This window comes from Castor canadensis, chromosome 4, assembly GCF_047511655.1.
Source record: "Castor canadensis chromosome 4, mCasCan1.hap1v2, whole genome shotgun sequence".
Lineage (NCBI taxonomy): Eukaryota > Metazoa > Chordata > Mammalia > Rodentia > Castoridae > Castor > Castor canadensis.
The window spans coordinates 147948207-148054059 of NC_133389.1; the positions used below are offsets into that span (position 1 = coordinate 147948207).

Consider the following 105853-nt stretch of genomic DNA (forward strand, 5'->3'; position numbering starts at 1 on the left):
AATTAAGATAAAAAATTTCTGCAAATATTGTTGGTAGTTATTCCCACAGAGTAAGACTGAGCAGAATATTCTTAAGTTCCCTTAAACTTGTAAAAGTAATACTTCCGGGTGACAGGTGTGGAATCATTACTTTTAATCTTACCAGAAATTCATGGAGATTGGCTTAGTTTAGCTATAGTATATATTTGATAATATGTGACACGTCTGTCCAACATATAAAGCATATGATGAGCACTTGTCTTCAGTAAAATGACAGCTCAATAACAAATGAAATTTTATTATTCAATGTCAACGTTAATGCTAATAAAAAATATAATATGCTGAATTCAGCATGCGGGAAGGCCAAGGCACCCCTCTGAGCAGAACAAGGAAAACAAGGCGGAACAGGTGGGTATCACCCACATCAGACGTGCTGAGGGCACCTCTGCCCTCCTGCAGGACTGAGAATTCTGGGTTCAACATTCTTCTGGATTTAGCTAATCAAGATAAAAGCATAATTCAAATCTAGACAGTTGTCCAAGATACAAGTTTGCATTTGAAGTTGATATTTTTTCCTCTTCAAAAATAAAGAAAATCAAATCTTGTGTCTACTAAGGTTTTTATATTTTGAGATTGTGGGATCTCTTTGTATTAAGCTTTAACAGCCTAGAAATCTAGGCTGGTAAGAGTAACAATGGTTAGTCAATGAATTAGTTGGTAAAATGGAACCCTTTAAAAGTGAAGACATACAGGAAGGATTTTTTTCAAAGGATATTTTAACAAATAAGGACTTGTTTTGTATGTACATGCCATAGTCAAAGACAAAATTTGGATTAATTGTTATATTCAGGAAATAGGTATTTATTTTCACTAATTGAGAGAGAGAGAGAGAGAGAGAGAGAGATACAAGAGAAGAGAAGAGAAGAGAAAAGAAGAGATAATTTAAGCAAGACTGTAACTTCCTGAGAACTCTAATTTAGGTCAGTTATGGGTTTGGGATATTCAGTCTTCTTAACAAGAATGGTAAGAAAAGTATATTTTGTCCATTCACAAGAGAAACTGAAGAAGATTGCTTAACAACCTCATGGGACATTTGTTGAAACAGATGTTCTAGTTGAGAGAAATGTAAACATGAGTCTTAATTTACAAATATATTGGTTATCCCCCTTGTCTGGGAGGTTGAGCCAAAGTTTATATGGATTAGAGCAAAACTGAGTTTGGAAAAATTCAAAGAATTATTACATACATGCAGGTATGTTGGCAATTATTTGAATAGCGGTTTACAAAGCCTTCTGTGGCTTCACCGGTAGCTCACATGCAAGTGACCTGAGTCACTCCATCTTCCTGGTCAAACTGTCCATCATCGAGTTCCCGGAGGCCACTGTGGCGGCTGCTGAACCTGGAGAAGCTGTGGGCCTGGGCAGGCCTGTCTTCCGCAGTCCAGCACTCCCTGGAGGGACAGAGGAGGCCCTCCTGAGGCGGGACTCTGCCCTCTGCAGGTTGGGACGAGCCTGTGTCGAGGCCAACACTCCTGCTGCTGACTTTGTTCCTGTCCTCACCTTTCAGAAGCCGGCTGGCCTTCCTCTGAAACACAAGAGATTGGCAGCGAGGAGTTAAAGACTGTTTCCATGCCTCTGCTCAAGCACTTTTGGCAGTTCTGCTTGAAACTCCCTTCCCTGCTTCTCTTCAAAACCCTGCTCATCCTTGGGGCTGGGGGAGCGCCTGCCTAACATGCAGAGGCCCTGGCTTCTGTCCCATGCACTAAGGAAGATAAAAACTATCCTGCTCATTTTTAAGTACTAGGTCAGGACCGCCCTCCTCATCCCTGCCTATGCTGCAGCTCTCTGGCTTCTGTTACATCAGATTTTGGGGGACAAAGCAAGGCAGAAATGTGAACATACTTCTCTTGTTGGTGTTCATTAGGACCTAAACAATGGGGAATGTGCTTCAGTGGCCACCTTGCCCTTGTGTTCAAGAGGCACAGGCTACACACAGAGTCCTGAAAATTCACACTAGGTTTATATTGAATGATTGTCTGGAATGTTTTCCTGGGCAGACCCCTGACCTTGTCCTGCTACAAACTGCTTCTGCTGACAGTTAACCCTCAGGCATTTGATCCAGTTCATCTGTCAGACTGTGACAAGCTGTGGATGTTTTTGCTGATAATATTTTACTGAGGGCGGAATATCCGTGGTATAGTTTGGGATGGAGTACCTGGTGTCTGCCAAGGAGACTCAAGCCAAAATAAAATCATGTAGGTCACAAAGGGAGCTCAAAGAAAAGCAGAGCTCACCACATGGACACTTGGATGACCCGTGCAATTTCATTACAAGGACTTAACACCAGTAACACGCCACACATGGGGATAGGGTCACATGGTTAGAGGCACATAAAACTGAAAAAGGATTTAAAGGCAAATTTAAAAAGCACAGTATTGTGCCTGTAATCCTAGCTAGTCAGGAGGCAGAGATCAGGAGGATCTCAGTTCGAAGCCAGCCCAGGCAAATAGTGCACGAGACCCTATCTCAAAAACATCACAAGAAAAGGGGTGGCAGAGTGGCTCAAAGTGTCAGTCCTGAGTTTAAACTCCCAGTACCGTAAAAAAGCCAAACCAAACCAAAACAATGTTTTCCCCATTTCAAAGTTTTGTTTATATGTTAGCTGGGAATTAAAATTACATTTTACTGAATGTAAGAACAGATTATAAAAATCAATTACTGGGGCTGGCCTTCACAAAGTTAACTCATAAGTTTGTTGAATGGCAGTGTATAAAATAGAAAAGTATTTTCTAATGGCTTTCATGGCTAATATATAAAGCAAACAAAGCTGTATCCAACTGGGTTTTGTGGGCTCCAGTGGGTTGTGACACTGTTTGTGACATTTATAGGAAGACGCAGCCACGGGTGTTGCCGTGAAAGGGGAACATTGGTAACTCTGAGAAGGCTTATTTTTCTCTTGGCCAAGGAACTGGAGTCTGTGCGCAAGTTTAAGGAGAAAAGTCTACAGGGGGTCCTTCCTCAGCAAAGGCCACTTTTGTAGGCCCATGTAGGCACAGTTCTGTGGTGTCATGTTTCCCTTGGTACCCTTGCATTTACCACCTCTAATTCTTTTCCTTTTTATTCCCTGCCACCAGATGTACTGTATTTAACACAAGCAGAAAACCCGCAATTTACTCTGAGTGAGGTGCGGGATGTGGGAATGCGCCCTCTCGCCAGCAAGGACCTAATCCTTGGCATCAGAGGGCAGACAGGGCTACAGTTAGCTCCTTTGTCAAGCAGGTGCCTTTCCCGCAGGCATAAAGGATGCATTCAGTTTGGATCGATACTCTCAACTTTGAATCAAATGGGGAGGCAGGTGTTTGGGTGCCCTTGGCTGCCTGGATCTTTCTTTCCTCACCAGCAACAGGGCCAAAGATGAATTTTGCAAGAAATTCCTTATGTGTGCCAGCTAGCAGAGGTCAATCTCACATACTCAATGAGGATTTCCTTAACAAAAATTGGACACTATTCAGAATAAGACATTCACAGCAATTCACTTTTAGATAAGCATTAATAAGTAAACAGTCATCAACTGTAAATTTCAAATGTTACATGACAAAATTCTTAATACTGTACCTTTAAAAGATTTCAGAACACACATTTTTTATTCCTTTCCTACCATGTTGCTGTCAGGTTTAATAAACACATTTTTAGCAATGAAAAAAAGAACTTTACCTGGAAGCCAATAAATTCCCTGCTCCTCCCCACAGCAATCCACGTGAAATAATAGCTTTTCCAACAAACCAGTTTGTAATGTCCTTGTAACTTAGTGTAGGAGAGGAAGCTCAGTCAGCCCCTGGAGACCATTCCCTTCAAGCCCCTATTGTTCAAAGGTGGGATTCAGGCCCAGAAAAAAGATAGGGTTTGTCTAAAGTCATGGAATGGCTAGTCCCAGGCTGGAGCCTGGATTCGTCCTTACTCTTTTCACACTTCATTGACCATACTTTATTATCCATATTTGCAAAAGCAAGGGTAGATTTGTGGTACAAATGAAATTTTCATTTCATTTTTTCTTTGTTTGCAGTACTGGGAATTGAACCCAGGGCCTCATACTTGCTAGGCAGGCACTCTATAATCCTGTTTGCCAGAAATGCCACTGTTAAAATCTTGGCCTATTTTACAGTGATTGCATCTTGGGATAGATAGGGTATTTGCATGCACGTACATGATGGATAGAAACACTACACAAGGGCTGGAGGAGCTAACTTTGGTAGAGCCTGCCTACCATGCATGAAGCTACGAAGCCCTGGATTCAATCCCAAACACTACAATGAGAGAGAGAGCGAGAGAGAGAGAACAAAGTTTTTACAGCTCACTTTTCCACTCAGCTCTGTATTCTGATTATTGCTTCATGTCAATAGAGTTTCCATGTTGTATTTCCAGGTCTACCCAAACCTCACTTTTTTCTAATATCTTCACTATACAGTGGGAAGAAATTATATCAAGATTTGCATGTAGATTCAATGCCACCCCTGATGAAACCTATTAACTTCTGAGAGTCATTCCCATTTACAAAGAAAAGGGACCCATTAAAAACACAAGAGACTCAGTGACCAATCAGTTGAATTTAGGCTGTTCTCCCAATCTATCTTTCATTTTTTTACTGTCAGTGTTTTAAAAAAATAACAACAAAAGAGTTATAGCAGCAATCATAAGACATTGTGTTAGACACAATCTTGAACAGTGTTGTGATGGACAGAGTTGAAGAGTGGCCAAGAAATATAATTCATAGACTGATAAAAACATGGAGTGGACAGCCAGATTTCTCAGCTTTGGGGGAAGACTGGGAAGTCTCAGTGCAGCTCTTGGACCACTTGGAAGATTTAGAGGTTTTGAATCATGCAGACAGGTGCCACTCCTGCCTGCTTACAGACTATTCTGTTGGATCACCCCAGCTCTCTTTTTTGGATCTTATGAGCTATGCTAGTACCCTGCCCACCTAGAACCAATAAATTCCCTCCTGTACAGAGGCCGGTCTGAGCAGGGCTTCTGCCCTTTACAACCTGAGGCCTACCAACAGGCATATGGGTAGCCAGGAAGAAGGGAGCTCTTTGGCCCTACACCTGCCCCTGTGGCAGCAGTGACTGCTCCCTCTCCTGTCCGCACCAGGAAAACCCATTTGTGTTGGCAGAAAGCAGTCTCTGGATAGAGGACTTCGTTCATGACACAAGCAAAAATGCTTTCATCTTTATTTCACAAGCTGCTCTTTGTGATCCTGCCCTGGAGCACCTGCCTGTCTTCAGGTATCATAAGAGAGAAAGACCTTTAACATCTTTGAGCCAGTTTTTTTTTTTTTGCCTGTTTTTTTGAGATACAGTCTCACTATGTAGCCCCAGGCTGGCCTCAAAGTGGTGATCTTCCTACCTCAGTCTGCAGAGTGCTGGGTTTATAGGTGTGCCCCACCAGGCCCAGCTTAAGCTACTCTATACTGGCTCTTTTTGTTGCAGCAGCTTAGTAACTTAATTATTTACAAATTAACCCTGATGTGGGAGAAGCCGTTACTGGTGACTAATGCTTTTTAACTTAAGATAATTTCCCCCAACATTCTTTTCTTTTTTTTTTTTTTTGTGGAGCTGAGTTTTGAACTCAGGACTTCACACTTGCAAAGCAGGTGCTCTACCATTTGAACTATGCTTCCAGTTCATTTTGCTCTGGTTATTTTGGAGATAGGGTCTCAAGAACTATTTGCCCAGGCTGGTCTTCACTACAATCCTCCTGATCTCAGCCTCCCAAGTAGCTAGGATTACAGGCGTGAACGAGGTGCCCAGCACTTCCACTTTCTAATTATGAAAAATTTCAAGTCTACAGAAAGTTTAAAGGATAGCATAATAAACACACACCCAACACCTAATTCAACACTTGCTCATATGTTGCCCTATTTTCTTTGTAGGAATATATGTATATGCATGTTTCGGAGTATTCATAAACTGCATTTGTATATGATAGCTGAAGGTAATTTTTAGCTGGAGAAAATACAGGGTCATTTGCAGTTTCTGGATTTTTCTTCAGTCTCTCCATATTTTTAGTGGTTTAATGATGAGGTATTAAAAGCAAAACGTTCCTGTGAAAGCAACAGCTTCCTCTCACATTACCAGGCACTGTGCAAAACACATGCACATAGGCTTTGGCTGGGATCCTCCTAAGAGCCCTGCAGTCTGGGCTGAGGTTGGCCATGCCTTATTGATGAGGCAATGGAGGCTTGAGGCCCTCTTGTGGTTTCCATGAAACCACCCCTGTGCCAAAACCTACTCTGAACTGCCAGAAACCAAATACTTCTATGTGAATTTCTGTGTCCTTTACAAAGCAATTATCAAGGGGGAATCTGGGCTAACACTTTAACTAAAATGGAGACTGTTAGGTAATAGAAAATCTTGAGTTTTATCTGATTCTTTGAAATGCAAAGGGATATTTAACTGATGGAGGTAAAATTTTGATCAGAACCTCTTACCCTACCCTGTATAGCTATCATTTCCTTAAATCCATTTAAAGGCCTCTCCCCAAAATAAAGAAAAATAAAAATACATAAGATCCTCATATAGAGAAAAGGGAGGTTAACGACTTCATTACACTTTCTAAGAACTCCATCACTGAAGACCAAAACATAAAAAATGTAGTCTATGTAATTTATAAAGGAAATGATCTTTTGAAATTTTATTTCATTTTAAAATTTCATTTTTTAATTAATTAGTTTTTGGTGGTGTGGGGTTTGAACTCAGGGCTTCGTGCTTGCTAGGCAGGCGCTCTACGACTTGAGCCATGCTTCCGGCCCTCATTTTACTTTTGAGACCAGGACTCATTGTGTTGTCCAGGCTGGCCTCAAACTCCTGGCCTCACGCCATCCTCCTGCCTCCGGTGTCCTGAGTAGCTGGCACTAAAAGCACGCACACCGTACCTAGCTTGATTTGTTTTAAATGATCATACGGTAAAAGTGACTTTTGGAGGTATAGTTTTGTGAATTTTAACACATATAGATGTGTATAGTCACCATCAGGACACAGCAGATTCATCACCCCAAAACCCTTCCCTATACTCCTCTATCACACTGCTCTCCCCCACCACGTCCCTGGCAACTCCTACTCTGTTGTTCACACCACGGTTTCAAGAGTGTTAAGTGAGTGGAATGACACAGTTGGTGGCTTTTTGAGCCTGGCTTCTTTTACTCACCTCTGAGATCAGTCCAAGTTATTATTCATGTTACTTGATTGCTTTTAGTTCTGAGTAGTATTTGACTGTACGAATGGACCACAGTTGTTTATCCACATACTTACTGAAGACATTTGGGTTTCCCTTGTTTTGGCAATTATGCCTAGAACTATCAATATTTGTGCATAGGTTTTTGTGTGAGCGTAAGCTTGGGTTTCTCTAGGATAAACAAGAGGGGGTTGCTGAGTCAACTTGGGAAGCATGCAGTGTGTGACTTCAGAAGAACCTGCCAGATTGTTCTCCAGAGTGGCCACACTGTTTTGTGTTCCTGCCAGCAGTGAGCGAGAGCTCTGCTTGCTCCGTGGCCTCACCAGCTCTTGGGTATTGTATTTTTTTTTTTAACCAGTCTAATAGGTGGATGGGGCTATTTCATCATGGTTTTCTCCTGCACTTCCCTGCTGGTTAGTGACTTAAGCGTCTTTTCACATATTACTTGTCTACATATCCTCATCGGTGAGGTAGCCAACAACTAATAGTATTGTTTTTTTTGACTGTTGAACTTTGGGAATTTTTGATACACTCTAAATTCAAGGTCATTGTCATATGTGTGATTTGTGAAGTTCCCCTCCCCTTCAGTTTGTGGCTTATCTTTTCATTTTCTTAACAATTGCATAGAAACTGTTTTTAATTTGATGAAAATAAATTTTTTTTGACAGTACTGGGGCTTGAACTCAGGGCCTTATGCTTGCGAGGCAGCTATGCTACCATGCCTCTAGCCTTGTGTTGGTCATTTTTCATTTTAATTTTTTTGGTGGTACTGGGGTTTGAACTCTGGGCCTCCACTCTAGCTAGGAAGGTGCTCTACCACTTGAACTACTTTACCATTCCCCCCTATTTTTGTGTGTTGGTATTTTTGAGATAGTGCCTCACAAAATATATACCCTGGCTGTTTCAAACCACAATCCTCCTGATCTCTGCCTCCTGAGTAGCTCGGATTACAGACATAAATCACCAGCACTTGGCTGTGTTGGTCATTTTTGAGATAGGGTCTTACTTTATGCCTGAGCTGGCCTGGATGGACAGTGATCCTCCTATCTCCCCTCCCAGTTAGCTGGGATTACAGAGGTACATCACTGTACCTGTCCTAATTTCTCAATTTTTAAATGAAGTCTGCTTTTGGTGTTTGTCTAAGAACTCTTTGCCTAAATCTTCATGACTATTTTATCCTAATAGTTTTTTTTGAAAAGTTCTCTAGATTTACTAACAAAAAACTTTGTAATATCTTAAAGAAAACTGAGGCAGTAATTATGAGTATAATTTTTTAAATTAACATTTTGCATGTTAAAAAAATTTAAACTATATAGAATATCACATAAGATGTATCTGTGAGATATAAAACAAATTCCAAAAGTAAACATTTGATGACTTCAGAAGAAAAAGCTTCCAACAGCAGACTTCCTGCACTGTGCAGTTCTCAATCTCCTCCTCCTGCCAGAGGGTCGTGAAATGGATTTGACATAAAAGTGCTGTTATGCTGAAAGCAACAGGGTAGGAGAGTCACACGTCTGGACAATAGTCTTGCCTGCAATATCTCAAATTCCCACCAGGTGCTTTGAGAACTAAACGTCTTTGATAAAATTCTTTGAAAACCTAAAAATGAAGCCACCACCCCATCATCCCCTCCCAAGCAACTACTCATTTCAAGGTACAAAGAAAGAATGGAGGCTCTTGGGGTGGCTCAAGTGGTAGAGCACATGCCTAGAGCTAAATTCAATCTCAGTATTACTGGGGGTGGGGGAAGGAAAAAAAAAAAAAGGAAAGAAAGAATGGTACCATTCTAGACCTGTGATTACATAATTTTTTCTAGGTGTGTTATAAATCTAACTTTCACAAAATATATATGAGATAGCTAATATGACTCTATGGTGATATTTTTTACTGCCTTTTTGAGATAAAGTAACAATTACTTTAGGGAAAATTAAAAGAATTTACAAATTATTTTTTTGTTATAGCTGTTAAATACTTCAGCTCCAGACTGATCTATCTACATATTCTGCCTGAAATAATCTCAGCATCTTGAGATTTCTTGCTAGAAATATTAAACCTTTGCCAAATGGTGAAATAGTAAATTTATAAGCAGAATTCTAATCTATACATTATTCTCGGATTTGTCATTGATAGAAGCATTTTTTTTTTTTTTTTTTGCAGTACTGGGGATTGAACTCAGGGCCTCTTGCTTGCTAGGCAAGCACTCTACCATTTGAGACAGTCCCCTTTAGAACTGTCTCATGTTGGCAGAAGACTGGCCTATTTGCCTTCTCACATGGTATAGAAGACGATTTTCATATCAAGTATGCAATTCTTCATCTGTACTTACCATTTGGAATAAAAAGAGTTTAAGGATTAAATGCTTTACTGTCATATCTAATACATAAGGCATCAGTTTTACTCACCTCTGGGGTCTGAGCTGCTGAATTCCATATAACTGGCCTCTGAAGGAACACAACCTGCTTTGTAGCCAAATTCCCTTCACTGAAAATGAAAACAATAGCATTAGTATTTGTGAATTAGTAATTCTCTATGCCTATATTCATACTTGGCTAGAATGATCCACATATATTTGTAAAAATATCTGACTCTTAAAGATTATGAAATATTATAATATTTCTGACTTCTACTTAATCTTTGCCTCCTGAGTAGCTAGGATTACAGGTGTGACTCACCAGTGCTTGGCTTCCGGGAAGGCCTGGAAGGCCAGGCAATGTGTAGCAGGGTTAGATTTCCTGCAAGGAGTCCTGAGAGGGCAAGGCATGAAGCTATGAGGGTGAAGCCTCTGCTACAATGGAGACCCCAGAATGTTGCAGATGCCAGGAGCACGAAGCCTCTTGAGGAAAGCCACAGGCAACAAGTGGAGCCAGACCAAGAGAGGGGCCATGTAAATTGCAGGTCTACTGCAGCTTACATCATGACAACAGGCCTCAGATATCAGATGTGGCGCTGCAGAATGTAATGCTTGCCCTGCTGGGTTTTGGGCTTGCTTTGGTCACATCCTTTCTAGCTATGCCTCCATTCCTCCCCTTTGGAATGGGAATGTTAACTCTGTGCTATTGAATCTTGAAAGTATATGATGTTCCTTTTGATTTTACAGGGCTCATAGCTAAGAGTTTGCCTTGAGTCTCAGAGAAGACTGGGAACTCAGGCTTTTGAACAAGGTCAGAACTGCTAAGACTGAGTGGACTCTTGGAGGTGGACATGAGCCTTTCGGGGGGTTTGGGGTGAAATGTTTAAGATGTGTTTGGGGATCATGTTGACAAGGGGTGGACTTATAATTGTTGGATGTGATTGTCAGTTTGCTTGGATTTGGAATCACCTAGGAGATTGGCACGGCACCCCTCTGGGTGTGTGTGTGAGAGGGATTCTAGAAATGGGTTGACTAAGATTGACTAAGCGGGGAAGACCTTCCTTGAATGTAGGTAGCACCATCCCACATTGGGATGATTCTACTAGGGACCATATGGAATAAAAGCAGAAAAAGCAGTAAGCCAGTCCAGTGTCTGCTGTTATTTCCTTTCTCTACTTATGGGACTTGCACTGAACTGCTCTGCTCCACCATGTCCTCTTTGCCATGATAGAATGACACCCTGAAACCATGAGTCAAAATAAATCTTTCCTCCCTTAAAAACAAAACAAAACAAAACAATAAAGCCAGAATATATCCTGCACTGCAAAACAAAATATCCAACCAGATGGTCATTAAGAAGAAAAGAATTTGACATGCTTTAAGACTCTTATAATCTTACCGTTCTAACATAACTATTTTCATCTTTTTGTTTCTCCCAGTCTTCATCAGCATGTGTAACTGCCACGTATCACAGTTTTGTTTCCATGCCTTTCACTAAACATCCTTTTCTTTGTACACTGGGATGGTATTTTTAATGGAATTATGGTACAAAAATGTCCTAAATCTTTCCTTTATTTTGGAAAATTAGATTGTTCCCAGCTTCCTGCTAGTTATAAATCATGCCGTTATAAAAATATGTACGGTCTTCCTCTTACAAATTATTTCCTTGGGGTAAATTCTCAGGAGTGGGATTATTAGGTCGAGAAAGTATGATTTAAGCTTCTTGTTATGCACTGTCGAAATTTGCCTCAGCACAATAACAGGCCCATTTGGGCTCCACACGTGAGAAATTTTATGTACATTTTCAACTGAGACACTTTGGCCACCGCCAGTTTCATTTTCAGATGTGTCTTTGTTGTCAGCCACTCAGTATTCCCCTTACTTAACTGTCATCATGGCAAATTACCCCTCACCAAAAACGACTTGAGGTTTGTATTCCTCTGAAGTGTTTTCCAGTTTCTGGGGATTTATGGGGAGGAGTGTCTGTGGCTAATTTTGCTCAGTTACCGACTTTTACTATGCAAAAAGCCCAACAAAACCTTACAGTCAGCAGCTTTTATGATGGGCTCTTTCTCCAGAGAGGGAATGCGTCAGTGAAACTGCCCTGGAAGTGTATGTCAACTGCACACCAGTGAATATCCCAAACTTACTGGGGCCACTAAGTTTTGAGAAATATCAAATCTTCCCCCAAAGTGGTCAGAGGGGACTGCTTCTTTTTTTTTTTTTTAATTTTTTTTAATTTTTAAAAGACTGCTTCTAGTGTCACAGAAGATAAGTTTGGCCTTCTATTAGAACGGACTTGGTTTGAGATATAATGTAACTTTTAGGAACAACTTACAGTTACATATAGACTAGGCCAGACCTGTGCTGGAACCACGGGAATAAGCAGCGGCTTTGGAACCCGACAGTTCTTGGATCCAAATCCCAATTCTATCATAGCACCTAGAGTTGATAACGTCAGATACAGTCCTTACATTCTCCAACTCTGTTTCCTAGCAGAGACCTTATGAAGGACACAGAAGACAAAGTGCCTGAGGAGTCTCCCACTGTGCCCACCACCAGAAGGAGCGCAATGAATGTGACTTCCTTCCGCTTTCTCTACGCATTTGGTGGACTACGGAATGGCGTTAGGGGGAAGAGAAATATCTCTGAATCAAGAATATCTTCCAGAGAGCAAATTCAAGGGGAAGGGTACATGAGAAGAGAGAACAGATTTAGGTCTAGCACTACCCAACGATGAGAAGGAGAGATCAGGGTAGAATGACTCATGTGGAATAGAATGTGGGTGACCCCGTAGTAAGTTCTTTCCAGCTGACTGTAGGTCTGGGAAAGTCTGAATAACTAGAGTGTGATGTTGGGCATACATCAGAGTTCCCAAACCTTACTGTGTGTCCCAAACACTGAAGTGCTTGTTGAATCCATGGTCCACTTCAAAGCTATGGACTCTTCATTTTGCCAGGTTCCCCTGGTGGTGCTGATGTATCATAGATTTGGGAACCATTGCTAGAAGAGACAGACTTCCAAGTGTGGAATTCCTGGCAATAATTTGTACCACAGAGGTATCCAGTGCCGGTGTTCCTCTCAGAATGAAGAGCAGAAACAAAACAGAAGCATTCTTGATATCTAATTTATGTCACCACATCCTTCTAATGTGACATGTAAAAATCTTAAAAGTTTTTTGGAGAATTCTGGCCAGATAGCCTACCTGGAGCTATGCTGAGGACGCACATATTTTGCTAGCTTTAGTCTCTTAATTTATTCCTGACCTGACCTGTTTAAAACACAAAGGATTGGGTGTGGGTAAGAAGGTACTCCCTTTGCAGCCTGACATGAATCTTGGCAGCAACCCCAGTGATAAAAGTATATCGCTCTGTCAGCAGATCTCAAGGCGGTGTGAGGAGAAAGCGGATGTTCTATCAAAGTGAGTTAGCTGGGAGAGGGGCTAGGTGGGTTGGGGTATATGCCAAGAAAAAAAGTTTTTAGATGATCTAAAGCACAGTGACCAATTCTGAGTTGCGAACCATTGTTTGCCTGTTTCAAACAAGATTCTCTCCATCAGTGTTCTATCTGGTATTTAACATACCTGGCACAGGGGAGGGCAAACCAACCACAGCCACTTCAGTGAGACAGTGGCACAGTCAAATCTATCACTCCTGGGGCATGACGAGTATTCACCTCTTCACCTAAGAACAGAAACTTTGAAAGCATGATCAAAGGTCTGTTTCCACACAAAAGTGACAATGAGTAATACCTTCTAGTGACATGGGATGTGGTGTTGGGGATTCTAATGAGGTAAAACTGCAAAGGTGGCGGTGGCTTCTCAAAGGCTGGCAATTTTAGACAGGTGCCCACATAGGACATTGGAAGGTCAGTATCTGTCCACTTCCTGAGTGGTCTTTGGAGTTGGATCCCTAATTTGAGACATGTCTGAAACATCTATGGCTTTGGTTTTCAGAGGGCCATTCTGATTTTTAGTAGGTCCTGTTACTTTCAGAATACCTGTGAGACCTGGTGAACCTCCTTTGGGCTTGGCGAGCTAAGAGAAAGAGGTTGGAAGCCTTCAGAACAATGCCTATTTGGTAGAGAACTGAATCTCTTGTGTAGCCAGTGGCTCCTGAGATCATTCTATTTTCAGAACTAGGTGGAATATTTTTCCCATAGCATGACCAGCTGAAGTCATTACAAGACTTGGTAGGGTTCTTCAAATGTCCTGGGTGCTCTCAGAGAGGACAGAGGCCACATTTATCCTCACCCAAAACATGCCGTCGAATAGCTGAGTAACTTAGTACCTTTATAAGAGGAGTTAAGACTCTGCACAGCTGGGAGTTGGTGACTCATGCCTGAAATCCTAGCTACTCAGGAGGCAGAGACCAGGAGAATTGTGGTTTGGAGCCAGCCCTGGACAAATAGTTCGAGAAATCCTATCTTGAAAAACATCTGTCACAAAAAAGGGCTGGCAGAGTGGCTCAAGTGGTAAGAGTGCCTGCCTAGCAAGCCTGAGGCCCTGAGTTCAAACTCTAGTATGGCCAAACAAACAAACAAACAAAAACACCCCAAACACAACAAAAAACAAAAAAACAAGACTCTCCAGGGCTGGGATGTGGCTCAGTGGTAGAGCTTTGCCTAGCATGCCCAAGGCCCTAGGTTGGATCCCCAGCACCAGCAAAAAAAATTCCAAGATTCTCTTTTACACTATGAATGGACAGTCACGCTCTGATGTAATAGAAACAAATGTAGCAGCTCTGAGAAAGTTCTGGTATAATATGCATCGGTGAAGAGCACAGGCTATGGCAAGGCCACTAAGGGAGGAGTCTACGGCCACTGTGAAGACCTCTGTCACTATCTGTAGATCTGAGGGCAGCAGAGTCCTCAGTGCTATTGTCAGTAGGTGCTCTGAAATGTTTCTTCTCTCTTTCCTGCCTCCTTCTATCATTTCAGAAGAAAACAAAAGGCAGACTCTATTCAAGTGTCATTTAAAATTTGCTATGGTAAGAACATGAGTATCAAGAAACATGTGTGTGTAGGTGTCCTTCCCAAAAGCATAAGCACTCCTGGGCTAAATTAATAAAAATGGATTGCACCTATGTGGGGCTCTGCCATGCACTGGTACACTTGTTTCTTGTGCTAATTCTTCAAGGTAGGTAGAGTGGATATTAATTATTGCATCCACTTTATAGGTAAGGTATCGGTTCCACTTCTAGTCTCTACTCTTTCCACAACACCACGTTACCTCTGCAAGTCAGTGAAACCCTGGCTACAAAAGGGAGGGGCTTAGTTGGATTCCATTTTGACCAGAAAGCTTTATAATTAGTGGATAAGTGTACACTATTTTGCGAAAACACACATTTTTATTTAGCATCTCCCAAATTAAGCATTTCAGCTTATAATGTTCAGATGCTGTTGTAGAGAATAATGAAGAAAATAAAAACAAGTGTTCATTTTTTTCTGAGCCAATTAGACTATTTAATGAACAGAACATACGGGTCTTGACATTAGTATGTCAAAAGGAAGGAGAGAGAGAGGTAAGCTCATGACAGGTGGCATTTAAGTGCTACATCAAAGATGAAAAAAAAGCTTTGTTTTAAAATTCTACCCATGGATTCATTTTTGCATGAGAGTGAATAGCACAGGTTATTTAAAAAAAAAAGCAACAATCCAGATATGAAGCCACACAACTATGAGCAACTTATCTTTGACAAAGGAGCTAAAAATATACGATGGAGAAATAGCAGCCTCTTCAACAAAAACTGCTGGGAAAACTGGTTAGCAGTCTGCAAAAAACTGAAACTAGATCCATGTATATCACCCTATACCAAGATTAACTCAAAATGGATCAAGGATCTTAATATCAGACCCCAAACTCTTAAGTTGATACAAGAAAGAGTAGGAAATACTCTGGAGTTAATAGGTATAGGTAAGAACTTTCTCAATGAAACCCCAGCAGCACAGCAACTAAGAGATAGCATAGATAAATGGGACCTCATAAAACTAAAAAGCTTCTGTTCATCAAAAGAAATGGTCTCTAAACTGAAGAGAACACCCACAGAGTGGGAGAAAATATTTGCCAATTATACATCAGACAAAGGACTGATAACCAGAATATACAGGGAACTTAAAAAACTAAATTCTCCCAAAACTAATGAACCAATAAAGAAATGGGCACGTGAACTAAACAGAACTTTCTCAAAAGAAGAAATTCAAATGGCCAGAAAACACATGAAGAAATGCTCACCATCTCTAGCAATAAAGGAAATGCAAATTAAAACCACACTAAGATTCCACCTCACCCCTGTTAGAATAGCCATCATTAGCAACACCACCAACAACAGGTGTTGGCGAGGATGCGGGGAAAAAGGAACCCTCTTACACTGTTGGTGGGAATGTAGACTAGTACAACCACTCTGGAAAAAAATTTGGAGGCTACTTAAAAAGCTGGACATCGATCTACCATTTGATCCAGCAATACCACTCTTGGGGATATACCCAAAAGACTGTTGCTCCAGAGGCACCTGCACACCCATGTTTATTGAGGCACTATTCACAATAGCCAAGTTATGGAAACAGCCAAGATGCCCCAGCACTGAGGAATGGATTAAGAAAATGTGGTATCTATACACAATGGAATTTTATGCAGCCATGAAGAAGAACGAAATGTTATCATTCGCTGGTAAATGGATGGAATTGGAGAACATCATTCTGAGTGAGGTTAGCCTGGCTCAAAAGACCAAAAATCGTATGTTCTCCCTCATATGTGGACATTAGATCAAGGGCAAACACAACAAGGGGATTGGACTATGAGCACATGATAAAAGCGAGAGCACACAAGGGAGGGGTGAGGATAGGTAAGACACCTAAAAAACTAGCTAGCATTTGTTGCCCTTAATGAAGAGAAACTAAAGCAGATACCTTAAAAGCAACTGAGGCCAATAGGAAAAGGGGACCAGGAACTAGAGAAAAGGTTAGATCAAAAAGAATTAACCTAGAAGGTAACACCCACGCACAGGAAATCAATGTGAGTCAATGCCCTGTATAGCTATCCTTATCTTAACCAGCAAAAACCCTTGTTCCTTCCTATTATTGCTTATACTCTCTCTACAACAAAATTAGAAATAAGGGCAAAATAGTTTCTGCTGGGTATTGAGCGGGGGGAGCGGGAGGGGGCGGAGTGGGTGGTAAGGGAGGGGTGGGGGCAGGGGGGAGAAATGAACCAAGCCTTGTATGCACATATGAATAATAAAAGAAAAATGAAAAAAAAAAAGCAACAAAAAGTAAACTGAAAAACAATCCTAGTTATAGTTTGATATCTTTGCTAATGTTTAAAGTGCTTTTGTGGAAGTTGTAAGAACTACTTGAACTCCTGCTTGGCCCAATACGTACTTACAATTTCAAGCTCTGTTGGAACCAAGCTGGAGTACTTGGAGCATGTGAATAGGTCTTTCTACACTTTAGGCTGGGTTTGATTCTCCCATGGCCATCTCGGAAACTCTGCTGGTGGCAGTCTCCCATCTGGAATATTCATGCCACCACCTCTGCCTGGTCCCATCCTTCCCATCTTTTGAGAATAGTTTCAAGTGTGACTTCTTTCATAAAGCCACTTTATCAAGGCTCCCATGGATCCAGTATGACACACACTAAAAGAATTTGTAAAGTTAACTGCAATACACATACTAAAAGACTCATATCCATTATGTTTAAATAACTTATAATCTTAAATATGGGCAAAAGACCTAAACAGGAACTTTTCTAAAGAAAAATGAATGCAGGCAATGAAATGAAAATGTGCTCAACATCAGTAGTAACTAGGTAAATGAAAACCATGCCGAGATCACTACTGATGTGCTCATTGGATGGCAAGTTTCTAAAACATGGCAGTATTTTGTGGGGGATCAAAGGGGACTCTCACTCCTGGTGTGAGTGTAAACTGGCATTTAGCTAAAGAATGCCTCATGACTCACCAATTCCACTTCTAGAAACAAATGTGCACACCAAGATCCCCGCTCATGCCAACAACCAAAGACAACCACATACCACCTACAGCCAGCAACCGAAGACGACCACACACCACCTACAGCACAATGGACAGCTGTGCAGGAGAATGGACACACAGATGAGCACAAGGTTAAGTGAAAGCGGCACTCAAAAGAACATACTTGATATAATTCCATTTACACAAAGGTAGACAGGCAAAGCTGAACTGCATTGTTTAGGGTAAAGGCCAGAAAATGTGGCCTCTAGGGGAGGGGAGTAGGTGTATTGGGGAAATACAAGGCTGCTTCTTCTAGAGTACCCACAATATCCTGTTTGTTGGCTGATGTGATTACACAGGTGCTTGCAGATTAACTATGCACATTTGTGTTGTATGAACTTTCTATATGTGTTTTATGTCATAAAAATTGTCTTAGAAGAGCATATTCAATGGTGCTATGTAGGACGGTGCTAGATTTGTATCTGATCAAAAGCATCCTCTGCTTTCACATTTGCTCTATGGGTTTTAAGTAAGGAGAGGGCTTTAGGAATTCACTCACCTGGACCCATTTTTCCTTGAGTTTAACCTGCGCTTCCTGACTGTGCTCTTGCTCAATTAACAGAGAGAAACAGAGAGAGAGAGAGAGAGAGAGAGAGAGAGAGAGAGAGAAAGATCTGAGATATACATACTTCACGAGGCAGTGAAGGAGTTCAAGACTGACATCTGGAAATATGCCTAATTGGTCTATTCATTACTTCATGCTGAACTCACTCGAGATACTGTAACTTCAGAGAGGACCCTTTGGGTACTTGCCTAGCAGGTCAAGGACCTGAGTTCAATCCCTAGTACTGCAAAAATAAAATAAGAAAACAAAAAACTAGGGAATGGGCTTGAGTACCATTGGTCTGACCTTCCCACAGGTACAAGACATTTACATTCTTTTCAGAGGGATGTCCTTTAATAGCAAGGTTGAGAGCAGCCCTGATCAGCAAGCCCTTCTACTGCCTTTGAACTGCGCCAGCTTCTGCTCCCCAACCCTGTATATCTCTTAACATCCCCACAGTTGCTCCCTTCGTCCACATGTCCATTTGTCCTGCCTTTCCTTCACAGATTTATTGTTCTTTGTCTAAAAAAAATGTAAAAGCATCATGTTTTCGTCATTTCTTAGGATTCACTCTCTTGTGAAGATCCCCATGCACGTGCAAACTTAAGAAAACTTTTATACTTTTCTCGTGTTTATCAGCTCTTGTAGTGTTTGAGTTCCCGGAGCCAGAGAGCCCACACAAGCCCTGGGGTGGGAGGGGCCCTCTCCCGCAGACATCGCCAGCTGGTCCCGTTCTCCTGGCCGAGCTGCTCTAGGCTCAGGATCCTTTTCTCAGAACTCCAGACAGACATTCCCAACAGACAGAGCTGATTCCTGCGGAAAGAAACCCTTGACTGCTCCCGGTCAGCCCTAACTGCCAGCAACGGTACCTCTCTCTAAAGCTGCTTTGGGAGGATCTGTTCTTCAACAGCCCCTGCAGACCCCGCAGCCTTCACAGACTGCTCCCTCCTTACTGACTTCACCTGCCTTATACAAACTTGTTTTCCATTATTGCTTCCCTAAGGAGCCTTGTAGGGTATCTCTTCTGAATTCTCCTGCTCCCCTATAAATTTTAATACTATAGATATGAGGCAGGCTAGGAGTAGGGAAAGTTTGGGACTCATGTAGGTTGCCCAGGGAAGGCCCAGACCACCTGCACCTGGCTGGGAACTGCCATGCTCCTCCCCACTCACTGATAATTGGATGGAGAGCTCCTGGGTCTGCCCTTCCCATTGCTTAATGTAGGTTTTAAAAGCATTTGAAAAAGAAAAGCACGCTCTCTCTCCGCCAGCAGACTCCACCTGCCTCCCACCATGCCTCTGTGTATTTTCCTTTCCCTAACATTTAATAAACTCCCTTTACACCCACATGTCTCGCCATGGATTCTTCCAGTGGGTCACAAAGGATGTGGAAGTCTTCTGATCGGACTGCACTGGCCTGGTTAACAGATACGTTATACACCTGTGCACATACGGTGCCTTTTTTTGGTGGGGGAAGTATCAACTCTGCTGAGAATATGTGCTGTAGTCCTGCACATAGTAGGTACTCAATAAATACAGACATTTGAATTAAACTGAAGGAACATTCTGGTTAAAATAAAATGCACAAATGCAATCAATTTGAATACAACTGAGCTGGTTTCAAAAGAATAGGTTCACCTACAACTGCTTAGTTGCTTGTGAACTAATATAAAAAAGCTTTCATTTATGGTTCATTAAACTAGAGGAAGTAAGATTGTTCAGTTAATTTCTGAATTTTCTGATTATTTTTGCTTCATTTTATATATTAATCATCATTTAGCATTTACAACTTAAAAGTAAACGAGTGCATTCTTTGCTTTTACAAAAGAAAAGTAAGGGCTGGTGGAGTGGCTCAAGTGGTAGAGCACCTGCCTGGCAAGCATGAAGCCCTGAGTTCAAACTCCAGTAACACCAAAAAAAAAAAAAAAAAAAAGAGGAAAAGTTAGGAGCTGGCATTGTGGCTCATGCCTATAATCCCAGCTACTCAGGAGGCAGATATGGGAGGATCACAGTTCAAAGCCAGCCCTGGCAAAAAGTTACCTAGATGCCATCTCAATCAATCAGCCAGGCATGGTGGCTCCAGGCTGTAATCTCAGCTATGTGGGAGGCCACCCAGGGCAAAAACTTGAGCCCCTACTAAAAAATAACAGAAGCAAGTTGTAGAGAGCCTGCCTAGCAAGTTGAAGCCTTGAGTTTAAACCTGGTACTGCCCCCTCCCCTCCCAAAATAATAAAAAGCAAAATTACAAAGTGTGACGTGTAACCTTGTAGCTATGTGCTTAGTCACACAGCTCCTTTGCCTATGACCCTGATTTGTTTCTCAGGTGTTTGTTTCTGCACATCGGAAACTAGAAAGAAGCCAGAGTTGAGCTGCAGCCCAGCCTGGGCTACAGAGCAAACACAGCAAAACCTGTCTGAAAAACAGGTGGTGTGGGGGGCTTGGGTGGGGAGTTGGGGGGGTTGTTGGTGGTGGTGGTGATGGAGTGGGGAGAGCCTATAGCTCAGTGGTGGATTGGCGGTATGGCTCAAGCAGTAGAGCACCTGCTTTGCAAAAATGAAGCCCGAGTTCAAACCTCAGTCCCACCAAAAGAGAAAAAAAAAAAAAAAAGCCTATAGCTCAGTGGTAGAGTGCCTGCCTAGCATGCAGGAGGCCCTGGGTTTGATCCCAGCATCACAAATAACCCCTCAAAAAGAGCACTATCACAATTATTTAGGTCCTCACAACCCCTCCACCCCAACCTACAAAATGTTAAAAATGTTAAGTTCAAGTGAAGAAGAGTGGTGGGAATTGGAAGTACAGTAAGCATAACAAACTGACTTTAAAAACGTGGTCTTATCAAAATGCTGCTCACACAGGTTACTAAGAGCTTAACTCACTGTGGAATTATTCGGGTACTGATTCTGCACAGTCTCAGTGACAAAGGGAAGAGGACGCCATTAAAACGGACCAAACTCCAGCTCTCCCGAGGGAGCATCAGTATGCAAGTCCTGCTCTGGTGCCACCAGAAGATTTAGAGGGCTATCCACTCAAGGCTCTGGCCTTCCAGTGCTTCTGAGCTGTGCTGCTTACTGCTCACGGGGCTCTCGGGCTTTCCCTACAGGGGCCAGAGAAAAGGAAGAGGGGAGCAGGCCTCCCAAAAGCACAGGGAGGAGACCATTTTCTCTCTGCTACTCACACCTTGTCCTTAGGGATCAGACTTCAAAAAATTCTCTTTATAGTATTCTCAATTCAGTTGGCCCCAAAAGCCTCTGCCTGTCTTCTGAGATGCAAAAGGGGTATGTCGTCCTTCCATTCCGTGTGTGAAATTCTCTCTCTTTCTCATAAGGTGAGGTGATGATTCGTGGTCTGAAAGTGCATTGGGTCCCCTTGGGGTTCTCCTCACAGGGCATAGACCTGCCTTCTCCCCATTCTCACAGAATCAGTCAGGGGAGAAGGTAGCAGGCTGCCGTTCTGAGGGGCCAAATGGGAGCTTTGGTTTCTCCTTCCATTTTATTCCAGTGATTTCTTTCTTTCTTTTTTTCAGTCAGTAACATTAGCAGCTAGCTCAGCTAGTCTGGCTCTCTGCCAAGTTTGCCTGAAGAATTTTATGTCAGTTTTCAACTTGATTTTTCCAAGAAAAAGACTTGGGTCCACCAGTGTAACGATGCAGTGACAAGGATTGAGAAGGGGTTGTGGCAGTTTCAGGCTGTCAGCACCAACCCTGGAATAACCAGGGATCTCACACGCCAAGATATGATGTTTCCATGGCAACACAGCTTTAAACCTTGTTGATGTGACACTGTCTAGGAAAATGAACAACACCTTAACCTAGATACCCTGCTGTAACGTAAGGTCAGGGTGCATTCGAGTATGAGGGAAGTGAAGGCAAAATGCCTTCTGCACAGACCATTCAAGTGTGGCTGAGGTGATGGAAGAACAAGGCTGAAATTCTTAACACACTACTGTTGCATGAGATGAACACATTGTCATGGGCAGTGGCGTGTGAGTTACATTTTTAGACATGTGGGCCACAAAAGAAAGACGGTGACATTTTTGTGGGTGTAAGCATACATCTTCATAATGTCAGTATTTCTGTTGTTTTTATTGTCCTGTAATTCTCAGTGCTGATTTTGTATCTAGAGAGCTATAGTAATTTACATTTTCCAAAACGTCCTGATTTAGGACAGGCCAAGCTATCATGTTTGACTGATTGGTTTCAACTTACTAGGTTAGGGACCCCCAAAACAGCTCTAATTGATTAGCCTAATGTGCTCAAAATGACAGCTCACCAAGGTTGATACAACTGCACCCTTTTCCAGATAAGGAAACTGAGCCTTACGGAGGTTAGGCGACTTGCCCAAAGTCACACTGTCCATTCTAGTTTCAGAGCTAAAAAGCTCTGAAAAAAAAAAAGCTTTAGGTTTTGTTCTCTGCCCTAACCAAGATCAACTGTGTATAATTTTTCTTTATAATTAAAGATAACATGACTGGCAATGATTACTGTCTTTGTGTGTATACTGAGACAGATAACCAGCACGTGACTGCTAAATGGGCAGCACAGTTAGACAAGAATAAAAAAGCAAAGGACAAACAGTTTTTACCAATAATTTTCATTGCCAGATAATAAAAATGAATCTTTTTCTTCACTTTATATTTGTTGTGGCTTGGACATCAAGTGTTGCCAAAAAAGGTCCCCTGCTGGTGGTGTATGAAGAGGCGGTTGGAGTCTGAGGATGCTGACTTCATCATAACCTATTGATGAGTTTATAGATGAAAAGCCCATAGGAGGTGGGGCCTTGTTGGAGGAAGCAGGTCTCAGGGCTTGCTTTTGAAGGGTATATTCTGGACTCCCAGACCCTTATCTCTTGCTCCCTCTGCTTCATGGCCTCTGTGAAGTAAGCTGCCTTGCTTCTCCACATGCTCTCTGCCATGATATTCTGCCTTGACAGCAGTCCACAACAATGATGACAAGTGATCATACAATGAAACCATGACCCAAAGAAACCTTTCCTCCCTTAAGTCGTTTTCTCGGGTGTTTTTTCATAGTGATGAAAGGTGACTAACACAATATTGCCTACGTCACAGGTACTTCAAAGGACCCAAGTTACAAAGTATAAAGAAACAAAATCAACAATATTCCACAGTGCTCCCTGGCATGTGGGAGAAGAGTAGACACTGTATTACAGACAGCCTTATTGCACAAGGGCGATACTGTTCAAATGCATTTTCTCTTCTATTCTATCTAGGCTCAGTAGCAGATTCTTAAGTAAGGATCTGCCCAGTGGTGACACTGCTGTTTAATGCCCTTAGTATTTAAAGATCTGTTTCACTTGGATGGTTTATAATCTTTCTTCTTTTAATTTTCTGTGGAACCTGTAGACTAAGGCATCTCGTCTAGCACTCGATTAGTTAATGTTTTATGCAACACAACACACAAGCTTGATTTACACCCAAAGAAATGTAAACTTAACCCTCTCACAAGCTCCTTCAGGGACAGACACCATGGATAGCTTCCACATCTTTTTATCACTTGATTGACATTTTGTTTTTTAAACTTGATTTTAAAAACTGTGAGATGAGTGTATTATTTATTAGGTTTTTTTTGTGGTACTGAGGTTTGAACTCAGGGCCTCACAATTTCTAGGCAGGCATTCTACCACTTGAGCCACTCCAGCAGCCCGAGTATATTATTTATTATAAAAACTAAATAACAAAAAAAAAAGTGTATAAAGATAAAGAAGTCCCACTTTACCCTTCCCCTACCCATAATCCTGAGAGCTAATCACTCGCTAGAGTTTTCCATGCATCCTTTCAGGGTTTTGCTAAATATATAAACCATAAAAAGCTTACAAAGCGTACCCTAATATTGTTCTAAAACTTTCTTTAAAAGCAAAAGCGAAAAACAAAAAACCTAGGCTGGGCTCAGTGGCTCATGCCTATAATCTTAGCTGCTCAGGAGGTAAAGACTGGGAGAAGCACAATTCAAGGCCAGCCCCAGCAAAAAGTTAGTAAGAGCCCATCTCAACCAATGAGAAGTTGGGCTTGGTGGTGCACACCTGTCATTCTGGCTATGTGGGAAGAGTACATACAGAGGATTGCTGGCTTGGGTGGCCCAGGCACAGAAGTGAGGTCTTATTTGAAAAATAAGAAAACAAACAAGGGCTGAGATGTGACTCAGGTGGCAGAGTGGCTTCCCTAGCAAGTGCTGAGTTCAAACCCTACTATCACCCTCCCAAAAAACCCCTTAACTACTGCAAGTCTTATTTAAACATTCTATAAAATATTTTTTCTTGTTTTCAAGTTGCAATTCTGTATAAATTGTGTATTAACTTGCTGGATTTAAAAATTTTGAATTCTTGAAGTATAACACAATTCTGACACTATTCTGATATCATCTAAAATAAAAACTCAAGGTGGGTATGCATGCATTTTATTTTGAAGGTACTGGGGTTTGAACTTAGGGCTTCATGCTTGCTAAGCTCTACTATAATGATGTTTTTGTAAAATCACCATACATACTAGTTGGCATGCACACACTAATTTCTTACTTAAAAATAGGCATACCTGAGTAGAAATAGCTGCCACTTTAATTCTGGCTGTTTCATGAAGGTAATGCCACTATTTTAGCTGCTAATTAATCATGTTTTTAAATTGGCAGACAGTTTGAAGATATTCAAATATTCCTCATATAAATTATAAAAATAAATGAGATCAAGGAAACTTTTTTGGACTGAGGGCATGGCTCAAGTGGTATAGCACTGCCAAGTAAGCAAAGGTCCTGAGTTCAAACATGCAGTAGAGAGACCCGACCAGTTTGTACACCAGGAGACTGGATTTGCTAATTCTGCATTCTGTGAAATCAGATTAGAAATTAGGTGAAATGTTTTTGCGTAGGTGTTAAATAGGCATTGGTTAAATTGAATTCTCTCTCAAATGAACTTACATTTTAGAATTAAATGAGAGTAGGTAAGGACACTTTTGCGTTACCTGTCATGCCTCAAGATAGGTGTAGGCAGCACGTTTGTCAGAAGCCATCCAAATTCAGCCAACGTGTGCAGCAGAGGGCCGTAATCCGTTTTGATTTCACAGCCCTGCATGAACAAGCGTGGCAAAGTCAAGCAGTTACACAAGTAATTAGGATAAGGGGCCATGGGTATTATGATACAGGGAGTCCAGTGTCATGGGGCTGCAGCTTTCCTAGCTCCATTTTCCGCACTGCTGCTTTCTAACCTTGAGCCAAGCTAGAAACACTGTGAGTGGGGAGGTGAGTTTGGGCTTTCTTTGGTCTTGTTAGAGAAGTGGCTCTAAAATTTTAATGTGTGGGAGCTGGGAATCAACATTAAAAAAACAAATTGGCTGTGGGTATGGCTTGTGTGCCCTAAGTTCAAACCCCAGTACCACAAAAAAAAAAACACCAAAAAAACCAAAAAAACAAACTTTATCAAGCACACTTTCCTTAAAACACTGGTCTAGGTGGTGGGAAGGGTAGACAAGAATGGGAGTGAGGCTATAACCCCATTTACTTGGGAGGTAGAGATCGGGAGGATGGAGGTTCCAGACCAGCCAAAGCAAAACGTTAACAAGATCCCATTTCATCAAAAAAGCTGGTACATGCCTGTCATTCCAGCTATGCGGAAAGCATAAATAGAATTGAGGTCCAGATACAAAATCTATGAAATCCTATATGAAAAACAACGAAAGCAAAAAAGTCTGGGGACACGGCTCAAGTGGTAGAGAGCCACCTGGCAAGCGTGAGGTCTTGAGTTCAAAGAGTGGTGAGTGAGGAATGGGCAGTGGAGGTGAGAGAAGCTTGGGGATGGGAGTCTTCTCACTGCTTTTAACTCATTTGGAATTTGTTTTTACTTGGAGATTTACTTTTTCCTTCAAATCCCTTCCCTCAGCCTTTGTAAGACCAGACAGGCAAAAGCATCTTCACAGGAGTGGGTGCAAGAGAGTCGCATACACACGAGTGTCCCTGAATTTAGCCTGTCACCTCAAGGGCAGTCCACTCGGTGACATCTGAATTAAGAGTGCACAGCACCAGCAGCAATATCACCTCTGAGTTGAAGGACAGTACTGTGTGTACGTACTGGCCTGATTAGAGAGAGAACACATTTTGGATATTCTTGCCTTTGAAAGTCAATTCATAAGGTTAAAAAAAAGTCAGTCATGTTGATTGCTTAGAGGTAAAACACTAGTTGAGTGAATTTTCTTTCTTGTTTTTTTAATTTTTAAGCAGTTGTCATGGCATTTTGTAGCAAGCATCTCAGTGCCATTAGATCAAGGGCAAACACAACAAGGGGATTGGACTATGAGCACATGATAAAAGCGAGAGCACACAAGGGAGGGGTGAGGATAGGTAAGACACCTAAAAAACTAGCTAGCATTTGTTGCCCTTAATGCAGAGAAACTAAAGCAGATACCTTAAAAGCAACTGAGGCCAATAGGAAAAGGGGACCAGGAACTAGAGAAAAGGTTAGATCAAAAAGAATTAACCTAGAAGGTAACACCCATGCACAGAAATCAATGTGAGTCAATGCCCTGTATAGCTATCCTTATCTCAACCAGCAAAACCCCTTGTTTCTTCTTATTATTGCTTATACTCTCTCTACAACAAAATTAGAAATAAGGGCAAAATAGTTTCTGCTGGGTATTGGGTGGGGGAGAGGGAGGGGGTGGAGTGGGTGGTAAGGGAGGGGGTGGGGGCAGGGGGGAGAAATGAACCAAGCCTTGTATACACATATGAATAATAAAAGAAAAATGAAAAAAAATAGGAATATGATGTCCCTTTTAAAAAAAAAGAATTTCAAATTTTGGGGAACTTACTGATACTTATGTAGAGATAATTATCTTGTTGTTTTACAAAAAACTTTAACATTGGGCAAAGCATATTGTAGTTTGGTGATGCATTTGTGATGAGATGCTGTGTTTGACAATACTGTGCGTGCCAGGCAATGGAAATCTTTAATGTGTGAAACTAAATATAAAAGTAAAGCTAACTTGTCAGGAGACTGCAGCTCACCTCAATGACTGTCCATTGTTCTACTACAATGGTGTCATTTCCTTTCCTGTTAGAACCTGGAACTCCAGAACCTTCCTCTTCATAGATAAAAAATCCTTCCAAAGATTTAGGCAAATGGTCCCCTGTGGGGAAAAAGATACAATTAAGAAAAGTTTCTAATCATCTGAATCCTTAAAATAATCTTCATAGGAAGCTAAAAGAAAAACATATCAATTAAAAATGTCTGTTTTGAGCTGGGAATGGAGCTCAGCGGTACAGGCCTTGTTGCCTAGCATGCCCACAGTCCCTGGTCAATCCCCAGTGCCATAAAACAAAACAAAACATTGTTTTGGCTGAATCAGTAAAACCCTCCTCCTCTTTGATGGCTTCCTTACCCTTCACAAAGGTAAAAACAGTTTTATACTTCATTGAATTAAAATTGAACCATATACGTGAAAACTACCACAGCAGAAACAAGATTAAATAATATGATACTGCATGAAGAGAATGTAAAACCAACCTAGACAGCACCTGGAAATGATCTTTGAATTCAAATTTTGGTTTCTGATCTGTATGTTATGTGTACCTTAATTAATGATGTCATTAAGAGAAATGAAAATGAAAAGATAATCTTTGAAATTAGAGGTATGATATTAGAGTGAGGTAAGATCTTTTAAAAATATGGACATAGAACAATTCTTTATCTCAGTGATACATTAAAAAACCCCAAAATCCCCCCAAAATAAACAGTGACAGGAAGACCCTAAACAGAAGTCATTGTCAAAAGAATTCCTGCTGGGAAGGAAGTCTTAAGGGAGGGCCTCTCTGATTTTTCTTGAATAGTTGACAATATCCATCTGGCCTAATCTAAACTGATTTCATGGAACTTCTTTTGTCTCCTACTTTGCAATAGAAGACATTTTTCCCATGGTCACGTGCTGTTTTATGAAGCACATGTTATTATGTCACATCAAAGTTTCCCTGATGGACAGTTTTCTAAATAATAAAGGCCTTCAAGTTTTCAAATGATATTTTAAGCTAAAGATTACAAAGACAAAACTAATTTCAATGAAATTTTCAGCTTTGTTACAGGCTGTGAAATTTTTGAGCAAATCATCCTTTTTTCTAATACCACATATGTTTAGGGCAGAACTCCACAGAGAGTTCATGTTTTTTGGAGTATTTCCCAAGGACACAGTGAAGTTCAATTTCTTAGTTGGAACTGGTTTTCTATTTAGTATGTGTTCCATTTCCTTTAAATGTACTTATCCTGTGAAATCCCAGGAATCAAATATGGTCATCTTGAAACTATATATTTCAAGTCCTTTTTTAGAACAGGGGTATGAGTTTTAAAAATAATTACATACTGCAACAATTAAGTAGTTAATTACAAACTGCCATTTATTTCCTTTAGGATTATATAATATGAAAACCACAGGCCTTGTGGCTCTCTGTCTATTTTCTTGTGGTAATATGTGGATACAGTAGTACTTCTAAACTGTTTAGAAGTACTGGTTTAAAAGAAAGTGTGACCGATTCATACAATGCAATACTACACAGGAACAAAGGAGGCTCAACTGCTATGTAATAACATGGATGACTCTCAGAGATAATGTGCTGAGCAAAATACACCAGTTACAACAGAGCCTGTTATAGACTTCGACCTGTGAAGGTCAAGTACAGACACAACCCATCTATGGCGAGGAACAGGCAGTGCTTATCTCAGAGTTGGGAGGATATTGACTCTGAAGGGTATGGGAGGCTGTCTGGGCTCCTAGAAGTGTTCTGAATCTTGAGTAATTGTGATCTCCTCAACTGTACACACAAGGCAAATGCACTTTACCGTGTGCGTGATGTACTGCAGTTAAAAACAAAAGTTTTAGAGTTTCTCAGGGCCCCTTGCTGGCTCTCTGGCCCATACCCGGCCCCAGAGCCACTGAAGTCTGACACTTCCCAGGAAGGCATTTTCATCTCTTGAGACATTCTCTCAACACAAATGGCAACGAGGGAGGGTGGCAGGAAAGCCCTTGTGGGAAGTGACCATTTGGTTGCTCAGAGTGTTAAATCTTCTGGAAAATGAAGTGATTATTCTGACCATTATCTAGTAACTGTCTCCCCTCCCCCCAGCAGAGTCATTTGTTAACACTGCAAAATCCAGAACTTCCGAGCCAATGTGCCTTGGCCCACCTGTGTGTGAGTTCAGGTTGTAAGTGGGCCAAGACACAGGGCACTCCCTCCTGCCTATAACGCAGACCTATAACAGTTGCACTTTCTGTGTGCACGGTGTATAAAAGTTATAAAACACTGGGTTGACTAACTGCTTTTCAAAACTTTTTAAAAAACTCAATATCACCACTAGTAAAGTGCACTTGTATCCTTGAAGGATGATCCCCAGGTAGAGACTGAAGTGATTTTTGGCAAGTATGTAGTTTCTTTTTTTACCCTTTTGTTTGGTCAATACTGGGATTTGAACTCAGGGCCTCACACTTGCAAGGCAGGCACTCCATCACTTGAGCTACATCACCAGCCCAAGCATGTGATTTCTTTAAAGTCTAATGCTCTGTCCTAAAAATCCATGCAAACTTTGCATTCCTTTCAAATGCATTCTTAGTAGGTATACTGACACATTCCTGTAATCCCAGTTATTTGTGAGGCTGAGGCAGAGAATCATAAGTTCAAGGTCATATTGGGCAATTTAGCAACATCCAAAATAAAGTCTAAAAAAAGTCTAAAAATGAAGTTAAAAAAAAAAGGTCTCAATGGCAGGGTGCTTGCTTAGCATGGGCAGGACCCTAGGTTCAATCCCCAGTACTGCAAAAACAAACAAAAACAAAAATATTCATCTTATCTAAAAAAGCAATGTTCTCTTCCACCCCTTCCCAATCTTAAAGTAATACTGACATTCTAGGAAGAGGTTTATCCTGTGAAGTTGGTGCAAGGCTGCATATACTGAAGGTACTTGAACCCTGGTTCAAAGAGCACACGCTTAAAGGATTCCTGGGGAGTGGTTATTTGTCGGCACCTGTGATCTTGACCATTAATTTGATATAGATATGACATTGACATTACTGTAAATGTGAGGAAAGGTAACACTCCACTTGGGCACTCTTGGTCCTTATGTCATTTTTGTTATTACTGCCTGGGGCTTACCCAAGACCCTCTGTGAAGGGTGGGGCAGGGGAACAGGCATGTATGTAATGTCACTCTGCATCTCTATCATGTATGTACATCCTTTCTCAAAATGAGTCTCGGCCTGTCTCCTTCTCTCCATCTTCATACCATCATCTCTCTAGGGACCACGGGACAGTCTGTTAACAGCCTCCCTACTTCCACTCTTGCCTTGTATGATCAAGCTCCACGAATGGGTTGAAGAGATGTTTTTGAAAATGCAAATCAGATCACAACTCCCTTTTTAAATCTTCAACAAATGAACTGAAACAACTATTCCGGCATGGCTGTTAAAAGCACATACTCTACGTAGGTAGCCCCACCACTTTCTGGTTGTGCAAACATGGGGACGTTATTTAATATCTATGTGCTTTAATTTCCTCATATGTAAAAGGAGAACAATCATACCCACCTCATAAAGTTGGTATGGGCTCAGATGAGTTTATTAGTGCACAGTGCTTAATACATGCTGGCAGATATCAAGCACAAGGTACACATTAGCTCTTGTCACTGCATCACAGCCTGCCACTTACCTCTCCCAACTTGTCTAGAGCCATACTCTCCCTCCCATCCCAGTTCCTCTTCCCTGCCCTTACAGTCTTTGTACATTTGGAGGTGTTTCTGTTGCCTAAGACAGTCTACTCCTGGTTCTTACATGCCAGCTCCTCCTAGCCTTTTAGTCTCAGTGTGATTGTTACCTTCTCAGACAGGATCTCCAGACCACACTTTCTAGTAGGTTTTTCCCTTGTACTCTTGCCCTAGTATACTGCTAGTCACAATATTTTTCTTAATTTTGGAATTAGATATATATGTTTGATACCTTCACAACCTGACTGCCTGATGCCACATGCTAGCTCCCTGACAGTAGCAAAGATGTACATTTGGCCACTACTGTGAACCCAGTGCCTGACATAGGCCTGGCACATATGTATACAGGAAATGAAAACATACACGTTTTAATGTCATTATTCCACCCCATTCCTCTGTGATACTTTGAAATGAACATCAAGTGAAGTCTAAAAAGAATTCAGAAATAATCAAAATGAGCCTTAAGATGTGGTGTACTGCCAGGCGCTGGAGGCTCACACCTGTAATCCTAGCTACTCAGGAGGCAGAGATCAGGAGGATCATGGCTCAAAGCCAGCACAGACAAATAGTTCTTTCGAGCCTATCTTGAGAAAAACCCTTCCCAAAAAAGGGCTGGTGGAGAGGCTCAAGGTGTAGGCTCTGAGTTCAAGTCCCAGTACTACAAAAAAAATGTGGTGTACTAAGGTGGGGAAAGACTGTGCTTGAAGATGATCGGGGACATCTGTAGGAACCTCAAGTGTGTGTATGTGTGTATGTGTGTGTTTGCGTCCCAGAGAGCATTCCAAAACAGAAAAGGCTATTGATAGTGAGTGTAAATGGACACTGCAGAGGAATTTCACAGATCTTACAATGTTTATATCATGACCCTGTCAACGTAGGTAATTTTTAAACATTGTCTTCCTCTCCCTCTGTTTCCATGTGATTAGTGAGGTAATATATTTAAATTTCTGAGCAATGTCTGGTTTTGTATTTCCACTCCTCTTGATGGGCTGACTTGTGACAATATTTAGGATGAAGACAGAAGCAAGACAGAACAAAATACGCATTGTCTCCCCCTGGGCTTTAGATGTCAGGCATCAAACGTCCTAACAAAGCCTCTGATTCAGCCCTGCTTCCTTTGACTTGCTTCTCACAGTGATACAGACATTGGTCACAATTTCCCCTCTACAGCTTCCCCGCTACTCCCAGGAAAGTCCCAAATGACAGGCCCAAGGGCCAGACCCCACAGACTGAGGTGGCTCAGGAGAGTCTTGGCATAGCCTGCAATGTAAAATGTCTAATGAGACATTCCAGAGCTGCTGAGAGAGGGAGAGTCTCCAGGGCCTCCTAAGTACTCTAAGGCAGGAAGAACAAAAGCTCCACCGTCTCTGGCTGGCAACTGCTGTGGCTAATTTTAGTTTCATCAGGCAAGGCTCAAAGCAAGAATGCCTGAGAGAGGTTATAAAAAGAGCATTTTTGTTTTTCCTTAGGCAGTTCATCACAAATGAAAATGTGAAATGGATCCAACTTAAGAGGGGACGGGGGAGGGAGGAAGGGAGAGAGAGAGAGAGAGAGAGAGAGAGAGAGAGAGAGAGAGAGAGAGAGAGAGAGAGAGAGAAAATCTCCAAATAGCTGATCCTTAGTAAAAGTACTAAGCTGCACCTAAAAAGTGGCAGGAAAAGAATACCAGAAAATAACCTCCCTGCTTCAGCCTAGGTGTGGTGAGAGTCACTTGCTCTCTATTATATCTTATTAATTTCTCATAATAATGAAGAATACTTTTATGCCCTTTTAGGAAACTGAGACTCTGTGAGCTTAACCAATTTCCCAAAATTACAGAGTTAATAAGTTGAAGAAAGAGCATTTAAACTCTGGTCTGTCAAATTTTAAAGCCCATTTTCTTCCCATTAAAACTTCCATGTAAGACTGAGATGGGAAAAGTTTCCAATAACCCCAAAATACTAAGAAATATTTATGGAGCTCCTGTTATGTACCAAACACCATGCAAGGAGCTGTGTTTCTAGGTGCTCCAATGGATTTGTCCTTAACCTTGTTGCTAGTTAAAAGGACCTACTGGAACATGACTTCCATTCATTTGAAGTATTCATTCTCACTTCCTCAACTTTCTGATGCATTTTTTTCTAGTTTCCTTACTATTTTTTCCTTTTCCTTTCCTCCTCCCTCCCTCTCCTCTCTTTTGCTTTTTTTTTTTTTTGTTGTTGTTGTTGTTTGTGTGTTTGAGACAGGGTTTTGCTGTGTAGCCCAGGCTGGCTTTGAACTTGTGATTCTCCTGCTTCAGCCTCCCAAGTGCTGGGATTACAGACATGAACCACCATGCCTAGCTTTTTTTTTTTTTTTTAACTACTAATCTCTCTTAAAGTCATTTTTGGGAAGTGTTTTGTTGTTTGTTTTTGTGACAGTCAGGGATGATTATATACTTCATTTGAAAAATGCTGGTGAGAGATAAAGGACAAAAAGAATAGAAGAACAGGGTTAACCATCACTTTCTGAACCAAGGTTCACTTTTCTATACAAATTATAGGGTCAGGTATATGCTAGTTATATAAATGGTAGGTAACATTCAAAATTGGATGTTATTATAATGAAATAAATGTGGATATAACTGTAAAACATTATCATAAGCTTTCTGATTGGGATGTTATAGTACATTGTATTTGGAAAATCTACTTGTCAACCCCAAAGTATCTATCTGTGATAGTTCCAACCCAACAGCAAACATTACGTAACAATTCTAGTACCTACACTGGTATCCATTTGATTTCAAGGATGATTAAGTTTTAAGTTAAAGCTACACAGCTGTGTAACAAGTAGAATCTATTTTCTTAGGAATAATATCTGTCCTTCCAGTCATAGCAATTGAGAAGCAAAAACATTTTTACCAACTTTAATGCAAGTTCAAATTCTGTAGATATAAATATATCACTAATATACAACTTACCTTTAGGTGCTTCCCAGCATACAAAAGAATCAATTAAAGACAAGCCTTGCTTATAATAAAATGTTGTTAATTCTAGCCAATCAGCATCTAGTGTACTGATGATGGATCCTTTTCTTGTTACTTTCATGGACAGGATGCCTTCCTGATAGGTCCAGCAGCTTGAATCATCATCGAAAACATTGAAGACTGTATACAATTTGTTATCTGGGGATAGGCATTCAGAAGGAGGACAAAGGGGAAAATTATAATTTTACTGATCAAAATTCTTAAAATCATTTAAAATTAATCATGAGGTATTTCAAACACTCAAGCAAGTGCAGAGAATAATAAAATTACTTTCCACTCAGTTTAATCAAATGTTAACATTATGCCATGCAAGTTTCAGACTACTTTTTCACAGAAATGAAACAGGATACAGTTGAACCTACTATGTAGCATGTGTGTAGTAGGATGTAGCAGGCCCTGCTTCCATTCTCCAGAAATGATAATTATTATAAATAATAATGAATTTGGTGCTTACCATTCTCATGAGATCTTTAATTCTTTGAATACACATATATACCCATATATGAGACATAATGGTTTGAAATTTCACAATTTTAAGTGGTATCATACTGTTAAATATTAATCTATAAATTGATTTTTTAATTCAACATTACACCTTTGAAATGTAAATAGCTATCTAGGCCTTATTTATTTAACTGCTACATAGTATTCCAGTAAATTATTCTCCTTTTGATGGACACATACATTGTTTCCATTTTTTTGTTTTTACAAATGTTTTTCTTCTCCCATGTGTGAGAGTGACTAGCATACATATTTAGACATGGAAATGCTGGATCATGTCTTCTACTGTAGAAAATGGCAAACTTTTTTTTTTTTTGGCAGTGCTAGGGTTTGAACTCAGGAAATTATTCTTGCCATGTAGGCATTCTATCTCTTGAGTCACTCTGCCAGCTCTTTTTGTGATGGGTTTTTTTGAGATAGGGTCTATGAACTATTTGCCTGGGCTGGCCTTGAACCTTGGTCCTCCTGATCTCTGCCTTCTGAGTATTCAGGATTAAAGGTGTGAACCACCAGAGCCCAGCAAAATGGCAAATGCTTAACTTGGGGCCTAGGGATCCATGCTAACGGTTGTGTTTTAGGAAGTTTATCCTCACTTGCATTTCAGACAAAAGTATTTGGGTTAATGAATTTCACCAGATACTCCAAGAGATCTTCTATACATTCCCATGACTCCTTTCCCCTCCCCTATTTAAGAGTTACTACTATAAAATAGTTATTAGGAAGAATATAATTAAATTAAGTAGTATATTGGATTCAGGACTTAAAGGACTAGAAATAGACACAAGAGCCAATGAAACTTGGGGTGGGAACCAGCATGGAGTTTAGAGATAGCTGTGGTTGGAAGATAGAGACTGGTTCTCTGATCACAGCTCCAGCAATTCTTGCTCTCTTTACATTTCACATTGGAGGAGAATCAGAGTGGTCTTTAGTCAGGGAACTGGGATGAAAGGGGAATGTGGAGGTGGGAATGGGCAGGATGAGTTGGGAATGCTCCCAGTTCTTTCTTCAGGAGATTGTGTTCATGTGGTCAAATGGATCTCTGCCATACACAGGCTGTTGAGCACATCTCTTCACACCCCAGAAAGGCTATGACTCCACCTATACTCCTCCAGTGCCAACACCACTCAAAGGCTCAGTTAATAGCAGTTAGCTCACTAGACTTTATTTTGTGCCAGGCACTGGGGCTAAGCACTGTGTAGACATCTCTTGTCCACTTCTCATAACAACCCTATGAGGGAGGTCCTACAATTACCCCCTTTTTATGAAGAAATTGAGGCATCTGATTCCAGAGCCCATGCTGTTAACTTGAAGGTATACACAGATTTTGATTTTCTTTGAAAGTACTTTTTAAAAGCAGGCACGTAAAGGTATCAGAAAACTGACTAAACAAGAATAAAATATTCGCAAGTTCTTGGGAAAACTTGCTAGTTGGCAAAGAAGAACAAAACTATTGTTTAAAGTTATTTTAGCTGCAGGCACTATTGTTGTAATAATGATTTCATCATGGTGTGCCATTTTCACATTGTAGTTGAAGATCAAAGAAAGTCAATTAATTTCAAAAGTGAAAATCATCCATGAAATGGGAAAGGCTAACTCTAAAATTCTCACACACTTTATAAGGATAAATACAGATTTTTCTTTGTAATTCACTTCTTTGGGCACATGTACAACACTCCATTTTAGAAGGGAGTCTTGAATGACTATGTGGGAGCCAATCTTCCACCAAAGTTTCTTTATGTGGATGGCACTGTATAACCCATTAGGGAGAACTATGGTCTGATACACCATCTTACATTAATTTGGGCTATACTAATTAAAAAAATCATGACAAGTTTACATTAGTTCATTAAGTCTTTATAATCTTTAGAAATTTACTTTGCTTCATATTTCTTTTTAAAAACCTCAAAAAATGGGCTGGGCACAGTGGTTCACACCAACCACAGCTGCTTGGGAGGCAGAAATCAGGAGGATAACAGTTCAAGACCAGCCTGGGCAAAAAGTTAACTAGACTCTCATCTTGACAGAACAGCTGGGCATGGTGGTATGCCCCTGTCATCCCAGTTATGTGGGGAGCATAAGTAGGAGGACCAAGGTTCAGGCCAGCCTGGGCAGAAAAATGTGAGGCCTTATATGAAAAATAACTGAAGCAGAAAGCTCTGGGGGGATGGCTCAAGTGGTAGAGCACTTGCCTAGTAAACATGAGTTCAAACTTTTGTACTCCCAAGGGGGAAAAAAAGAAACCCTCAAAAACGTATTTTGCTAAACTCAGAGAAGAACATATTCTCAGCCCAGCGCCGGTGGCTCACGCCTCTCCCTCTAGCCACTCAAGAGGCAGAGATCAGGAGGCTCACAGTTTGAAGCCAGCCTGGGCATATAGCCCTCAATATCCTATCTCGAAAAAACCCTTCACAAAAAAAGGACTGGTGGAGTGGCTCAAGGTGTAGGCTGAGTTCAAACCCCAGTACAGCAAAAAAAAAAAAAAGAAAAGAAAAGAATATCTTCTCTTTCTACTCGCCTTGCCTATTGCTGTCTTCCTTTTTGGGGGGAGGGGAGCTGGGGCTGGCACCGCGGTCCATTTGGCACTGTCTGCTCTCCTGGTGCAGTTCGTCCTCTATTCCGCTTTCAGATGACCGCCCGCTCAATGTCCCTTCATTCCAGCTCCTGCAGTTTTCATCTGAGCTGTGTTTCACGTGCAGCCCCGATTCTGTATCTTCATCGTGGCTGATCCCATTACAGCGTTTAGATGGTGGATAATGCTGTGATATGAATCCAACAAATTTCATTCCTCTTGTAGCAGCAACATTAATCTGAGGTTTAAAAAGAGACAACAGAACTAAATGTTATCTCTACTTACATTGGCTACTTCATTAACTAGCCTTTAGTTTACTGAGGAAATCCATTAGAAGATGGAGTAAATTGCCAGTAGTTAAAGACACATTCATAAACGAATTAATAACCTCTAAAATAGCACCACTACTTTAGGGTATGCCACACTACCGTCATGACTTGTCAAACAAAACTAGTATGTTTTAGAAACTATAAAAACAGGAACTATATTTTTTTTCTTGAAAGGGAACATTTGGGAAGAATTAGTAATTTTACATATGATGTTTGGAGACCATGAAACAATAATCTTTCCAGTTGAAATAAAATTAAAATCTATTTCAGAATTTTCCCAAAACGATATTAACAAACACATCTTCATTATTAAAGAAGACATTAATTTATTTATTTTATTTTAAAAAAATTTTTTTTCTTTTATTATTCATATGTGCATACAAGGCTTGGTTCATTTCTCCCCCCTGCCCCCACCCCCTCCCTTACCACCCACTCCGCCCCCTCCCTCTCTCCCCCACCCCCTCAATACCCAGCAGAAACTATTTTGCCCTTATTTCTAATTTTGTTGTAGAGAGAGTATAAGCAATAATAGGAAGGAACAAGGGTTTTTGCTGGTTGAGATAAGGATAGCTATACAGGGCATTGACTCACATTGATTTCCTGTGCGTGGGTGTTACTTTCTAGGTTCATTCTTTTTGATCTCACCTTTTCTCTAGTTCCTGGTCCTCTTTTCCTATTGGCCTCAGTTGCTTTTAAGGTATCTGCTTTAGTTTCTCTGCGTTAAGGGCAACAAATGCTAGCTAGTTTTTTAGGTGTCTTACCTATCCTCACCCCTCCCTTGTGTGCTAAAGCTTTTATCATGTGCTCATAGTCCAATCCCATTGTTGTGTTTGCCCTTGATCTAATGTCCACAAATGAGGGAGAACATACGATTTTTGGTCTTTTGGGCCAGGCTAACCTCACTCAGAATGATGTTCTCCAATTCCATCCATTTACCAGCGAATGATAACATTTCGTTAAGAAGACATTAATTTAAAAGCAAAAACCACACAGCATTGTTTGTTGTTGATGAAGAAAAATGTTAACGTACTAGTTCTTGTAAATGTGTACATACAGAAGATGATTTGTAGCCCAAGTCAGCTAAGCCTTCTGATCTGCTTATAGTGTATCTTGATACTATGGTCTCCTGGGCCAAATACACATAATTAGATTCAATACAAACAAGTAAAGGACAAAATTCTGAAACAGATGACATATGCAAGCAAAATGATTTGAGGTCTTGAGATCTTAAGAATGATTCTGTACTTTTTTTTTTAAAAAATGTTTTGGCTGTACTGGGGTTTGAACTCCGAGCCTCATGACTGCTAGGCTGGCACTGTATTGCTTGAGACATTCCCCCAGGTCATTATATTTTCATACTCAAGCCTTTCTGCATTGACATGTTTGTAAGACTTAGCTTTTGTCTTTGAATGAATTCTGTCAAAAGCCTAGGGTATTTTCTTCTCTGTTTTTCCTTCATTTCTTTAACATATTTGTATCTATGTCTTTCTCCTGTGTTCAATTGGCAGTTCTTTTTAGGCTGTATCTTATTTATCTCTGTATTGCAGTGCTTAGTATTATAGTATTTGTTAAATAAGTAAATATGAAGAAATAGCAATTTAAAAAATGTGATCACTGTTTTAAATATTTAAAGTAAACATTGAAAGTGTTACCTGGGAAGGCCAGAAACAGTTATGATGGAGGTTGCAAACAGAGACATCTATAGGTAGAATGAAATCTAATGAAAAAAACTGGGAAGGACTGGGCAAGATCAAGAGGATTGGCAAAAGGGGTCAATGTAACTTAACTCCAGCAGATGAGGCAGGAGAATTCTGAGGAGTGTGGGGAGCCATGAGACTTACGGCTGGCATGGCATCATTTGCTCCTAAAAGTTAGCATATTCAGATTGTAACAATGCATGAGCACTTAAAAATAGCCACAAACTTTCCCCTTTGTCAGGTGTCCTAGGAGAGAATTAGAAGGAGATGTAAGGGGGCATAGCATTCTGCAGGTGAGAATGGTGGATTTATTGTCAGCTTCCCCTAGGTTTGAACCTAGGGCCTAATGCTTGGTAGGCAGGAGCTCTACCAGTTGACCCACTGTTTATGTTGGATTTTTTTTTACTACCAGCCCTGTTACGTTGGATAGTTTTTGAGAAAGGGTCTTGCAAACTGTTTTCCCAGGCTGGCTTCAAACTGCAATCCTCCTGATTGCTGCCTCCTGAGTAGATAGGATTACAGGCATGAGCCACAGATGCCTAGCTATTAGTGCCTTTTTTAGGTCTTGTTAGTTAATTTGAGTTAAAAAACACAGAAAGGTTTTTGTTTTGTAAATTTTATTTTTTGTCTTTTCTGTGGGACTGGGACTTGAACTCGGGCCTTCCCATTTACAAAGCAGGTGCTCTACCACTTGAGCCACACCTCCAGTCCATTTTGCTCTGGTTATTATGGAGATGGGGTTTTGTGAACTACTCGACCAGGATGGCCTCAGAAAGTGTTTTTTAATTTTTTTATTAGAATACTTGATCTGGAAAGATCTGATAACAAATATGGAATTAATGTCTTTTCCATTTTAAGTTGGAGGATTGATATTTTTAAATGTTATTTTTATTTAAAAATCCTGAGGGGAAAAAAGCACTTGCAAATGTAATTTAAAAATAGAGTAGACATTGGTATAATGTTAAAACCTGACTTTAAAAGGTAGCTATTCAACAATTAGCTGTTACACAAGGCAGACGTTCAAAAATAGTATTTGGCACTCACCTATTGCTTTTGTTCATACCTGGGGCTATGTTCAAATATTTCACATGTTATGTTTCCTGAAGTTTTTCCCTTCATGAAATAATCCCATTACTCTAATTGCTGAAATAACAGTACTTTCCTGTTTAAGCAGATCTTTAACTGTGTCCAGGAAGTCAAATGCAAAATAAGGACTCAGATGGTGATCTATTAAAGCTAAATTAGCTGCATTTGTTTTCAAAAGAAGCTGTCTGGAGTGGATTCATTGCCAGAAAAAATTTCCCAGAATAGTAATCGTGAACAGTATGTGTACTTTATGTACAAAAATCTAGTTTCAAAGGCCATTCCTAAAAGCCATAGTTAAATGGTGACTTTATACTGCAATGGGAAATAACAGCAGCCATAATTGGCTATACAAAACCCACGGAGAATCTTATACACATGCTATTTAAAGTTTGGGAGCAACATCAGAACCAAGCAAACAAGTTTTACAATTTCCTTTTCTTTCTTTGTCTTTTTGGTGTGACTGGGGTCAGGGCTTTAAGCTTTCATGGCAGGCACTCTACTGCTTGAGCCATACCTCCAGTCCATTTTTGCTCTGATTCATTTTGGAGATGGGGTCTCTCAAACTATTTGCTAGGCTTGGTCTCGAACTTCAATCCTCCTGATCTCAGCCTCCCAAGTGGTAGGATTATAGGCATGAGTCATCAGCATGAAATTTTTATTTTATTTTATTTATTTTAATTAATTAATTAATTTTTCATACAGGGTCTCACTTTGTAGTCCAGGCTGCTCTTGAACTTGAGGTCCTCCTGCCTCAGCTTCTCTAGTGCTGGGGTTATAGGCATGGGCCACCATATTCTGCTCAAGTTTCATAGTTTCTTACATTAAAGGAATTGCGTAGGTTTTTGACTGTATGCATTTAAATAAAAGCTAAAAATTCTAAATATGTCAATGCAACTAAAAGAAAAAAACCTTCACCATAAACCCCATCAATTTAGAATATGTATCAATACACACCTTTTTATTTCTTTTAATCAGTCTATGTCTAGTGTTCAACTTTTCATTTAAGGTTCAATTAACTTAACATTGTATAGGTTTGTCTATCATTTTTCTTTTGGTGGTACTGGCCTTACACTTGCTAGGCAGGCGTTCTACCAGTTGAGCTACTCCCACTTAGTCCTTTTTGCTTTAGTTATTTTTCAATTAGGGTCTCACGTTTCTGTCCAGGCTGCCCTGGACCAGGACCCTCCTATTACACTTCTTGAGTAGCTGGGTTGAGATGCGCAGGCCTGTTTATTGGGGTTGTGATGGGAGTCTAGCTGTCTGCCCAGGCTGGCCTTGAACTGGATCTTCTGATCTCTGTCTCCTGAGTAGGTAGGATAAGTGAGCCACTGCGCCTGGCAGACTTATTTATCTTTACAGTCAATTTAATTGTCATGTTCAATGCCAATTATTTGATCATATTAATACACTATTATCTCCTTTGAAGTCTTCTAGTTATTATTGGCTCATTAGTCTCTGTTCATTTCAAAATGACTTTTAACTTTTCAATAGACTCATAAAGAGAAGATTACTGGGTTACAAAATAAAACAGGACTTGTGATTCTTAGTACCAAATTGATATTCAGGAACAATGTAATCATTTATTATTATGACAGTTCAAATACAAATGTTAACTTTTCTTAAAGCTTTACTAACGCTGGTTTTAATAATTTCAATTTCACTTCCCAATTTAATACTGGTGAAGTTTAACTCCCAGTTTTTATTTACATTAAAAATTATTGACTAGGTTGATGCTAAATACCTCATCATTTGTTTCCTTTTGCATTTGCTATCCATTGACTCTGTCCATCTAAGACAGGACTCACTTTCATATCTTCATATTCGTTTCCTCTACATTCAGAAAATGAAGCTCTCATTTGTCGCAGTTTTCCCCTAATTTTTTAAGTCAAATTTTCTAGTACATGATTTATGTTTATATATTCAAACTCCTCAATCTATTCATAATTATATATGCTTATTTTTCTGTTTTCTTTCAGATTTTTTATATTTAAAAAGTAACCCCTTACCCCATCTGAAATGTGCAGAATCTATTTTCTGCAAACAATTGCCCACTTTCCCCAAAACATTTGTTAAGTAATGGTTGTTCTTCCATTTCTCTTATCAGGTTTGTCATTAAACTTCTTACATGTGATTAAATTCACTTCTGGTGTCTCTATCTATTTCACTGGTCTGTATTTATGTTTTAAAATCTGTCCAGTTTGGTACAAGCACTTCAGTACATTTTGAGTTCTCATATAATAGTCATCTATTGACTGGCAGAGTGGCTAAAGTGGTAGAACACCTGCTAGCAAGTGTGAGGCCTTGAGTTCAAACCCCAGAATGGCCCACACATACATAAAAAGTCATCTATTATTTCCCTATTCTTTTTAAAAATAAAAAGAAAACAGATAAAGAAGAAATACCAAATGTTTCTCAATATCCCATGAAAACCATTTATGCTTAGTACCTTTTCTATCAGTTCTTTTGCTATGTCGTTCGTTTGTGTCTCATAAATTAGAGGACACTCCTCAATCACAAGTCTTGGGCGTCTTTGTCCACTGGGTGCTGCCAAATGCTTTGGGCTGTAACAGAGAAAGTATGTTCACGGTTGGAGGCCAGCTACTGAATTTCAGCTAATATGTTCATGAGAGGAGTGACCAGCTCACTAGTAAGTCCAGGTAATCATTTTTTGTTAGTTGAAGGCTGATGGCTATTTTCTCACATAAAAATACAATTCCCGGTAACTACTGTTCACTTAGATTCTCTTAATTTAAGCTTCTAGCAATTCAATCTCTAATTTAAATAGAGAGAAAAGCTTCCTGTCTATTGTTTTAACACAAGTTATGACAGATGATTTTTGATTGCTATACTTCATTATTGTACAGAGGCACAGGTTGAGCTATTTGAATGCAGATGCAAGTTGCCTTGTCTTTCCCCTTGGTCTTTTTTCCTTGCCAATTCTTATTCAGGGTACTGGTAAGTCTATTTAAGTAATGCTAAAACCAGAAAGATAACATACTGATTGATGAGATTTGTAATTAGGACATATGTGTTATTATCATGTGAAAATGTCATGTTTATTTAGTAGTGCTTGTACTAGTGACTATCTGATGAGGTTCTGTATGGTGGCTAACACTGACACCTGTACACACCCTGTTAGATATGTATAATAGGCAATTACTCAGTAGTAGACTGTACCACTTAAAAACACACCCAGAAATTTTTAAAGCCCTGTCTCTTTTCCCCCAATTTTCTTGTTTTCTTGCTCTCTTATTTCATTTTTCCTTACCCCTTTCATAGTTACAGTGATTGCTGTTGATCCATCACTATAAAGAGAAAGTAGTTTTTAGCCTGGTTTTTGCAATGGTTTTGATACAGCTGAGGAGCCATGTAAAATTTTTAATTTATTAATTTAAAACATGTTCTGGTTAGGTTAATTCTTCATGGGAAAGAGCAAAAGTATTTTACCATAAAAACAATCAAATTTGCAATGTAGGCAGACAAAAACGGTTTCAGTATTGTTTAGAAAAGTACCAACTAAAAACATTAAAAAAAATAAGGCTAGGCACTTGACTTTTGACAAAGGAGCACAAAACATGAGTTGGAGAAAAGGCAGCTTCTTCAACAGAAGCAACATAATTTCATTCTTCTTTATGGCTGAATAATACTCCATTGTGTATAGACACCACATTTTCTTGATCCAGTCATCAGTTGAAGGGCATCTGGGTTGTTTCCATAGCTTGGCTATTGTGAATAGTGCTGCAGTGAACATGGCTCTATTATGTGTTGGCTTACTTTCCTTCAGATATATGCCCAGGAGTGGTGTCACTAGATGGCAGTTTTGTTTTTAGTTTTTTGAAGAAACTCCATGCTGCTTTCCATAGTGGTTGCACTAACTTATGTTCCCACCAACAGTGAATAAGGGTTCTTTTCTCCCACATCCTCGCCAGCATTTGTTATTGTTTGTGTGTAGCCTTTCTGACAGGGGTGAGGTGGAATCTCAGTATCATTCTGATTTGTGTTTCCTTGATGGTCAAGGACATTGAGCATTTCATGTATTTATTGGCATTTGTACTTCTTTGAAAATTATCTCTTCACTTCATTTGCCCATTTATTCATTGGGTTGTTGATTTTATATATATATATATATATATATATATAGATAGATAGATAGATAGAGAGAGAGAGAGAGAGACAGAGACAGAGACAGAGAGAAAAAGAGACAGACAGCAAGAGGGAGAGGGAGAGAGAGGGAGAAAGAACATGGTTATATAGTAGGTTTGTCTGAGGGGACTACAGGGAGGTGGGAGGGGAAAAGAGAACGATGGAGAGAATAATATTGAATTGCAATGCATCTGTGTATGGCGATAGCATATCATGATACGCTGTAAACTGCTGAATATCAGGAGCAGAGTAATCGCGAAAGAGAAATAGAGGGGTTGGTTGATGTGATTAAAGCGCGGTATATACGCATCTGAAACACCAAGGCAAAGCCTCTTTGAACAATCAACATAAACTTAGAATATGAAGGACAGAAAGGTAAAACAAGTCCTGTTCTGAGGTGGGTACCAGTGGGAGGGGGGCTTGTTAACAGAGATGGTGAAGGAGGACAAAGATGGTGGATGTATGAGACTAGAACACTGAAACTTGTTGAAATGGTTCTAAGGTGGGGAGGTGGAATGAGGAGGAAGGATGGAGGCGTGAATCTAATTGTAAGCACATATATTAATGTCACAATGTATCCTCCCTGTACAACTATTATATGCAAATAAAAGAAGAAAAAAATTTCTGTTCTAAAAAAAAAAAATAAGGCTGGGATGTAGCCAGTGTAGAGTGCTCTGAGTTCAATCCCCCAGCACTGTTAAAAAAAAAAAAAGAAAAAGGCTTTTAAATTCTTATTTTGCATGTTCTAGCCCTAGCTCCACTCCCTAACTATTTTGGGAAGAAGCTGACAAGAGGCCTATCCAACTTATGGAGAACTCAGCACAGGTCTTTCTGCTGTAGAAGTTAGAGTGTAGGGACAGTTTTTGTTACCACTATGAATAAAACACAGGGCAGTCTGAAAAGCTTGGTGAAAGTGGACTACATATGTCCGGTCAGCACTACAACAGTGCTAGTGCTTTTGGCTGATGGCTATGACTTCAGTCGCTGTGGTTGCTACAGGAGCTTCTGGGTGCTTCTCTTTGGCCACTGACATCCTCACCTAGGACTGACTTGCCTGCAAGGAGCCAAAGGCAATTAGAGGTTTTTTTGTTCATTTGTTGTTGAGACAGGGTCACCCTACATAGCCCAGGCTGGCCTTAGAACTCATGATCCTCCTCCCGATTGCTGGGATTGAAGACATGGACAATTATGCCCCATTCAATCAGGAATTTTAAGGGAGGTAAAAATTTCCTTGCTTCAGATCAGTTTCAACTGCTGAAAATGTGCCTTTAACCCAACCCCAATTATCCTTTGTTTTCCATCACTTTTCAAAATTTCTTTTCTTAAAAAAAAAAAGAAAACTGTCACTCTTCACTGCCTCCTCGTCACTTGACTGTCTTCTTAGTGCCACACTTGACTGTCTTCTTAGTGCCATGCTTACCTTAGTTTCAAGCGGTACAGCACCACCCTGTAAAGGTAACTTGCAGGCAGGTGTTTCCGCTGCCCCATAGGTTGTATGACTGGATGAATGGTTCCAACAATATATCCTTTAAGATAATAGTCTTCCACTTTTGTTACTATATCTAGAATTGAATTTATCTTGATCACTTCCGGGTTTGATGAAGCTGAAATATCAAAAATGAAGAGAAATTTGCATATTCTTCATTAAGTTATACATTCTTACTGTCTATGTGGGATAATATTAATGAATGGGAGAATAACCATATGGCTTAATCTCAAGTAAATTACACGAACATGTATTACATATTTACTAAACGTACCTCAGAAGAAACTAAAGGTGATCTTATGAACTGGTAGGTATATAGTATTACTAATATGTTTTTTTTTTTCCTTTCCTTTTTTCAGTGCTGGAGCTTAAACCTAAGGCCTTGTGCATGGTTGGCAAGTGCTCTACCAGTGAGCTATACCTGAGTCTTTGGTTTTTGAAATAGTGTCTTGATATGTAGCTCAAGCTGATTTCGAACTTGAGATCCTCCTGCCTCAGCCTCCCAAGTTCTGGGATTACAGGCAAGTGCCTCCATACTTGGGCTAACAATATGTCATAAAGCAGAAATACGAAGTCATATATATTATATACATATGTATATACAATTAAGCAGCTTTACTTTTTAAGGATTTTGTTTGAGTAATTCTGTTTCCACTAAAAGATATCAAAAGACATACATAAAGATAATAATTTGAATAGTAAATTTCTTATGACTCTGAACAAGCTGAGGATGCATAATTTCTTTCTTTCTTTTCTTTTTCTTGCAGTGCCAGGGTTTGAACTCAGGGCCTATACCTTGAATCACTCTACCAGCCTTGAAAGTTTTTTCAAGATAGGGTATCTCGAACTATTTGCCCAGCTGGCTTTGAACTGCAATCCACGTTGTCTCTGCCTCCTGAATAGCTAAGATTACAGGTGTGAGCCACAGGTGCCTGGCTGATTTCTTAAAAATATCCATATAAATCTAAAAACTTAAAGTGAGAATGTTCCAGTTTCCTATTTTCAATTAGTTTTCAAAGCATGTTTTAAGTTTCTCTGGAAAGCTAAAAGTATGTAATAACTTTTTCTTTTTAAGAATGTTTTTATCTTTTATTTTTTCGTTTATTCATATGTGCATACAATGTTTAGGTCATTTCTCCTCCCACTCCTCCCCTTTCTCCCCCACCTCCTCACTTCCAGGCAGAAACTGTTTTGCTCTTATCTCTAATTATGTTGAAGAGAGAGTATAAACAATAATAAGAAGGACAAAGCATTTTTCTAGTTGAGATAAGGATAGCTATACAGGGAGATTCCTCGCATTGCTTCCATGCACAAATGTGTTACGTTCTAAGTTAATTCTTCTCGAACTGATCTTTTCTCTAGTTCCTGATCCCTTCTCTTATTGGCCTCTGTTGCTTTAAAGTTTCTGCATTCGTTCCTTTGCATTGAGGACATCAAATACTATCATATTTTTTGGATTTCTTACCTATCCTCATACTTCCCTTGTGTGCACTCACTTTACCATGTGACCAAAGTCCAATTCCCTTTCTGAACTTGCCCTTGATCTAAAGCCCACATATGAAGGAGAACATTCGATTATTGGTCTTCTGAGCCTGGCTAACCTCGCTTAGGATGATGTTCTCCAGTTCCATCCATTGTAATAACTTTTTCATAAATAAAAGCTCTAAATGTAGATGAAATTTAAATGTACAATTGATTATGCAATTGAATCATCCCTTGAAGAAAGGCAAATCTATTGAAATTATAGAATAGCACTATTTGTGCAGACTAGAACAGTAAAAAGGGGAAAAAGTCCTTTTTTTTGTTCTATCAATATCAATTTTAATAACAAATTTATTTTCTACAATAGTATTTCTCATTCTATGGAGAACAATCAGGCCTACTACTGTGGGTCAAGTGGTAGAGAGCCTGCTTAGCAAGCACAGAGAACTGACTTCAATACCCAGTACTGCAAAACCAAACCAAACCAAACAGAAAACAAACCATTTATGGAGAACAATCAAGGACTATTATCTAGAAATAGATCTGCAATTTGATTATCTCTTGAGTAGAAAACATATGAAATGAATTTCAGACATGGGCTGGGTTGGCTGCTGGTCCGTTGGTATGGCCAGTGTAGTCCTGCAAAGCGTCGATGATTGACTGAACACAGGGAGGAAGTTAAGAAGCAGATGAGGAAGGAGGGTCAGAGGAAAGCCCCCACATCGGACAGAAATCACCGTCAATGGGTATTCAAGTCAGTTTCTCAAACTAAAATACAGAATTCAGCAAAAGGCACACAGCCTGGTGAACCCATTTCCTCTAGTTTTCATCCCTTTTTGGGTTTATACAAATATTCTACTTCTAATATACTTTCTTCATTGTTATGAATGGAAGTAGAGACAAAGAGAATGATCCTGGACTGTAAAGAAACAGCTGGGTTTCCATGTAAACATCCCAGTCCTGGCGTGGTTGTGTGACAGTCATTCCATGCATGATTCATTTAATGTTACTCTTTTTAGTATTTGAACAACCAATTCGAATTTTTAAACAAAGGAACTAAAAAACTATAAAATAAAATGGAACGAACTCCTAAGACTAAGGAATAAAATATAACTTATTTCTAGGACTATGTATTAATTTTACAAAAATTTAAAGAAAATTATAGTCTTTTAATGGATTACCTCACATACTATAAAAAGTTGCAAAGTTTTAGCATGATACAAAGGATTCTTCAGTTTGGCCTTGGCCTATATATTCAGACTTCACTCTTGTCATCCTGTCTCTTGTATTTCATGCCACTAGGCCTTCCTTTTCTTTCTTTCCTTTTTATTTGGGCAGTACTGGGGTTTGAACTCAGGGCCTTGGGCTTGCAAGGCAAGCTCTCCACCACTTGAACCACGCCTCTAGCTCTAGGTTTTCATTTTCTTCCCTGTTTTCCCAGGCTAAGTTCTGCCATTCCTTCCTGTGTATGCATACTTCTACTAGAGTCCTTATAGGACTCTACCTACTTATTTGTTTATCTGCCTGTCTTGGCTTTCAGACTGAAAATCCCTTAAGGGCAAGAGACCTACCTCATGCATGTCTTTCTATGTCTAGCATGTTCCTTAGTTCATTATGTTACATTGGGAATACTGTTTGTTAGGGCAATGCAGATGGAAAATTAATGCAGAAAAGTGGGAAAACAATCAATGTTAGCTAGGTGGAAAAGGTTAGTAAATTCAGGAGCAGCTGTACAGGTTATAAAGATCTCATAGGAGAGAGATAAGATGGAAAAAAGCACAGATGGTGCTGTGGAATTGCTTTTCACTCTTTTGATCATGAAAGTGAGGGTGGTCACAAACCTAGTGAGAATCCAGAATTGTCATATTCGCTTCAGAAGGCACTAGAATGAGGCCCCACCTCATGTTCCTTATGTGAATGATATTACAACGAGGAAAACCACATTGCAAGTGAAGTAAAAGGTGATGAGGCAGAGCTCAGTGGGGTTTAGTTGGCTCCATCTTGGAGGGAAATCTGGAGGGACATTTGGGTAGGGCTGAACCACAAAGAGCAGTGAGATGAAAAGGGAGAGTGTGGCTTTTGTTCCAGGCTTTACTTGAGCCAGTGGTTTGGGAGAACTTCCGGATCCTGCTGGTCTTGCTTCTCTTGCTGCCTCACCTGGTCTACTTTGACATCACAGCTTGGAAGGAAGCCCCGGAATCGAGAAGTTGGGGTGCTGCCACCACCCTAGGCCGTGGAGTCCGACAGGAGCCAACATGAAAAGGCACTTGTTACACACAGAATGTGAAGTGTTTCAGTCATTCTAGGTTTTTAATCACGTGCTTAGCTGCTAGGTAATTTACCGTTTTGGTTTTATAATGCCATCTCCGTCATTAAGGATTATATGTTATCCAGAGATAGAAGATGGTGGTCACAGTATGAATATAATTAATGCCAACTATAAACTTAAAAATCATTAAAAGGTAGATACTATGTCATGTGTATTTTGCCATAAGAATAAAAGGTTAGATGTTAAAATTTTAAAGATTTTAACATATATATTCAATATATGAGACATATGTTGATATAAATTTGTAGTAAAAAAGCACTACAATTTGTCATCCTAATCATTTTTTGGTGACAAGCTTAATAGTGTTAAGTTCACACATGTTATTGGGAAGCAGGTGATCAGAAACTTCTCAGCCTGCAAAACTAAAGCCATCCATACCCATCAGGCAGCTTTCCTTTCTCCCTCTCCTCAGCCCCTTGAAACCACCATTCTACTGTCTATGAATTTCATTATTTTACTTTATATAAAAGCAGAACTATACAGTATTTGTCCTTTTGTGACTGGGTTATTTCACTTAGTATTTTGCTCTCAAGACTCATCCATGCTGTAATCTGTGAGAGGATTTCCTTCCTTTTTAAGGCTGAATAATATCCTGTTGTATGTGTACACCACATTTTGTTTATCCATTCATCCATGGATGGACACCTGGGTTTGCTTCCACCCCTTGGCTACTGTGAATAATGCTGCTATGAACTTGGGTGTGCAAATATCTGTTTGAGGTTCTGGTTTAGATTGTTTTGCATATATAACCAGAGGTAGATACAATAATTCTATTATTTTTAACATTGTCAATAGGTGATCACTTTTAAAAATAATTTTTATTAAGATATATCCATTATATGGGGGAGAGATTTGTAGTGACAATTCTGATTAAATTCATATTGCACATTTTTTATATTGCCCCCATCGTCTTTCCCAATAATTTTATTTTAAACTCATTGTGGAACTTCCATAGTGTTTCTATAGCTGCTGTTCCATTTCACATTCCTACTGACAGTGTATTGGGCTTCCAATTTCTCTATCTCCTTCCCAACCCTTGCCATTTTCTGGTTGTTGTTGTCATTGTTCTGGTTTGTGTGGTTCCAGGGATTGAACCCAGGACCTTGCATTTGCTGGAAAATGTTCTACCTCTTGAGTCACACTTTCAGCTCTTTTTAAATTTCACATAGCCAACTCTCCTAACAGGCATGAAGTGCTACCTCACTGTGACTTTTTTTTTTTGTGGTGCTGGGGATTGAACCCAAACAAGTGTTCTAACACTGAGATACATCCCAGCCCCTTGAGTTTTTTTTGACAGGCTCTATCTCACTGTGTAGCCCCCAGGTTCTGCCTCTGCCTCTGGAGTGCTGGGATTATAGGTGTATGCCTCATATTTGGCTTCATTGTGATTTGGACTTGTGTTTCCCTAATGATTATGATATTGAACATCTTTCAAATGCCTGATGGCCACTTGTATATTATTGTTGAAAAAATGTCTATTCAAGTCCTCTAAAAAGTATTTTTTGTGAAGTTGTAGTTATTTTTTCTTTAACAGTTTTATTAGCATATATTAATTGTACAGGGGGGTTTCATTGTGACATGTATCTTGGTTAGATTGACCCCTTCCGTTACTATCCCTCATTACTCCTCTCTCCCATCTTTTTTGTGGTGCGAAGGATTAAACTCAAGGTCTTGCACAAGAGCCCTACTGAGCTACATCCTGCCTGCCCTGCCCTTTTCAAATTTTTTTTTGTCTGTACTGGAGTTTGAACTCAGGTCTTCAACTTGCAAAGCAGGCACTCAACTGTTTGAACTACTCCTCCAGACCATTTTGCTCTGGTTATTTTGGAGATGGGGGTCTCATGAACTATTTGCCTGGGCTGGCCTCAAACTGCTATCTTCCTGATCTCAGTCTCCCAGGTAGCAAGGATAACAGGTATGAACACTGGTGCCCATCTCCAGCCCTTGTTTTCAGGCACAATTACATTTAATGGAATGCCCTTCTGAAAAAATGCTCACCATCTCTGGCCATAAAGGAAATGCAAATCAAAACCACACTAAGATTCTACCTCACCCCTGTTAGAATAGTCAACATCAAAAACACCACCAACAACATGTGTTGGCAAGGATGTGGGAAAAAAGGAATCCTAATCCACTGCTGGTGGGAATGCAAGCTGATGCAACCACTCTGGAAAAAAATTTGGAGATTTCTTAAAAATCTAAACATAGACCTACCATATGATCCAGCAATCCCACTTCTGGGGATATAACCAAAGTAATGCAACACAGGTTATTCCAGAGGCACCTGCACACCCATGTTTATTGCAGCACTATTCACAATAGCCAAGTTATGGAAACAACCAAAATGCCCCACTACTGATGGATGGATCAAGAAAATGTGGTACTTGTACACAATGGAATTTTACTCAGCCATGAAGAAGAATGAAATCTTATCATTTGCAAGTAAATGGATGGAACTGGAGAACATCATTCTGAGCGAGGTCAGCCAGGCTCAGAAGACCAAAAATCGTATGTTCTCCCTCATATGTGGACTTTAGATCTAGGGCAAATGCAGCAATGTAGTTGGACTTGGATCACATGACAAGGGGAGAGCATACACGGGAGATATAGGAATAGGTAGAAAACCCAAAACATGAAAGTGGAACTCCAGAGGAACTAATACAGAAACCTTAAAATGGCAGGTTATCATGAGCAGGGGATCAGGAACAAGTGTAAGATCAGCTAGAGATGAATCAACATGGGTCGTAACACATAGATACACAAAAGCAATGTTAGGAATCTCTCTGTATAGCTATCCTTAACTCAACAAGCTAAAACGCGTTGTCTTCCTTATTATGCTTATGTCTTTTCTTCAACAAAATTAGTGATAAGGGCAGAACAGGACCTGCCTGGAACTGAGGAGGGGAGGAGGGAAAGGATGGGGGGCGGCAGGGTGGAGAAATGACCCAAACAATGTATGCACATGTGAATAAATGAATAAAAAAAGAGAGAAAAAAATGAAAATTAATTTCAATATAGAGATGCCCTCCTCAAACTGTAAAAGTTATAAAATGCAAAAACACTTCTCTAGGAAAAATTAAATCAAAATTTTTCCTCAATGTTCAAAATAATAGGAAACCTATTTCTGCTGGTTGGTCACTGGGAGCAGATGGTGACAGCTGCTCAATCACAGCCCTTGATTTTTTTTTTTTTCTTTTTTTGCAGTACTGGGGTTGAACTCTGGGTCTCATGCTTGGCTTAGCACTTGAGCCGTTCCACCAGCCCACCTCTTGATTTTTTTAAGACAAGGTTTCTATGTAGCTCAGACTGGCTTCAAGCTTGCTGTATAGTCCATGGTGGGTTTGAACTTGAGACCTTTCTCCTTCTACCTCCTGAGTGCTGGAATTACAGGTGTGTCCTTCCATGCCTGGTTGTAGGATACATAGGCTATTAACCCTTAATCAGATATATGATTTGTAATTACTTTCTATCATTGCATGGGATGGCTTTTCACTCTGTTGATGGTGTCCTTTGATGCAGTTTTTAAGATTGACGTAGTCCCATTTGTGTATTTTTGCATTTGTTATATATACCTTTGGTGTCATATACAAAGAAACCATTGCAAAATCCAGTGTCATGGAGCTTTTCCTGTATGTTTTATTCTAGGAGTTTTAGGTCTTATGTTTAGGCCAAAGATTTTTCGTTTTTATTTGAGAATCCCCGCCCCATTATGTTGCCCAAACTCATGGTCCTCCTGTATTAGCATCCTGAGGTTAAAAAAAACCAAAACAACCTCCCCCCAAAAAACCTTTTGGTGTTTGGCCTGGAGAAGGACAAGTGTCACTGATTTTATTTATTTTTTTGTGGGCCTGGGTTTGAACTCAGGGCTTTGTGCTTGCAGAGCAGGTGATTTACTGCTTGAGCCATCCTTCTAATCCGTAACTAAATTTCATTTGTCATCCTGAACCCAGGTTCATTCAACACCAGTTACTTGCACTATGCTGCCCAAAGTGAGATCAAAGTCATATACCTGAGATGCACTGATGTGAATTCAGTGCCCCATCTGCCCTGGTCCCCAATATTGGACCCTGGGTCTGTTCCCAAAAGCTTTTGTTACAAATGTTTGTGATATTGCCAAGGCAGTCAGTGACTGGAAGAGTCTGACCATTCAGAATAGACAGCCCAGACTGAGGTGGTACCTTTTGCTCTGCTCTGATCACTAAAGTCTCGAGGGAAAGTCAAAAGACAGAAGGTATTAAACACAGTGTAAAGATCACTTCTGGTGAGTTGGTCAACACTGCATTGATCTTTAGTCAGAGAATTCTCTGGCATCATTAAAGAGATTCTGAGGACTACCCTGTCTGTGGGCTGGAATGTGGATGGCTCCCACAACTCGTGATATCATAGGTGACATCAATAGTCATACAGTGAAATGCTCACCTAGTTAAAAAGTACAAAGGGAAATAGTTCAATAAAGAGCGACTTGAGGGCAAGGAGAGTGACGAAGGGGGTAGTGTGCCTTTATAGCAGGCATGAGGCCGTGAATTCAAACCCAGTGCTGCTAAACAAAACAAAACAAAACAGAAAAGAATAATTTTACAACCTGAAAGAAAGATTTTATGAAAGTTTAATGGCACCTATTTTATGGGTTTAAAAATGTATATTCCTTTTTCTGCAGAAATGATGCATAAAAATATAAAGAACTTTGATACTTACCCAGCAGTTTTAGTTAATTATTTATTAAGGTAGGTAGCAAAATGGAAACTTAAAAATTAGTGAATGTGTAAGAAATACTTAAAGCTTATTTAAAAATACGAGTGGAAGTGAGCACTTTATTATTGTGAAAGTGAAAATAGTGCATTTTTAAATTGGTGCACTTTTTTTTCTTACTGGCACAGAAAGTAATCATGGGTTTTATAATCAGTGATATCTTAGAGTCAACAAAAAATAAAAATTATACAATAAAGAAGGAGTTGTATGCACATTGGCTGAGAGAATAAGGACTTGAAGTCTTCTTGATTTGGTGGTACAAAGGTCCTAAAAATTAAAACAGGGAAAAATTCTACACTCTTTTCTTAAGATAAATACATAGAGTGAGAAAAATCTGATTTAATATATATTCCTTTAGGGAAGAGGAGGAAACCTTGGGCTTTTCTGACCACAAACTAATTATGAACTAACTGTTCATCTAATGCGATTGCTGGCCACATGGGAAGGAGGCTCACTGATTTCTGTGCTGAGCATACCACCATAAGTAATAAGTGCCTTATTACTCATCATTGTCTACATAATAATAATTAGGATATACTAGGTTGTCCCACTGAAGTGAGAGCTCTCTGAAGGCCAGACTATTCCTGTTTTGTTCAGTGTCATATCTCTATACCTTAGCATGTAGATGTGTGGTTAATATTTGTTGAATGAATAATGAATTGTGCTCAATGTAGGGGCATACTAGAGACAGACAATAATAAGCTGGAGTATGTTTCAAAGGAAGTGCTCAGGATAGGGAGGGGTCTGAAGAGCTCGACAGGTGTCCTTTGATTATATGCCAGACGTTACAAGAGGAACTGTTCATATATTTGCAGAGCTGTCACACTGAGGAGGTTGACAGGTGGGATCCTGACTTAGCAATGGCAGGTTTGGTCATATAGAAGAACATTCATCCAGATTGAAGGTGACTGAGCAGAACAGACTTTGTCATGTTCATTTAAAATATACCAGTGAGGTAAAAGACAAAAAAAGGAAAGAAAAAGGATCTATAAGACAAAGAAAAATGCTTCCCCCCCAAAAAAAATAGAGGTGCAAGATTTTTGTTTCACTGAACTAGAAAGCAGAGTACCAGCAACCTCAAAAATCCATTACTAAAATAACCTCTTATCTGACAAAAAATGTTCTAAAAAAGTTCATCCAGCTGGGTGCCGGTGACTCACACCTGCCATCCCAGCTACTTGGGGGGCAGAGATCAGGAGGATCAAGGTTCAGGGCCAGCCCAGGCAAATGAGACCCTATCTCAAAAATATCCAACACAAAAAAGAGCTGGTAGAGTGACTCGGGTGGTACAGCGCCTGCCTAGCAAATACAAGAGTCTGAGTTCAAACCCCAGTACTGAAAAAAAAAAAAACAAAAACAAAACACCAAACCAAACAAAACAAAAAAGTCCATCCACCTTTTCCATATAAAAAGCACAACCAAGTGCGTGCTGGATTGGGGTGGTGTTTTCCAAACTTTGGTTGCTGGAGTACATTTTCATAATTTTGGATATATCTGAATACCATCTGTACTTCCATATCCTTAATTTAAAAATTATTTTAAGCAAAATAAAGCTATTTCAAAAATAATTTACATCACCCAGAAAAACATAAAACCAGAAACATTTACCATAAGCAGAAAGCTGTCATATAAATAAACACAAGAAAAACTTTTTAAATTCTAGCTCAAATTCTACTAAATGTTACTGTTATATGCCAAAGACTAAGCCATAGGTCTGCCTTCTTGTTGTTGAAAAAGAAACTTACCATTAGAGAGGTGTTGAGGACACTGAGTCCAAACTCACTGGTAGGTTTAAAAGGGATTCAGGGCAGACTTTTCTGTCTGGGAGATCCATTCTTATTTAATCCTGTGCCTATGCATGTAACTTAAGAGAATCTTAGGTCAAATTACTTGGCAGAGGCTTGGAAACTCACTGGGTTAGATATAGCAGGGACATATAGCTGGGCATGGTGGCATAAGCCTGTAATCTTCGAATTTAGGAGGCTGAAGTAGGAGGATCTCAAGTCTGAGGACAATATGGACAACATAGTGAGACCTTATCTTAATTAAAAAAAAAAAGTAGCAAGGACATAATGATAACAAGAGAGACAGATGATACTGGTAGGAATGAGTAACAAAGCTTGGTAAAAACATTCCAAGGGCTTTACACACATCATTAGCCCAAACTGATAATGATAATGAAATCACCTCCCTCATTTCTGAACACAGTTGTTTTTTTTTTTTTTGTCAGTACTGAGGTTTGAACTCAGGGTCTCATGATTGCTAGGAAAGTGCTCTATCATTTGAGACACTCCACCAGCCCTTTTTTGTGTTTTTTTGAGATAGGGTCTTGGGAACTATTTGCCCAGGCTGGCTTCCAACCGTGATCCTCCTGATCTCTGCCTCCTGAGTAGCTAGGATTACAGGCATGTGTCACTGGTGCCTGGCTCTGAACACAGTTTTCAGAGGCAAAGCTATGTCGTACATTCAAAATAATCACCAAGATTAACAATCTAGCTATAATAGAATTAAATTGGTGCTTAGAAAGCTTCCTGTTCAGGTAGAGAATGTATTTCTGAGGAACAACTCATCTATGGTGATACCAAAGAAATTCTGTGTCAGTGAAATAAATTCAATTTTTATGGTCTAATTTCCATCCTTTTGCACTCTTAATAAAGCACGGGTACTGTCTTGAGTTTTAATGCAAACCAAATGTTAATACAAGAAACACACATACATATAAAAGGCAGTATCAAGAGTAATTATACACAGAAATCCAGAAAAGGTATAAAGGGAGAAAAATACTGTGCATCTATATTAATAAGCTTCTATAAACAGCACACTCCTTTTGGGTTCACTGACTTACATTAATTATTCAATGGTTTCAAGTATACAAGTCCTATCTGGAGGTTTGTGGGTTTTTTTTGTTTTTGTTTTTGTTTTTTTGATAAATACTTAACAGCCAGTACAGAGATGACAATTGTTATGGTCAGAATTTTAAAAATACTATTGAAGGACTAACTGAATGAAAACTTGGATGTAACATTAACATATATAACTAAGAGAGGTCTAAAGTGCTTTGGAGCAGAAGTTTAGGGCATAGACTCTATCACCAGACTCCTTGGGTTCAAATCCCAGCTCTGCCAGTTAGTAGCCTGATAAACTGTTTCATTCCTGTGTGCCTTTCTTTCCTCATCTTCAAAGCGGAAGTGATAATACAATGTACTTTACATGGCCATTAGGATGATTAAATAAATTAATATTTGTTCTTAGAAAGTATCTGGCATGTAGTAAATGCTATACAATGGTTGGTTGCCTTGTTGTAGAGGTCCTCCTGCCTTATGGATAGAGAGGCAGCACACTTTATGGATAGAGAGGCAGCACACTGTTCTCTTTTAGAGTGTTAGGCTCTGAAGGCCAACTGCCTGTGTGGAAACCCTGCTTATACCATTCTGTAGTTATGTGATTAGAACAACCTACTTTAACTCTCTGAAACAGGAATAGGTAGCAGTACTGACTTCACAGGGTTGTTTCGATAGTAACAGTAAAGACAGGAGCCCAGGGCTGGCACAAAGCAAATACTCAAATAAACATCACCAATACGCTCATCTGTTGGTGGTCCAGTTCTGAGAGGTTCAAATAAAGTTGTCCTTAGAGACAAGTCATTGTTGGTTTAGCAAATCTCCACGAAAATTATGATTATAGGGATTTGGATTTATTCTAAAAACATGGCCTAGTTCCCATCCCACAGAACTTTAGAGGTCCCTAATTCCTGCTTTGGATCTCAGGTCCCTAACTCCCACTCCAGGTTAGGGTTCTGTCACTCACACTCATTGACTACCAGATTGATAAAACAGGAAGGCAGCTATGCTGCAGGAATCCTGGGGAGTGCTACCACTGGTGGTGTCAAATTCTTAGAAAATGCTCCAAATGTAGACTCTTTTGTAGTATCTCCCAGTTTTTAAAATCAAATACTTTAACACTTTCCTCTCTAAGTGAGACTTGTCTGAACACATTTTATATCTCATTTTGCTCTGGGTCACCCCAGAGATTATCCATAGTGGAACCTACCTAGATCCAGGCCAGCTAACTGACCATTTGTGCCAGTGGTCCAGCTCCTAGGACACAGAAAAAGTGATCCAATTCTTCTTTATTAGTGGGGACAAGAGAGGAAGGGTGATGAGGGGGTAAGGTTCACTCCATTAACAAATTGTCCTCATTTTTGGGATATTGGGCTTGCTGTAAACATACCACTGAAGAAAGGTAAACCCAGGAGCAAGAGGAGGAACAACAAATGTAGGAATTTTGTTGAGAACTTCTTTTGATGTTAATTCTGATTCTTAATAATGTTTTAAACTGTGCTGAGATGACTGAGACTGGCAGGCTAGTAGGAACTTGTTAGGTATTCAAACCCGATTCAGCATAGGGATGTCAGGAAGGGGACAGCTGTGCATAAAGTGGACATTTCCATCAGTGCTCACCAGAGTGGGTAATAACATCTCTATGATAGGCTCAGCATTTCAGACCAAGTCTTTGGTTTGTCGTCTTTGTACTGGGGCAGTAATGTAAGGGGCTCTATTACTTTTTAAACACAGGAAATTAAGGGGAGGTGGTGGTTGTTGTGGCTAGAATTTGAACAGCACAGGCGTCGGCAGCAGCTGCAAGTCTTCTGCTCTGCTCAGCTCCCCACCAGCAGTTCTTTCTCATTTCTTTGGGAGAAGGAACAAATGGTGTTGTTTGTAACTTTAATGGGTGAGACTGCTGACTGTTAAATTAATGCTCTAAGATTTGTAAAAGCTTTATTATATCTTACACAGCTATTGTGAGGAACTGGTGAAAAAAAGCATTTTGCAATTGCTTCTAAAGTTATACAAATGCAAAGCTGATTTTCTTATAAAGATAAAAACACGTTAACAGGATTGGTAGAGTGGCTCAAGTGGTAGAGTGACAGCCTAAAATTAAAACATGTTGAAGATTAAGCAACATTTTTGCATTTATTCCTACAGTTTCTATAATAAAATATCCATAGTCTTTTCTGCTCCTTTACTTAAAAGCTTCATAGACAAATACCAAATTTTAAAAACAGAAAACATTACCTCCGGTATAAAGTTAAGAACTAGTTAAATGCTAAAAGTTTTGCTGTGATGATGAAAGTTTATGAAAATATCCCAAGACATTCATATTTCTTTCTACCAATTTACTTCGGAAGATTAGTATGTATTTTTGACAAATTTATGAAACATTATTTCCTCAAATAAAATGTGAAAACACTAGCAAGTAATTTTACCATATTTTCAAAAGTGAATATAGAATATCCATATCCATATTATATCTAGCAATTATAAGTAAAAAGCAGAAAGTAACATATATCAAGTGCATATATTGTGCCAGACACTATATGACCGCTTTGTATCCCATTGTTTTTTGGCCATACTGGGGTTTGAACTCAGGGTCTCATGCCTGCTAGGCAAGTGCTATACCACTTGAGCCATAACCTCAGCCTCCTATTCTTAATTAATCCTTACAAAACTCCTATCAAGTAGGCATCACCATTATTCTCAGATGAGGAAACTCAGGAAGAGAGAGATTAGGTAATTTGCCAAAATTTCTAGTAAATTGTGAGGCTGCACTTGAACTCAACAAAGACTTGAGAGCCAGTACACTCTTGCACCTATGGGAAAGTAAAAGTTCATTGATTTGGATTATATTATTTCAGAATTTGTGAAAATTCAGGCATGAGATGGGCAAAAGCCTTAGGACTATTATAAATTGTTAAGCAATTTAATATATGGACATTAAAAAGAATCTCTGGTTTAGTCTACTTGTGAAATGTTTTATCATTTTGCTTATTTTTTTTGGTGGTGGTACTGGGGTTTGAACTCAGGGCCTCACACTTGCTAGGCCAGCTGCTCTACCACTCGAATGTTTTAAATAACCTACAAATATAGTATATAAATAATATCTCAATTGTGTTCTTGTTTTCAGTGAAGGCACCATCTTTGTAGTCACTCAATACATTTAACTGAAGTAATATAACTGCAATGTTCAAATACAGTAAAACTATTGGACTATACAGTTTATGACTATAGGCAGTAAAGACTATAAACCAATCTGTCATAAACAGTTTCAAACTCTTATAGCCTGTTTCACTGTCTACTTCATATGTCATACTCCTCCCCCTCTGTTTGATGTGCAGTTTCCAGACCACAGAATCTCCTCTCACCTCTGGCTCTTGTGTAGATTGTCTCAGCCTTGTTTACCTTATCCACATTTACTTCCTACTCAGTTTTTCTTTTTAACCTGCTATTTTTTTTTTTGGTGTGTGTAGGTGTGAGGAGGTAAAAATGTAACAAACAAAAGGAAAAAAAAATCACAAAACATACTTAAAACTACCAATACTTGGATAACCATCATCCATTAAAAAAGAAGTGATCAGCTTCCTATTTCACCCTTTCCAGTCCCAATCCCCCACCTCCCTCTGTACTACCTTGACTTTAATGGCAATCACTTCCTCACTCTTCTTTTTAGTTTACTACCCAAAATGCAGCCCTAAACACTTCAGTTTAGTTTGCTGACTTTGTGGTGCTGAGGACTGAACCTCATCTATACTAGGCAAGAATTCTGTCACTGAGCCGTGCTGCCAGCCCAGTTTGCTGATTTTTTTAGCTGCATGTAAATGGGATTATATTCTATTTTAGTGTGTATCTTTAGTCAACATCATGCTTGTGAGATTCCTCTTGTAGAGCTAGTACAATTGTAGCATTGCAGTAGGTATTAGCTAACGATGGCCCTGTGGCCTGTTCGGTTGTACCTCATTTTTGGCTGCTTTAGTATGGTAACAGTGGAGTTGAGTAGTTGTGATGGAGACCACCTGGCTCACAAAGCCTAAACTATTTCCAGCCAGGTCCTTTCCAGAAAAAGTTAGTTGACTTCTGCAGCACAGTGTTCCCTTTGTGTGAGTATATCACAATTTATCCTTCTATCCCCTTGTTCTTGGAGTTATGAGTTGTTTGTGCTTTTAGGTTATTATAAACACTTCCATGGACATCCTTGTGTGTGCCTCATGGGGCATATGTGAACATTTTTCTTTTGGGTATATCTTCAGTTAGGTAGATGACAGCCATTTTTTTCAAAATTGTTATTAACAATCTACCAACACCTTGCATTGGCAATCTTTTCAAATTTTAGTCATTTTGGATGATCTGTGGTGGCATCTCACTGTGGTTTTAATATGAACTTAACAATTTATTACTAACAATTTCCTGTGTTTGTTGGCTACTTGGACTGTCCAAGTTTCTTGTCTCTTTTTCTATTGGGTTGTCTTTTTCTTGCTGGCTTGCAGTGGTAAGTTATGTGTTCTGGACATAAGACTTTGTCTGAGTCCCACTCATTCTGTACATCTCTGATGAAGTAGTGCTTTTAAGGAGCCTCTCTGGATCCTACCACTCAGGTCGAGAAATTCTTTGGCTTAGCCTTCAACACAGGACAGTGTGTGCACACCATAGCTGCATGTTTACTCACCAGTTTCCCTCAGTAGGATGCTCACTAGCATGGAGCTCCCTAGAGGGCAGGGATCAAGCCTTATTTTTCTTGTATCCTAGCTCTTAGCACAGGGAGTGCTCAGTAAACGTTCATTCAAAGAACAATAAATGTCCATCCGGATAAAAGAAGGATTTCAGGCATGAGCCACCATGCTCAGCTCTCTTTCTTGTTAACCTATATTTCTGACCCTATATTCATCTCCTACTGCTTTTTAAGTGTATTATCTGTGGTGTTTCATATTTATTCTTCTTGAAAGGTCTCTGACATTTAAAACTGAGTACTTGAGTTTCAGAACCCTGTCCTTATGTTCTCTGGTACTACACAGTCCTGACTGTTTTCACTCTTGGTCATTTTTGTTGAGTTGTTCTCTTTATGGTTGTGTCCAAAAACTCAGCCCAATATACTTGTGCTCTGCCCATATTCCCTCTCTTAAAGACTTTATTCCAATTCCCTATCAAAATCACCACTTCCAGCTGTGCATCAATGGCTACCTCTGCCAGGATGTTCCACGCCACTTCAGATGTAACATGTTTGCAGTGGAGTTGTTTTTTGATCAATGCTGACTCTCTCTGTGATGCTCCTCTGGCTATAAGAGGCATCATTATTTCCACAGTCAGGCTCAGAACTGGGAAGTCATCTTGGATTCCTCATTCTTTCTGGTCCCTACATCTAACCAATCACGGGTTAAGTTCCTCTTTTATAACATCTTCTATCTACCTCTTGCATTTCATTCTTATTGCTGCCCCTCATCTGTGGGTCCTTATCATCCTTTGTCTTGACCACTACAAGCAGCCTTTTCTCCTTGCTTCCATTTCTCCCCACTACATCTATCAATTACTTGTTCAGAAGGCATTCATAGCTATTTATTCTACATAGAATTGAGTCTTAACTCCTTAGTCAAATCAGAACCTTCTGTACTTCACTTATTTCCAGTCTCATTTTCTGCTTTTTCCCTCAAAACCTCCTCTAACTCATGGTTCTGTTTTCTAGCCCTTGAGTATGCCACAAACACTTGATCTTTGTCTGCTTGTTTAAGCTGTACTTTGTCTTCAAGGTCAGGCAAAAGTCCTAACTCTAGTTCCAACTGATTCTTTTCAAAATTTATTACTCCTTTTTAGGATACTTCCTATAGCACATAATTTTCTGCAATATATACCTTGCATTATAAATTTTCTTTTCATTCATTCAAACAATTGTATTTATCATTGCCATGTGCCAAACACTGTGCTAGACATAGGGAATATAAAGACAGATAAGATACTGTTCCTGTCCTTGAGGCGTTCATGATCTTGTTCAGTTTGACCAAAGAGAATACATTTGAGGGCAGGGCAGAAACTACTTTTTTCTCTTTGTATTTCCACTGCTAATCAGTGTTTTGTATAGTATACATATGTACACATTATTGCTACTAATGATGACCATAAAAGACAAACAGTTTCTTCTAAGAATAATGAAGAAGAAAGCGAGAAGCTACCAAAGTTTTACTCAATATAGTTTATATAATTCTATTAGACATCAAGTAAGGAAGCTACTATCCATCTTTCTGATGAATTTTTAGTATTATAGAAATTCTTTTTTTACCCATAAAGGTATCAATACTCTAAAAATCCTTAAGGATTGTACAAGGAGGTAAAAGAACCCTTTTTGCATAATTTGCAAAGTTAATTGAACTTTTCATAGAGAAACTCTGTAATAATGCTCATATATGCACATCACACTCATAAACACACACACACACACACACACACGCACACACACACATATATTTTTGAAATCTGTTGGGCTGCTAGAGTGGCTCAAGTGTTAAGAGCACCTGCCTAGCAAGCATGAGTCGAAACCCCAGTTAAAAAAAAATTGTAGATAGCACCAAAGGTTCACTGATAAGCAGGAGTCAAAAGCTGTTAATGAACTGATACCTTATAATGTGATGAAAAAATCAGTACCATATAACAATCCAGAAAATATCACCAAAATTATACTGAAACCTCACTAGTGCAGTTGGTTGACTTGGCACAAATCTCCAGAAAAATTCAGCCTACATGGATGGGACTTTAAGTTTCTTGAAAGAAGTTGTTTTCAATTTATTCTATGGTCCCTAAAATTCCCAGGACAATAGTATACATTAGAACTATTCATACAACATTTGTCAATTATGATTGATGTGAACTTTGAAGTCAACAGGTAAGTAATCAATAATTATCATATTCCAGAGGGAAAAGGCAGGAATTATTTTAATGACCTAAACAGGCTGGTCAAATAGTTCCCTGTAGGAGCTGTGTTTAAAGGAGGAAAGAGACCCAGTCTGTCTCCAGTTTTGGAGGCAGAGGTGTTCTCATAGGAAGGGTAATAACAGCTAACTTCTATCAAGTGCTTACTAAATGCCAGACACCGTTCTAAGTAGATTGTCTTCTGTTATCTCCTTTGATCCTTAAAACAACTCTATGGATGTAAGCACCATTAGAACCTCCACTTTACAGATAATGAAACAGATACAACAAAGTTCACAAACTTATTACTGTAGTGAAAAAGCCTAGATTCACACACAAGACAGACATGACTCTAGCCTTGTATGTCTAATGATTATGGTATGTCTCTTGTGGAGATGTAAATAATAACTAGAAGGCCAACAAAGAAGAGGGAAAAAGAAAGTGTGGGGAATGCAGAGAGAGTGAGAGAGCAAGCACACAAGAGGCTAGAGAGAGCAGAGAGCAAGAAAAGACTGGGAGGTAGATGCTGTTTTGTTTCTAGGTCGGGTAGAGAACAGAGGGTGATGAGTGAATTCATTTGGGATATAGGGGATAATTTTTAAACATTCCGCATTAAAGTGCAAATAATATTTCATTCTCCTACGGTATGTATACCACCTTGGAAACTTCATGAAACGTAATTTGAAATGCACTTATAAAATTGTGATGGGGGAGGATATGGAATCGAATGGAAAATAAATAATTTGTTACAGAGAACGTAACCACCAGCATGAAGGGACTGGGAACTCTTAAAGGGTGTTCTCCTTCCCTCACTGGAACTATTTTCTCCATTCTATGGACTAGGTTTGGAAAACTGAGGGAAGAGACAGGCCCATCCTCAACACACACAGCTGTCACCAGGCTATCTTGTTTCCTCCAGGATTGCTCACTGTGTGCTGGCCTCTGACTGGCAGGAGCTGCCACTATTCACTTCTTCCAGCAATCCCAGGACAGAATTGTCAGTGCTAAACAGAAGGTTGGCATGCTATAACCCACCCTGACTCACTCTCACAGACACTGGAGTGGCAGGTGGTCGTCAGAGACAGGAAGAGAGAAGCAGGGGAACCATGATCTGAAGGGCTTTGTGGAGCTGGGGTGGTGCTGAGAGTCCTGGCTTCTGAGGCAAAAGCAAAGCAAAGACCAAAACAAACAGGCAAACAAAAGCCCCAGACAAAACCAAGTGGAAGAATTGGAGAGAAATGGGCACCAGGAGGCTGGGCGCCTGTACCAAATAGGAACCAGATGCAACTTTCAAATATTTGCCTGCTTTACGTGTGGACATCTGTGTGAGTAGCTGCACTTTATGGTGGGATACTCCATTACCTCCTCCAAACACCAGGTGTAGAAGGTGGAAGTCATACTCCTTTCACAGATAAAAGAGCCTCTGATAATGACAAAATTAAAATGACTTTTGAGTAAAGCCACTGATCTTGGTTCAAGGGGGTCTGTATTTACACAAATTTGAGATGTTAACATTGTTGGAAAGAAATAAATGAGAAAAACCTGAAGTTCCTTAAAGTCCTACCATCCTAGGGTGAATTGTGTAGAAAATCTTAAGTGTAGATCAAAAAAACTTCAGCCTAAATTTTAGGAATAGACAAATGCTTCAGGCATTTGTGTTGGTGTCCTATGAATTTACAGAAAATAGTCTGAACTGACAAGGAAAAGCACTGGAGTGAATCACCATTGTGAAAGCACCATATTGCAAATATTTTTTCAAATGAAAATTTTTGAAAAAGTACAAAAAAAGTTCATATGATAATTGGATACTTTTCTGATTATCATCGTCTTTATCCATTTTTAATTTACATAATTAAAAATAAAGTTAAAAATACTTTTTTTGGTAGCCTTAACCTTAGATAAAAATAGGCTTTGTGAACACATTCAAAGTATAGGCACAGATTTTGTATATGTCTCTGGAAGGGAGTTTGTTTACTGGCCAGTTCGATTTTTGACAAAGAAAAATGGGCTGCTCTTGCTTGTTGCACAAAGATGCACTGTTTCCAGAGCAAAGCGAGAGGAAAAAAAAAGAGAGAGAGAGAGAATTTAAGTTTAAGTAAAAAAAAAAAAAAATGAAGACAGTATTCAACATGGTAACTAGTATAAATTTTCTATGAACTGATAAAATGTGTGATTTGTGAGAATTAAAAGTATAACTTTGTAATTAGAACTTAAAATACTAGTATCTGGAAATCTTAGCTGCAAGCAACTTACTCTAAACTTCATTTTTAGTATCCCATTATTAAAGATACAGTTCTTTTCAAAAGTTTTTTGTCGAGATTGTTGTACAGTACTCAAAGTTTCTAAATGGAATGAGGCAAAGTATTTGTGAAGTTGAGCTGCCTTGATCCCTTCCACAGAGCTGCCATCTGGGCTTGTTTATTTGTGTTTCCAACTTTCTTGAACAGAGTTCCTCTGTTCCAGATGGGGTACCAAGCAAAGGAAGTGTCTAACACAGAGAACTACCTTTTTTCTTTTTTCTTCTCCCCCCTCTTTTAACTGTATTTTCAAACTTGAAAAATAATCATAGAGTAACACAACCTCAAAATTCAACAAAACTGGCAGCCTCAGAATTGTCTGAGCAGTCTTCCACAATTTGATGCTAGTAATATTGACTACATGCTACCACCTTGTGTCTTTCAGTCCTTTTTCAAAACACAAGCTGTCATTAAGGCTAGAGCTATTTGACCTGGAAATCAAGCATTTTTCATAAACCCTTACATAAGTAAGTGTTTGATTTTAAAACAAAAGAAACATTTCAAGGCAGTTTTCCTAATTTTGTAAACTACGTATGAACCATGTTACAAAAAAGAAAGAAAAAAGAAGCAAATAAAACAAAACAAAAATATTTCCAAATACAATTAACAGACAAAGAATCATTGCTAGCTAGATTATACAATCTGATTATGTAGAACAGCTTAAGAAATCACAGGTCAGCACTTCAAAAAATTAGTAGTCTCTTATTTGTCAAATAAATTAGAAAAAAAAGTACCTTGTAAAGTAAAATCCAGCAGTACATATTCGTAAGCAAATTCCGTCTTTGTTTCCACTTGCGGTCTCTTCAGGGTAGAAAATATTTTTCCAGGGCTGCTATCATCAGGGTCTTCTAGCTTCCTAAGTCCGCACCCCATGGCAAAGTCTGCAAGGAATTAAATTGCAGGAAAGGGGAGGGAGGACAGCAAATTCTGATGTCTAAGCTGCAAAAAGAAAGTTACAGACTTCACTGCTGAACCACAGATATCCAAAATGCAAAAGTTGGGGTCCAAAGAAAGGAGCTGAAGAGTTTTTCTATCCATTTTTCTGTAAAGTCACTGAGCCCATGATTAAGCTACAGCTTCTGGAGGCTGGGCTTGATCTTAGAGAAACACACAAGCTGCTGCAACTTAGCGGAGAATTTCCATGCCACGTCAATTTACAGCCAGCCAGCCCCCTACCAGAGTGCTGCCGCTCAGGGCACCAACATGCTTTGTCTATCCCAGTTGGCTGGATGATAAAAGAGACGTCCAAAAATGGAACTAAAAAGGCAAACTTGATGCAATTATCTACAAGTAGAGGATCTATTCAGACACAGTGGCATACAATTCTTTTTCTGTTTTCTCTGTCCTGGGCCCACTCTCCTTCCTCCTCCCAGGGAGAGAGAGAAAAAGAAAGGGAGAGAGAGAGAGAGAGGAGAGAGAGAGAGAGAGAGAGAGAGAGAGAGAGAGAAAGAGAGAGAGAGAGAGAGAGAGAGAGAGAGATGGATTTTCAACAAGGTTAGAAATAAAAATCATTTCCAGAAAGGAAGTCAGCCTTCTGAGGAAACTGTTTCTGAAGTTCAAAAGGAGGAAAGTGAAAAAAAAGCACTTTAGTCTAGGTAGCAGTTTTGAAAGTTTCTTTCTATATGGAGTTTCTTTTTTTGCTGGGAATATCATATACTTATTAAATACTGACAAGTACAAAAAGTTTATATCAAATATTTTCATAAAAAAGACTTTGGGGGAAAAGAGGGGCAATTGGGGGAACCCAATAAACTACATTATATATAAGCCATGTGACTGTCATAATGAAACCCATTACTTCAAACAATACGTTAATAAAAAGAAGCAAAAAATAAGAAAAAAGACTTTAATTGCAAAGGAGAGACAGTTATATGGAGAGTTTCCCCATCACCCTTACCTTAGTTTATGTATTTATTGGCAATACTGGGGTTTGAACTCAGGGCATGGCACTTGCAAGGCAGGTGCTCTATTGCTTGAGCCACACCTCCAGCTCACCGCCACCCTTACTTTAAAACACTCTGTTATTAGAGGACTTATGATAGTAACTAATAAAATTTTATAGATCTCAAAGTACCATTAATTAAAAAAAATGAAACTTTGAGAATTTGATTCATTCAGTCTTATAAATTGCCATTCACCTGAAGTCAAGAACGATATGTAATGGATCAACTGTAATGCATATTTATCCATTGCATTTTGTTGTGGACGGGTCAATTACTATGGTGAACTTAGTACAACTGTGAGCCCTGGAATCAAACTGCCCGGGTTCACTCAGGCCTACTGCAAGCAAGTTACTTGACCTCTGCAAGTTTCAGTTTCCTCTCCTCTAAAATGGAGTTAATAATAGTACTTACTTCACAGGCTTGTTATGAAGGTTGAACGGGATAATCTTATCTCCTATCTTAACACTGTGTCTGGTGAATAGCACAAAATACATTTGTTAATGTGTGTACAGTAGAAAACAGGGCTGGCAGTAAGTAAAAGGAAGGAAGTGATTCTGCCAACACTTCCATTATTTACAAAATAAGCCCTGATCTCATGTGAGATTCCGGTTTGTTCTCAGTCTGAAAAGATTTTTCAATCACATTGAATTGTGCACATGAAAAGTTTCATTTGTAGATCATAATCACCTTTTGCCTTTCTTCTACCTACTTCCCTTTAAATGTTTTACTTCTCAAGTGTTTTTTTTTTTCATTTTTATTAGCATATATATTCTTTATACGGGGAGGGATTTGTTGTGACAATTCTGAGTATTCTTACATTGTTCGTTGGTTAGATGGCTCCCTCCATTCCCCCCCGCCCCACAGTACTCCTTTCTCAAGTGTTTTTAACAGTGAGCAATTCCTTAGTCCCCCATGTTCAAAGGAGCATGGACAATGGTAAGACATTCTGGGTAAATTTAGTTAAAAAGATAGTACATTCTAACACAGAATGACTTATTTGACTATTTATGATGTTTTCATGGCTATAGTTTTCATGTCTTCTCTCTTATCATTGACCATGTTCATCCTACAGCAGAAATGAAATCTTTGAAGGTCACTAGTACTTATTGCAGTGACTGGAAGATTATTAAGCACCCATTATATTTATCAAGTGATTGCCATATTCCAGGCACTCAGTTAGATGCTGGGTACACAAGATGATAACCTGGCTCTGCCCTAAAGGGACGAATGGTAAAATGGGGAAGAAAGAGAATTTCAATGTAATTTGGTAGCTACTAAGACAGAAATATGCATAGGAGGCTATAGAAGCCAAAGATGGGCCTCTCACCACCCTGGGGATGATATCTTAACTGTCTTCAAGGACAACTATATATAATAAAAAGAAAGGTGGATAGGAGGGAAAAGCATGAGCAAAGTCAGGCAATCATGAAATAGTATGAATGTCTAAGGAACACAAAGAAGTTAAGAATTACTAGAATGTAAAATGTGAAAAAAAAGACTAAGCTATAAAGGAGAAAAGGGTTAAAGTTGTAGTAGGCTTTGTATGCCATACAAAGGGAATTTGGATTTTATTTTGTAGGCAATAAAAGGGAGCCAAATAATTGAGTGGAATAACCAAATGAGTCTGAAGTAGGCAAGTAACATCAGTCTGCGTTTTAGATGTGCCTTGAGGAAGGTTTTTTCCCCCTATTACTGGGGTTTGGACTCAGGTCCTCCCACTTGCTAGACAAGTGCTCTGCTACTTGAGCTACTTCCCAGTCCTTTTGCTTTTAGTTTGTTTCTCAGGTAAGGTCTCATTTTATCCTGGGTTGGACTCAGATCACCATCTGAGGAAGATGCTTTGGATAGGAGTAAGAATGGAGAGTAGTCAGGAAGTTATGCAGTCGTCTAGATCAGAGCTGATGACTGGTGGTCTGGGGGTGTAGCTCAGTGGTAAAGTGCTAGCATGTATTGCATGCCCAAGGTCCTGGTACTGCCAAAAAAAGTATATTACTGAATGAATTAATGGGTATGGTGCAATACTAGGTTCTTAAAAAGATTTGTTTTATCTTTAGTAAAATGGACTACAGTAGCTTCTGTTCTCTTTTTTTGGTGGTACTGGGGTTTGAACTCAGGGCTTCACACTTGAAAGGCAGGAGCACTCTACTGCTTGAGCTGTGCCTCCAGCCCAGAACTACAATTTCTTAAGTTCATAACTGAACGATCCAATCACTTGGTATTTTTCTCTCCAAAATTGCAACAAAGTAAAATTTTATTTGATTCTTAATAATTTTTTTTGGCAGTACTGGGGTTTGAACTCAGGACCTCATGCTTGCCAGTAAAGCATTCCATAACTTGAGCACCACTCCCCAGCCCTTTTTTGCTTTAGTTATTTTCAGGTGGGCTCTTGCATTTTTGCCTGAGGGCCAGCCTCAGACCATGATCCTCCTGACTATGACCACTCACAGAGTTGGGATCACAAGCATGTACCACCATCCTCAGCTTACTGGTTGTGATGGTGGCTTCTTAACTTTTTGCCCGGTCTAGCCTTAACTCGCAATCCTCCTGATCTCTGCCTCCTGGGTAGTGGGAGCTACTGTGCCCCAGCCCGATCTTTAATTATATCTTAAACACACATTTCATTTACCAATATATAGCATGCATTCCTATTATTTAACAATTATTCTCTGTATCTGTAGTTTAGACATTGACAGTTTCCACATTTGCAGATTTACCTAATTTTGGATTGAAAATATTAAAAAAAAGTACTGAGCAGGCAGACTTTTCTTTCCTTGCCATTATTCCTGAGACAATATAGTATAACAATGATTTACATATGATTCCTTATAATATGGGGTATTATAAGTAATCTAGAAGTGATTTATAGTATATAGGAGGATTGTGTAGGTTATATACAAATACTGTCCATTTTTTTGGGCAATACTGAGGGTTGAACTCAGGTCTCTGTGCTTGCTAGGTAGGCAGTCTACCACTTGAGCCACTTGCCAGCCCTAAATAACTATGCTACTTTATATAAGGTGCCTGAGCATCATGGATTTTGGTATCTTTGGGATGTCCTGAAACCAGTGTCCTGTGGGTACTGAGGCGATGATTGTATATGGCATTTCACTGCATTAATACAAGGCTTAACAAATAACATTTTGGCTATTTTCAAGTTTTTACCACAAAGATTTTTATAAAGATTACTTTTTTTTCCACTTTGAATTATTTCCTAAATACTTCATAAATGGTTAAATAGTTCACACACAAGGAAACCAGTTAGATAGTTATAAGAAGAGAGAAACACATCCTGATGACTAAATAACTTACTTACATTACTTATGTAAATGTGATTATCTATAAAGCTGTTTAAAGTATTAACCTTATATATTTTAAGTTTTCATTGATTATCACATATCTTGCCCCATACTTCTTTAATGTGTATTTTTATACACATGCTTTTTAAAATATTTTTCCATCTCCATTTTGTCCTTAAGAATAATTTGCATTTCTTCAATGGTACATTTATTTTTTTGAACTAACATTTTAAATAGGTTTATTCTGAGAGGGATTCCAAGATGGTGGCTAGAAGGAGGAAGCAGAAAGCGTGCTTCCAAAAGTAAAATCGTGGAGAGACACCAGAGATACACCTTACAGGAAAAACCACTGAGAAGAGGCAAAACGTTCACTCCTCCACACCCCCAGCCTGTGCATAGCATTCCCACTCCACATTAAACGGAGAAACCAGGAGGGCTCCTGTGCTGCTGCCAGATGTGGATGCCCAGACGACTTGGGAAGATGTGGGCCACAAGGTGAGCTAAGCAGCATGTGGTACTCCCACAGACAACCCTGGGCCAGATCAGCATAGCCCCTGGGACAGACTGACCCCCACCCAGGGAAAAAGGAAAAAAAAACTGAATAATAAGCAATAACAACAAAAAAGACACGTAGCAAAGAGGCGGGGCACCCTGAGCACCGAAGGGGGGGGGGAATCCCTCACAGAACTGTAAATAAACACGCAGGCCAGAGAAGGCAGGACCAGTGGCACATGCCCAGCAACCAGGAGTGGGAAAGCTTGTAAAAGTGGTGGTGGGAGAAAAACTCCATAGGAGGGGGGAAAGACCCACTTCCCACGTGAACTGTAACTAAACATGCAGGCCTGAGAAAGTGAGTGCAGTGTCACCTCCCCCAGTGTGCTTGGAAAGGGGAAAGCTTGTAGCAGTGGCATCACACCAAGGAGAACTCTAAGTAAACAAAGCCTGTGGGGTTAGGTGAGTGTTAAGCTCACTCCTCAGATCTGCATAAATAAAGCCTCAGGCAACAGCAGGCTGACAGCAGTGGGCAGGTGAGCTGCAGCATCAGATAGCCATACACAGAACTGTCTCCAGACTCTTTTTTTTTCTCCCTTCCTTTGATGAAACAACAACCAAACTACACCTGCATGCTAAAAAACTTACTGAAACAGTATTGATTTTGAATGTGGGGCAATTTATGCTGTGTTTTTTTTGTTTGTTTTGTTTTCTCCCTTTGATGAGACAATGACAGAACTACTTCTGAGACACTATCTCCAGGACTGCAGGCTGAGGGACTAACACCAAAATTATTAAGACTGAAGCTTTATTGCATTTAAACTTGGAGATTTTTAAATTTAAATTTTAATTTTTCTTTAATAAATTTATTTTTTAAATTTTATTTATTTTTTCCCTCAATCATCTCTCTGTCTGTCTAATGCCTGTTCAGCTTACTGTTGATTAGTACACTATCTCTCCCTGTTTATATCTTTGAAATTTTTTTGTTTGTTTTGTTTTTTTACTGTTTATTTGTTTTTCCCTCTTTCTTTGACTTCTTTGCCTTCCCTCTCCTCTCACCCTTCCATTCTAAATATCACCATTGTTATTATTACAAGCTGGAAAATACTTAATTGCACACAGTACAGGGACAATAACAACACCAAGGGCAATAACGGGAAGACAGAAAAAACAGGGAAACCAGTTTCCCCACAGCAAAAAATTACTACAGGAACCAGACGGAAATGAAGAAAACAGATACTCAGATCAAGACTCCAACAAAATGAAGATAAACTATGCCAAAGAACCCAATGAAGCCCACAGGAATAATTTAAAAGAAGAAATCCTGCAGGTACTCAATGAGAATTTTATAGAGATGATACTGGATATGGTCAACCAGAATGTACAGGAGACACTCAAGAAATTCCAAGACAACAAAAATAGAGAATTTGAAAAAGCAAAAGAAGAAATAAAAGAAACCATAGAAGCACTGTATAAACACCAAAGTGAAACAAAGAAAATGATTAATAAAGAGATAAATGAACTCAGACAACATTAAAGCAGAAATGACTCAGGATATGGAAAACTTCAGAAAAAAGAATGAAACAGAATTGTAAAACAAAATGGAAGGTCAATCCAACAGAATAGAACAAACAGAAGACAGAATCTCAGAACTTGAAGATGAAATGGTAATTAAAGGAAAACCCAAAGAACTATTAGTTAAACAACTCAAGACCTCTGAAAAGATAATGCAAGAACTCACTGACTCCATCAAAAGACCAAACCTGAGAAACATGGGCATTGAAGAAGGAGAAGAGGTGCAAGCAAAGGGAATGCATAATATATTCAACAAAATAATAACAGAAAATGTCCCAAATCTAGAGAAATCTATTCCCATACAGATGCAAGAGGCCTCCAGAACACCAAACAGACCAGACGAAAATAGATCTACCCCATGGCATATTATTATTAAAACAACAAATACAGAGACCCGAGAAAGAATATTGAAGGCTGTAAGAGAGAAAAAGCAAATAACATACAAAGGTTAACTGAACAAAATCACAGCAGACTTCTCAGCAGAAACATTAAAAGCAAGAAGAGCTTGGGGTGAGATCTTCCGGGCACTGAATGAAAATAACTTCAACCCTAGGATACTCTACCCAGCAAAACTATCATCCAAAATAGATGGAGCAATAAAAGTCTTCCATGATAAGCAGAAACTAAAACAATATATGACCACAAAGCCACTGCTACAAAAGATTCTTCAAGGGATTCTGCACACAGAAAGTGAAACCCAGCATAACCATAAAAAGACAGGCAGCATCAAACTACAGGAAAAGAAAAAGCAAGAAATAGAGAGTAATCTAACTTAGGTACACACAATCAAACCTTCAAACAACTAAGACAACTAAATGACAGGAATCACCACATACCTATCAGTACTAACACTTAATGTTAATGGACTTAACTCACCCATCAAAAGGCACCGCTTGATGAAATGGATTAAAAAGGAAGACCCAACAATTTGTTGCTTACAGGAGACCCATCTCACAGACAGAAATAAGCATAGGCTTAGGATGAAAGGCTGGAAGAAGATTTACCAAGCCAATGGCCCCCGAACACAGGCAGGAGTAGCAACAGTTATCTCTGACAAAGTAGAGTTCAAACCTACATTGATCAAACGAGATAAAGAAGGACATTCCATACTAATAAAAGGGGAAATAGACCAAAAGGAAATAACAATTGTCAGTCTACATGCACCCAATGTCAACGCACCCAATTTCATCAAACATACCCTGAAAGACCTAAAAGTCATATATTAACTCCAACACAGTGTTTGTGGGAGGCTTTAACACCCCATTATCATTAATAGATAGGTCATCCAAACAAAAAATCAATAAAGAAATCCAAGATCTAAAATATACAATAGATCAAATGGACCTACTTGATGTCTTCAGAACATTTCATCCAACTTTTACACAATAGACATTGTTCTCAGCAGCCCATGGAACCTTCTCCAAAATAGATCATATCCTAGGGCACAAAGCAAGCCTCAGCAAATATAAGAAAACAGAAATTATACCATGCATACTGTCTGATCACAATGCAGTAAAAGTAGAACTCAACAACAAAAGTAAAGACAAAAAAACATGCAAACAGCTGGAAACTAAATAACTCATTACTTAATGAACAATGGATCATTGATAAAATAAAAGAGGAAATTAAAAAGTTCCTGGAAGTCAATGAAAATGAAAACACAACCTACTGGAGCGGGACACAGCAAAGGCAGTCCTGACAGGAAAGTTTATAGCCATGAGTGCATATATTAAAAAGACTGAAAGATCCCAAATCAATGACCTAATGATACATCTCAAAATCCTAGAAAAACAAGAACAAGCAAATCCCAAAACAAATAGAAGGAGAGAAATAATAAAAATAAGAGCTGAAATCAACAAAATAGAAACCAAAAAATCCATACAAAGAATTAATGAAACAAAAAGTTTGTTCTTTGAAAAAATAAACAAGATTGACAGACCCCTGGCAAACCTGACTAAAATGAGGAGAGAAAAAACCCAAATTAGTAAAATCAGGACTGCAAAAGGGGAGATAACAACAAACAGCATGGAAGTCTAGGAAATCAGAGACTACATTGAGAACCTATATTCAAATAAATTTGAAAATCTTAAAGAAATGGACAGATTTCTAGATATATATGATCATTCAAAACTGAACCAAGAGGAAATTAATCACCTGAATAGATCTATAACACAAAATGAAATTGAAGCAGCAATTAAGTCTCCCCAAAAAGAAAAGTCCAGGACCTGATGGATTCTCTCCTGAATTCTATCAGACCTTTAAAGAAGAACTGATACCAACCCTCCTTAAACTGTTCCATGAAATAGAAAGAGAAGGAAAACTGCCTAACACATTTTATGAAGCCAGTTTATACACTTATCTCAAAACCAGGCAAAGACACCTCCAAAAAGGAGAACTATAGGCCAATCTCCTTAATGAACATTGATGCAAAAATCCTCAATAAAATAATGGCAAACCGAATTCAACAACACATCAAAAAGATTATTCACCATGACCAGACCAAGTAGGCTTCATCCCAGGAATGCAGGGGTGGTTCAGCATATGAAAATCAATCAACGTAATAAACCACATTAACAGAAGCAAAGACAAAAACCACCTGATCATCTCAGTAGATGCAGAAAAAGCCTTTGATAAGATCCAACATCATTTCATGATAAAAGCTCTAAGAAAACTAGGAATAGAGGGAAAGTACCTCAACAGTATAAAAGCTATATATGACAAACCTACAGCCAGTATTATACTTAACAGAGAAAAACTGAAACCATTCCCTCTCAAATCAGGAACCTGACAAGGATGCCCACTATCTCCACTCCTATTCAACATAGTACTGGAATTCCTAGCCAGAGCAATTAGGCAAGAAGAAGGAATAAAAGGAATACAAATAGGTAAAGAAACTGTCAAAATATCCCTATTTGCAGATGACATGATCCTATACCTTAAAGACCCAAAAAACTCTACTCAGAAGCTTCTAGACATCATCAATAGCTACAGCAAGGTAGCAGGATATAAAATCAACATAGAAAAATCATTAGCATTTCTATACACTAACAATGAGCAAACTGAAAAAAGAATGTATGAAAACAATTCCATGTACAATAGCCTCAAAAATAAATTAAATACCTAGGTGTAAACCTAACAAAAGATGTGAATGACCTCTACAAGGAAAACTATAAACTTCTGAAGAAAGAGATTGAGGAAGACTACAGAAAGTGGAGAGATCTCCCATGCTCATGGATTGGTAGAATCAACATAATAAAAATGTCTATATTCCCAAAAGCCTGTGTGCTTGCTAAGCAGTAGTAAGCACATGCTTTGCATCCTCTTGATCAAGAGAAAATTGCCTTGTCAAGATTTCCTGTCTGTTGTGTGTCTGTTTTTGGCACCAGAGGGTTATCAATTCCAACAAGAGGACATGAATGCCTGAATGAATTTCAAAAAAAGAGCTGAGTAATTAAAGAGACAATGCAGACATGAAAGAAGAATTCAATAAAGATATAGCAATTCTGAAATGTATCAAATTGAATTCTGGAAATGAAGAGCTCAATAAGTAAAAAACAAAACACACTTGAAAGTTTCTCAAGGACTGGGTCAAATTGAAGACAGAATATCAAGACATGAACTCAAGTTAGATGTGTTAAGACATGTAGATGAAGATAGAGGAAAAACCTAAAGAAGTATGAATGGAAAATGCAAGACCTCTTTAAATGATCAAACTTATGAATCATGGGTTATAGAAGGAGAAGAAATGTGAGTTAAAGGCACAGAAAACATGTTCTATAAAATAATAACAAAATTTCCCAAATCGTGAGATGATCATCCAGGTACAGGAGGCTTTTGGGACTCCAAACGGACAAGATCAGGAAAGAACTTCCCCATGCCATATTAGTTTCAATGTTAGGCATACAGAATGAGGAAAGACTACTGAAAGATGCAAGAGAGAAATGACAAGTCACATATAGAGGCAAACCCATCAGAATAATAGCAGATTTCTCAACAGAAACTTTAAAAACAAGGAAAGCATGGAATGATGTACTTCAAGTCCTGAAAGAAAATAACTGCTATCCTAGATTACTGGACCCAGCAAACCTATCCCTCATAATTAAAGGAGAAATTAAAAAATTCACAGTAGACAAAAACTAAAGCAATTTATGCTGAAGAAGATATTTAAAGGAATCCTACATACAAAAGAGGAAGATTAATGCAACCATGAAAATATGGGAAAATAAATCTTTCTAGATAAGTAGATAATATATCCAAATACATGGAGACTGAACATTTCACTCTTGAATGAAGAAGTAGGCAGGGGGGAATAAAAAAACCTCCTAGAATCAGATGAAAATGAAAACACCAGAACCTTTGGAATACAGCAAAGACAGTGGCAAGAGAGAAGTGTATTGCTATGAGTGCCTTCATTAAAAAATTAGACATCTGAAATTAACAACTTAATGATGCGCCTCAAGCTTTTAGAAAAACAAGATGTCAAACCCCAAAGCAGTAGATGGACTGAAATAATAAAAATAGGGGCATTAATTAGTGAAATGGAGATTAAAAGAATAATACAAAGAATCAATGAAGAAATAATAATAATAATACAAAGAATCAATGAAGATAGGCAATGGTGGCTCATGCCTGTAATCTTAGCTACTTGGGAGGCTGAGATCAGGGCCACTGGAATTTAAGGCCAGCCCAGATAAAATGTTATCAAGACTCCATCTCAACCAATAGCTTGGCATAGTGGTGCACACCTGTTATCCCAAGCTATACAGGAGGCTGAGATGGAAAGGATCACATTTCCAGGCCATCCCAGGTAAAAAAAGCTCATGAGACCATCTCAAAGGAAGAAAAGTGGGCATGGTGGTGTGTGACTATCATCTCAATGACAGTGGGAAGTGTAAAACAGGAGGATCACAATTCAGGTCAGCCTGGATAAAAAGTAAGTCCCTATCCCCAAAAAAAACAGAGCAAAAGGGGCTGGAGGCATGGCTCAAGCATTAGAGCCTCGCAAGTATGAAGCCTTGTGTTCAAATTCCAGTACCAGTAAAAAAGACAAGGGAAAAAAAAGAATCAATAAAACAATAAATTGGTTCTTTGAAAAGATAAACAAGGGGGGAGATGGCAGGGTTGTTAAGAGTAATCTAGATGGGGTTTGACAAAAGAACATTATATGCATGCTGTAAATATCACAATGAAGACCCTTTATACAATTAATTTATGTTAGTAAAAAAGTAGATTAAAAAAGAGAAAAGAGACGAGGATTCCAAGATGGCAACTAGAGGAAGGAAGCAGAAAGTGAGCTTCGTAAAGTAAAATCTTGGAGAGATGCTGGAAATACACCTTGCAGGAAAAACCACCAAGAAGAGGCAAAACCCCGACTCCTCCACACCCCCAGCCTGTGGATAGCATGCCCACTCCACATTAAATGGAGAAACCATGAGAGCTCCTGCGCCGCCAGACGCCAGCTCCTACCAGCTCGAGAGAAGCAGATCACCAGGTGAGCTAAGCGGCATGCTTAGCCAGATCAGCACAGTCCCCTGAACAGACTGACCCCCACCCAGGGAAAAAAAGAGAAAAAAACCAAACTGAATAATAAAAAACAAAAAAAGATACCTAGCAAAGAGGGTGGGGCGCCCTGAGTGCCAAAGAGGGGGCAGGGGCAATCCCTCATGGAACTGTAAATAAACTAGCTGGCCAGAGAAGGCAGGAGTGGCAGCACCCGCCCAGCAACCTTGGAGTGGGAAGGCTTGTAACAGTGGCTGTCATGAGGAAAGCTCCACTGGAGAGTGGGGAAGGGGCACTTCCCATGTGAACTGTAAATAAACAAGTCAGCTGGAGAATGCAGGTGTAGCGCCACCTCCCCCAGTGTGCTTGGAGAGGGGAAAGCTTGTAGCAGTGGCGGTCACACCCAGGAGAACTCTAAGTAAACAAAGCCTGAGGGGCTAGGTGAGTGTTAAGCTCACTCCTGAGATCTGCATAAATAAAGCCTCCAGCAACAGCAGGCTGACAGCAGCTGGCAGGTGAGCCACAGCCTCAGATAGACATTCACAAAACTGTCTCCAGACCCTTTTTTTTTTTTCTCTTTCTTTGATGAGACGACTGATCTAGAATTGCATGCTGAAGGACTAACTGAAACTGCATTGCATTTGAACTTGGGATATTTTGTTTTGTTTTGTTTGTTTTTTTTCCCCTTTGATGAGACAACAGAACTACTTCTGAGACACCATCTCCAGGATAAGAACTGTCCCTTGCCACCATTCTGCAGACTTAGCCGCAGCTGGTTTCATCCCTTGCAGAACAAAGCCCACTGTTCCTTATCTCCTGCAACCTTCCTTTGCCCGCCCCTAGACCTTGCTTCAGCAGCTGGTCTCATCCCTTGCAGAACAAAGCCCCACTGTCCCTTATCTCCTGCCACCTCTCTGTGTCCATCCCTAGCCCTTGCTTTCTCCCAAATGCTACTTAATGCCAGACCCACTGAGAAAAGCTGCTGTGCCATTTTCTCTTCTTTGCCAGCCAGCCTGCTTATTAAACTTTGGACATGAGATACCTCTCGTGAGCCTCCTTTGTGTGTGGTGTGTGGTGTTTTTCTAACATTTTGGTGCCATGACTCGGATCCAGGTGAGTTTCCGGCATTGACCTTGCTCTTCCAATCAATAAATTCAGGCCCTTGTAGGTGGGAGCTGCCTTCCTTAAGCCTGGATAAACTTACTGGGATCTGAGCTGCTTTTCCGGGACCCCTGACCTCAGACTAGTGCTGCCATCACCACTCTCACTCACAGGGAAACTTCTCAAGGCCAGTGCGCTCCCATTACTCACCCATCACTGGTTGATTTCCTCACTCCTCCCTTGGTGAGTTCCCTCATGCTGTCGAGCTGTGAGTCGTGGTTCTCTCTCTCTCTCTCTAGGTTAGTCAAAATCCTAATACTAGGTCCCAGCTCACTCGCTCCAGGAACCGGGTTCCTGGGGCATGGATGATACTCTTGGTGAAGATGTTCCTTTGAGGTCCTCCACTCCTTTGTTTCATCCAGGAAAGCAATATCTTGGGGACACCCACCATATTCTTCCTTGGACCAGGTCTCACCATGGGGACTGGACCTTCCAAAATTCCCTCAGACACCCCTCTGGGCTGCCTACTGCCCAACCTTGAGCCTTTACAGCTCTCACCTGATCTCAAAGCCCCAAAACTCATTTTTCTTTCCAATCAGGCTTGGCCACAATACCAATTGGACAATGACTCTAAATGGCCACTAGATGGCACACCTGACTCTAACATTCTCAGGGATTGCTACACCTTCTGTGAATGCACTGAAAAATAAAAGGAGATTCCCTATGTCCAGGCCTTCTCTTATCTCCACTCTACGCCTTCTCTCTGCACCTCTTGTTCCCCTGCCCAAGTCCTTCTGGCCATAAAAACCCCAATTAACATCCCTGACTCTGAAACCTTCCCTTCCTTCGACCCTGCCAACAAACCAAATCCCCTCCCAAACCTCCTCCTTCTCCATGTAAGCAGACTTCTTGTGCTGCTCATGCTGCTTGTCTCTTCCTATCTTCCTGAAGGACTTTCCTTGTCATGGAGTTAAGCAAGCCAATCCTTGCCAATTCTGGCCTCAAGGCGATTCCAGCTCTGGGAGAGCTCATGCTCCCTCCCTGTGGGCTGAGACCAAGCCCCAGGTTTATTTGGTACACTACATGCTACATTGGTGGAGTCCTGTTTGATTATGACATCTGACGACTGCTTCTCTTCCCTCCCCCCCCATCTAATGCCCCTTTCTCCTGAGACAGCGACTGGAGAATGGAGGTTTCATGTTGTTGAAAGTGTTCCACTACCAGGCAATGGGAGCAACCTAGAGACACAGGTGATGGCTAATCCCTCATGTGTGTGTCATGCCTCCAGGCTCTGCCTTCCCCTCCCTTACCTAAGATGTCAGGACACCTTTTCTGCCTCCTCCACGGTCTCACCGCATGTCCTTTGTCTCTGTCTGCCTTCCCCTCACTAGGCTTACTGGGACCCTGCCTCCCATGAAAAACTTGTAACATGGTACCTTATGACTTAAGCTATTCCAACTAGTTTGCCAGGCCTCTCAGTCTAAAGCAACTTTAAATCAGCTGCTTTAAAATGGGCAAGTGAACTAAACAGAAATTTCTCAAAAGAAGACATTCAAATGGCCAGAAAACACATGAAAAAATGCTCACCATCTCTAGCAATAAAGGAAATGCAAATTAAAACCACACTAAGATTCCACCTCACCCCTATTAGAATAGCCATCATCAGCAACACCACCAACAACAGGTGTTGGCGAGGATGCAGGGAAAAAGGAACCCTGTTACACTGTTGGTGGGAATGTAGACTAGTACAACCACTCTGGAAAAAAATTTGGAGGCTACTTAAAAAGCTAGACATCGATCTACCATTTAATCCAGTAATACCACTCTTGGGGATATACCCAAAAGACCGTTACCTGCACACCCATGTTTATTGCGGCACTATTCACAATAGCCAAGTTATGGAAACAGCCAAGATGCCCCAGCACTGACGAATGGATTAAGAAAATGTGGTATCTATACACAATGGAATTCTATGCAGCCATGAAGAAGAATGAAATGTTATCATTCGCTGGTAAATGGATGGAATTGGAGAACATCATTCTGAGTGAGGTTAGCCTGGCCCAAAAGACCAAAAATCGTATGTTCTCCCTCATATGTGGACATTAGATCAAGGGTAAACACAACAAGGGGATTGGACTATGAGCACACGATAAAAGCGAGAGCACACAAGGGAGTGGTGAGGATAGGTAAGACACCTAAAAAATTAGCTAGCATTTGTTGCCCTCAACGCAGAGAAACTAAAGCAGATACCTTAAAAGCAACTGAGGCCAATAGGAAAAGGGGACCAGGAACTAGAGAAAAGGTTAGTTCAAGAAGAATTAACCTAGAAGGTAACACCCACGCACAGGAAATCAATGTGAATCAATGCCCTGTATAGCTATCCTTATCTCAACCAGCAAAAACCCTTGTTCCTTCCTATTATTGCTTATACTCTCTGTACAACAAAATTAGAGATAAGGGCAAAATAGTTTCTGCTGGGTATTGGGGGAGGGAGAGGGAGGGGGCGGAGTGGGTGGTAAGGGAGGGGGTGGGGGCAGGGGGGAGAAATGAACCAAGCCTTGTATGCACATATGAATGATAAAAGAAAAATGAAAAAAGATCAGCTGCTTTACAAAAGCACTTACAAAAAAACTTGGCTGCCATGCTCACGCCCTTACTCCACCCCCACAAGGGGAGGAGGGAAAACAAACAGGTGGGCTTGTGCACAGGATGCCGGCTCCTGGATGCAGCAAAAACACTTGCCATAGCTAAGAAAATCCATAGAGAGGACCCAGCACATCCAGGGCTGCCAGCACATGTGGCTATAGCTGTGGCCAGCCGCCACTTCCCCTAGAATAAACGCATTCAGAGTACACAGGAAGGGGGGAGGGGTAACAGGCTGCAGGATCAGGCCTAGGCAGACAGGCTTGCTTGTCCTGGAGGGAGTGGCGCCTTGCACAAGCCCTGCTTCTAGCTCCAACTCACACCTGGCACTAGACCCAGCCCTTGTAAGCCAATTGTTAACTCAAGGTTATAGTCCCCAAAATAACACATTACTGTGGTCTCTAAACTTCTCATTTAAAATTTTCTATACTTTCGGCCTCAACATAAATTTTTCCCTCCAAATATTAACACTAGTTGTCCCATATGGTACTGTTATTGGCCCAAAATGCCCTCTAAATGCCCTTCTCTAACTTTACAGGTGGTTTATTCCTTTATTTAAAAAGTAGCCTTTATTAAAGAGGCTGCCTGCTGTTAGCTAAAAGGCATGATCCTAATGTTTTGTTATTTCTAGATGGGATCTGCACCTTCCAGTCTTTTGGCTTATAGATATTAAAAGCTTTGTACTGAGACCTGGCCTCAATATGTCTTGGGTGACCAAGAGAAGTGGCCTTCACAGGGTTCCTTAAATTACAATACCATACTCCAATTAGATTTTTTCTATAAAAGTAAAAAAAAGTAAACTGAGGTCCCCATACAAATTTTCTTTCATCTCAGATTGGCTCCACAATTACTACTTAGATACTCAAAAACTGGCCATTCTTTGTAAGCCACAGGATAAACATGGAAAGGAGAACCAGAAAAGCCCCTTACCAATGACAAGGCCCATCCCTACTGCTCCACCCTCTGCCCTACCTTCTAAGCCACCCCAATATTCAGAACCTCCTAATGGGTGCTTCCCCCTTCAACAGGTAATGGCAGGAAGAGGGCCAATCTATGTCCCCTTCCAGCTATCAGATCTAAGGAAAATTTAAAAACATCTGGACAGCTATACTGATGCCCAGACAAATACATTCAAACCTTTATCTCTGTGATCCAAACCTTTCGATTAACATGAAAAGATATTATTATGCTTCTACTAGATCAGACTCTTGTCTCATTAAAATTCAATGGGCTCTGGCCCAGGCCACTCAGGTTAAAAATGATTAACATTTACAATAAGCCCCAATACTAGTGACTTCTAGAAATGAGGAAATAAATACACTTACTTACAGGGGCACAGACAGTCCCCTTAACTGATCCATACTAAAAGGGACTTAATGATAGCTATAATTCAAGCAGTAGAGTGCCACTTTGCAGGCATAAAGCCTTGAGTTCAAATCTAGCACAGCCAAAGACAAAAAAATATTTGGGGCTAAAGAAGTAGCTCAATGAAAAAATGTCTGCCCAGCATGTGCAAAGCCCTGGGTTCAATTCCCCAACATTACTAAATTAAAAAAAATAATAAAGAGGATAAATGACATTAATGCCACTTCAGCCATCTCATAGTGAAAAAAAATAGTTCAACCTAGACCAGATCCCTCATTCTTCAAATGAGGAAACTGAGGCCCAGAACAGTTCAGAGACCTGCTCTCCAGAGTGTCAGGTATCAATGTAAAATAACAACTTTGCTTTACAGCATGCCCTAAAAGAAAAATCCCCTTACCTTTCTACAACATCTTAAGGAGGCTATCAGAAAACATACCACGATGGACCCAGAGTCACAGGTGAGAGAGGTTCTCCTCACAGATAAATTTCTAACAGTCAGCCCCTGATATTTGTAAAAAACTCAGTCTGTGGCTGAAGGAGAAAAGTCATTGGATCAACTAATACAACTAGCCATATCTATTTATTATAACTGGGACATTACTAACACAGAGAAAGGTAAGAGACATGACCTCATTGCTGCCTCCATCTGACTGGGGCCTACATCTCGAGTTTGCTACCATGGTGGACAGGAGGGGCACTTCTGCCAAGAATGCTTAAGGGGGACAGCCTGGGAGACAGCCCTGCCCCCAACCAGGACCCTACCCTCTCTACAAAGGTAACCACTGGAGGTCTAAGTGCTCCGTCTCCAGATGGAAGGCAAGGTGCCACCTCCTATGGATTGATGGGTCCCGGCCTCCTGTCCACGCTCCACTTCTTGGCATCAATGTTAAGGAGCCTCATGGTAGCCATTATGGCAAAAAAACAAAAGATCATTTTCCAGCTAGACAGTGGAGCTCATTTCTCTGTCTTATCTTTTTCTCCCAGTGTCCAGTCCAATGACAAGGTTATTGTTCAGGTCAAATCTAGCCAGCCTATAGAATGCTAATTTACCTGGCCTCTGGCCTGCTCTTGGGGAGACCTCCTCTTCTGTCACCCTTTCCTCATAGTTCCTAAAACTCCAGTGAGTGCTGAGATTGGATTTACTATCTCAACTAAAAGCTCAAATTCTCCTCCCCCCAGGCAGCTATCTCTGCTGCCCCCTCCTTCAGAAACAAATAGATCCCACAGTATAAACTGATGAGATGAGTATAGGGCGAGCCTTGATGACCCTCCCTACCCAAATAAAACTCAAAAATCCCTCAGTTTCCACACCCAAAACAATATCCCCTCAAGCCTGAGGCCTTATGCCTATCATAAATTCCTTAAAAAACAAGGACTACTAATTAGTTACTTCAGCCCCTATAATAAATTTAAAATTATTATAAAAGTTAATTTTAAAATACAAGTTACAAAGTAAACAACTAAAAGAGATATAAATAGGTAATAATGTAGTTTTTGAGAAGTTAAACAAAAAAATGTTTTTAGATAAAAAAGGATTTTATAAAGAAGGGTTTGTCCTATTTTGTTTCAAATAGGACGGATAAAGACAAGTCATCAAAGGGTTTGGTATGTTATATAAAGGTCTGAGTAAGTTTTAAAAATGTATAATAATAAGCTTCAATGTGTAATAAAATTAAAGTTGAATATAATCTAAGAGTTTCCTAAAAGATTTTTAGGGTCATGTCAAACTAAAATGAAATTCTCTATATCTATAAAATAACAGGGTTATCTTAATATTGTTCTGCTCTGAGTAACATCTACAAAAAACTGTTACAACAAAAGATTTTATCAAAAAAATTATTTATGTTTTCTGTTGATCTTGTCAAACTTTAAGTACTACTAAATCAGAGTTCATTTATATATTTGCTCATGCAACAGTCTCTTAAATGACCACCTTATAACTGTGTTCAATATCTAGACTTTATCTAAATATGGTACAAACATTTACAGAGTTAAAAGTGTCAATTCATGTAAAATGATGAGCTAAATTTCTCTTTATCCAAAAGTGTTACATTTAACCTGCATCCTGACAGTCAGCCTCTATTTGCCTTTAAAGGTCACACAAACGCTTCATAACAACTAACCTGGTCAGTCTTGCCACAAGAATTTAAAGACAGCCCTCATCTTTGTGGATAGGCTCTAACCAGAGACTCATTAGATTGACACTACCCAGAGGTCACCCTTCTTCAATGCAGAGTCACAGAGCCCCTTATCTGCAATGCAACTGAGTCTCTTTTAAAACTTTCTGGCCTCCAGGAATACAAAGTCTCTAAGGAGAAGGCTCAATTATGTCTCCCTCAGGTCACCTACCTAGGTGTTTTCTTAAAGGGACAGACTCACTCCCTGAGTCATGTGTAAATCAACCCAACCTTCCGTTTCCCTCCCCCCATACCATAAGACAGCTTACAGCAAGCTTGGGAGTTATAGGATTTTTACAAAATTTAGATCCCTAGGTATGCAGTCCCTTAGCAGACACCTTTTTATGATCCTCCTAATATTCCTATTTGGGTCTTTAAGTAATATATGGCCACCCATTTCTCTTAGAAAACTTGCCTCCAACAGACCCTGCTCCTCTAGCTGACTACCTGCCTTATCTTAACCTTCTCAGGGAACTTCTCAAAGAGCATACAGACCAGACACTGCCCCACCCTATAACAATTTCTGTTAAGCCAGGGGATTTTTTTCTCCTAAAATATCTTTTACACTCTCCATTGTGACTATGATGGACCAGCCCTCATCTGGTTATTCTCACAACACACACTGCTGTCAAGCTCAATGGGATGCCCCAGTGGCAGCACCTCTTAAGGAATGGACTCTTAAAATCCTCTAGAGAACAACATTTCACAGTGGCTCTTCTGGCTAATGCCCTTCCTAATGCCTATATTTCTTGCTCTCCTATTCTTAAGCTTCCTCTCTTGTATCATACTAAATGTCTGCTACTGCTAATCAAAAATTTGACCAGCTGTACCTCCAGGGATATTAACCTCTCCAAAACTGCCCAGAAAAACTACTGTGAAGGCCCCATCCAGGATGCCACAGGAGCCTGAAGATCCTGCCCCATACAATGCCCCCTGCCAGCAGGAAGCAGCTAAAGAGACCAATTCTTTGCCCCAATTCCCGATCCTCAGCCCATACCGTCATCATTATTAAACAAAAAATGAGGGAGTGGTAAGAACTGCCCCTTGCCACCATTCTGCAGCCTGAGCTGCAGCTGGTTTCATCTCCTGGAGGACAAAGACTGTTCCTTATCTCCTGCCACTATCCTTTGCCGGCCCCTAGACCTTACTTCAGCAGCTGGTCTCATCCCTTGCAAAACAAAGCCCTACTGTCCCTTATCTCCTGCCACCTCTCTTTGTCTGTCCCTAGCCCTTGCTTTCTCCTAAATGCTACTTAATGCCAGACCCACAAAAAATGCTGTGCCATTTTTTTCTTCTCAGCCAGCCAGCCTGCTTATTAAATTTTGGAAATGAGAGATCACTCATGAGCATCCTTTGTGTGTGTGTGCAGCATTTTCCTAAAAGTTATGTTTTGTTTTTTGTGTTTTCCCCTTTGATGAGACAATGACAGAACTACTTCTGAGATACCATCTCCAGGATTGGAGGCCGAGGGACTAACACCAAAGTTAATAAGACTGAAACTTTATTGCATTTGAACTTGGGGATTTATTATTATTATTATTATTATTATTATTATTATTATTATCCTCTCTCTGTCTCTTTAAAGCCTGTTTAGCTTACTGTTGATTAGTACATTATCTCTCCCTGTTTATTTCTTTGGCACTGTTTTTTTTGTTGGTTGTTCATTTGTTTGTTTTTCCCTTTTTATCTTCTTTGCTGTCCCTCTCCTCTCACCCTTCCATTCTAGATATCACCTTCATTATTACAAGCTAGAAAATGCTTAATTGCACACAGTACAGGGACAGTAACAATACCAAGGGCAATGATGGGAAGATGGTGAAAAGAGGGAAACCAGTTTCCCCCCAGTAATAAATTAGTACAGAAACCAGAAGGAAATGAAGAAAACACATATGCAGATCAGACTCCAACAAAACGAGGATAAACTATGCCAAAGAACACAATGAAGCCCACAAGAACAATCTGAAAGAAGAAATCCTGCAAGTAATCAATGAGAATTTTATAGAGATGATACTGGATATGGTCAACCAAAATGTACAGGAGACACTCAAGAAATTCCAAGACAACAAAAATAGAGAATTTGAGACAGCACAAGAACAAATAAAAGAAACTATAGAAGCACTGTATAAACACCAAAGTAAAACAAAGAACACAATTAATAAAGACATAAATGAACTCAGGATGAAAATAGACAATATTAAAGAGGAAGTGACTCAGGATATGGAAAACTTCAGAAAAAACAATGAAACAGAAATGCAAAACAAAATGGAAGGTCAATCCAGAAGAATAGAACAAGCAGAACACAGAATCTCAGAACTCGAAGATGAAATGGTAATTAAAGGAAAAACCAAAGAACTATTAGTTAAACAACTCAAGACCTGTGAAAAGAAAATGCAAGAACTCACCGACTCCATCAAAGACCAAACCTGAGAATCATGGGCATTGAAGAAGGAGAAGAGGTGCAAGCAAAGGGAATTCATAATATATTCAACAAAATAATAACAGAAAATGTTCCAAATTTAGAGAAATCTATGCCCATACAGGTGCAAGGCCTCCAGAACACCAAACAGACCAGACCAAAATAGAACTACCCCACGGCATATTATCATTAAAACAACAATGACAGAGACTCAAGAAAGAATATTGAAGGTTGTAAGACAGAAAAAACAAATAACACACAAAAGTAAACCCAACAAAATCACAGCAGACTTCTCCTAAAATTAATGAACCAATAAAAAAATGGGCAAGTGAACTAAACAGAAATTTCTCAAAAGAAGAAATTGAAATGTCAAAAAAACACATGAAAAAATGCTCACCATCTCTAGCAACAAAGGAAATGCAAATTAAAACCACACTAAGATTCCACCTCACCCCTGTTAGAACAGCCATCATCAGCAACACCACCTACAACAGGTGTTGGTGAGGATGCAGGGAAATAGGAACCCTCTTACACTGTTCGTGGGAATGTAAACTAGTACAACCACTCTGGAAAAAAATTTGGAGGCTACTTAAAAAGCTAAACATTGATCTACCATATGATCCAGCAATACCATTCTTGGGGATATACCCAAAAGAATGTGACACAGGTTACTCCAGAGGCACCTGCACACCCATGTTTATTGCGGCACTATTCATAATAGCCAAGTTGTGGAAACAGCCAAGATGCCCCACTACTGACGAATGGATTAAGAAAATGTGGTATCTATACACAATGGAATTTTATGCAGCCATGAAGAAGAACAAAATGTTATCATTTGCTGGTAAATGGATGGAATTGGAGAACATCATTCTGAGTGAGGTTAGCCTGGCCCAAAAGACCAAAAATTGTATATTCTCCCTCATATGCGGATATTAGATCAAGGGCAAACACAACAAGGGGATTGGACTTTGATCACATAATAAAGTGAGAGCACACAAGGGAGATAGGAGGATAGGAAAGACACCTAAAAAACTAGATAGCATTTGTTGCCTCAACTCAGGGAAACTAATGCAGATACTTTAAAGTGAAAGAGGCCAATAGGAGAAGGGAACCAGGAACTAGAGAAAAGGTTAGTTCGAGAAGAATTAACTTAGAAGGTAACACACATGTACAGGAAAGCAATGCAAGTCAACTCCCTGTATAGCTATCCTTATCTCAACTAGGAAAAACCCTTGGTCCTTCCTATTATTGCTTATACCCCATGTTCAGCAAAATTAGAGATAAGGGCAGAATAGTTTCTGCCTGGAAGTAAGGGGGTGGGGGGAAGAGGGAGGAGGTGGGGGATAGTGGGGTGAAATGACCCAAAGATTGTATGCACATATGAATAAAATAAAATAAAAAAAGAGAAAAGATAAACCCTTAAACAAACTAACCAAAAGAAAGAGAGAGAGCCAGGCAGGCACCAGTGGCTCATGCCTGTAATCCTAGCTACTCAGGAGGCAATTATCAGGAGGATTGTGGTTCAAAGTCTGTCCCGTGTAAATAGTGTGGGAGACCCTATCTCAAAAAAACCCATCATAAAAAAAGGGCTGGTGGAGTGGCTGAAGCAATAAGAGTGTCTGCCTAGTAAACATGAGGCCTTGAGTTTAAACCCCAGTGGTGCCAAAATAAATAAATAAATAAATAAAATAAAGAGGGAGAAGACACAAATTAACAAAATTAGAGATGAGGGTGAGGCTCCAGTGGCTCACACCTATAATCCTAGCTACTTGGGAATCTGAGGCTGGAACGATCATGGCTCAAGGCCAGCCTGGGCAAAAAGTTTGAGAAACCTCATCTCAATCAATAGCTGTGGGAGGTGGTGTGTGTCTGTCATCGTGGCTATGTGAAAGCTGAGATCAGGAGGACTGTGAGTTTGAAGCCAGCCAGCCCCATCTCAACAGAAAAAAGCTGGGCATGGTGGCATGTGCCTGTCATCCCAGCTATAGCAGGAAGCCTACAATAGAAAGACTGTGGTCCAGGTTGGCCTGGGAAAACAGCAAGACTCTGTCTTAAAAATAATCAGAGAAAAAAGGGCTAGAGGCATGGATCAAAGGTAGAGTGCCTGCCTAGCAAGTGCAAGCTGTTTAGTTCAAACCCTAGTACCACCAAAAAAAATTGGAGATGAGAAAGGGATCTCATAAAAAACACCAAATAAATCCTGAGAGTCATTTAGGGAGTGCTTTGAAAAGATATTTTAGGAGGTGAATTTAACTAAGATATATCATAAGCACTTTTATAAATGTCACAATGTACCCCCAGGACAATAATAATATGATATTAAAATACAAAGTTGCAAAAAATAAAGCTGAATTCATTGTTACAGCTTAATTAAAAAAGGAAAACATATTCTAATTAAGTGGAAAATCTCGAAAAAAAGGATGTCTAGATGCTTATGCCCATCAAAATGAATGCAAGAAGATGTAAGCCACTTAAAGAGATCTATAACAAGCCATGAAATTCAAACAGTAATAAAAAGTCTCTGAACAAAGAAAAGCCCAGGACCTGACAGATTCACTGCTGAATTCTACCAGACCTTTCAAGAAGAACTATCACCAATGCTATTCAAACTATTTCATAAAATAGAAAGGGAAGAAATTCTACCAAACTCATTCTATGAAATCAGTATTACCTTGATACCAAAATTGGATAAGAAATGACAAAAACGAAAGAAAATTACAGACCAATTTCCTTGATGAACAGAGACACAAAAATTCTCAGTAAAATACTTAAAAACTAAATTCAACAACAAATTAAAAAGATCACATACAATGATCAGGTTGGGTTCATTACAGGGATGCCAGGCTGGTTCAACATACACAAGGTAAAACAGCACATTAACAATGGAAGACAAGAATCACATGATCATCTCAATAGATGCAGACAAACCTTTGACAGATTTGAATGTCCATTCACGACAAAGTCTTTAAAGAAATAAGGAATAGAAAGAACATATCTCAACATAATAAAGGCTATTTGATATACCCATAGCCTACATCATAATGGGGGAAAACTGAAACTATTTCCTTTGAAGTCAGGAATGAGACAAGGTTTTCATTTTCTCCACCCGTATTCAATATAGTGCTTGAATTCTTGGCCAGAGCAATAAGGCAAAGGAAAGAAAAAGGATATAAATATGAAAGGGTGAAGATAAGTTATCCTTACTTGCTGATATGATCCTATACTTAAAAGACTCTAAATATTTCACCAAAAATCTCTTAGATCTGATAAACATGTTTGGGAAAGTTAGCAGGATACAAAATCAATATACAAAAATCAGTAGCTTTTCTATATTCCAATAATGAAGAGGCTGAGAAAGTAATTGGGAAACAATCTCATGTATAATAGCCTCAAAAAAATAAATACCTAAGAATAACTTAACAAAGGAGGTGAAAGACTTCTATAATGAAACTATAATACATTGAAAAAAAAATGGGGAAGACACTAGAAGATGGAAAGACCTCTCATATTCTTGGATTGGTAGCATTAATATTGTGAAAATGGGTGTACTATCAAAGGCAATCTACAGATTCAATGCAACCCCCATAAAATTCCAATATCATTTTTCACAGAAATAGAAAAATAAATCCTTACATTCACACAAAAGCACAAACAACTCAGAATAGACAAAGCAATTCTGAGCGCAAGAGCAATCTGGAGGTAATACAATACCTGACTTAAAATTGTACTAAAGAAGCATAGTAAAAAATCGATTAGCATAGTACTGGCAGAAAAAAAAGCAAGTTGACCAATGCAATAGAAAATAAGTTCCAGAAATAAGCCCCCATAGGTATAGCCATATGATTTTTTACAAAGGTACAAAAAGTACCCTGGAAAACAGGTGGTGTTGGTACAACTGGATATCCACAAGTAAAAGACTGAAGCTAGATCCCTGTGTCTGTCTCTCACCCTGTACAAAAATGAATTCAAAATGGATCAAAGATCTAAATGTAGAAATTGAAATTTTTAAACTACTAGAGGAAAACAGCAATACCTTGAAGACACAGGCTTAAGCAACACCTTTCTGAATAGATTCTGACTGCTCAAGAAATAAGAGTAGCAATTGACAAATGGAGCTGTATCAGATTAAAAAGTTTCTGGACAGCAAAGGAAACAATTACCAGAATCAAGAGACAACCTACATAATGGGAGAAAAATCTTTTCCATCTATTCATCAAATAAAAGATTAAAATCCAGAATTTTTAAAGAGTTCCAAAAACTATACTCCGAAAGAACAAACAATCCAATTAATAAATGGGCAAATGAATTAACAGGAAATTCTCAAAAGAAGTACAAATGGCCGATTAATATATGAAGAAATGCTCAACATCTTTATCCAAAAAATGAAATTCAAACAAAACTACAATGAGATTCCATCTCATCCCAGTTAAAATGGCAATCTCAAGAAAACGAATAGCAACAAATGCTGGTGAGAATGTGAGAAAGGAACCCTCATACACTGTTCATGGGAATATAAATGAGTCCAGCCACTACGGAAATCAGCATGGAGGTTCTTTACAAAACTAAAACTAGAACTATTATATGATCCTGCTATACCACTCCTGAGCACATAGCTGAAGGAGTGTAAATTCCCCATACAATAAAGAAACCTACTCACCCATGTTCGTAGCAGTGCTATTCACAATAGCCAAACTATAGAGTCAGTCTGGGTGTCCATAAACTGATGAGTGGATAAAGAAAATGTGATATATAATACCCACACATACACACAATAAAGAAAATATGATGTGAAATACACACACACACACACACACACACACACACACGAGTATTATTCAGCCATAAAGAAGAATGAAATTATCTCACTTGCAGGAAAATGGATGGAACTAGAAACTATCATGTTGAGTGAAATAAGCCAAGCTCAAAGAGCCAAATATCACATTTTTGCTCAATCTGCAGAATCTAGACCTAAAGAAATGGATGACACAAGTGTAAAATGGGGGAAAGGCCTGTCTGGGTGTGGGAAGTAGTTGGATGGTGTAGTGCGAAAGGAGAGGAAGAAGGCAGGGCTGAATATGATCAAAGTACTTCATAAAATAGAATAGTAAAACCCATAAGGCAGGGAGGGAAAAGAAGGAGTAAAAAGGGGATGAATGTGATCAAAGTACATTCCACGAGTGTATGGAAAATCACACTGAAACTCCTTTGTACAATTAACATATGCTAATTATGAAAGAGAAAAAAGCAGTAAGGAAAGAGTAGTTCTCCGAATATCAGGATTTAGTACAAAGCTAAACTAATTAAAAGTGTTTTTACCTAAGCACAAATTAGCCAATATAGCATAATAAAGACTCTAGAAACCAATCTTGTGTATGGAAATTTACTATGTAATGGAGGTGATGTGGCAGATCGGTGGAGAGACAGAACTGGGACAGCTGGTTATTCATATGGGAAAAAGTTGGATCCCTACTTCTTATCACATAAAAATGTCAATTCTAGGGTTGTGAGTGTAGCTCAGTGGTTGAGTGCCTAGCATGACAAGCCTTGGGTTCAGTCGTTACTACCACCCAAAAACTCAGTTCTACACAAAAAACTTAAACATCGAATAAAAAATTTTATACTTTTATGTGAATAAGTGAATGAATATGAATAAATACCTTAAGAGTATGAGTATTTTTAAAGACAAAAATGATAATCATAAAATAAACTGTGACAAATTCTATATTAAAACTAAGAACTATTCATTAAGACTCTTTAAAGTGAAAAAGCAAGACACAAATATGTAGATAATATTTGGAAAATATCAACCCATAAAGGAACAGTATAAAAAATACATAAGGAAATCTTGCAAATAGATAAAGACAAGACAATAGAAAAACAGAACCAGAACATATAAATTTTCTGGAAGAACTTCAAGACAGTTTAAAAAGAATATATTATATTTGTATGAAATCTAAATAGGCAAGCTTGGTGTGGTAACGCATACCTGCAATTCAAGCACCTGGGAGGAAAGGCAGGAGGATCATGAGTTTGAGGCTAACCTAGACTACACAGCAAGACCCTTTCAAAAACACAGAAGAACAAAACAAATCAACCACCCTCCAAAACAAGGTGTATATATAAATAAGCATGTCACAGGTAAGGAAAAATATATAGAACTTTAATATATGAAGAAACGCTCAACTTTACTTGTATTTAGAATTCAGAGAAATGCAAATCAAGACTAGAGTGAGGTAACACTTAAAAATTGTGGTAAAGTGTAAAACATAAAGTTTTTCATTTTAGACACTTTAAAGTGTAAAGTTCAGTGTCATTAAGGACATTTACAATGTTGTACATGACCATCACTATCTAGCTCCAGCATTTTTCATCACTCCACGAGGAAGCCCCATGCCCATTAAGTGTTTACTCTCCATTCCAACTTTCCAGCCTATGGCAACCACTTGCTTGCTTTCTGTTTCCATGTATTTGCCTATTCTGGATATTACATGTAATTGAACCATATAATATGTGGGCTTTTGTGTCTGGCCTCTTTCACTTATCTTTCATAATTTTAAAAGTTATGCACATGGCAACATCTATTAGTACTTCATTGCTTTTTATGTTGCATGATATTCCACCGTATCGACATACCATATCTGTTTATCCATTTGTCAGATGATGGATATTTAAGTTGCTTTCACTTTTTGGGTATTGTGAACATTAGTGATGTACCACTTCATACTCACTTGAATGGCAAAAATGAAGCGACAGACAATATTAAGTACTGGACAGATCTCTTCAAAGAGATGTTGCTGATGGGAGTGTAAATTTATTTAAGCAAGCTGGAAGACGACTTGATATGTCTTGTGAAACTGAACATTCACATCCTCTGTAATCCAGTAATTTCACTCTGAGGCATAAGTCCAAGAGAAGCTTTATTGTATAGGCACCAGGAGACATAGCTAAGAAAGTTAATAGCGTACTGTTCCTAATAGCAAAATACTTGAATCACTTGTATATGCTAATAGCCATTTCTTTCAAGGAATTGTATGCTGAAGGAAGGAAATGGAACTATAGTGTGGATTGATATTTTTCTTAAGATGTGAGAAAGGGCTGGTGGAGTGGCTCAAGTGGTAAAGTGCCTGCCTAGTAAGCATGAAGCCCTGAGTTCAAATTCCAGTACTACCAAAAAACCCCGTATTTTTTTTTAAGATGGGAGAAAAATATACACTTGTATGCTGAAGCATTGAGTCAACAGAAATAGAGAAAACTCCCCCAGAATTGTTGAAGTACCAGATTTGTGGATCAGCTCTGACTTCAGTTCTGAAGGGTGTTGTACATATCCTCTAGTTTAAGTTTTGTCTCTCTTTTGTTTGTCCTTCATAAACTGCTGGATCAAATAGAGCACACTGAATGAATACTCTGAATATTTGTTTTACCTTTGCTTCCTAGAAAGAATTCAGTAAGTTCACCTTCCAAATCACCATAGAAGTAAGTTACCATATACCTTCATTCATACATTGTACAGCAGTCAAAATGAATGAACTATAATGATGTGACAACATGGATGAATCTTAGTAACAAAATGTTGAATGAAAAAGTTAAGTTGAAGAAGACAACAAATAGTAGTATATCTTTTTTTTGAATACTTAGATATAAGCAAACTTAAACAATGTCACTCAGATTATAATAACACAAACATACAAACACAAAATGCAGGACAATCATTATCTGTGGGAGAAACGGAGGAAAAGAAAACTAGCACACAGATCTAAATCATTGTTAATCTTTGTGTTCAGTGGTCGTCGAATTTTAGTGTGCATCACAAACACCAGGGGAGCTCATTCAAACCTAGATGGTTGAGTGGAAACTCGAGTTTCTGATTCAGTGGGAGGGCAGTTTCCTAACAAAGTTCCAGGAGCCTCTAGTGCTGCTGCTCTGGGGACCACACTTCAAGAACCACTTCGAGTACTTAGGTTGGGTGTGGGTTCACAGGCGCTCCATTCCATTTTATTATTAAATTATACACACATGTGCAAGCACACACATACACTATTTAAATTAAATTGGGGGGGGGGATAAAGGCCAGTTATAAACCAGTGTTATGAACTAGTGATTGATTTTAATCCAATTCGGGCTCATGGGGTCTCTTCTCCCAAAAGCTAGGGTTTCGTTACTTAAAACCAAACTTTGAAAACATGGTTCTAGAACTTCAAGACCATTTCAAAATTAACTACTGTTGAGAAATAAATTTGAAAGTCAATTCTTCCTTATGTACACATAAATCTACTTCTTGATTCGTCAAAAATTATGTTTAAAAGAATTAAAGATTGCATTTAGCTAAGACTTGTTTTTTAAAAGTTTAGCGTATAAAGGTGTGTCGTGGTATTTTCATACATGCACACAATGTACTTTGACCAAATTTACCCCATTACTTTATTACCCCTCCTCCCCTTTCTCAGTTTTTATCCTCCCCTAAGTGCTCTAGGTAATTTTCTTCCATCCTCCCTTGCAGATTTATTTCGGTTTTGAGATACACTTTAGAAGGCTAGTCAGACTCCCATTGGGGCAGATGAACAGGTCGTCCTGTTTTCTGCAATACGCCAACACAGACGGAGTTTTGAGAAATGCTCGATAACAGAACGCCTGCCCACAGGCAGTTCAGCCCAGAATGGGAAGAGATTCCCGAGTGCAAAGTCACAAGTCAGAGCGGATCCTCAGGACCGTATCTTCTTTCACAGCCTCCCCCGGCCCCGCCCATTACGCCGGATCGGGCTTCCGCCGGGGAGCCCGCGCGCCCGCCGAGGGAGGCGGCGCGGCCGGGGCTGGCGCTCAAGGCCGGATTTCATTGGCTTCCCAGCCGGAAGCTCCGGGATGACGAAGCTGCGCATGCGCCCTTCCACCCCCCCACGTGCTGCCCGGACGCAGCCGTCACCGCCTGGTCGCAGCATGCTGCGAGTATCTGTGCTCCGGCTGTTGGGTTGCGCGGGGCCCAGCAGAGTCTCTCTCCTGGGGTGTTCTGGACCACGCCACTGCGGTTCGTACTCTCCGCGTGCCCGCGACGATGTTCACGACGCGCGCGCCTACTTCACCACACCCATTTTCTACGTGAACGCGGCGCCGCACATCGGACACCTGTACTCGGCACTACTGGCGGACGCCCTGTGCCGGCACCGTCGCCTGCGAGTGCCGGGCACCGCCGCCACGCGATTCTCCACCGGTACGGACGAGCACGGCCTGAAGATTCAGCAGGCGGCCGCCACTGCGGGTCTGGCCCCAATCGAGCTGTGTGATCGGGTCTCTGCCCAGTTCCAGCAGCTGTTCCGGGAGGCCGGAATCTCCTCCACCGACTTCATCCGCACTACGCAAGCCCGGCACCGCGTGGCTGTGCAGCACTTTTGGGGGGTGCTGAAGTCCCGGGGTCTGCTCTACAAAGGGCTCTATGAAGGTTGGTATTGCGCCTCCGATGAGTGCTTCTTGCCTGAGGCCAAGATCACCCGGCAGCTGGGTCCGTCGGGGGACTCGTGGCCTGTATCTCTCGAGAGTGGGCATCCTGTCTCCTGGACCAAAGAAGAAAACTATATTTTCAGGCTTTCCCAGTTTCGGGAGCCGCTGCAGCGGTGGTTGCGAAGTAACCCTCAGGCGATCACCCCAGAGCCATTCTATCATGCAGTCCTTCAGTGGCTGGAGGAGGAACTGCCCGATCTGTCCGTTTCTCGCAGGAGTAGCCACTTGCACTGGGGCATTCCGGTTCCTGGGGACGATTCACAGACCATCTACGTATGGCTGGATGCTCTGGTCAACTACCTCACCATAATTGGTTACCCAAATGCTGAGTTTAAATCTTGGTGGCCAGCGACATCTCACATCATAGGTAAGGACATTCTCAAATTTCATGCCATCTATTGGCCTGCACTCCTCTTAGGGGCTGGATTGAGTCCACCACATCGCATCTATGTTCACTCCCACTGGACAGTGTGTGGCCAAAAGATGTCCAAGAGCTTGGGCAACGTGGTGGATCCCAGGATCTGTCTTGATCGCTATACTGTGGATGGCTTCCGCTACTTTCTCCTTCGGCAGGGCGTGCCCAACTGGGATTGTGACTACTATGATGAAAAAGTGGTCAAGTTGCTGGACTCGGAGCTGGCAGATGCCTTGGGAGGGCTTTTGAACAGATGCACTGCCAACAGAATAAATCCTTCTGGGACCTATCCAGCCTTCTGCACTACCTGCTTCCCCTCTGAGCCAGGGTCCACAGGGCCACTGGTTCGTGCTCTGGCAGAGGACTATGCTCTCATAAGTGCAGTGGCCACTTTGCCCAAGCAGGTAGCCAGCTACTATGATAATTTTCAGATCTATAAAGCTCTGGAGGCAGTGGCCTGCTGTGTTCGGCAAACTAATGGTTTTGTTCAAAGGCATGCACCATGGAAATTGAACTGGGAGAGCCCAGTGGATGCTCCATGGTTGGGTACTGTGCTTCATGTGGCCTTGGAATGTTTGAGAGTCTTTGGAACTTTGCTTCAGCCTGTTACCCCAAACCTAGCTGACAAGCTGCTGTCCAGGCTGGGGGTCTCTGCCACAGAGAGGGGCCTTGGAGAGCTCAATTTCCTGCCTCGATTCTATGGACATCCATGCTCTTTTGAAGGGAGGAGGCTGGGACCTGAAACTGGGCTTTTGTTTCCAAGACTGGATCAATCCAGGGCTTGGCAGGTAAAAGCCCACAGGACCTAGACCCCAATTCTGACTAACTATGGCAAAAAGAGCAAATGTGTTAGTTTTTCATTTTCAGGAAAGGTACACTAACTAGTATTTTCCTAAAATTATGTGCATCAGATGAGCACATAAATTGTGGTGTTTGAAATGAGGTTTCCAGTTTGTCAGGAGCCTACCCCTTTCTTCATTTCTCTGCCCATTGACCACTCACTGTTCTTTGTGTACCACTGTCTAAAGTGTCTCCAGGGGAAAGATGGTAAGCGATAATGTTGCTCATACTATTCCTTCTCATTGTACCTCCCAAACCATGGTTACCTTATTTGTTCAAACTACCTCTCATGACTTCTGCTTCTCAGACTAAATAGAATAGTGACTACTTATATTAAGAGTAGGGATTGGAGGCCCCAACCTCAGTTTTCACAGGTTAGCCCTACTTTGTTATACATACTGGGTCTCCTATTAAAAAGGGATTCTTTTATTAAACCTTTTAACAACCAGTGCCCTAGACTAGATTTTTGCCCATGTTCATTCCCTTCCTGAGATGCCCAACAACTAGGACTCCCAAGTTTGTTAATAGTTCAACAGTTGTGCTTTGTGACCTTACACTTCAGCCAGCAGATGGCTCTGGTTTCATACACTTAAGTACTTAAGATTGAGGTTTCAAAATATTTGTTTTCTGCTATCTAATTTCACAGATCTTTACATTTCTTTATTGCTTTTCTTAAAATATTTTAAGGGATAACTGTGCAACCACTGCTGTTTTAACAGAAAGCAATAGAAATACCAGAATTCTGTTTTTTAAGACTACTGAAAACATGACACTTAACTCTTATTAATAAGCTAATAAGGAAATATATCAAGTTGATTATATGATAAACTATAAAGTCCTCTTGAGGTACTTGGTTTATTAAAAACAAATTTTAATAACATTAGCATGTATGACCGATCTGTAAAAACTTCAAAAGGGCAATACTCTGTTTCTTAGTCTTAACTTTGTTATCCACATACATAATTTACCTCATGATTTCTTTTGATCACTCAGGATCTATAATACAATGTAGAAATTGTGTAATTATTGTTATAAATGTTAATACATTTACTTTCAAGTAATTTTTGCTGATTATTTCTTTTGCTCTTTTAACTTATTAAAGTTTAAAAGTTTTAAGTACCTTATTCAGATCTGTTCTGTTGAATTTGTTGAAGGTTGTTGAAGGGAGGAAATGATCAATTCTCCAGGAATCTCAAACTGGATTTAGGGCTTTCTCCAGGGCTCCATAAGAGAACATCACAGAGAAGATGTTAAGGTATCAATTTATACAATGACTACAACATAGTAAGCCAGTGTTATATCTCAGGTGATTGGACATATAGGCCAAAGTTTAAAATGAGAGCTTGCCTTGGAATATCTACTGTAAGTATGGTAGCAAGTAGAGAGAACCACGAAGTAAAACTATTGTGCTGGCAGTTCCCCTGGACTTATTCTAGGTGCCACCATTTGGTTCCAGTTTCTGTTTATTAATCAGAGAGGTGAGGGATTGACAGTTGCTTAGAAAAATTGCTTGGAAAAGAATGCTTGAAGGCATTCTAAAGGTGGAAGGACCACATCCACAAATGTTCCTTCTGACTCCCTGTTCATCTGGGCTTTTCATTTGACATATTCTAGTTAACTGCTGGGGTTACTAGAAAAATTGGCAGACTTTACAGCTCCTGCCCTGGACATGGACATGGTATCCTTCACTCCAGTGATCTTTCTTATGGCCAGTGCCAGAGATTTGCTTGCTAGCGGGTATTAATGGAGGTCTTTTTGTGCAAACTTATTTGTGAAGGTCCTTAACTGACTACCAGGATACATATGGTACTGGAAGCATAAGAAAATAGGAGAACTAGAAAAGAGAGGGTGTAATTATTACAGAAGACAGGATATTTTGGGTGGAGAGTGGAAGTTGGGTTTTGTGTGGTACTATGTAAGGTGAACCAGTCAGATTCTCTGTAGGAGGTTCAAAAGGATAAACAAGTATCTTTTAAAACTCATTTGTGTTGTTTGATCGAGCAGTTTAAGAATGCCAAGTAGAAGTGACATTTAAAACAGGAGAGCACATACTTCTAAGAGGTGGCATCTTAACTACTTTTGGGAGAATAAATGTGGAGAGATCTTAAGAATTCTCCTATTCCAGAACTATTAATACCTTTTTTTGGTATCTTGTGAAGCTCTTTCCCATAAATGAATTTTCCTCCAAATACTACTTGTGTGGTTCTCAAATATTCATTTTTGTGTATTCTTGAAGGTAGTATTGCAAGAAGTGACAGCACTGCCTAGACCATGTGTTCTTGGGTAGTCACATTAGGAGAGGAATAAGGGCTGGTAAAGTGACTCAAGTGGTACAGTGCCTGCTTAGCAAGTGTGGGGCCCTGAGTTCAAACCCCAATTCTGCAAAAAACAAACAAAACAACAACAAAAACCAAAACTATGAAGGAGAGTAATAAGATGTCAGCTCAGTATACTGGTGTCCTATCTATGAAGTCATGTAACAAGTAGTGGGAATGTATATGTTAAGTAGTACTGCTGTATACTGGAGGCCTGTCCCACAAGCAGACTTACAGATTAGGCACCTTAGAAGTTAGAAAACCAGTGGCAAGTATATACAATCTCTGATTTCATTGAAACCTCAGTTATTCTAGAAGTGGATCTCATCATTTTTCTCTAGCTCCTGTGGATTCTATACGGACTATGAACAGCCTAGTAAATTGAACATGACATGGGTGCCAAAGTACTTGGGAAAGGCATAGGCTGGAAGATGGGCCTTTGTTTCAAAAGTCTGTAACTGTGATTGGAATGTAACTCCTTAGATCTGAGAAGTTCTGAAACTGGAGTAAAGCCAGTAGAGTTGGTCAATCTGTAGGCCTCCAACAAGGAAAAGTCATAATCATAGAAGCAGTAGGTGGCGGTACCAAGGTACCTCCTTGTGCATTACAGTAGAGGTAGTGTCATGGATCTCTGACTGTTCCACTTCTACCAAGTGTGTTGTGGCAGTATTGGTGTGCACTGGAGTAACCTTCAGTTATGGAGGACTTGGTCCATAAACCTGCTCTGATAGTTTGTAATTGTCTCCTTGAGGCAGTTTCCCACTGTCTGTAATTCTGCCAGATATAGAAAAACTCAAGAGATCTAGGATGCTATAAACCTTGGTGGGTCCTTACCTTGTCTTGCCAGAGTGAGTATCAGTACAGTTAGAAGGGTGTGGACATATTGATAGCTATATGTCTTTTTGCAGCAAAAGGTACTAGTTTAGAGAGTTTGTAGTACAGCCTGGGGTAACCAAGAGCACAGGTTTTAGAAGAAAGCATTTGAATCCCTTGTAAAGCTAAGACAGTATGAAATATATAATTTCAGCACAGCACAACTGGCCCTGCTCCTTCCTTCTGCAGGAACTTTGGATAGGATTGCTAACTCTTAACAAGGTATCACATCAATTTGGTTAATGTTACTAGAAAAGCCAGACCAGTAACAACCAAGTTAATGAAGGTTGATTAATGGGGATTTTAACCTTCCATAAAGTGTGTCTTATATCTGGTTATGGAGGTTAGAAGTCCAGCCTAAGCTGTCTTCCTATATCATCAGTAAGTATTTTGCATAGAGATTTATATGAAATGTGCTTCATTTTTAGGTAGTCTTGGATTACATGGAATAAATTCTCTGAATTCAGGTAACCATCTAATAGAGAATAGTTGACACATTTAAACTGGTTAAGATTGTTATCAGTCACTGCTTATATTTTCATGCTCAGGGAAAGGAACAGAGAAGAACTATATAATACCAAGAGAATCTTCCTATGGCCCTGACAATTCAAAATATTTAACTTTTATTGTACCTCTTCTTGAGTAGCTACTGAGAAGTTTAGCCATACCTGGATTGTCAACAAAGTAAGGCTACAGTATATAAGTTTTATCCTTGGCCAGACTGTGGCATAGTTATCATGAATTTTAAAATATATAGTTCCTCACTTAAGAACAGGAGCTATGGTAGGATGTTTTAGGAAACCAAGTGTACTATTTACAAGGGGAAAATTTTAGCCCCAAGGGGAAATGAGTATTGCTGTTGAGTCACTAAGGATTTTTGATTGAAATATCTGTAATGGCTGAAAGACTTATTGGGTAAGCTGGAGGGAGTAGTTTAGCTTCCTTTGAACTAGTCTAGAATCTTTTATTGGTTAAAAAACTATGGATATTAATATAAAGTTAGTAAGCAGGTTATACATTTGAGGTTAATCACTAAAATAATACAAATAGAATTAATGTATTTCAAGGCAGATGAAAAGATGAAAGAAAATTCAACAGAAGGCAGAAAGGAGGAAAAAGGAGCAAAGAAAAAGAAAAATACGGCAACTAGAAAACCCATAATAAGCCAGACGTAGCTCAAACCCATAATCCTAGTTACTTGGAAGGTGCAGATTGGATCACCATTGGAAGTTGTCAGCCCAGGCAAAATGCTCGTTTCAACCAATGGCTGGGTGCAGTGACCTGTCATCAAGCTACACAGGAAAGCACAAATAGCATTGCTGTCCTGGCCGGCGTAGGCATAAAGTAAGACCACATCTCAAAAATAACCAACAACAAAAGGGCTGGTGGAGTGGCTCAAGTGGTAGAGTACCTGCTTGGGGCCCTGAGTTCAACAGCAGCCCCCAGTATGCTGTTCCCCCCTCCAAAAAAAAAAATCCACACTAAGATGGCAGAAATAAATACAAATGTAATTGTGATAGAAAGACATTTTATAGAATAACCTGTCAAGATTATAGTGTTCAAGTTTAACCAAATGACAGCTAATAATAGCGATATTAATATTAGGCAATCTATACTGAGATGAAAATTATTAAAGATAAACTTAGTATAAAGGAAATACTATACCAAGTTCTAACAATTATGAACCTGAACGATCTAACAAGTCTCAAAATGTAAAGCGCTAATACTGAAAAGTTCATGAGAACAATGAAACCATTCAGAGAAACCGTGCAGTGAGAAGTACAAATACAGTATTACAGTAGACATTAGCATTAATGTCTTGTGTAGTAGGCTTTAAAGACCAATGCTGCCTACCAAGCGTAGTAAGAATACTTATAACAAGGTTTATCATCACTGCTAAGTGTAGAAAAAGAAGTTGATAGGAGGCAAGGTTTTGTGATTCTAAAATTTTTATCTTTTCCCATGAGTGTCTGTGAAAGTAACAACTTGAACTGCCAGCCAAATATACCTTTCAGTAAGTACTCAATGGATTATTAAAAGCAGAGATTCAGCGGCCATAATTTTGCCCAATTTTGTAAATGTTAGTTTGGAGAATATGAAGGGAAAGAACCAGGAATTGCTTATTTGTGTTCCCTCATCTATTTTTTCCATCCATCCTGAGGTATTTAGTCTATGTTAAACTGATGAGAAACTGAGGCAAAAACAAATGAAATAATGTGGCTAGAGTTATAGTTTGTAAAAAGTAGTCTAGACTCAAACTATTCTCTATGCCAGGACACACCTGTAGCACCAATGCCACAGAAATATTGTGAGGAAAAGAATCATAATCGCTCGCGCCTGAAGAGCTGAGGATGAGAAGTCTAAGTAAGAACCTTTAACTGAAATACATCAGGGTTTCAAGATAAGGAATTAGTTTCTTGACAGATTATTATTATTAATCTGACAGTACTGAGGTTTGAACTCAGGGCCTCATGCTTGCCTAGTATGTTTTACCTACCACTTGAGCCACAACTCCAGTCCTTTTTGCTTTAGTTATTTTTCAGATAGGGTCTTGCATTTTTGGCTGGGGCTGGCCTCAGACTGCAGTCTTCCTACCCATGGCCTCTCATAGCTAGGAGTACAAGGGGCAAGCCACCATACCTGGCTTATTTGTTGAGAGATGGGGTCTTGCTAACTTTTTGTCTCAGCTAGCCTAAAACTGTGATCCTCTGGATCTCTGCTTCCTGAGTAGCTGGGATTACAGGCAGGAGTCACCACACCTGGCTCTGACAGTTGGCTTACATGTCAAAATACAAATTTAGAAAAGTGTACCTTTTTCATGAAATATGGTATATTTCACTTTTACTTATGTGTGCTGATGCAAATTGTTAAAAATTTTTAGTAACAGAGTCCCTATAGTTTTTCCTTTTCTTTAAGGTTATTCTTTTTACTATTTTCAAAATGGTACTCCAAATTCTAGAAACTAATAGTTGTCCTCTTAATGAAGGTATGTTGTCATAAAGTCACAAGTCTATTTTGAAATGACATTTTCTTAATTCTTTACATATTTAAATATAAAAGCATCAGTATTCAAAAATTTGAATTGACTATTATGGTAACAAAGCCAGAGAATTTTATTTGAGGCCACAAACACTGAAACTTTTTCATT

At 39.7% G+C, this 105853-nt stretch overlaps 2 protein-coding genes across 3 annotated transcripts; one reads left to right on the plus strand and one right to left on the minus strand.

The window, feature by feature from the left end:
- Positions 1-261: 261 nt before the first annotated feature.
- On the minus strand, positions 262-67665 carry Rftn2 (raftlin family member 2). 2 transcript variants are annotated; one of them, XM_020156884.2, is made up of 9 exons: positions 67001-67661; positions 45616-45799; positions 42499-42613; positions 36887-37178; positions 33805-34008; positions 27132-27253; positions 25097-25200; positions 9614-9692; positions 262-1563 (listed from the first exon to the last, which is right to left on the minus strand). In XM_020156884.2, the coding sequence occupies exons 1-9, from the start codon at positions 67137-67139 to the stop codon at positions 1291-1293; spliced, it is 1512 nt and encodes a 503-aa protein (XP_020012473.1). In that variant the 5' UTR covers positions 67140-67661; the 3' UTR covers positions 262-1290. The 2 variants fall into 2 exon arrangements, with proteins under 2 accessions (XP_020012473.1, XP_073927437.1); XM_074071336.1 differs by lacking the exons at positions 42499-42613; positions 45616-45799 and having other exon boundaries at positions 67001-67665.
- Positions 67666-97663: 29998 nt separating this feature from the next.
- Positions 97664-100641, plus strand: Mars2 (methionyl-tRNA synthetase 2, mitochondrial). Its single transcript, XM_020156885.2, has one exon. It carries the CDS (start codon positions 97705-97707, stop codon positions 99484-99486), a length of 1782 nt encoding a protein of 593 aa, XP_020012474.1. The 5' UTR covers positions 97664-97704; the 3' UTR covers positions 99487-100641.
- Positions 100642-105853: the final 5212 nt, after the last annotated feature.

What these genes read in the sequence shown, in the direction of transcription:
- Mars2 (XM_020156885.2), top strand. Translation starts at nt 97,705, where the DNA reads ATGCTGCGAGTATCTGTGCTCCGGCTGTTGGGTTGCGCGGGGCCCAGC.
- Rftn2 (XM_020156884.2), bottom strand. Translation starts at nt 67,139, where the DNA reads ATGGGGTGCGGACTTAGGAAGCTAGAAGACCCTGATGATAGCAGCCCT. An exon ending in AACAATGGACAGTCATTGAG is followed by an intron (nt 25,201 to 27,131) that starts GTGAGCTGCAGT and finishes TTGTTCATGCAG; the next exon opens with GGCTGTGAAATCAAAACGGA. An exon ending in CCTATCTTGAGGCATGACAG is followed by an intron (nt 9,693 to 25,096) that starts GTAACGCAAAAG and finishes TTTCATTTTCAG; the next exon opens with TGAAGGGAATTTGGCTACAA.